Source organism: Lacerta agilis, chromosome 2 (assembly GCF_009819535.1).
Source record: "Lacerta agilis isolate rLacAgi1 chromosome 2, rLacAgi1.pri, whole genome shotgun sequence".
Taxonomy (NCBI): domain Eukaryota; kingdom Metazoa; phylum Chordata; class Lepidosauria; order Squamata; family Lacertidae; genus Lacerta; species Lacerta agilis.
The window spans coordinates 85556535-85699747 of NC_046313.1; the positions used below are offsets into that span (position 1 = coordinate 85556535).

Genomic DNA, 143213 nt, shown 5'->3' on the forward strand with positions numbered 1-143213 from the left:
CCCAGTAGTAATGTATGGAAGTGAGAGCTGGACCATAAAGTAGACTGATCGCCGAAGAATTGATGCTTTTTGAATTATGGTGCTGGAGGAGACACTTGAGAGTCCCATGGACTTGAGAGTCCCATGGACACTTGAGAGTCCCATGGACTGCAAAAAGATCAAACTTCTCCATCCTTAAAGAAATCAGCCCTGAGTGCTCACTGGAAGGGCAGATCCTGAAGTTGAGGCTCCAGTACTTTAGCCACCTCATGAGAAGAGAAGACTCCCTGGAAAAGACCCTGATGTTGCGAAAGATGGAGGGCACAAGAAGGGGACGACAGAGGACGAGATGGTTGGACAGTGTTCTCGAAGCGACTGGCATGAGTTTGGCCAAACTGCGTGAGGCAGTGGAGGATAGGGGTGCCTGGCGTGCTCTGGTCCATGGGGTCACAAAGAGTCGGACACAACTGAACGACTGAACAACAAAATTGCCTACTGAAGCCTTTTATTCCAGCAGGCACTTTAACTGAATTCTGATGCTAATAGTTTTCATTGATTTTTATCCTTATCTGTATACCACTTAGAGAAGATAGTAATTGAGCAGTATATAAATTGCTTGAGTTATGAGCAGAGAAGTGCCTTGTTCAAATCTCACCTCAGCTGTGAACACACATGCAATCCTATGCATGTGCACACAAAGGTAAGACCCCTTATGCTCCGTGGGGCTTCCAGGAAAGCAAGCATAGGATTGCAGACATGAGCAACTGCAGTGTTAGGCTGAACAGGATCCTGTAAGGATTTTGATATAATATATGTGATGTGTTTTGACCACTTTACATTCCTCATACCCTCATAATGCCCTACGTGCCCAAGCTGGCTACAATTATATTAAAACAATATAAAAGCAAATAAAGCCAACAATAAAAGCAAGAGCAGATAAGATCAGCAACATCAAAATAAACCACCCTGGCAGGCTGGCCCGTCCAAATTCAGATGACCTTCACTGGCTGGTGGAAGATCACCAAAGAGCTGGCTCAGTGCCCCCCCCCACCAGAAAGAGAATGCCAAAGCTGCTGCAAAATTTGCTATAAGCATTATTTGTATGTATCTCAGATTTGAGTAGTTTTCTTCCTTTATAGATGTTGGCTTAAACACTTAACAACTGTAACATTCTGTTTCAATGGGGGCATAAACATCAGGTCTCTAAGGCCAGTATTTCTGAGAACGCTTCTAGATCAAGCTATTATGTCAGTGCTATAGCAAAGATAAATGCTTTCAGCTGATAATTGTTGCCCTCTTGCTCCTGAAACCCAGCCCAAAGTGAATGCTTTGTTTTCATAGCAAAACCTTCACAAAAGGTCAGGTTTACTAGTTATCTTTCTGTCTACAGTTTCCATCATTACCTCAGAATCTGATCACCCAAGCCATATGTCTCTGGTGTTTTTTTTAAGGTGTGAAAAATGGAATGGAGAAATCTACCTAAAGAGGGAGACATATTTGCCAGTGTTGTGGTTGTACCCTAATATTCAATAAAAAAAAAACACCTATGGTGCTGTGGAACACATTAGGCACTTTGCTAGGTAATATATTGGGTACGTTAAAGGTCTTTACTAGAGCGTTCTGCTGCATGAAAAATGATTTATTGCCTTTGTTGATAGCATGATTTATCCTTCAGTTCAAAAGAACTTACTTCCAACAAAATAGAAAATTCTTTTCAGTAGCACCTTAGAGACCAACTGTGCTATTTTGTTTCGACTATGGCAGACCAACATGGCTACCCACCTGTTACTTCCAACAAATAAGCTTAGGATCACAGCCAAACTATAAGAAGTAACTGGGAAAAGCCAATAACTGCTTTCTGAGTAGTTTGGATCAATTTAACCATATTGAAACTATCATACAAACAGGGAAACGAAAGAGGAATATGTAGAATTTTAAGTTTCCCACAGAACCAAAAAAAATCTTCTCTAGCTAAAAAAATTATTTATATTTTGTCATATAGCTAAATATGTTGTAGATATTCCTCCCTTCGAAGCAGTTCACGAAAACACTGCAACTAAAAAATGGCAACAAAATAAAACCATTTTTTGCAAGGAGAGACGGGGGGGGGGAATCTTGAAACTAAAAGCTAGGTGATATTTTTACAAGTCATAACAGCATGTCAAAGGCTTTAAAGCATACGGGCCAAATGAACTTCTCTAGGGAGAGAATTGGTTGTGGCAACAGAAAAGTCACGACTTCACCAAAATAATCCTGGGAACTGTAGTTTGTTAAGGCCTTTGTTAACAAACTACAGTTCCCAGTATTCTTTGAGGCAAGTTGTGCCTTAAAGTGGTATAAAGAGTACTTTAGATGCATGGTGTGGCTCTGACACCAGTCTCATGGCGCATGCAGCTGTAGCTCTGAATGAGATTGGATGCAGAGCAAGGCCCTAATGGACAGGCAGGATTCTATGGGAAGAGGTGGTGCTTTCAAATATCCTGGCCTCATACCATTTAAGATTTGGGAGGTAAGAACCAGCAGGTTGAAAGGGTACATGATAATGATAATTATCTTGATTGCCACTAGATCAACATGGCACAGTCCCTTGCCATCCCACCCACCACTCTAGTGAAGTAGTCTCCTACTTTTTCAGACTTGGGATCCACCTTCAACCCAAACTTTGCATTTGGGAACCCAATTCTTAATCAGACCATATATCTGTATAGTGTTAGTGCTGCTGACTGTTGTGAACAACCTTGGATCACATTGTGAAGTGGGTCTTGGTCCACCTGTTGAAGAGCAATGCACAAAAGGAGCAGCAGGAGCGGAGGCAGGGAGAAATGAGAAGGATCCAGACTGAGGCTTGCTCTGGCTCAGCAGATAATGATCTCAGGGGATCTCTAGCATATTTCCCCAAAACTGGATTTTCAGAAGCCATCAACCAGTGCTACAAGTTCAGGAAGAAGGGTATTGGGAGCACAATAGTGAGGAATTGATTTGCATCATATTTCTGTATGGAACTTTCCATTTCTGAGGGTATCTGGGGTAACGAGTCTCATATAACAAACCTGCTATAATCTAATTAATGCATTAAAAGGTTAATACCATAGAGTAAGCTGTCCTCACTGGAAGGACAGATCCTGAAGCTGAGGCTCCAGTACTTTGGCCACCTCATGAGAAGAGAAGACTCCCTGGAAAAGACCCTGAGGTTGGGAAAGATTGAGGGCACAAGGAGAAGGGGTTGACAGAGGACGAGATGGTTGGACAGTGTTCTCGAAGATACCAACGTGAGTCTGACCAAACTGCGGGAGGCAGTGGAAGGCAGGAGTGCCTGGCGTGCTCTGGTCCATGGGGTCACGAAGAGTTGGACACGACTGAACGGCTGAACAACAACAAGATGTCCTATCAGGCTTAGCTATGTCACTTTCTTTACCTTGGGAGAAAATAGGTAATCAAGCCTATTGTTTCTCCCCAGTCTACCTGAGCAGCTCAGCATGTGAAGAGGTTAGAACAGGTTGCTGCAGCTCAACTGCATGGCTCTCACCAGCCATTCTGGTGTTCCCATATCAATAATTTAGGAACTTTTACACTTTGCAGCCTGTGCAACTTTTCTGAATCTGATCTTTGGATAGTTTCAGTTACAGGAAGGTAGCTGTGTTGGTCTGCCATAGTAGAAACAACTTAGTTGGTCTCTAAGGTGCTACTGGAAGGAATTTTTGTTTGTTTGGATAGTTTGTAAGTAAACCATTTTTTAAACTTGCCAAACGTGTGGTCTTTTCCTATGCTGGGGTAAGAGGGAGACTTATTTTCATGGGGACATTTTGGAACTCAGAGGGGCATATTTTAAAGGTCTAACTGCCTATATTTCCACATTTTGTTTTGTGGCATATTTTGTGGCTTTAAATCTGCACTGGGGGTTCTCTCACCAAAGAATAGTACTTGTCTCCAACTTGGATCTTGCTACCCAGGAATTCTCTCCCTCTAAACAAAATGTTTAGGGGTACTCTCATTTTGACTCAAGAAAATCACCATAGCGATTTTATACTGTATGCGTCCCCTTGTGTCTCCCCAGAAAAAAGCAGTGTGTATGTGTGTGTGTATTTGTGCCAGCTGTATCTTATTACTGTATTTTCCTCTCGGTATATAAAAAATCTTAGACAAATCAAACAGATTTTTTCCCCAAAAACATTTTTCTTGAAGCTAATGCATTAAACGCATTTCCCTATGTTTACTGTTTAACTTAATTGAAATGTGTTTCCAAGGAATGCCTAATACTACTTGGACTGAAAGGTATTATGTACACAAAGCAAACATTACTGATGACTATTTAAAGGCTTTCAACACTGCTCTCCATTAATTCATACGTGCAGGAAGTATTGGGTAAGACATTTTTCTACCTCTTGCTTAGCATTGTTTTACATTATATACTGAGTTCATTAATGTATGGGGATCCTGGCTCTATGTGCCAAATTTTATTAAATGACGGACTAATTAAAACTTTAGCAGTTAATGTGACTTGCCTATTGAGTTTAAAACAAATAAATTATTTTAGAATGCACCAGTTTTCTTTGTGTTGCAGGTTGATACAGCTTGAATCACAGGCATCTTTTAAAGACAACCATGTTTATCAGAAACATGATGGTAGGAATGCTTCTTATCTGTTCTCTATGGACAGAGACCACCACAGCCGGTTCCAGTTTTTTAAGTCCCGAACAACCGAAAACTCAGGTAAATGCCGAAAACATTGCTATGGCTCCACAGTGATACTTTATAAAAAGGTGTTTCATCATTTGCCTATTGGGTTTGCATGTGATTTGTTTTTAGCAGCGAAAAGTCTCCCCAAAACCTACAACGAAGTTCCATCGCCGAGATGCAGAAACATTTTTGGATGTTCATGGAAGTGAGACTGAGAGGGACAACAATGAAATAGAAATAAAGGTAACTACTCCATACCCTCCAACATTTCTCCAATAAAAATAGGGACCCCACCTACATTCAGCAGCCAGAAACGTCATAACTAGACACTGGAGAGACCTGTCAGGAGTAAGCATGGACCAATGGTACCAAATAGTATGGGAAACAGCTTTACTGGAAAAATTAACCAATAAACTGAAACTGATACCGCCCAGAGTGGCTGGGGAGACCCAGCCAGATGGGCGGGGTACAAATAATAAATTATTATTATATTATTATGATACGGGGGCAAATAGAAGAAGACGCCTTCACCCCGGTATGGCTCCCCTTTATCACATACACAGCCCAACAAGACAATGACAAAAATCCACCAACAGCATACAAATCAATATGGCTAACCTGATCCAAAACACCCACCCACCCCACTCACACATGAAAACAAAGACCACCACCACAGCCAATCACAAATGAACAACCACACCCTAGGCCAACCCCAACCTCTCTCACCACCAAAGGAACACAAGTGAATAGCAGAGAACCTGCACAAGCGACGCTGACACAAAACCCCACATATATTAAGTAAAATAGAAACATTGCCACCACCCCCAACCCCACTCACCTTTCCCCCCTCCACTTTTCCCCCTTTTCTTCCTAATGTCTCAACAAATGAAACTGATCTGTAAAAAATGATACGGGGGTGGGGGTGGGGGGGAGAGAGAGAGACATTGCAATACTTTTGTAAACCAAGAAAATCTTTAATAAAAATACATTAAAAAATAGGGACATCCCATTCCATAATGGTAATTTGACTATTTATCCCCCACACATCTTACTGGGCTGCCTCAGCCACTCTGAGCAGCTTCCAACACATATGAAAACATAATACAACATTGAACATTAAAACAAACCTTCCCTATACAGGATTGTCCTCAGACAGCTTGGGGGTCAGATAACTGCATACCCTCCAACATTTCTCCAATGAATATAGGGACATCCTAAGGAAAAGTGGGATCAAATCAGATACCAGGACGGCTTCTCTAAACCAGGGATGTCCCTGAAAAATAGGGACACTTAGAGGGCTGCTACTCCCCACCCCTGCTGCCCCAAATCAACTTGTCCCATACAAATTAAGAGTAAAACATTTCCCCTCCTCCTAAAACATTTTACTGATGTACATAGTATCTCAACAAAATGGGGGGTAAGATAATTTAAGACATAGCATTTAGCATTTTCATGTACAAATAGCCACTGCCCAAAATCTTACTCCAGCCAGAGATCAGTGCATACACAGATATTCTCATGCACAGGGATATGATTATGGGTAACCCAAAGGGCCAGAACCTTTAATCTTTTATGCTAGGTCTTGGATCGCTTGCCTCTTTCTACTCACTTTTAAAACTTTTATTTTTCATTTGCTTACAGGGCAGCTAGGGGTTGTAACTGAAGTCATTGTAGTATTTAGTATCTAGCCACTGAACAGGATTCTTATTTGCAACAAGAATGAGATAATGAAGGACAGGACCCAGAAACTACTCTCTGTACAGTGTATAAAAACAGGACATTCTTTACCACCTAATTTGGTATTTAGGTTTTCCAATAACCTTGAGAAAAGAAGGTACGAACAGAAGAGTCGGATAAGCTTTGCTGATAACTGGCTGCTTTGCATTCTTGCTGCATCTGAAACAAAATAATGTCCTTGTGGCATGGATAAACTATTTCTGTGGCTCTGTATATACTGACGGCATAGGGCAGGGTCTGGTCTGTCTATACAGCCTTGTCATACTATGTCCAGGATAGTGTCAAATGCCTGTTCCCAGAACGTTGTGACAGTATCGCAGGGCCACCACAGGTAAAATAGGGATTTCCAGTCTCTCTTGTACCAGGAACACAACAAAGTCATACAGGAGTAAGGCGCTATGTCTACAGAAATGACTTGTGCACTGCAAATCAGGTTGTCCTTAAAAATTGTTTCAGACTGGTTTCTAAAATGGAAGCTCTTATGTGGCAGCTTCCTACACAGTTCATAACCCTTCCATATTGGCCACAAAGCTCCAAATGTAACAAATTATAAATAATGGAAACTAGGCCCTTTCTTCTAGAAGTAGGTCCAGTCCTCCCATTAGGCAAAGTGAGGCAACTGCCACAGCCAAGGGGTGCTTGCGGGGCACAGCAGCACCCCTTGGCTGTCCTTCATAGCCCCTGAACCCATTCCTTTCTATTGAAGGACAGAGGTTCAGTGGAGGATGTTATCCCTTCATTAGTGTTGAAATAAGGTTCAGTTGTCAGTCCAGTCATCTTTTCATCTTGTCCCCTGCCTCAGGCAGCAAAATGTTTTGGGCCAGTCCTTCATGGAAATCATTAGTACACACAGATTCTGAAAAACAGTTAATGACCAAGCTACCTGGTGAGCACTTTGTAATTTGGATATGAATGCTCTTGCCTGGTTTTTCTGAGGCCAACTACAGTAGTTCTTTGGCTATTTTAGGCTTTAATAGCGGATTTAGAAAACAAGTATTTAGTTCTATAAATATTGCCTACAAAGTGTAATAAATAGTCTGGGATGATTTTATATTGTGTTTTTAGGTTGTGAACCACCCTGAGTTGTGCGGTATATGCTAATAATAAATACCGTTAGTAGTAATAAAGTCTAACCTTAATGTCCTGCAACTTTCCTTAGTTCACTGTTCCCTTTGAAATTGGCATGAAAATCTCAGAAGATCAGTACAAAGACTATGGCCCAATACTGGAGAAGCTTCTGGAAGACATACTTGTTGAAGGCAATAAAGGTAACATTTCCTCATTCAAGGAACCAGGGTTATTGCCCAGATTCAATCCACAAGGTATTTGGAGATCAACTTAAAAAATAATAATATACCCAGTATAACACATTTTGAATATCCTCCCCTAACTATATTAGTCCACACAGGTGAAAGATCATAGCAGTGATAAAACACTGACATCAGCTGCAAAGGCAACTCAATGCATTCTCTGATTTTGTACAAGCTGTAGGTTCTTTTCAATCTACTTGATAAATATATCAGCTCTGTTTCTCGCCCAAGTCATCAGAGATTAAGGGTGCACACGAATGCACATCTACATGGGAGTAAGGTTTGGTGATCAAACAGAACTTGCTTGAGTAAATATGCTTAGGATCTGGTTGCACACCAACAATATTCCTCTTAAACAAGTGCTTCTGAGTAAATATGCTTAGATAGGACTGTATTGTACACACGAATATTTTAGGATTATGCATTCAGAATAACTAGACGGGCACCATGTTTTTCATTTGTAAATCTTATGCATTTTCAAACCCATGTTATGATTTATTTTGAATGTATGGGACTTGTAGTAGTCTTTGTGGCAAAATGAACTCCAGCTGTTATCCGTCACAATGGAAAACAATCCTTCTATTTTTATGTTCCCTAAGGGTTCCGGACTATGCCTTAAGATATTAGAAACCTCCTAAGATCTATTTCTTTAAAAAAGAATCTTCTTAATACCATAAAGCTGTTTAGAGCTGTAGCACCAGTACATTTGAAATACGGTGTACATTTCTGGTTGCCCCATCTCTAAAAATACAACTAAATTGATCGGTGGTTTCAAACATCTTGACTGCAAGAAAGTCTAAGGGTCTAAGCATTAATACATTTTTGTTTAGAAAACTAAAATGCATTTGGGAGTGGGGAAGAAGGCATGATGGAGGATTATGTACAGAGCCATAGCTAGGTGATCTTCCGCCCCTGGCAGAACCGTCTAGATTGTGCCCCCTAGCCACAGACAAATTAGCTCTTATTTCCGCCTCTCCTCCAACCCACCCCCCATTCAATTCACGCTCCATTTAAAAACATTTCTCATGAGGCAATAATCAATATTTATATTTATGGACATATTTTAAGCCAATTTTGCACACACACCCAATCTCCTGCACCCCTGGCAGGGGCCCACCTTGCCACCCCTTAGCTACGGCCCTGGTTATGTAGCATGAAGAGGGAAAGGAAATGTTAGTATACAGCTATATGGAACTGCCAGAGGCTTTTCCACCCAGGTGCTTAAGGTTATGCACATTTTCTGTGCGTAAGCAACAGTTATTGGTACCAGATTGCAAGTTGTGGTGGTGCAGAGGACCCAATCTAAACAATGTATCAGGCCCAGGAAATCCTGTTGGCATCCCTGTAGGGTAGCACTCCTGCTAAAAGATCAAGTGTTCTATCAATGAAGTCACCCATTAATGCAAGAACTTCTGCTGATGCAACAAGACTTCCTATGTGCTTTTCTATATCTGCTCCAGTGGGTTGGGGAAACCCTCATAACTAAAAACAGATTTCAGAATAATTTTTTTTTTTGCTGAAGCATTCTCTACCCGCTTTACTCATATTGATCCCATGGAGTTAACAATTTATGTATGGGGACAAAAAAAAATATAGCTTTTTATGTCTACCTTCATTCATATATTACTTGCTCTTTTAACAGGTAGAGCCTTGAAAGTCATTTTACATAAACATAGCTTTTTATATTAACTACTGCCCTGTTGACCTTTCAGAAAGCCAAGGAACACAGTGAAAAAACAGCTGAAAATCAAGATGCTGGAGTTAACATAACAATTTTACATTAAAATGAGTTTCATGCTTTGAATTAAACTGCTTCAAATCTTACTTTATGCTATCTGACATACCGGTACCTAATAAATGTCTTTATTACAGAATATTAAAAGCGTATCTGGCAACTTATTGGAAGGTTCTGTGATGGCAAAGCTCCAGAGCTTTTTAAAGAAATAAAATAAAATATGCAAATAAGAGGGTTAGCAGAAAGATTGTAATCAGGTGAAAGAGCTGGGAGACTAGAATGAATTTAGCTGGATACTATTGATTGCCTCATGCATTTGTTGCAGGAGAAAAGAATATTTGAGCTTGTGCTTATTTATCAGTTTTTAAAACTGTGTGGAATTAAATTTAAGGAACTATATAACAGCGAAGCAAGTAATACATTCTTTCATCAAAGGAAGAACTGTGTTGACACTAGGGAATACAATTGCTACCACAAAAAAGGATGAGGCTTCCTGTTAATTAGCTATGGTCTGGATCGCAGGCATATGGTCTGTGTTGCATGCATTTTTAAAAAGAGTCAAGGGACTCCTAAATTCTACTTCAAGGCAATTGAGCCACATTAGCATATCATGCTAGACTATACTATGTCCCATGCAGACATGCTAGCTCCTAAGAAGATTGCAGCATGGGCTTTTTAGGTCAGCAGAGCATGGCAGCGAAGCCAAGGTTTGGCTTAACATGCTGTCCAAACCTAGGTTGATAGTTATGGTCTTTCCTCCTTAACTATGTCTTGTAGTCGAGGTTTGTCCTATGGTTAACCCTGACCCTACAGATTGTGATTAAGGAGGTTAATACCTTAACCATATTTCTGGGTTAGAACACCACACTGCTAGCCTAAAAGGCCTGGGGAGGAGCAAAGTGGGTCAAGTTCCTCTTTACCAGAACATAAGAGCATGCTGGATCAGGCCAGTGGCCCATCTAGTCCAGCATCCTGTTCTCACAGTAGCCAACCAGATGCCTGTGGAAAACCCACAAGTGGAGCCTTATCACAAGAACACAGCTGATTTTCAGAAGCACAGCACCTCCAAACAGAGAGCCAAATCATTCATGTGGTTATAGTAAGCCAAATCTGGGCTTCAGAGTTTCAAGGTGTCAAACAGCTAAGTTTGTGCTCCCGTGGTGTTTTAAAGATAGAAAAGTGAGCGCTGTCTTATGACTGGAAAGGGGGAGCATGGTTTTATTGTTATTCCTGCATATAAACATACATACATACACCTCACACACGTGTGCAGAAGGAAAAAGTTACTTAGAATGCTATTTTCACAAACATTAGGAAACACTTTTAATAAAACAAATAGAAGTATATACAGAAGGACCTTTCCATGTAACATGAAGACACTGCTGAACTGAAGGCAAAGGAAGGGCAGAGAACAACGTTTGCTTTCCATGTTGTTGGTTGCAATACTTCAATTTCTTGCCCAAGAGTCAGGTATATAATCAACATGTATGAATATTTATATAAAAAATATTTACAAGTAATCTTTTTAAAGTCCAAATAATACATAATAGAACAATATAGAAACATGGAATCATTTTTCTTTATTAAAAAGGAACCCACTGCAGAGGTTAAAACTGCCTAATTAAAACAAAAACAAATCATGGTTTCCCGCAAAATAATCTTGAGAGCCTATTTCACTCCCTTGCTTCGTTTAATTACTTTGTGTGTGCTTCGGTTTCTGGAGAACACAGTATATCCAGAGTAGCTTTCCTCACCCTAAGGCTCTCCCAATGCTGTTGGGACTCCAGCTCCCATCAGTCCCAGCCAGCATGGGAGTGGTGGTCCAACAACATGCAGATGACACCAGATTAGAGGTTAGATCTAGAGAGTATTTCACAGCCCTTTCAGTATCTCTGAGTTATTATGCAAATTCAGTTCAGTTTAAGGTTCTTGCCATAGAGTTTATAGATATCCTTAGAGATGATCCTTTGTGCTAATGCATATTGGGGGGGGGGATTACAATCATATACTGGTAATGTATGTCATTACTTCTTTGAGTATATTCATGCTATACCAAATGGAAGGTTTTTAACTAAGAATATACGGTATTGCAGTTACATGGACTGCTGCTTCAAGAGAAATAATCAGACAAGGCAAAGAGAATTTAGGAACACTTTCTTTTTTAAGGCTAAGCCTCACCTTACCAGGGGTAGCCCTCAGGGTCCACTGCCCATCATTCCTGGTCATTGGCCATGGTGGCTGGAGCTGTTGGAAGTTGGGAGTCCAACGATGTTTGGAGTGCACCATATTGACTACCCTGTACTAAGGCATACCTGGCTTTATCCTTTCTATTGGAAACTGGCCTAAAAATGCTCCGTTATAATCTCCTTCAGATACATTTTTAAAAAGCAAATTAAAAATTAAAAAATCAATATGCTGACAATTTTTTGGCTGCCCAAGATAATTAAAAATTAAAAAAGGAAGCCACTCTTATGAATAAAATCAACACTAAGGCACCTTAAAAGGAATGGAACAAATAGCAGAGGGGAGGGGAAGCAGCAGGGAAAGGTGTGGACTTTAAAGGACTGTGGTTCAATTAAGCACTTAATATTTTCCTTGTTTCCAGAAGTCACAATATCCAAGCTGGTCAACATTAATGTGCAAGTTCCAATTTTATATTTACACAAAAAGTATTCCCTCTTCAGCTCTTTTCCACACTCCCTTGTGCTTCCCTACAAGTCATATATTCTTTTTGTGTTTTGTCTTAGAATGCCTAACATGGCAGGCAATGACACTTCCTTGAGCCGAGCAATCTCTTTCACGGTGTGCAGAGCTACTCCTGGATGTGAATACTGGCATACAGTTTTGGGAACCTGGAAAAAGAAGAAGCAGAGTTTTAGGAGATAAGGCTATTGTCTGCATTTGTGCCTTCAATATTTCACATTTAACAAACTCCCATCCATCTTTGACTCCCTTATCTTTGAGTATTTCTGACCATGGGATCTCACCCAGCAGAATCATAGAATGGTAGAGTTGGGACCACAAGGATTATTTAGTCCATCCAGTTCAACTCCCTGCTGTGCAGGAATATTTTGCCCAACATGGGGCTCAAACCCATGATCCTGAGATTAAGAGTCTCATGCTCTACCAACTGAGCTATCTCTCAGTAGCTCCTTTAGCTTTTTGAAATCAGCCTTCTTAAAGTCCAGATGGCATGTCAGACCTCCTGCAGCTGCTTCTTTCTTGTAGTTTCCTGCCCATTAACAGGTTTCTGTAGCACTGCCTCAGTTTCCTGCGCATCTATGAAGCTACTATCCCCAGTACCAGGTGTTTCTCTGTCATCTGTAATATTGTCTCCCGCCCCCTAAGGATTTACTTTAAGCTCTTCTGATCAGGTTTGTGAGACTCTTGGCAAACACATTCTTGCCAACCATTGTGAGGTGCAGCCTATCTCTTGCCAGAAGTCCTTCCTCGACCCCAAACCTCCAAGACCCCAAACCTTTCCTGACGACCCCACCTGTGTGGGCAGTGATTGACTTTTGATATTTCCCCCTCTCTTCCTGGGCCATGACTTTCAACAGGAAGGAGCGATAAAAAACCCCCACTGCATTACACTATATGAAGGGCCTGCTTCAACTTAAACCATTAACATTTTCTTTCATACTAAACCCTAAAACAAGAAAGGACAGTATTTTAATGAAGTATTAATAAGCACACAATAAAGGGACAAAGGATTGCAAACAACCCCAAATAAAACAAAATACCTTACCTGCCTAGGAAGGAAATATGGCGCATCTGTTTCTACAACTATTCTACTTAAAGGGATTTTCTGAACTGAATCTCTAGCCTCTGTAGCAGATGGATATGTCAGCAATGCTGTGAATCCAACAGTAAGATTTGGAAAGTAGTCCAACAATGGTTCTATGGCACTGTATCTGCCAGTAAAGCAATGCCTAAGATAGAGAGAAAACAATGGTCATCCTGCAACATATGATGGCCAACTAGCAACTGGAAAACAGTAATGCTGGCCATGTCAAAGACCACACAGCAAGCTGGACACAGAATGGTGGCTGCTATGTTGTTAATTTCTTCTTGGAATAAAAGCCACACTTAAGCTAAAATTTGTTACGGAAGGTGCAGATTATAATTTTAATACTATATTCAAGGAATTACAGAATCTAGTTTCAATGAAATAGAGACCTTCAAAGCATTCAAGTTATGTCTTAATTTTCACTTATGATTTTACAATGCTGGTCTGAAAAATTAAATGGTAACTTTTTTAAATAGAAAGGGAGATTGCTCAGGTGTCCATAAATCTCTGGCCTATTCTATTCTATATACTGTAACGACTACTACCACCACCAACAAATTTATTTATACACTGCCTTTTTCCCTGACAGGAAATCATGGCAGCTTACAGATAAAATAAGAACAGCTAAAAATGCTGGGGTGGGTGGGAACAATAATTAAAAAAGAATTAAACACACAACATGTATATTTATGAGATGTCTACTAAAAACATACAATCACAACACAAACTGCATGGCACCAGCCCCCACATTAAAAGCAGCCAGTTCCCCAAAGCATGTTTGAAAAAGAAAGTATTCACTTGCCAGTGGAAAGACAAGGAGGGAGCCAGCCTAACTTCTTTAGGGTGGAAGTTCCAAAGTCTGGGAGCAGCCACTGAGAAGGCCCTCTCCTGCATCCCCACTAAGCATGCCTGAGGGTGGCAGGACCAGGAGAAGGGCCTCCCCCAAGGATCTCAGAACCCAGATGGGCTTCTATGAGGGAATACATTCTTTCAGATAGCTTGTACTTAAGCCCTATAGGTCTTTGTAAGTCTTAACCAGGGAATCACAGCCATACAGAATTTTAGGACCTCTGGCCTTCAGCTACTTTTTAAAGTCAAGGATGGGTAGACTTAAAAGTATTTAATATAATTACCTGTGTATCTTGTAATCTTTGGGTACACATTTTTTCATGATTTCCAACAAGTCATCATCAGCATCTCTGCAGTGAATTACCAATGGTTTCCTTAAGGAAACAGCAAGATTCAGTTGCCTTTCAAATACCTGAAGGAAGCAAGCAAGAAGGAGTATATCTTCAAATGCTATTAGAACTGCCCAGAGAACAAAAATGTAAGATGTGTGGAAAACAATCTAGTACCTCACTCCACCACTACCATTTATATTCTTACTACTTTTATCAACACAGTCCATTTTGTTAGGGAGTGGGGGGGGCATAAGAGAGAGAAAACTGTCCTGGAGCATATTTTCATTTATTTCATTTAAAAGGCATTAGACTGGCTGAGCTTCAGTGTCAGTACTGTACATGATGCTGATGCAATTAGGAAACACCACATACAAAACTGAAATTAATATGAATAATTAAACATTGGATAAACAGATCAAATTGTAGATACTGACATGTTCAATAGATTTCCACTCATACAACAGCTGCTGTAGGAAATGAAGGCAATTTTTACCAGTTCCTCTTCCTTCCTGCAGCTCCCTAGCCACTGAACAGCTGCTAAAGAAAACTTAGGGACTCTTCAAAAGAGCCCTAGGGGGATGCAAGGGGGGGAAACAAGTAATTCTGTATCCAAGCCATTCAATCTATAGTTCTGTGTCTACAGCAGTTTTTCGAACACACTTTGTTGACAATTGTTCTTTTGCAACCAACTGATATTACACACGATGATGCATTTTTCTTGCATTCTTCCTGCTCTGACCACTTACCTGAGCTACTGACCAAACATTTCTGCTAATAGGTTGTTTGCTACCATGCACCACTGCAATACTACTTTTGGATGTAGAAATCACTTGCTGCTGAAATTCCGTAATATGGGATGTGTCTATTTTGCTAATGTATTCAAACCAAAGCCTATTATGAGTGATTAGATAACAGAAATGCTCAGAATTATTTCAGCTACATATCACCCCCATGTTCTAGGTCAGCAATGCCCTTAATACATTAACCAGCACTACAAAAATGATTTAGCACCCAATCCTCTTATTCTGTGGATTGCAATATACTCCAAGCAATGGACTGGAAAGGGTCTCCCCCCCCCCCCCAAGAAAGCTACTATCATCAACTTAGCGGGCTTTCTGAACAACTGCTTCAAAACTTTACAGACCAATGACATCTTACAAAGTGAATGACACTGAGCACAAAAAGTAATAGCACTCTCCTTTACCTTATGTTGCTTTGGGACCTCAGTGCTACATTTATAAGAGTAATCCAGCCCCATTTCTCCAAAGGCAATAGCTTTGGGGTGCCTCATTGCCTGTAAGATACTTCTTTCGTGAAGGTCTGTGTAATAATGTGCAAAGTGAGGATGACAACCAAATGCCCCCCAAACCATGTCTTCCTTTAATAAATCTTCCCATAAGTAGTTGTTCAATTTACGAGGATCACAAAAGTCAGCTATACAGCCCTGAAATTCTTCAGGAAAGCTGCTGCTACTGTAAGTCTTTCGAAACTTAGAAAAAGTGCCCCTGAAAGCTGTCTTTGTATATAACATATCCAAATGGCTAGTGGTATCAATAACCCTTCTTTTAAATATTTAGGCAGGTCATCAGGCAAATCCTGGTTTACCACATTGATTGACAAAAGACTCTGACTTGCGAGATGTGGAGAAAATAGGAACACATGATGCTACTTCTTTATTCCATCGTCTGTGTTCTCCTCATCGACCAGTTGAGAACCAAGTGATTGGGCCTAACACGCATATAAGGCTCTTTATCCCCTTGGTGTAGTTGATGGGCTATCAGTTGAGGTATCTAATGAAACATCACAAGATGGGTGGCATATGAGGTATCTTCAGAAGAACAATCCACTGGCTTGCTGCAGCTTGTCCATACTTTGTATAGTCACTCATCATGCGATTGTACAAATGAGGAGGATACATCACCAACTCTGTTGCCAACAGTGAAGTCTCCACTGTTTTTGGCGTACTGTGGTTTGGGATAGAATCCTCCTGGGAGAAAGTACTTGCTGGTTCTGCATCCTCCATGTCAGACCAATCACTTTCAGCGAGGACTCTCTTTCTTTCCCCATTAACTGCAAGTCATGAAATAAAATGAGAAAATCAATTCAGCTTGGTTATCTTGCGTCTGATTAGTTTAAATTATATGCAAGGGAAGATGACCAGATTACAGGGGAAGACGACAAAAATACAAGAGGTATGCACATTTTGTTTTTAAAAGAAAAATAGACATGGATCTCCAGCTAATCTCTGTTAGGCTTGCCATGCCTATACTGGTTTATAACAAAAAATAAAGGAAGATATGAGGGATTTTTTGTATAATTTAAAGCAACAATATGTGAAACATGCTTAAGAATTGTAACCATTCAGCCAATTGGCAGAAAATGCGCATTGAAATAAAAGCATGTTAGTCTTGCAGTTTGTTATTCACAGAGGGCAAACACCACTTTATTTCGGGTTATTTGGTAGTCTACCACAAAAGGCAAGTAAAATTTGAGGATCACTGAAGACTTCTGTATTGATCAGCAATGCTATATGGGACACAATTTTTTATTATGAGTGTCATTCAGAAAAGGCCACATGACATCATAAAAAGGATATGAAATCAGTTTTGTGCATCGCTACATGGAACTTCTAAGGTAATGGAATTCAGAAAACTATATCTTAATCCTGAATCATACAAACAACAAAGGTTGCATTTGTAACTACTATTTTGTCCTACATCCTGCACCTCTGAAAACTGCTACTAAACATTTCTACAAACATTTGGAAGGATTCTGTGTTTAATAGCACCTTTTAGTAATTTAAATTTAAGTTTAGTTTAAGTTTCTTTAAACTACATTCTTTTCCTACTAGCTTAAGGGTGAATCCTTGAAGCTATCTTAAGGATTTCTCAAACTTTTGGGAATGTCTTTACTTTTAAGTGCTGGCTGTTCATTTGTGTGAAATCAATTACATTCCAGGAACATTTAGCTACAGTTTCATTTTGAAAACCTTATTCCACAACAGAATACCTCACCTTCTCATTTACTTCTGAACTGTGGTCATCCACAAATACAGGTTTTGGAGGAGATTCTACAATAACTGTCCTCTGGAAATTCACAAACTCCTTTGCTGCAGTACCACAAAGTGCATCAGATGAACTGGGGCAAACATATTTTTCTTTTGGCACAGTCTTCTGCTTTGTGAAGGTACTATTGTATTTTGTCGTAGTTTTCTCACTGCTGCAACCCTGCTTGAACAGTTCTTCACCTTCATACTTGGACACTTCAGACACACTTCTCAGCTGGTTTCCTGGTCTCCCATATTCCTTTTTAGATAGACTGGCACAGGCATTTTCTTCATTAGTTTTACTTTGCTGTTTGGTGGACTCTCGCTTATATTTTTGTTCTCCTTCAACCTGTAAAAGGTTAGATGTGCTTTTAAAATTATCATCTGATCTGCGATGTTCTCTGCAATCTTTTTTTTTACTCTGACCAACAGAAATGTTGGTGTCTTTTGGCTCCTTTTCCAGTTCTGGTTCATCTTCAAATCTTGATAATACAGACCTTGATAATGTATACCTTGAGCTGCCCGCTGGTCTAGAAGCCTCTTTTCCACTATGCCTAGAAATACTGTTTTCTTCTTTTGCAGCAACTTTCTGAAAGGCCGATTCCTGTTTAACTTCCGGTTCATCTTCAAATCTTGTTAATGTATGAATGTGCCTTGAGTTGCCACCTGGTTTGGAAGCCACTTTCCCACTATGCCTAGAGGTTTTCTTTTCTTCTTTTGCAGCAGCTTTCCGGAAGACAGACTCCTGTTCAACTTCTGGTTCATCTTCAAATCTTGATAATGCATGAATACGCCTCAAGCTACCCTTTGATCTGGAAGTCTCTTTTCCACAATGCCTAGAGATATTATGTTCATCTTCTACAGCAGCTTTCTGAAAGGTGGACTCCTGTTTAAAGTCTTCTTTTCTTTCTGAACTTGAAACTACAGATACACGTCTTGAACTGCCATCTGACCCATGAGACTCTTTTCTATCCTGCCTGATAGAAATATTAATATGCTCTTTTTCTGTGGTTTTCAGAGAGTTTGACACTTTTCCAGGTTGCTGCTCTTCAAGTTTTGATGCTATTGAGGGATGTCTCAGGTGGCCAGCTGATTCAGATGCCACTTTTTTAGGAAGGCTTTCTTCCAGGGTTCCATTTGGAGGTGCTGTCTCCCTTCTAGGTCGTAGTGGCCCCCCAAGTATAGCAAGCAGAGCTTTGCGGTATATTAGTCGAGATCCTTGGTCCTGGTCTTTCATTCTCCTCCTGCCACATTCAGCACCTGCTTCCTTTGAGGCACCTTTTCTTTCTGTGCTTGGTGTGAGGCTTGGACCTGTCTCACTGCAGCCATCTTGTTTAATCTAAACAGTAAATAACAGTGTAAACTTCATACAACATACCTAGTATCCATTTCATAGAAATTATATCTTCACATTGTAAGTTAAAAAGGCCAGCCTAAAAGAACCATACAATAGTTTGGGTGGGGGGGGGGAATGATTTTGGTTAATCCTAAGCAATTGTACATAAATTACCGGTAACAAATTTCTGAAAACCTGACTATCCTCAAAAAGTATGAAAAGCTACCAATGATGCTCCACTAAGGCTGCAATCCTATGGGGCAGAGAGAGAGAAATGTACTTTAACCACCATATCCAAAGCACTGCTGGATCCACACTGCTAATGATTCCCATTGGCTAGATGTCTCATTGGAAACAGTATGAGATAAATTCACAGGACAGACTTACACCAGGTCCCTTGTGGGATATCTCTCTCTCCAGTTTGGAGGCACGTCAAAGCTGCTGAGAAGACTGTACTGTAAATCCAAAGACTCAGAAGTATTTCACAGTCCTTCCCTAACATGCCCACAAACAGCTTAAACATGTCCCGTTCGGTCCAACAACTACAATAGGGCCAGTCATAAGAGGTTTCTGTGGCACTGGAATCAGATATAAGTTCTGGCACTGGAGAAGCTCCAATATATCCTTCTCCCTCTAAGACACTTCCCAAGGGACAAAGAATTGCAACCTGAATACATTTTATTTAAATATTTATACAATTTCTATGCTACCCTTCAACAAAAACTCCCAAGGTAAGATTTTATCACCCATGATAAAAACTTTAACAAAAAGCCACAAGTACATTATAAACAAATGCAATTCCTCTCGACCCTGCCTGATATTTCAATATTTGTCATCACTTATCTACCTTTTGTTTAAAGGATTCTCGAGGCAAAGACGTCACATTTTCCTCAGACATGTCACAGGCAGGACGTTTTACAAGGAACAGTTTATTGGAAAGAGGGTGGTCTGGGCTCTCCCTAACCATGCTGTCAATTCCATCATTCGTTTCAATCTCATCAGAGGAAGAATCCGCTGTGGTGAATGAAGTTCTCGAGAACGCTTTATAAGACTCTGGAGCTTTCCTGAATGTAGCCGGCTCAATGGATGTAGCAGACCTACTGCTAGGGGAAGGCTGTGACGGCACCTCTTTGGCGAGTCTGCGATATTTGGCAGGTGATCCAATAGACAAGCTGTCCCACTCTATTTTACGCCTCCTGTTTGACTGCATTGAGGCTGGATTATCTGAGCACGAAAAGAGAGAAAAGCCAGAATTTTAACAACATTACACGCTGCCCAAACTTGTGCCGCCAGCAGAGAAGCTGCACATTTCTGTAACGTGTGAGAAAAGCAACACATTAGAAACATGTTATTTTTAAAGTATGAACTTATGCATGTGTGTGTGGTGCAAAGAAAACTGGAGAACACACAGCCATGCTCCCCACTTCCACCACGCTTTCTCAGGCGTACCCAGGCTAGTGCCAAAAGAACTCATGTACCTGTGTTTATCAGGCGCAGCAAGGCCCTGATCCACCCATGTTACCAGCAACTCGCCAGGGCGCCTCTCTCCCTCCCTCCTTCAAGAGCTGCCCAAACAACACCAATAAAGGAGGAACAGAGGAAGAGGCCGGAGTTCCCAGGCTGCCTGGGTAGGAAGCAGGAATGCAGGCGGGCGCGGGGTCGGGGCAGTTGACAGCGAGGCTCGCCGGAGCCACAGCCCGCCTAACTCCTGGAAGGGGAGAAGAGAGGCAGGGAGGCCAGGAAGAGATATCCTCAGGGGCTGCAAGCGGCCTTCCTCCTTGCCAAGCGCCGGCAGCCATTGGCTGGCTTCACCGGGGGGCCCCTCCCCTTCGGAGACGCCGCCGCCTTCTTTTCCTCCCCGTGCCATCCCCCCCCCCTTGGGGGATCCTTGCCCCACGCGCAACTTCCACTTTTCAAATATGGCGGTTGGCAGTTACAAGCGCGCGGCGCCTCCCCCCCGGGCCCACACTCTCGTCGCTCAGTACAGTACCGCGCGCGCCTCCTCCCGCTCGCAGCCGCCCTGTTCTTCACAAAGCTTAGGGGCGGCACCCGAACGCCAGGAGAAGCGGGGTGGGGGGTGGGGAATCTGTTGGACAGGCTCGCCTTCTGATTGGGTGAGAGAAGGGTCAGGGGGCGGGCGCGTGGCAAGGAGCAGGGGTCCGCGTGACTGAAGCGAAGGGCAGCAGAACAGGAAGAGGAAGCGAGCTTGGTGGAGTAGGGGTGGGGAGGACGAGATGCGCGCTTGCGCAACCTTTTCGACCGCTGGTTAAGGTTGGGCGTGAATGGGGCCGCGCCGGCCGTAGGTTCCGTTCTCGTCGATGGCCGGCGAAGACTCCACAGAGAGAGGCTGTCCTCTCCAAAACGCCCAGTTCCGTGGGGAATTGTGGCCGGCTGTGGTATTCAGACATTTCTGTGCAACTGGAGATGACCACTGGGGCCTTAGTCACGTGCTGAGAGCAAACAATTGGGATCCAAGCAACCCCATTTACAGAGACACACTCAGATAATTGAACTATCTTGCTAGGGCCCTACAGTGAGAGTATGACGCCCTGAGTGAGCAACTACTTAGGCTACTGAAATTCAATTAACCTCCTTATTGGTGGCCCGATACATTTTTATTCCTTTAGACTTTGGGGAGATAGCTATATATGGCCCACACTTTTGACTTATAAGCATTGTGGAATTCTGACCCTTTTAACCACTTGAAATGTTATTGTTGAATTTTACTGTGTACTGTACTGTATTGTACTATATGGGATTGTGTGCTGCAACCTGCTAGCGTTCCCAATAGATGTAGAGCAGGCTATTATAAACAAAAAAATTTATGTTCAGTACCATAAGCAGTGGCTATATAACTAGAGAAAGTTTCATAGAATCATAGAGTTGGAAGAGACCACAAGGGCCATCCAGTCCCCCCCTGCCAAGCAGGAAACACCATCAAAGCATTCCTGACAGATGGCTGTCAAGCCTCTGCTTAAAGACCTCCAAAGAAGGAGACTCCACCACACTCCGTGGTAGCAAATTCCACTGTCGAACAGCTCTCACTGTCAGGAAGTTCTTCCTAATGTTTAGGTGGAATCTTCTTTCTTGTAGTTTGAATCCACTGCCCCGTGTCCGCTTCTCTGGAGCAGCAGAAAACAACCTTTCACCCTCCTCTATATGACATCCTTTTAAAAATTTGAACATGGCTATCATATCACCCCTTAACCTTCTCTTCTCCAGGCTAAACATACCCAGCTCCCTAATTTATATGGAGACAGAACACCTTAGACCATTAAAAGGATCACATTCACAAAACGGCCTTTCTCAATAATTTATTTCAAATGTATAATGAGTTTTAAGCATTTGGAGCAATGAACCTGAAAAAGTATATTGCAATGATGAGTTATGGAGCTTAAAGGAGAAATATATAGCTATTCAATAAAGCCATAGAACTGCATAATAATCTATTTCTGTCATCTCTTTGGATCCTTCAGACTACAAGGTTATACAAATTTACTTAGAAGCACCAGTGAACTTAATGACACTTATTTTCAGTACAAAGTCTTAAGATTGCACTGCAAGACTTGCCCCTTCCCCCCAAAAAATCCAGCAAGCAAAATTATTAATGCCAAAAAGGATAGAATGCAAATATACTTCAAAATTTAGTTTTTTAATAATTATCAAAGTTCTGAAAATTATAAAATACAAAATATGCTACAAAATATTTCCAATATTCATTAATAGCTTCAAAAGGTAAACACTGTCAGTGAATAAATAGTTTTATAATAATACCATTAGCTTACTAGCAAACTTTAACCCCCAAAATCACCAATACAGCATTTACATTGTCTACACCCATCCCTTTGAACCACCTACCATTAGGAAGTAAATAATGCAGTTTTGCTGAAGAAGCAAAAGGTTGTTGTTACATGAAACAGAAGTACCAAGTCTATCAGCTACAGTAATCTTGGATTTAGGACTGCTTAAATTTAGGACGCAGGTGGCTTGCTGATCGGAAGGTCGATGGTTCGAATTGCCACAGCGGGGTGAGCTCCTGTTGCTCAGTCCCTGCTCCTGCCAACCTAGCAGTTCGAAAGCACATCAAAATGCAAGTAGATAAATAGGTACCGCTCTGGCGGAAAGGTAAACGGCATTTTTGTCTGCTGCTCTGGTTCGCTAGAAGCAGCTTAGTCATGCTGGCCACATGACCGGGAAGCTGTCTGTGGACAAACACCAGCTCCCTCGGCCAATAAAGCGAGATGAGTGGCACAACCCCAGAGCCGTTCATGACTAGACCTAACAGTCAGGGGTCCCTTTACCCTTTTAAAACTCTATAGTATTGAAATCTGTCTTGTTCACAGGATTTTGCCAAATTTGGGCTACAATATTAATACCTGGTATTATGTCCTGTTGGTTTACCTGGTAATATGTCCTATTGAACTCAGTGGAACTTACTTCTGAATAAGCATGCATAGGACTGCATTGTTAGTGTGAGCTATTGTATTCTGAATTATATTTCTAAGAAATGTACAAATCAGACAGTCCTGTAAATTGTATATTATTTTAGCTGCTATAGATGCATTTTAAATTTAGAGCAATCAGAACTCTGACCACTTTTGTCTGCTTGGATGCAAAGCACGACATCTGTTCTGTATATTGCATCAGACTAGGGTAACCTATGTTCAAATCTTGTCTATGAAGTTCACTGAGGCGACTTTGGGCCAGTCATCACCCCTCAATGTAATCTAACTTGCAGAGATATGATAAAAGGTAGGGGAAGAAGCATGTGTGCTGTCTTGAGTAACTGGATATACATGTAACAAATGAATAAATAACATTAAATACAAATTGCATTCTGACCATAGCATTTCCTTAAGCAAGTAACTTGAGTCTTCATATTGTAAAGAAGAATTCTCTTGCTATGTCAGAGGAGGTTTGAGTAAAATAAAAAGACAATGATAAAACCATGAGCAAGATAACCCCCCCCCCCAAAAGCATTTTATTCATAGACAAGTGCAGGCAAGCACTACAAATGTGCCATAAAATTCAGCTTATACAATGGCTAGAGAAGGATGCTTTCCCCTCTTTTTTCTGTTATGTGTTTCACTTTGGCTGCAGCCTTTGGTTTCAAGAGATTTGTCTACCAAAATACATTTCAATCACAGCCATAAAGCTGTGAATATAATTCTTGACACTAATCACCTCAAGTTGATGCTTCCCATCCTATCCATATCTTGCATAGGTACCCAATGTAACTTCAAAAAATGCATTGTGCTTTTGTTTCTACTGCCAATAAAGTTAATCTTCTGCAAACTGCATGGATTATGATTTAGTTACATCAAATCTTCAAAGAGTTCACAAGTATTTATCTTATTTTCTTCATACAATAAAAATCGTTCCATCATCTTTTTCTTTTATCGTTGATTTTTATTTCTTTCACCCCTGCTGAAATAAAGCACAAACAAGCAATGTAATATAATATCATGACATTACAAATAATGTATCACTAATTACTGAGGTAAAAGTTATTTTGAATAAACTATAGAATGTTGATTTTCTTTAAGTTAACATGAAGGAATTGCTGAAAAGTTGCTCATACTTAGGAGGGGCTAACTTGTGGCCCCCCGATGTTGTTTACAGCCTCTTGTCTATTACTAATTCCAGGCACTTTTTCAGATCCTCACCTCTTGGGTCTAATGTAAAGGAGAGATAGAGGTGGCTGTCATCGGCATACTCATGACGCCATTGCCCAATCCCTGGATGATCTATCCCAGGGATTTCATGTTATACAGCAGGAGAGACTACTGCTAAGGAATCCATTTCCCCCCCAAGAGTTGATTTGTTTTAAAAAAAACAAAAACCTTGAGGGCTGCTACAAAATTAAAACCATTGCAGAATAAGTGAAGTATGATGACAACATGAAACCCATCTACCACATCCTAAATGATACCAAAATGGTGTTAATTACATGTCACATAATTTAGCTCCAACAGTCCAGGTCACAGTATAATTCTGAAGTTGCCTATTTTTGTTTTAACTTGCTGCCCCATGTGCTTGGAACTATCATAGAACTCTTGCATGATAAGAAGAAGAAGAAGAGTTCTCCCGAAGGAGTCTCAAAGCGGCTAACATTCTCCTTTCCCTTCCTCCCCCACAACAAACACTCTGTGAGGTGAGTGGGGCTGAGAGACTTCAAAGAAGTGTGACTAGCCCAAGGTCACCCAGCAGCTGCATGTGGAGGAGCGGAGACACGAACCCGGTTCCCCAGATTACGAGTCTACCACTCTTAACCACTACACCACACTGGTGATACCACTTCTCGAACTCTTTCAAATCCCTCCTATAAGCCTACTTTCCCCATAATGCCTTTGACACAACTATCTAGTTCCCAAGCCTTAATGAAATACTGTAACTAAGCCTAAACATCTGAAACAGCTGCATATTCCTTCTCAGTTTACCCTTCATCCACTTCTCTCACCTTTCCCTTGTCTGCCCTGTGGCCAATTTTAAATTGTGAGGTTTTCAGGGCAGGGATAATCTTGCCATGCAAACTGATGAAATAATAATATTTGTATTACTGTTATGATATACTTCATAAATGTTCCTAATTTTCCTCAAAGAATATTTAAAAGTTACCTTGTTACCTTGTGAAGAACAGGCAGCACCAGAGCTTTCCGTATTTGTATTTGATGGAGTCGTTTTATTTAAAGAAGCAGTTGTTTCTAGTGGCTCCTTATTAGAGTTCATATTTTTTGTTGAGAAGACAGTGCTATATTCTGAATCATTTGCCAGAGGCTTTGTGGGAGAAACATTTTCTAGATATTGAGAGTTGTTGCTTGGTGGCAGGCAGGCGACAGCAGCATCTGTAGGGTCCCACGAAAAGTTACTTGATTCATCTGACTCGCAAGGGACCTGTAACATCTGCCCAGAGTATGTTTCAGGAGACATGGCGCTCATCAAAGGTGGCAACAAATCTCCACAGTTCAAAGACCCGGGATTCACTTCATTTGAGAAACCAAAATTAAGCGGGCTGGCTGGCTCATCGTTTTCTTCTGGAGTATTCATGGAGAGTCCACGGTATCTGCTCCACTCGGCCATTTCCTGACACTGTATTTGATGAACTGCCATTTCGATTATTTCATGCACCTGTTTTTTAACAACAATGTTAAAACAGCTCTTTCAAATTTTCCTCACTAAAAGAAAGCAACTGCTTCCTTCAACATTTAGGGACACACATTCTTAAGTAAACAGGGAGGGAAAGTAAGTGCTAAGAAAATGGAAGGGGTGGGTCTTTGCCTGCTGGCTCGACCACCACTGCATGTCCTGCTGGCCTTGTCTCCAGCGTACATTCACTGTATAGTAAGGGATGCCCACCAACGCACAGGAGCCCCAGTTGTGTAAAATGTGTGTAGGTGACCCTTTGCAGATGTCCAGACAAACTCATAAAGATCAGAGGCGTCGGAGCAGCAGGTCAGAAGTGAGGCCAAGGGGTTGCGATCTCAACCTGCTCCATGTGTGATCCATAGCTGTCAACTTTTGGATTTGAAAATAAGGGATCAGCAGCCTCACCTATGACAGTCCCATGGCAGTGGTGGGCGGAGCCAGAAGCAAAAGTGGGCGGAGCAGCTAGAACGCGGTGTCCGCGCTCTTCCCTAGATCAAGCTGCTTTGGGCCACTGCTGCTGCCGCCGCCGCACCATCTTTTGTGTGCCCTGTGTCGCTTTAAGAGCCGCAGACCTTCAACTTGGGCCTCTCCTCACTTTGTCAGACACTTTCTGGCTGTCTAGGTGGTACTGGAGGAACTCCTTCAAGCGCGGGGACTCCCCCTTTCCCTGCGCGGCGGCGACAGCATCTCCGCTTGCCCAGCCACGGACGGGAGAGCCCGGCAGGTTGTCTGCGCACATTCACTTTTCCTGCAAGCCCTACATCTCGCCCCAGAGGCGCCGGGAGGGGGCTTTCCTTATGCAGAGCAGGAGAGGTCCTTTTATCCTGCCCCCTCCCTGCTCTGTCTGTCTCTGGCAGGGGAGATCTGCGCGCTGAGGCTGTGTCTGCTTCCAACTCATTCCCAGTCTCTCCTCCTCCTCCTCCCCCCTCCTCTGGCTGCTGCCTGTCTGCAGCTAGTCTGGCTCTTAGTGACAGCAGGCAAAGAACAGGGGAGACGGGGAAGGAAGGGAGACCGGGGCGTGCGCGGGTGGCGGAGTGGGGGAGGGGAAGAAGCTTCCTGACCAGGCCTGAGCGCTGCGTGACTTGTGAGCTGGGCAGAAACCTTTGACAACCTGGGAATATACGGGTTTTTGAATCATCCGGGACAGCAGCGGGAAACGCATTTAAAAACGGGGGAATCCCGGCCAATATGGGATACTTGACAGCTATGGTGTGATCCCTCATCCCCACCCCCACCCCATACATGAAGAGGGATGTGTCAGGGTTGAGCCAGACGAGGAGGAGGAGTGGTGACAAGCCCTGGCGAGGCGGCACCCACAGAAGAATCTGGGGAAATGGAGGAGTTCATACCTGGAGAAGACTGGTGGCGGCACTCCTCAGAAGAGGAAGAATCAGATGGAGAAGGGGAAAGACCAGAACAGGAGGAGGAAGTTGAGCCAGAATCAGGCCCTTGTGAGGAGAGAAACCGACAGGGTCCCTCCTCCCTTCTCAGCTGTATAGCGTAGAGCTGAGAGATGCAGGGAACAATTAGAGGCAGCTGCAGCTCGTAAGAGACGTGATTACGGGCCAGCTACTTAAGGAAGGCCAGCTGCTCCCTTCACTAGCACCTGCAACTGGTTGTTCTTGCTCGTCCTGTTCCTGACTCCTGGCTTGTTCCTTACTTGGCTGGTTCCTGACTTGGACTGTTCCTGACTTGGGCTTCTCTTGACCCCAGTGCTGATACCTGACTTCGGCTGGCTTCTGACCCGGACTGTTTGACCTCGGCTTACCTGACTCTGACTGCTGTGCTTCCTGACTGCTGCGCTTCAGCACGCCAATTTGTTGGCGCCCTAACAGGATATGGTTTATAGACTTATTATGAGGGCTAGCATTCTAGCAATGAGTTTGGAGTGTTATGCTGTCACCTAGTCACCAGCAAGACAGCCTGTATCTACTGCTGTGGGGGATGGTTGCCCCCTGCCCTACATCTGTTGGCCTCAATCCTTTGGTCTGCCCACCACATGGAAAAAACCAGGCACAATCTTACACCCACCTTTTCTACAATTATCTAAGTCACTGTTTGTGTAGCACCATGGTGCTTACTGTGGTAAATGCATAAAAAGTGAAGAAAAAGTCTGTTTGCAGATTCTGGTTTCCCTTCTGATCAAATACAGTAAATCTTTAGTGTTTTATCTGTTGCCAAGTTTCGTGGCTTTATTGCAACAGATATTTTCATTATTCTATAAGCCGTCTCGTGAATCTTTTTACTAAGAAGCAGGGTATAAACAAACAAATGTCCCTAAAGTTTGGGGATATATATCCCCAAAACTTAGTTGGTCTCTAAGGTGCTACTGGAAGGATTTATTTTATTTTATTTTATTTTGACTATGGCAGACCAACACGGCTACCTACCTGTAACTATATCTTCCTGTCACTCTTTGCAGCTAAGACCAGTGTGTGTTCTCATGGCATCCAATAAATCAAGAATCTGTTCTGTGTGCTGATTTTGCACAAACTAGCTCCCCCAACCCAAATAATAGCCAGATGCAGGACAATAGCAGAGACACCGACCTGCACTACTCAGCTGCAAAGCTCTAAGAATGCAGGGCAAAGCTTTGCTGTTGTAGCAGGAAGTGGAAAGAGAAGTACACTTGCCTCTGCTATGTTAGCATTCTTTTTCCTCAGGCAAACACACGAAGCAGTGGCCAACCAAACAGCAGTCATTTCTGGTAAGTGACCTGCATGCTTGTCTTGATATTTGTGACATATTTCTGTGGCAGCAAGTCTTTCAAAAGTTTTCTCCTTAGAACTGGATAGTTCCTTTGCCACCTGGATTTCATCAAGGAAGACATCTTTCTGTGGAAGAAAATGAGAAGGAGAAATGCAGTGTGCTCAGCCCCTCTTGTACGAGAACAATATTATGCTAGCTGGCTCATTCAGACGACTGCATCAAAATTCTACTATGTAGCAGAGGACAGTAAAGGTAAAGGTAAAGGGACCCCTGACCATCAGGTCCAGTCGTGTCCAACTCTGGGGTTGCGGCGCTCATCTCGCTCTATAGGCCAAGGGAGCCGGTGTTTGTCCGCAGACAGCTTCCGGGTCATGTGGCCAGCATGACAAAGCTGCTTCTGGCGAACCAGAGCAGCGCACGGAAACACCGTTTACCTTCCCGCTGGAGCGGTCCCTATTTATCTACTTGCACTTTAATGTGCTTTCGAACTGCTAGGTGGGCAGGAGCTGGGACCGAGCAACAGGAGCTCACCCCGTGGCAGGGATTCGAACCGCCGACCTTCTGATCAGCAAGCCCTAGACTCTGTGGTTTAACCCACAGCGCCACCTAGGTCCCTGCAGAGGACAGTAGTCATATTTAATTTTCATATAATTAAGGCAGATCATATAAAAAATAAATGGCAAGGTCATGAGAACTGAAAAAACTACTATGCATTAGTTCCAGCGACATAGGATTGCTCTCTAAGGGTTCATCCACACTTTCACTTGTCCTGTGCCTAGAAAGCATGGGTCCAAGAAGTTTTCTGTTTGCCCCATCGCTTGCCTGGGGAAAACTCACTCTTTAGCACTGAATCAGAGCAAACATCAATCTGCAGAAAACCCAATTAAGGTGTGCTATGATTCAGCAGTAAATATCAGGTTTTCCCAGGGAAAGTGGCAGAACAAGCAGAAGTTTGGATGAGTCCTATGTGTGTTTTACTGGAGGTGGTGGGTCCAAACTGATTTCCCCCCCAGTTCAAGTATTTTTGGTTATTGCGGGAAACAAACTCTTGAAATATTTATTCAGCATGTAAAAATAGTAAAAAAAATTGTTTACTTTGCTAAGTATATGTATATATAAAAAAAGTTCAATCAGATCTAGTTCAGGAGAACAGAAAAATTATCTTGAAAACCTACAGCATTCAGCTGTCTATGGGTTGTAAAGGCAGTACTAGGATTTTGGATGTGGTGGTCCCATCGCTAGCAGTAGGTGTGGGGGGTATTGGGTTGTTGTTTTTATTTTGATTATATATATTTGTGGTTTTATATTTTGATTTTGTTCTGTGAAACTGCCCTAAGACCTCTGGGTATAGGGCGGTATATAAATTAAATAAATAATAAATAATTTTAAAAAGAGAAGATCTGGCATATACTGCAGAACTGATCTGCAATGGAAAACATATTTTGGCATAAGGATTGTATTCTTTGGACCAGGTTGAAGATCCATTGGGAATGATCCTGCTTCAAGCACCAACACACACACACACACACACACACACACACACACTTAACTTACCAGGTAAAAAGGATGCCTTCCTTCATCCATTGCCTTCATGCCAGTCAGTATCTCTGCTAAAACCTTGAAAACATTGTTTTTATAATTACATACTTTCCCTTCTTAGAATGGATTATTCCTTAAGATCAAAGGAATATCAGTATTCATTCTCTGCGCTCAAATGGGATGCCCATTAAGCAAGCAGTCATTACAAGTAGTGCAATCACTATAGTCAGGGGTGTGTATATTGCACAACTACTGAACTGAGGCAAACAAATAAATTCAGTGTTCAGAGAAATTAAAATCTGTGGATAAAGGATGCCAATTTGCAGGTGGATGTTTAATATTGCCTAATGTATTCTAATGACAGTCGGAGCCACTAAGAACACTGAAACCCTGCCTCTGAAACCTTGGCAAGTCGTACTTTGCCCTTTTCATGACCTCACCAAGCATTGCCTCCAGCACTTTTAGTCTGTTTTCACAATCATTCACACCAATTGAAGGTGTTCACATGACTCAGGCCCCAAATACTTGTGCTCATAGTTGCTAAGAACACTTTCCTATTGGGTGTCTCAAGTTGTAGTCATAAAATTGGTTAACGTGCATTTAAAATGCATGCAACTGATGGCTGCTGAGGCCTAAGGTCTAGAATTCAGGCAATAATGAATCAATGGGAAACACTGGTAGGATTGGAATAAACCTAGGGCATAGATTAAGAGACTTAAACAAAAACTGTGTGATTAGAGTGGACTAGAAAACCTGTTGACGAGAGGGAGGGAAGTTGTAGCTCGGCAGAGCGAGGATATAAGTGTGTATGTTTTATTTGATGTAATTGGTTTAATTGGAAAATAATAAAAATTTAATTAAATCAATAATGAATCAATGGGTTACTATATAAATTAATTTTGGACTTGTGGGTTGCCATACCAAAAAGGTTGCAAACCACTGGTGTTGATTTCACCACTCAGTGTAAGTGTTTCAATTAGTCTAGCATAGCTTAGCATTATCTACTGACTCACAGCTTCCATCCTAGATCTCAGGCAGAGCTCTTTACCAGCTCCATTAGCAAAAAAAAAACCAAAACCAAAAACAACAACATTATCACTAGAGATGTCTAGAATAGAATCTGGCTTTTTGCTTGCAAGGAGTGTGTCATATCACTGATCTATGACCTATAATTCTCCAGACCCAGAGTCTGATTTTAAAATAAATTGGCAATATGCTAACCCATTTGGAGAAAGCAATATATGAAATTTGCTTTCATGAAAACTTGCCAAGCTCCTGATGTGAGGATCATATATATATATAGCATTGCACACAACAGGTGGGCAACTTACTATTCCACAACCAAATATGTCCACTTTTTCCGTTAGCTGCCCATGCCTGACAAAATCCTCCGGGAAGTAAGCGAGAGAAGCTTGCAAGACTTTGGTTTTCATCACAGAGCGCTCAGATTTTTTCTCTGCAGGCTGCAACCTGAGACCAGAATGTCCAAGTTGTGGTGCAAAGTTTTCATCCAATAAGACGTTGGAACTGTGCAAGCAAGATAAGAAGTGCAGGTAAAACGTCTGTTACAACATTAGTTTTCAACTAGTGCCACAGCAATACCTATGTTGGGATACAGAAACAATCAATGCTACAAATATCTAGTAAGACAATAAAGAAATGCCCCCCACCCCCACCCAGTGGCATGTTTGGATGAAATATGGGTCTCTGTCTTGCATGCAGTCACCAATATGGCATCCACAAGACTTAACATCTATACACATGTTTGTCTTGGAAGACTGTGTTTGGCAATTACTTTTTAAAGATTTAATAAAGTTTATGAAAAGAAAATTGAAGTGTAATGCAGTATTTGCCTTGAGTAAAACATATAAATGAAACTTAATAAACAAACAAACATGGGTCTCGGTTCTGAAGACTACTGAGCTACAGGAAATAGTAGTCATTCACGTCTGAAAGTGATAACGTAGCTTGGGATAATGCAAACTAATTTAAGTACCCTTTTAATTAATAAGAGTGTCCTGACAAAGTGCTAATACTGCAAAGGTATACTGAGGCAGAAATGGTATCAGTTTTATTGAACTGCAGTATTTTATTTACACCTTGTAAATAATACATCACCCCAAACAGTGGATTTTGCAAAACCTGGATCCTAAGAAAATGTGAATCTAGTTGAGCATTTGTAGCAATAATTGGTGGGTAGAATAAATGAATGTTGCTCTTCTGGCATCCACTGATTCTTCCCTGTAAGTGTCCTATAGTCATTGCCCCCTGAGCAGGGCTTACTTTTGACTGGGATGGAAATGGTCTAAAACCAGCAAGGGTTAATCAGCCAGTGGCAAAGGATTCCTCCCACTTCCACGCTGCCTGCTGATTCTGCACTGCCAAACGCTCCCTCAGCCAGCCAAATGAGGGAAACGTGTACTTTTCATTTACAATAAGCACACTACTTGATGATAAATCTGCTCTAATTCTGATTTCCAGTCCTAGCAAAAGAAAGAAGTATTTAAAAGAAATAGAACACCAAAATTTCCAGTAAGTGCACAAATATATCTAATCCTATCACAAACTCATTTCAAGCTTATTGCTCTTCAATACAGCTGAATTATAACTGTAGTACAAAGCAAGAGACGCTGTAGGCATGTCCATCATTGCACAAATAGTCTGCAATTATGTATGCTTTTCTATCCAAAAACCAATAATGAACTGAAATGGAACCAATTTCTATTCTTGTCTTGCAACAAAATCTTTAACTAATTGAAAATGTTCACCAGCTTATTAAAATATATATTTTGATGGCATAAAGAAGAGAATGGTGTTTTAAAGTCAGCTCCCCACCTTTTCAAATTTCCATGAATAATTCCTAAGTGATGCAAGTGCCGAACAGCTTGAACAAGTCCCAAAGAAATTTTGATGCGTTTCTCCCATGTTAAAGGTTCAGAACTGCCCTGCAACAGAAGGGTTGAGATTGTGTGACCATCAATGTACCGTACCTTTCTCTGAAGGAGTAACCAAGCTCTCTGCTGGCCCAAATTTTCTGATAGGTGGAAAATTAAATTTCATGCTGGTTCAACGCAGGAATCAAACAATTCACAGGACTGGAGGAAATAGTTTCTCTCTTTCAAAATACAGACATGGACTTGTCTAGTTGTTGGTTCATTAGGGGAATAAATCCAAAGGTAACAGCGGTACAATACCTAATAAAAGTCATTACACTACTGTTACTTTTGGAATGATTATCTGAGCAGAACAGATTTCGAACTCCAATACTGCACAGATTCCGTAACTGGGCATCAAGAGAACTATGCTGAGCACATCCTAGGATTGGCCAGTCCTTATGGTATTTCCCCCCTTTAATCAGTAGATTCCATGCTACACCCTGCTTTTTTAACATCACCCACCCCCAGTTTTCAAAAAATGTTGGCTCAGGTGGGGGCTGCTACTCTTCACAAATCACAAGTCCAAAGAACTAGTCATACACTTATTTAGTTTCTTAAACCACAAGCAGAAGCTGACAGACAAATCCTGCCCTGACTCACCTTGTGGCAGTAAATATTTTCCCTACATAAAAGTACGTGTAACCTTTTCAATACCTGATGTAGGCAAATGTTTGAACTTGTTTCTGCCCCTACACCACCAATTACTCACAGGCCAATGACCTTTGGGAAAGGGCCTGTAGTCTAACAGCAGAGTGTCTGCTTTATACGCCAAAGGCCCCAAGTTCAATCCCCAATATCTCTAGGTAGGGCTGGGAATGTCCCCTGCCTGAAACCCTGAATAGCTGCTGCCAGTCTGTGTGGACAACACTGAGCTAGATGGACCAATGACCGGAGCTGTGTACAAACCAGACACTTAAAGCACACAGCTACACACACAAAGGAATCCTGGGAACTGCAGTTTACTCCCTCACCAAATTATAATTCCTGGAACCCTTAACAAACTACAGTTCCCAGGATGCTTTGGGGGGGGAGAAAATGTGCTTTAAATGTATGGTATGTATGCATACAATGTGTTACAAAAAGAATGTGGGTCAGCATGTCTACTTGGTTTAATATCATTCATTGATTCAATACTCCACTCCATCTCAAAAGTTCTGAGCTTACATTTAAAGGAGACTTTATTTAAAGTCCTGAAAATAAAGACCTACATTGGCTTCCAGTACATTTCTGAGCACAATTCAAAGTGTTGGTGCTGACCTTTAAAGCCCCAAATGGCCACAGCCCAGTATACCTGTAGGAGTGTCTCCATCCCCATCGCTCAGCCCGGATACTGAGGTCCAGCACCCAGGGCCTTCTGGCGGTTCTCTCACTGTGAGAAGTGAGGTTACAGGAACCAGGCAGAGGGCCTTCTCGGTAGTGGCGCCCGCCCTGTGGCATGACCTCCCATCAGATGTCAAGGAAATAAACAACTATCTGACTTTCAGAAGACATCTGAAGGCATCCCTGTTTAGGGAAGTTTATAATGTTTGATGTTTTATTGTGTTTTTAATATTCTGTTGGGAGCTGTCTAGCGTGGCTGGGAAAACATAGCCAGATGGGCGGGGTATAAATTATTTATTTATTTATTTATTTGCTGATTTGGCTAGCAGCTGGGTCTACAGTGTTCTTGTTCTTGCCTTCATCTCTACAGCTACAGTGATTGGCAACTGACTGGCCACTGCAGCTGCTTTCTTTCTAAAAGGAACAGGGAAGCAGGCTGTTTGTAAAATGGTGAGTCAGAATAAATGGCCAGTGACTGTGGCCAAAGTGCCTTTCCTTTCATCTGTGCAGCCAGGGCAACATTAGCATCGTACAAGGATAGCCATATGGTGCCCTCCAGTTGCCGAAGACCGCATCTCCTATCAGCCCCAGTCGGCAAGACCAGCTGCCAGGGATCGTGGGAGTTGTTGACCAGCAACATCTGGAGGGCACCATGTTGGCTATTCCTGGTATAGTACATTAGAGAATGTCAACATTTAACACAGTATTTTTGTAGAACTGTGACATAGCATGCAACCTGGTTGCTTACCTGAGACTGCAGTCTGTCCATCAACGATCCATTAGGCATGTAAGGGTATATCAGGCAGTGAAATCCACTTTCTACAGTAAAGCCTAACAACCGCAGAATGTTAGGATGGCAACTCCTAAAGGGTATTTGAACAGATATGTGAGAAAACGTAATGTACCAGAATTTAAGATACCTACTTAAGAACATAAGAAGAACCGTGCTGGACTTGAGCAAAACAGCACTCTCTGAACCTGCGATTCTCAGCGGCTGTCATTCAGAGGCATACTGCAACATGGAGGTAAGTGATGGGGGTAGATTTCCTGTTCTGCCTCAGGTGGCAAAATCATAGAATCATAGAGTTGGAAGAGACCATAAGGGCCATCCAGTCCAACCCCCTGCCAAGCAGGAAAATGGGTTATGCCAGCCCTGATCTTCACAGTTCAGTATGCAATCCTTTCGGTCAGTAGAGAGTACTAAGTCTTGGATGTTTCAGATGTTTCTCTCGCTCTACACACTGCCATGTGAGATTAGAACGGAAATATGCCCCAGGCTCACGCACTCCCCCACCTCAATTCATCACTACTGCGTCCTGCACATGAAGTAAACTAACCAGTCAAGGGCTGCTGCTCCAAATACTGAAATGACTTTCAAAGTCTAAAAATATGTGTGTGTCAACAACCCTTCTGACGTGCTTATATTTACATTACAACTTCACTGCTATGTTAAAACTGAACTGAAGTGTATTAGGCGGCACAGGGACTTATTTTTACATACAGACCATAGTGGAGATCCATCAAATTGTGCATACAAACACGCATACCTACTTGGCACTTTTCTACTGCATGCTACAGAAGGACCACAAAATTATTTCTTATAATTACTAAGAGCTGGTATCTGTATTGAATCTGAAATTGTTTTTACATATGAAGTGTGTACGAGGAGGCAGGCAGACGGACAGATACGGGATTTTAAAAGCTGTTTTTATTGTTAACATTGTTACTGTGAGATCACTTGGAGATATTTCATTGGAAGTGATTCATAAATTGAATCAATTAAATAAATAAATAAACCATTACATCTCAGTGTATTTGTTAGGGGTGTGCATCAGTTCGTGTACTCTGAATTACAGGGACAATCTGGGTGAGTCGGAGAAGGGTCTCATGCTTTTGAGCTGGATCTTGCTAGAGCTATTGGTTGTCCAAAAAATGTACATCTGTTCCCCTTCCAAGCAGACTGGGGAAATGCCCAGAGCTTGAGTGCAGTGGACATAATGGGGAAAATCTTTGATTCTGACAGACAAGTCTAGCTTTTAATTTTACACACACACACACACACACACACACACACACACGCTGCAGCGGCTGAAAGATCCAATGCCTCCTAGAGCTTCTATTAAAAAAAGGCTCATTTGCATAATTCAAACACATAGTAAACGGAAGCCATTTGAGCAGACACCATCAAGTTTTGTGTAGCTACATACCGGAAGCAGATCTGTACCTCTGTACGGAATAGTTTTTGTGTCTGATTTTGCTGTGAAGCATAAAAAGAGAATACATTTATTTCTTGCCCCAATAGTCAACTCAGTTTAATGATGAATATATGTATATATTCTAATAAACCATATATCCACTATCCGCTATCTTAAGCAGATAATGAAGCTTCAGTAGCACTAATCTCAGCCTAATATTAAAATGTTGAGTTGAGAATGGAGGTGATGCAGTTGGTATTTTAACTTTGTTATCTTTTAATTTAATCAGTATATCAACCCCTTAGAAATCTCCTCCTTTGTGCATAATAATAAATAATAATAATAATAATAATGTATTTATACCCCACCCATCTGTCTGCATTTTCCCAGCCTCTCTGGGTGGCTCCCAACAGAATATTAATAGTAATAAAAAAAATGATAAAACATCAAACATTATAAACTTCCCTAAACAGGGCTGCCTTCAGGTGTCTTCTGAAAGTCAGATACCGGTAGTTGTTTATTTCCTTGACATCTGATGGGAGGGCGTTCTACAGGGCGGGCCCACTACCGAGAAGGCCCTCTGCCTGGTTCCCTGTAGCTTCCCCCATGCCTTACAAATGTCATACAATCCATACAGGGGATATCCAACTAAGTGCCATGAGCCCTATGGAAGTGTCATAGAGGGGGTGATCAGAGCCGGAGGATGAGTGGGAGGAACTCAAAGAGCTGGTGCTGGAGAGTCTTGGGGAATGTCCCAATGTGTTCCAGGTCATTATTTCCAAACCTCAACAGGTGTCTGATCTGGGGGGGACGGGACCCAGTGGCCTTGGGCATGGAGAGGAAGACCCCAGGGAAGGATAAGGCAGTTAGCAGAGGAGCATCCCATCCCTCCAGATACACCCAGTTCACTGCCTTCTGCTGAACCTTTGGCACCTCCTTCTGCCACTCAGGTGTGTGTCGTCCCCCCCCCCCAAATATCTCAGGACTCCAGCTGCTTGCTGTGCTAACAGCTGTGCCCACTCCATGTATCGAAAAATGTGCGGAGGGGAGCATGTTGCTTGCTGGATCGACATCTTAGCATGTACTTAGCCATGCATTTAGCCTCACATGTACTTGGACACTAAGCCATCCTCTCTGGGTTTAATTACACTGTAGTTATTTTCTTTCCATAGGCTTTTCCAATTCTGTGCTTGTGGGGCTTCTACCAAATCAACAGAGGTCTTAAGAGGGGGAGAGGGGGAATCTCAAGAATCCACTGTAAGCAGCGCCGTCTTAAAGGGATCGGGCGCCCTGGCGCGGCGATCCCCCGGCACCCCCGGTGGGCCGCCTCCCGCCCACCCTCCCGCGCTGGCCGCCCCTCGGGAGGGGGGGTGGCCGAGCGGGGGATGAGGGGCGTGGCGCTGCTAGCCGGCCGCCCTCCGGAGCCCCAGCTGGAGCACTGGGAAGGGCATGCAAAGCCCCGCGCCGCTCCAGCGCCACGCCCCTCATCCCCCGAGGGGCAGCCAGCGCGGGAGGGAGGTGAGCAAGCGGGGGATGAGGGGCGTGCGCTGGAGCGGCGCGGGGCTTTGCGCGCCCTTCCCAGCGCTCCAGCTGGGGCTCCGGAGAGCAGCCGGCTTGTAGCTTGCCCGCCGGCGGGCGGGCGCGGGTTGGGCAGGGAGCGCCCGGTATGCTGGCGGGCTTGCGGGGGCGCCCCTGGGGGGCCTGGCGCCCTGGTGCACCACGCCACCCAGCCCCTATTATGAGACGGCCCTGACTGTAAGAATTCAGTGGCACACCTATTTCTAACCAGCTTTTCTAATTTGTTGTTGAATTCATGGCTTAAATGAAGAAAGTCACCTACCTCTTTTAGTCTTTTAACCACGTATAAATTGTTGCCCCTGCAACCTTTGTAGGCAATGGCAAACATGCCTTCACTAATTCGGTTTTCCTCACTGAAGCCACTGGTGACAGCTTCCACTTCTTCTGGAGCCCACAAAAGGCTTGCAGTGAGGCGATTAGGAATAGCTTCCTGTTGAGGGATGGAAGAACTGCCAGGCTAGAGATTTCAGAGAGAGAAGGCATAGCAGGGTTACTCCACTAAATATCACCAAGGGGGTGCCAGAAATGCTATTTTCACACCCGTCAAACCACAGACCCATTGCTACTTGACCCTGAAGGTATATAAAACGGCATTTTTATGGGCAAATAGCACCTGGGGAGGGAGGGTGAATTTCAATGGGAAATCACTGCTGTGCTCTGATCTACTTCAAGAGGACACTGAATCAAGGTGCCACGTGGCTTCTTTCTTTTAAGCAACAGTGGCTAGTTTAGTCATGCTTTTAAAAAGGAGTGAATAATATAACATGTCGTTTGGTCCTTGCTTATTTCTGACAAGTTACAAAGATATGCAAAATATTGGACATGGTTTGTTTGTTTGTTTTAAAAAACAAATTCTTATTTATAAGCATATATCTGCACCCAAACCAACAAGTTCAAATTGAAACGAGAACAAGGATTTTTGACTGAAAATTAGGAATAACTTGGGTCAAAGCCGTTTTGATAGCAGAACAGACTGCCTCAGAGAGGTTTTTTTTTAAACAAAACCCGGATGGCTGCCTATCAGAACTGTTGTAGCAACAGATGCCCTGCACTTTCAGCGGGGTCAACTAGATGATTTTAAAGGTTCCCTTCTAAATCTATGAATCTAATGTTTACCTTAACATTCTGCAATTCTGGTGGATTTGAACGTAAAGAATGTGGAAGGTCCGTAGAAGTTGGAGGTGGGGATAGAGGAAGCAAATGTGCATATGGTTTTAGAGCAGGATCTGAAAGTGACAAAAATAGGTACTTTTAAGAGCAGGCTATTTGTGCAACCTCGAGGGCCCCACAAGAAATAGATTTGCTTTATTCTGAACATCTGTGTCCGCTGGGGGAAAAAAACCACAGGGTTAGAAGTCCTCCAGCATTTAACACCAGTTGTTCCAACAAAAGAATACGTTATCATGTTCTCTGCCACTCTAATCCTCTACATGTTTGCTTGGAAGTAATGTCCATAGAGTGAAATGGAACATTCTCTGCTATCAATGTGGTTACATATCATCTGGCCATTTTGTAGCTTTTCAGGCATATTGGTTAGGGGGGAAACCTTAAGGCACTAATTTTAAGTACAGTATTACAAACCACTTCGTGGTTGCTTAGCTGTAGAGTTTATTTTTACTTTATTAAAAAAAATATGTGTTCAGGTTAAGATGGCAAATATCACTACAGTCGTACCTTGGAAGTCGAAAGGAATCCATTCCAGAAGTCCGTTTGACTTTCAAAATGTTCGAAAACCAAAGTACAGCTTCTGATTGGCTGCAGGAGCTTCCTGCAGCCAGTTGGAAGCTGCAGAAGCCCCATTGGAAGTTTGGCTTCCAAAAATAGTTTGCAAACCGGAACAGTCACTTCCGAGTTTGCGACGTTTGGGAGTCAAAACATTCGGGAACTAAGCTGTTCGACTTCCAAAGTACGACTGTATTACTATTATTTCATAAAATTTATATACCACAAAACGGTTTACAAAAAGATATAGTCGATTACGAACATTGTCTAGTCAAAAGTAAATTAAACACAGGGATGGGAAAACCTGTGATGCTCTACATGTTGTCGGACTACAACTCCTGTCAGCCCAAACCATTGATGCTGCTGATGAGAGATGGAGTCCAATAACATATGGAGAGCCACCTGCTCCCCACCGCTGGTTTAAATGGCCAAGTCTCTCCGTAACTCACAAAAAGGTAAGGGCCTATTATTCTTCCAATGAGCACCCAAATATTTATTTCAGGAAATTTAAATATGCACGTGTCATTTATTTGATGAACCATACAATTATTTTGCCATTTAAATTCAGGTACTATGTATGTGTAAGATGCAATGACCCTCCTTTGATAGAGGGAGAGGTTAGGTGCTACTATATTCGGGGATCTTGTGCCTTCAACAGTCACATAGAAAAAAAGAACTTTTGAGCCTTTCTCAGCTCTGCTGCATCTGCTGAAATTCTCTTTTACACAACTATTAAATGACCAGGCTCAGTAGAATTATTGCAGCACAGACAACTTTCTCACTTCTTCCACTGGAGAGCCAGTGTGGTGTAGTGGTTAAGAGCGGTAGACTCGTAATCTGGGGAACCGGGTTTGTGTCTACACTCCTCCACATGCAGATGCTGGGTGACCTTGGGCTAGTCACACTTCTCTGAAGTCTCTCAGCCCCACTCACCTCACAGAGTGTTTGTTGTAGGGGAGGAAGGGAAAGGAGAATGTTAGCCGCTTTGAGACTCCTTCGGGTAGTGAAAAGCGGGATATCAAATCCAAACTCTTCTTCTTCTTCAACAGAATCAAAGGTTAAGTAAACAGGCAGCTGCCAAGAATACTCAGAACTTTCTTGAAACTTTAAGGCATGACACATTTGGGAATTAAGTCATTGCACACATGTGGTTAACACCAGTTGAAAACCACTTCCCTGTACAAGTTCACCAAAGTTTGAAAACATTTTTTTGTTTTGTTTTCATCCCTGCCTGTATTGTACCTGAATTTGGCAGTGCTGGCATTTCTGTCTCACCTGCTGTGACTTTATTTTCGTTCCCAGTTGGATGCAGTGATGCATTTTCCTTTTGAGGGGTCTCTAAAGGAGTCCTTGAAGAATCAGTGGGCAACAAAGGTGACTTCCCTGTGAAAGCAGCATCAAAACACACACGGAGTGAATATACTACACAGAGTTAAAGTAGCAGGATATGGATCAGACTTACGTAGAGAAATGGAAACATGACTCAGGCTGTGTTTGCGTTTTCAGTTCCTGTGCACTTGCACATTTCCAGGGCTGTTTCTAATCCGTGGTCAAATGTCATCCAAAATGCATATGCATCCTGTACTTCCTTTTTATTTTATAAAATACTACTGTCTGGTGTGTTTTTTCTCAAACCAGCTTGGAGACCTCAAGTCAGGCTTCCTCAAACTCGGCCCTCCAGATGTTTTGAGACTACAATTCCCATCATCCCTGACCACTGGTCCTGCTAATTAAGGATCATGGGAACTGTAGGCCAAAAACATCTGGAGGGCCGAGGTTGGGGAAGCCTGCTAAGTGGTTCCTACACATGGGGCAGCAGCAGGGGAACACACACAACTTGAGCTTTAAAGTGGTAATGTGAACATACCCTCAGGTGGGGTTCTCCGCTCAAAGAGATGCGGAGGAAACTCACTTGTGCCATAGCCACAGGGTGGAATCTTTCAAATGCGGAAGACGGCCATGGCCACCATTTATTAATTACATATGTAGCCCGCTCTTCCTCTGAGGAACAGAGGGACACATTTTGGCTTGCAGGTGTTTGAGTCACTACAGTACACTGCTATGGCCACTGACTCATAGGAGATATTCCAATTTTGAGGATTATTCCCCAGCCACCCACTAGCTTCAAAACCTGAATGCCGGCCTCTATTCTGGTATTCATTGAAACATCCTAAAACAAATTCTGTGGGCAGCTGAAGTGTTCAAGGTCTTGGTTTCCTAAAGCAAAGGAAAGTACCATTCCACAAAAATGATTAAGCACTTTTAAATCCTGTTGACTTGGGGGGAGGGGGATTAAGTTCAGCATGAGCTCAAATCTCTCTCAGTGAAATCAATTGTTATGTATTGAAGTTCTCACCCTAGGCCACTAGGGATGTTGTGTATATCGTTTCACTGCCTACCGTGGCTGCAGTTCTCACTCAGGTCCACACATGCAAATGAAGGATTGAGATTGCCGCTCACGGATTGGGTAGCTAGAGAGAGAGTCGTTACTGTTGCATGTTACTGAATACTATATAAGCAGGCTGGCTCAGCCCTTCAGTCCAGTTCTGTTCCAGCCTGAGAATAAAGAGAGCTGCTTGAAAATCACTGTGTCGTCTGCTATGTCCACCCACTATTTAATATCAATGGTGTTTAATTAGACTGAGTCTAAATGTTGAAAAACTGGGTCAAGGTGGGGAGGGTGGGAAGAGAGCCACTTGTTGGAGATGTTAAATTTGGTAGGCCTACTTCAGTGGTATTCTCACACCTGCCTTAAATAACTTTAATAATTTCCCAGTGTATACTTCCTTATAACTGTCTTTTCATTTATGCTTCCTATTGGCTGCTGCAGAGCCGTCTTAAGGGGATCTGCCGCCCTGGCGCGGCTATCCCTCCGGCGCCCCCGCCATGCCGCCTCTCCGCCGCCTCCCTCCCGCGCTTGCCGCCCCTTGGGAGGGGGGTGGGCGAGCGGGGGATGAGGGGCGTGGCGCTGGAGCGGCGCGGGGCTCTGCGCGCCCTTCCAGCGCTTCCGGGATGGGAGGCGAGGGCGTCCCGGAAGCGCTGGAAGGGCGCGCAGAGCTGTGCTCCTGTGCTCTGCTGGGCGGCCAGAGGGCATGGCGTGACCGGCCAGCTCCCTTGCCGGGAGTTAGAGGGCGCTGCCGGCAGGCGCTGCCAGCGGGGCTGGAGGGCGGAGGCGCCCTCCAGGCCATTGCGCCCTGGTGCGCCGCGCCACCAGCCCCAATGGATGAGACGGCTCTGGGCTGCTGTAATTTAAATGCAGATCCTCTTTAAGCACAACTGCTATTTTGGGAAAGACATTTGGATTCCCTGCAATGAATAGCAGCAGCACATTTACTACACAACAAACCATCTCAAGGTGTTTTATGGCTGTGTCTAATGCTTTTATTGTTCTTTGCCAACTTTTAAATTATCTTTATATTGTAGGTTATTGTTTCTACAATTTGTCTGGGTGTTATTTTTAATGCAAGTTTCTTAGAAAAGCAAAGAAGTAATTTACATCAATATATTTTTGAGGGAAGAAACAGCTTGAAGATTCATTCGTTCCTCCTTCCCTACCCGCAGTAACCAAAGACCACGCCGGAGGAAAACTAGTCACTTGCCCTTCTGAGCATACTTTGGAAATTCCAGAATTACATCATAAAATCAACAACTTAAAAAAATACTTGTTGTAGTATCAGGTTAACACAGGGTTAAACCTGGAAAGGGTATGACGTCCCACAACTGGATATGTACACCTGTTGAACTGATGCTATTGTCTGTATCACACTTTCGGTTTCGGTTTCTGTGAGCACCATGCAAGAAGAGTGTGCTCCAGGCTGATCTGTATATAGGTTGTAATAAAGTAGTTTGTAGAACAAAGACTACAGACTCCGGAAGCCTTATTATCAGGGACTAAGCTGTGTTGCTCTGTTAAGAACTATGAAACATATGCACAGGAGGAAGCGCACAGACCCAAAGCGTGAGTTAACGACAGAATGTCGGCCCGCTACCGCTACAAAAGTCAAGAACACTGCATGTCAGGTGAGAGGGAGAGAGAAAGAGAGAGAATGAGAGAGGGAAGATCACCATATATTAAATTCACTTCATTCCAGTAGAGATTTCTGACACTATCCTCAAGGCAACGAAGCAATAAAAAGAGTCAAACATAATTATCTATGATATGACAATGATCCAACGCACCTTGAAATCTTTCACCTGTACCAGTTAGTTAATGTTTGCTTTGGATGACTAAGTGCAATCCTATACATCAGAGGTAGGAAACTTTTCCCAACCTGAGAGCCGCTTTCCTTTCTGGGCAACATGGCAGGGGCCACATTCCAGTGGTGGTCAGGGCCTGAGGTAAGAAGTTTGCTGATGTATGTGTATTTGATCAAATTAACATAGGTGCTGAGGTAGTTTTGATGTTGAGGGTCTACACCGGTAATTTTATTATCGCTAATAGGAGGAAGGGCATAATTATTTATTCTTACACACACATATAGCCTTGTACAACCTGGTTCCCTCCAAATGTTTTGGACTATAACTCCCATAATCCTTTGACCACTAGTCATGCTGTCTGGCACATCTGGAGGACACCAGGTTGGAGAAGGCTGATATAAAGGTGTACACAGGTATTGCTTGTACAATGTTTATGCAATGCGCCCCCCCTCCAAGTAGTCAATAGCTCACACATCCAGCCCTTCTTCCCATCAGTACCACACTGGTTGGCCTAGGCATAAAGCTATTCCAACCGAACTGCTAACAGGAGGAAGAAGGTATTGTTATGAGTATGTGGGCGACAGACCTTTTAACCCCTGAACCCAGCAAACGTTCAAATATAAACCAGGCTGGCTTACTGGCCATTAACAGAGGACAAAGAGAAGAGTGATGAGCCAATAAGAAACGCATTAGCAAAGCTAAGACTATGTGACAGTCAGCAAACAGGTGAAGCAGAACGCAATGCCAGTTTCTAGGAGGGAGTTTCAGGATTGCAGTTGGGGATGATGTAAACTGAAGGGGGGGAAAGAGTTGCAGTTTGCAAGTGGTGGCAGGCTGGAGAACGAGAGTCAGAGCACAATGTAGGTTGACAGTTTGAATCCAAGGTTGCAGCTATGGGAGAAACCCAACTTGCTTGGAGTGCAATGCTTTGAACCCCTCCATTGTAGGCTCAGGTTGTAAATATGTGTAAGTCTCTGCTGTGCCTCAGTGTCCAAAAGGAAACTCAGACATTGGTGGGTAAAGAGCGCCTGAAACTCCCTGGAATCCCAGACTGCTGTGGAGATTCAGGGTGGCATATAACAGTACAGTACAGTGGTACCTCTGGTTACATACTTAATTCGTTCCTACAAAATATGAGGCACTTGCAATCATAAAAGATAATGAGGATCAGTACAACCATGTATTTGCTTTCAACATTTTCCTAATTAAGGTACACATCAGGAGCACACGGACTCAGCTGAACTGAGTTGATTCAATCCTTTCAGCTGGATCCAAATAAATTTCCCTTGAGGAAAGCAAAGAGGAACAGCAAATATAATTCTTTGGCTGGTGTCTCCGATATTTTTGCAAAGGCCAGCTAGTCCCTCTGCTAAGGCCTTCTTTGTATGCCCCAAGCAAACATAACAACATTGGTGCAGCTATTGACATCTTTAATGAAGTGCTGCATTCCTTGTAGTGAACTTTTAAAAATCTGGAGAAGAAAGAAATCCCATGCTGCTAAAGGAATATGAAACCTGGTTGAATAGATCCTCTCCACTATATGCCAAAAATGTTTAGAAGTATAGATGCATGTAAAAAGCAGGAAAAACAGGTTATTTTTCTCGAAAAGGTAAACTGGCATGCATTATATGCTAGGATTACTCAGAAACACTGTTCACATTTTCTAGGAATGAATCAGCATGAATTACAACAGGTAATAGAAATCTTTTTCCGTGCATCAGAGATGAGTGTGCACAGAGAGCAATTTGATTTGGAAAAGTAATGAACAATTAAATTTTCAGCATGGGCTATCAAATCACTGCAATGGTCATACTGGTTGGCCTGTTTAAGGCCTGGGCAATAACAAGTTTCCATTTTTTAAAAACGTCAGTTTAAAACTAAAAATAGTATTTAAACAGTATTTAAATATGCAGTCTCATTTGCACCCTGGCACCTCATAGTTAGTAGGAACTACTGTTAATGCAGCTTCTTATTTTGTACTCCTAGGTGAATTCTGCAAAAACAGTGGATCAAGACTGGGAGTGGAAAACCCAGTATGCCCCACTAAGCCATTTTCATCAAACCACAATACTTGTACCACACCCAGCATCCAATGAGTTCCGGACTGTGCATTGCCAAGGGAGGCTTGCTGCCACCTGGCACAGGCTGTGCTACAGAATTCCCCTTGGGGAACTCCACAATTCAGCCAATCCTAGAAAACAGCAGAGCTGAAAGGAGAGCTTGAAGTCAGTGCCTATCAAGTGATCGGTGGTAACTTCAAGCACCACTTGACTGGACTTGGATTCTCCTTCCTAGCGTGGCTTGCTAGTGTGGGTCACCTGACACCCTAATGACATTAGGTGGCTGATAGGTAGATGAGCCCCACCCACTCACCAAAACGGGCAGCCGAGGGTGGGGGATTCCAGAACCGGCTCAATGGAACCCTAAGTACAACTAACCCAAATCCTATTTGTGCCTGCCCAGAGGTAAGCCCAACTAAGTCCAACTGAACTCACTCCCATGGAAGTGCATACAGGTCTACAGTGTTATTCTGGATGTAACCCAGAATCCAATCCCAACAGTGTTGACAAATGTTCTAGATTGCCACATACAACAAACAGCAAGTACGTCCTGGGGTATACTCTAGTAGCATATTGCGTATTGTGTGTGTGTGTGTGTGTGTGTGTGTTCAATGGGTATGTGCTGGGTGCATGTCTGTTGTGCTAACTGGCTCCCACTGTGGGTGGGCATCATGTGGGTGTCATAGATGGCCCTGTCCCTGACTGATGGAATTTGGCGGTGTACCTAGAGATGCGGAGGGCATACTCAGCATTGTTAAGCCATTCTGCAATTTCTTGTTGGGTGTTTTTCCTTTCTGCACTTGGTCTCAGCAAGTACAGGATAGGGCAGCCATTCCACTGGGATAATAGCAATGTATCTCCCTGCCCTCAAAGGTGGATCTAGGGGAGTGTGACTGGTTCGGTCTCACTGGGTGCTGAGCTTCTTGGGCACCGGAACTATGAAGTCCAATGGAAGGTAAGAGGCAGGGGGGAGCCAGATTGCAGCATCACACAGGGTGCCACTGAAATTTGAAACGCCAAGGGCTACCACTGCTGCCCTTTCTCTAGAATGATGTATAAGATTGTTCTGTCAGCCTGATGAACACCCTTTTTCTTCTTCTTTCACCACCAAAAAACAATGCTCTGCTGGCATGCTAGAAGTAAACCAATTGGGGGATTCTAGATTTTGCAACGAAGAACAGCAGCATAATAGGCAAGTCATGAGTCACCACCGCCCATTCTTCCTCCAGCTGCTAGTGTCTCACATTAGCATTGAAGGCATACTACCATATTGTCTAACCATGTTTTGCAACAATTTTGAACCCAGTGGATGATAGATTTTTTTAAAAGAAAAGGCTGAAAACATCCAAGCATGTTTCCTGTCTAATTTTTGAAATTTATCACTACTGTATGGGCATTTCTACATGAACGCAAGATTCTCTTCCTAGTACAGTGTGTGTGTGTGTGTGTGTGTGTGTATAAATAAAAGTTTACAGGAAATTTAAATCAGATGTACCCAATTTGCATCACTCTCAATGGCCACATTCACATTATTTTTCATTCAAAAAAGGACAATGCTGAGGAATTTGTAAATGCTATGATGAGCCCAAATGAAAATGGTGTTAACAGAAAATGAGTTAAAGCAAAAGCTGGTCTAAAATATTTTACACAGAAAATTATTTTCTGTGGTTAGCATGGCAATGCAGCCCTCTTCTTTCCCCTTTCAAAGAAGGGCTACTTCCCTTTCTTAACCAATGTGCAGGTGTGAAAGCAGTGAAGGGGGGATGTATATCAGTAAACCATATTTCTATGTACAAAAAATAATGTATTCAGCATTCACTGAAATACGGATACTGTAAAGCAGGCTCTCCTTCATGGAGAGCATGTGTTGCGGTGGGGGCAGCCAGGACATCCCCCTGTTGCTGGGCGGGTTAGTTTGGATGGTCACGAAGCTCACTGGGCACCTCTTGGTCGTTGGGAAGAATTTGATGTTGCAATTATGATTGACAGGCCAAGGGGCTATTATTCCCTGCGTGCAGCGTTGAGCTTCCTCTTTTCGGATCTCCCGCCCACCCTCCCTGTTTTCAGGGCCTTTTGCGTTTGACCTTGCCATGCCTGTCATGGGGTCGCCTGCTTTGGGGCAGGGGCCTGGTAGGAATTTTACCATTTGGCTGATTGGCTGGTGCCATTTGGTTTTTGCCCACTATGTAGCAAATCGTCACAACTTGTAAGGTTGCGGTTAGGCATTGGTTAAATTTGGTTGGTGGAGGGGGTATGGTTGGCTGTGCCGGCCCCTCCAATGATGCTGCTGCAAGGGTATTCCATTAAAGGGATCCAGGGGCTCGCCATGCTATTGTCCGAACCCCTGTCAAGGGGCTAGGGCCACGCAAGAGCCCTTGGGAGCATTTGGGGAGAGGTGAGAGCCTGGCGCCCAGCTCTATTCTCTCCCCAAAATGTTTTCCCTTATTGACTTTCACAGGCTTGCGGATGTCAGTTCTGTTTCCTACCTCAAAGTGGGAACAGATAGTCGCTAACCAATGCTTAAGCAACCACTCACATGCTGTAATCAATAAAGTTGTGGCCAAAATTATGCCAAAAACCAAAACTAAAATTTTGTGTGGACTGTGTCTTTATATGGGGGTTTCCTGGGGGTCCTCAACATGCAATTGTGAAGGGGCTGCACACACCTGTGTGTGTGTGTGGCAGGGGGAGTTCCACAACGTAAGGTTTCCACAGAGAAGGCTCATAGTCTGACTCTGGCTTAGTTTCACAGGAACTGTGGTTAGTTTAAAATCACATTTTGAAGTGTACTCTCTCCTCTGGTGTACAAAAGAGTGGGGAGGGGGGGCAGCCTGAAGCTTTCTGCGGTTCATGCTCATAATGGAAAACCACAGTTCCTGTTACATCTGAACACAACCCTGGTGTCTATACAGACATACCTAGAAACCCCTGCTTTTCCATACTATAAAGAGCCCAGGGAAGCCAACAGTAAAACAACAAATTACAATACAGTATAACGAAAACAAATGTATCAACAAACAGAAAAAATATAACAGATAAAGAACAGCAACCAACTTACCCGGTAACTAAAACTGCCAACCAACAACAGGGAAAAGCAATCAACCTGACATACCAAAGGTCTGCCTAAAGAAAGAAATCTTTGCAATCAGGTAAGAGGGGCTATAAAAGGCCACGCCAGGAAGGTATAAATAATAAACAAAACGCAATACAGCAAAAAACATTGCAGTGTATCCTCAATCCCCAACAGAACTGCTCCTGTTCAGGATTCGGGGCAGCCACATCCTCTTCAAGGATACCGTACAAACTGCAATCAGCCCAATTCATTTTCCACTTCCAAGCCTTCCATTTTGCTTTTCCAACTAAAACGTAACATCCCACAACTTTTGCAGACCACTGAGCATGCTCAGTCTTCACAGGCATGCCCCATTTTGTTGTTTTTTTTTTAAAAAAAATGTTTCATACTTTGGCATATCATGAGCTTTACATAAGCATACAAACATCTTCTCAGTCATCTGGTTTTAGCTCCAAACCTGTTGACACATAACCCCCTGAGTTTGCTATTAGAGAGAAGCAGTGAAGCCCCTAACAAAATATCGCTTGGATTTTTATTTCTGGCAACTGGTATTCAGAAGCATTACTGTCTCCAACATCGTGGCTAGTAGCCTTCGACAGCCATCTCCTCCATTAATTTTTCTAATCCTAAAGCCATCTAAATAGGTGGCCATCACTGCGCCATAGGGGAACAAGTTCAAAAGTTTAACTATACACTGTGTGAATAAGTACTGACTTTCATCTGCCCTGATTCTTCCAACATTCAGCTTCACTCACTTCCTGCTCCTTCCCCCTCCCCTTTCCTTTGCATGACCTCAAGCATATGTACATTTCCTGTTTTCTGTTTGTGGTCCCCTAGTTCATGGATAGGCAAACTAAGGCCTGGGGGGGGGGGCAGATCCAGCCCAATCACCTTCTAAATTTGGCCCGCGGACGGTCCAGGAATCAGCGTGTTTTTACATGAGTAGAATGTGTCCTTTTTATTTAAAACTAGCTGGCCCAGCCACACCTTGCTGTGGCTCTCTCCCTCGCCCCTCCTGCCCCATTCTCGCCTGGTTTCCCACAGCTTATCCCCACGAACTTCCATGTGGCCCATTTCAGTCTTCCCTCTCCCCCGTTTTTGCCTTGTTTCCCACAACTTATCCTGATGAACTTCTGCCTGCCTCCTCTCCGTCTTTGCCCCCGTTTTCGTCTGCCTCCCCACAGCTTCTCCCGTTGAACTCCCACCTGCCTCCTCTCCGTATTTCCCATTTTTGCCTGCCTCCCCACTGCTTATCCTGATGAACTTCTGCCTGCCTCCTCTCCGTCTTTGCCCCCGTTTTCGTCTGCCTCCCCACAGCTTCTCCCGTTGAACTCCCACCTGCCTCCTCTCCGTATTTCCCATTTTTGCCTGCCTCCCCACTGCTTATCCTGTAGAACTTTTGCCTGCCTCCTCTCCGTCTTTGCCCGTTTTTGCCTGCCTCCCCACAGCTTCTCCAGTTGAAATTCCGCCTGCCTCCTGTTCGTCTTTCCCCCTTTTCGCCTTCCTCCCCACAGCTTATCCCGTTGAACTCTCACCTGGCACCTCTCCGTCTCTCCCCCCCCCCCCGCTTTCACCTGCCTCACCACAGCTTCTCCTGTTAAACTCCTGTGGTGTGATTTGTTCGCCACCCCCGCACTCTCCCTGGTCACCCCGAAACTCAGTTGCTTACTGTTGTATAATTGCAAATGGCGCAGCCTGAGGCAAGGAGTTGTCTTTGCAGCGGCAGTTGAAGCGTGTTCCGGCCACTCCCCCACCAGCAGCCTATTGACTGAGCTGACCGCTCCCCCTCCCTCCCTGTCTGTTGTTCTATAGTGTGCTGTGTTTTACGTCCACTGGAGGGTGCTATGTTTTTTTGTACAAAATCGAATTTTTAGGTTTGATCGGTGTGGTTTTTCTTCAATGTAAGTACATCAGATCACTCCCATATTGCCATGGAACGTTGTGTCCAAATTTGAAGGCAATTGGTCAAGCGGTTACGGAGCAAGGCTTTTGCCAACAAACACCCAGCTTGAACATTTTTATATATATGTAGATGCATCTCTGGGTTATTTGTGGGGCCTGTCTGGTGTTTTTACATGAGTAGAATGTGTGCTTTTATTTAAAATGCATCTCTGGGTTATTTGTGGGGCATAGGAATTCGTTCTCCCCCCTCCCTCCAAAAAAAATAGTCCAGCCCCCCACAAGGTCTGAGGGACAGTGGACCGGCCCCCTGCTGAAAAGGTTTGCTGACCCCTAGTTCTTTGCTTTCAGGGTTCACCTAAGCATGCTCCTTTTTTGCTTAGTGACCCAATTTTGGCTGCAAAACCAGCAGCCCCTGCTGGAACGGAGTTCAGCGTTAAGGAACGACAATGGCAACGGGAGTTGACGAACATGCTTTTCACTAAGTGGTTATAAACTGCTAGGTAGTTGCAGAGAAAGAAGTCCAGCTACTCACAGTTTGCAATTACTTGTGCTGCCCGATAGAGCTGAAGTTCCTGCAGAAGTTCCAACAACTGCTGGACAGTTGCGAGTCTCACTCCCCACCACCACATCAGCTCTCTTGTTATACTGATTCCTGCCTTCTCCATGCACTTGATTTTCCTCAGCTCGGTCTGGTCAGTTATCACATAGGATGCTAAAAGAAAACCAGGCAGATTTGGTTCAGAAGTAAGATCCAAGGCATCACAAGTGTAGCTTAAGGAGAAACCCACATTCCCTTTCGTATGAATTTGGCACCCTTTCCCCCCCCCTTCTTTTCCCCGTAATTAGAGTAGGGTTGCCATATGTCCAACAACTTTTCTGTCCAGATTTTCACTGTTTGAAACATGGCAACCCTAAATTTGAGAGATATTTGTACACGTGCCAACCAAGCATTTATCTTTCGCATCATTAATCCTTCAAGGAATGTAGTCCAGCAACTCCCACCTCTTGACTCATATTGCACAGTGAGTGAAAAGGAAAATCTCAAACACATCGCGCTGCTCTATACACAAGGCAGCTTCATTCTTTCCAAGGAAGAACAGAAATGTGATAACCCAGGCAAAAATGTTGGCAGCTAAAGAATTCTTAGGTTAATTCTAATCAGGAGTTCACTACCTTAAATTTTTGTAAAAGGCACCAAACCTGGTGATAGAGATGGAAAGAATTAACACGAGAGTCCTGCACTATAAACAGCAGCAAGCATAGGTGTTTCTATGACAATGCCTCAAGGCTGCAATCTTTGGATGATTTACTACTCCTGAAGCTTCAGAATAAACAGTGTGACAAGCAGTTATAGGATTGCAGGTTTTTGCATCAGAAGCTAGACAGAGGTACTTTTTATGCGAATATTGATTTTTAATTGGTGTAGCCCAGACTTAGTGACCTTAGGGTGCAGGGTAGGCAATTAGGCAACCAGCCAACCAACCAACCAACCAACCAACCACATTCAGCCACTGTTTTGTTGTCCCAGGCTAGATTCCCCCTTGTATGGGATAACAATATAAGGTTTTCTGTGCAGTGTAGCTTGCAAGGACTAATCATTCAGTGCATTAGGAAAAGTACTCCATGTTCCTCTTCACTACGCCTCAAAGCACTGGAAGAAAATATAGAGCAACAAAAAGGGCCTGAAAGTATATACTTAATTACAGCTCAGAAAATGATTCTGATTAAATTTCATGCCCATTCACTGAAACTTAGTCCCACTTCCTTCTTCAATTCTCTTTATGAGAATTTTTTTTAAATACTGTGGAGAGGAAATATGAATAATTGTTACTTCTGGATTTTTAAAAATTGTTTTGTGGAGTTTTGTTTTTTTGTTCCACATAAACATTTCAGGAGATTGTCGCTCCATTTGTTACAAATACAAATAAATATTATTTTAAAAATAAATTCTGTTTGTAATAATTGTTTGGATACACTATATTTTTAATGTGCTAGTTGTGATAATTTTATGCCCATTAAAATTGTCCATAGTTATATTTTATGTTTCTAAAGTAAAAGAATGACTTTCAATCTGGAAAAGAAAAAAGAAGTGCTAATGTAGCATTTTTTCAATTTTTCCAAACATTTCCCTCCCCCCCCAAAAAAAATCGAAAAAAAACCCAGGTTTTTTTCCAAGCTTCAAAACTTCCAGAAATTTTACATCTCTAGACACTTCTAATCCTTCTAATGCAATTTAGGCAAACTGCTTAAACTGTATCTTTCAACTATTTAATCCTAGGAAATCAACATGTGTAAAAGCTAATTTCCTTTGAGATAATAGCCTGGGGGTAATGAGCCATCTAGCACATCAAGGGAGTGCGGCCTCTCCCTGTGTTACAAAAAACTAGAGGTTAGGTTAGCAAAGGGTTTAGACTAGTAAGCCAGAGTTATGCAATGGAATTAGCAAGCAGTGGGAGAGAGAGAGAAATAGAGAGAGAAAGAGAAAGAGAAAGAGAGAGAGAGAGAAGCGAGAGAGAGAGAGAGAGAGAGAGAGAGAGAGAGAGAGGCAAAGGCAGAGAAATGGTTGGTGTCTGTTTAAGATTAGACTAAAGCTGCTGTGGCTATGGAAGAAGCCCAAACCTCTTGGAATGTGAATGCTCTGCACTCCCTCCATCTAGACTCAGGTTGTATATAGATGCAAATAAACCATATATCATAAAGACACCACAGCCTCTGCTGTGCCTCATTTCCAAAAGAAAGCACAGACCCTGGCAAGTGTGCCTGGTGCCCCTGGAATCTTACATTGCTCAGAGATTGGGGTGGCACATAACAATATTTTTAGGACCCAACTTATTTCTGTTATTATAAGTTTTTTGAATGGTTTTTAACACTGTTTTAATTGCTGTAACCCGCCCCGGAACCTTAGGATGCAGGGCATGTGATAAATAATATAGCTTAGCCAGAGCAGACTAGCAACATTAGATTACATCAGTGCTCCTTCGCAATATTGCACAACAGTGTCAAGGGTCTCTTTAGTTCTGCATCACACATAAAAAGTACTTACAGTCACAGCTCTCACATTGTTACTCCCCAGCAGCTGGTGTTCAGAGACTTTATTCTACCTGTACTGGACACCAGTGTGTCTAATATTTTAAAGATGTAATAGTCTTGGGACAGAAGATCCATATATTTACTTATGTGTTGTAGAAAGAAGTAGTATTTTCTCTCATCTGTCCTGAATCTACTGCCTATAATTTCCATTGGATGACCCTGAGTTCCTAGTCTTAGGAGAGTGGGATGAGGAAAGTGGCTCAGTCAGTAGAGCATGAGACTCTTAATCTCAGGGTTGTGGGTTTAAGCCTCACATTGGGCAAAAGATTCCTGCATTGCAGGGGTTTGGACTAGATGACCCTCATGGTCCTTTCCAACTCTACAATTCTATGAAGCTGTCTCTGTATCCATCTTTTCCACACCAATATCCCTTCCTCCACAACCAGGCAGAAAAAGTGGCTTCACACCAAGTCAGCCCATCACTCTATCTAGCCCAGAGCCATCTATCCGTCACACCAGTCAGTATATACTGACTGACAGGATTTCAGGCAAGACAGAACCGTTCCCAGCTCTACCTGGAGATGCCAGGGATTGGGAAGCACTAAAACACAGGACACTGTCCACCATTAGGTGCTGTTTAGCAGTAATGTTCAGACGCAGGGCAAGAGCAGTAAGAATTGCACACAGAGGGCAGGAACAGAGCATGGAAGGACTTGACAAGTTGGATAAATGCACTACGGCTTTAAAAATGCTTCAGGTGAATTATTTGCCAGAAGATGTTTTAACAGTGCTTTCAAGTTATCTTTTAAATGGATGTACTTATTTGAAAAATTTGTTTTATCAGTCGCCTCGTAATCTGCTCTGATGCTTTGGAAAGCTAAATAAATCAATGTCTATCCTAATGTTCAATTACAGAGTTTAATGTGACAGTGCACAGTTTAATCCATAAATCTGGGGCCTGTATGATGTGTGGAGTTCTTAAGTGCCAGACAGAAGTGCTTCCGGGAAATATGAAGGGCTGCTACAGGTTCCCCTATTGGCAAGCGCTGTCCTTTCACCTTCCATATTACAAGTGCAGGTATCCCTATGTTTTAGCTGAACCCTGAGTCAACTATCCCTGGGACCCTTTTTTATCCAAGAAGCAACAAGTTTCATAGCACCGGTAGAGTTCACAAGCTTTGAATCAGATCCAGCAGTTTGTGAATTCTACCGGTGCTATCAAACCTGTTGCTTTTTGGAGGAGAAGGGTCCCTGGGATAGAGTTGATTCGGGGTTCAGCTAAAACATAGGGACACCTGTGCTTGTCATAGATCTATCTGTCTATCTATCTCCTTAAAATCAGCACTCCCTACACCACCGGGGGTTCCGGCTGTGATTCCCACCCCCCTCTCCGCTCTTGCTGGGCCACATCCCTGAACTTGCTCCCGCCGATGGGAGCTGAAGTCCCATCCGACGGGCCAAAAATAGTTGCTCAGCGAGCGACCCCCAAACCCGGCGCTGCTCCCCCACCCGACGAGATCCTGGGCGCGCTGCTCACCAAAGCGCATCCAGTCGTAGTCGTTGAGGCAGTCCATCTTCTGGCAGAAATCCTCCAGCACCCAGGCGGGCATGCTGTGGATGTAAGGAGACTGCGCAGCAGAACTGCCCAAGGAAAGCGGCGTCGAGGGATATTGCGGCTGCTGCAGGGCCATGTCTTTCTCCTGCTGTGTCACAGCCGCGGGAATTCCCCTCTCTTCTCCTTTGGCCATCGACAGCTGTCCACCCAAAGGCCTGAAGGAGGAAGGAAATGGGTTTCTTTTTTCTCCTTGACTCCAGCCAGCAAATCTGGTCTTCTCGCCTGCCTTCTCCTCCCCGTCTGAAGGAGCCACACCTCGCTTCTCACAACTTGTCAGCGGCTTTTTTTTTGTCTGTCAGACTCCACCCTGTCCTGCCCCATTTCCCGACGCCGGGGAGTTCTCTCAGTGACGTCAGGGCGAGACTGGCTCGCTTCCCTTCTTCGAGGCCTGCGCGCTTTGTTCCCACTTTGCGCTCCAGCCGCCGGACTGTTTATTAACCAAATCACACCTGATTTTTCCCAGCCGATCGGTGCGCAGCAGTAAAAACAAGGGAACGGGCTGATCTCGCTGTAGCCTCGACTTTCCTGGCTCCGTCCAGTGCATGTGTGGTTTTAAAAAAGGAAAGGTTAAGAAATAAAATCAATAGAGAGGGGATGAGGTGCACGATTGTGAATTATTCTGGCGAGAAACTTAGCTCCCGGAAACAATCGACTGGTTGTGATTTGGAGTCCTGCTTGGGGAGCTAGGATGGGCGAATCTTGAACTTGGCTGGAGAAACCCAGCCAGACGGGGGGTGTATTATTATTATTAGTAACTAACCTGAAGTGTGCAATCTTTTCATTTCTTTTTTAAACCTAAAATGGGGAAAATATAGGACAGAAAACAGTAGTGACTAGTCGGTTTAATTGTGGAGAAGGAAAACCATGCAAGTAACATTCCACCCAGTTTTGCAGCAAGCAGCAAATGGGTGGCACCAGAAAGGTGAGAGAAAATAGGAAAAGAAGCAGGTACTGTACTTGGAAAACAGGACTGCAGCCACATTACTAGAGCAGGCCCCATTCAACCCAATGGGGTTTACTTCTGAGTAGGCATTCATAGGCATACACTGTTATTGTAGCAAGCCACTTTGTTTACAATATGAAGCCCATCCTTAGATGCAAAAGTCAAAACAAGCATATAAACCAAAGAACAAAATTTAAAAGGTATGGTATTAGAATGAAGCAGTCTAAGCTGTTCACCTATGCATTCTGGTGTATTCAGGACTAGTCCCAATACATTTTGTTTACTCGGCTGAAGGGCATGATGGCAACCTTGCACCCCATCCCTTTCCATGTACCCGTCAGCCTGATTTGCAATTTAATCTTCACAAGTGACAGGCCACTGTCCTCCACTACTCACACTTCTGATTACAAAAAAACAGAAACCTAAATTGTGTGCCATTAAAATACTGGTATTCTATGAAAAATATTTCAAATAGAATACAGTATTCTAATATTGTATGTAATTTAATACTGAATCTCTTACATATTTTTCCTTCTCCAACATCAAGAATCACGTTAGGAGTGCTTGGCTGTGAATACTTTTTGAGTAAAAAGAATATTGCTGATTCTTGCTTATACACAAGGATCTTCGTCTGAGATTTTTTTTTTTTTAAAAAGGAGACCGATTCCAGACTAACAGCAATCCATCTATCAATCTTTATTGCAGTCAAAGACAGCACAATCCTAATCATGCCTTCTCTGAAGTAAGTGCTATTGAATTCAATGTAGTTTACTCATGTGGAAGTGGGATTAGGATTACAGCCATTCCATTTTAGATACCCATGTAATGTTTAAGATAACAAGCACACCAGCCTGAAGTCTAAGACTCTCAAGCCTGCACTGTTTTAAGAAAAGAAAACAGCAAAGAAAAAGGGGGAAATTACTCCTGCATTAAAAATGCATCTGAATATCCCTCCATCTGTTCCATAGGCAATCCACATTGAAACATTGGTTAAGAAAAGGAAGCTGCTCTTCCTCTTGGTCATTTCTGGCAGTTGGCAGACCATGAAACTCTTAATCTCAGGGTCATGGGTTCAAGCCCCATGTTCGGCAAAAGATTCCTATACTGTAGGGGATTGGACTAGATGATGAAGAAGAAGAGTTTGTATTTGATATCCTGCTTTTCACTACCCAAAGGAGTCTCAAAGCGGCTAACATTCTCCTTTCCCTTCCTCCCCCACAACAAACACTCTGAGGTGAGTGGGGCTGAGAGACTTCAGAGAAGTGTGATTAGCCCAAGGTCACCCAGCAGCTGCATGTGGAGGAGCGGAGACACGAACCCGGTTCCCCAGATTACGAATCCACCACTCTTAACCACTACACCACACTGGCTCATGGTCCCTTCCAACTCTAGTTTTATGATTCTAAGAAAAAGGGAAAAAATCATTGCTAAATAAGACATTGAAAAGGGAATAACACATTACCACCAATGAAACAAAATATATGAAATGAACCTGAGAGTCACACATGAACTTTAGGAAAAGAACTGGCATGCATCCTAGTATATTCTATTAGCAAACATAATGGCTGCCACCATTGCTTACATATAATTAGGTACCAGACAAAGTAAATAATGGGGAAAATAACAGTGCTGCAATTAAGGGGGGGGAACGCTTTAATGCCTCATAGGTTCAAAAAATAATAATACATGAAATGGCATTGTATGGAATGCTGAGCAATAGCTGAATACATATTAAAAGCAATGTTTAAACATCAAAATTGTAATTCTAATAATCTGGTCTGGGCAGCTGATGTTCTCACTAGGTATTTATCAGAAACAAAGAACCATATAAATCTAACAATGCTCCAAATGTGCCCCAGCATGTTCAACAATTCAGGTACAAAACTGAAAGCTTAGCTACTGCAATCTATCTTGCATGGAATTCACATTCACAGACTTTCTTCTTCATTTTGCCATTTTTGATTCTTCCTTTAGACCTGGAAGAACACACAGAATCCCCCAAAGAATCCCAGGAACCGTAGGTCTGTTAAGGATGCTGGGAACTGCAGCTCTGTGAGGGGGTAAACCTTGTCTCTTCCCTCCTCTTGCAGAACTCTTGAGGGAAAGTTCTGGTTGTGTGAACATATTTGTCTGGCAACATCAAAAGTACAGATTTATCATATATACAGAAATCCCTCAAGCTTTAACTTTTTAGAAAGAAATTTACAAAGTATACAAAAAAATAGTACAACCTACATCACAAACCAGTGACTTTACAAAAGGTAACAATTTACAACACATTCGGTACACCATAATGTCTTCAATAAGTTCATTTCACAGTAGTCCTATTAAGATATTTGGAAATAACGGTACAAGATCAACTGGTTAAAATGTTGGGTTGATACCCAACAACCAAAAAATTTTAATAGTTGCAAACACAGGATATTGGAAAATAGGAAAACAGTGTTCCACTGATCATCTGTGTAGCTCAAAACAAAAATACGTTCTAAAGTAGTCAGCTTCATAACTGTTGCCTCAAAATTATGCAGATAATTTTTAAGAAGGCAATATATATATATATAGAGAGAGAGAGAGAGAGAGAATGCAAGCGAGCAAAAAAAAAAGAGTAGCAAATAATAAGTCTGATGGGTTAATTATTGGAACCTCTAAAAGCATATTCTTTTCATACTCACAAAATTCACCTTCAATGCGATAGCAAGCTTTGAATGAGGGTGAAATTGTGATCTGAGAAAAAACTTTGCCTGCACCACAGAGCTGCCAGGCTCTTTCTCTAGCTGAAGTGGGAACAATAGTAGCTCCCATCACACCAAAATTCCCATAACTGAATAGACAAACATAGGGCAAATGTGTGACAGTGGAGTTCCTGCACACTGGAAGTATACTGGTACACCATGGGAAATAATGACCTGTAGGAAACCACTGGCACAAGAAAAAGTAAATCCAGAGTTCTAATTTACAGTATTCAATCTGAATTATTGGGGGGGGGGAGGGGGAGAACAATTTGCAGTTTAAGGATAATTTATCATTTGGTATGATAATTAAATTAAAGTTGCTCAAATTTCAAAGACCACACACACAGGGTGTTTTCTAAACACATATAATAAAAGGATATTTCAAATAAGTGGAAAATCATATGAAACGGCTTTTGCCAATCTAATCTTCTATAAAATGTCTTATGTGTTTGTATTTGGTCTAATGTAAAATACAATTTGTATAGGTTTTCCCAGGACAGGATTTCGTCGAGTATTTTCAGCTGCAGCATTCTACCACTTTGCCTCATTGTCCCATGGCTTTGTCTCTAAGTAATGAAGTTACAAGTTCTAAACCAAAGCAATGTCTGCTTCCTAAAACACTATGGAATGTTAATGTCTTTTCAGTTCATACAGCAGTTAATGCCTCTTATACCCAACAATTTATTAGTAAGAGTAGTTTTCCACTGATGACCCTTCAACTCTATTTCTTAGCCTATCATTCGTTTCCAGAGAAAGCCGCTGAAGATCCTTCCTAATATCTGGATGATCTTCTAAATCTTCATATAGTGACCGAACAATGTCTAATTTCCTGTAGTCCACTGGTTTTACTAAAGCACGGACAACTTGGAGACATCTTTCCTTCAGAGTGTACACTGCAGAGAGATAGGAAAGTGAGATTTTAAATGTCATGCTGAAGATATTGAGGCATGGATCATGAATACCTGAATACCATAATGTTTTGCTAATCAGTAAGAAAAAGAAATACAATTCATGTTTTTCTTAATCTGATAGATCAGAGATGGGGAAACTGTGGCCCTACATATGTCACTGGACTACAGCTCCCATCTTCACTGATCACTGGCCATGCCAGCTGGGGCTAATGGTAACTGTACTCCAATAACATCTGGAAAGCCTAGTCCTGTACTATACAAACATGAAGCATTATGAAGGCACAGAATTATACAAGTAACTTTTAATAGCAGCAACTGGAATACATCGCTTGAGAAACATCACTTTTTAATTTCTGAAATGCCCCATTACTGGCTTTTCTTATGGTTAAGATCAAATGATTTGTAACCAGACAGAATTGGGAGCATCTTAAATGAACCTTCGGTAGGTGGGAAGGACTGTTTTGAGGGTGTCACACTGCTATAAGTAAACATAATCAGACATTTTACTTTATTACTATTTAGTCAAATGGGACTCTGACTATAATTGCACGATATTATTCACAGTGTAAGGAGATAAAGACATTAGTATTATAATTGGATTATTTTTACCTGGTAGTGTAATATTTGCAAATACAGGCTGCCCATTCATATTGCGGGTAGCCACAAACAGCTCTGCTTGGTTGACAAGAAGACTATCATCTGTCCCAGCATCTCTAAACAGCCAAAGATGTTCTAGAAAACAAATCACAAATGAAATTAGGGCCTTGATAAGAACCTTGGTAAACTGGATGTGGTAAAAAATGAGATGGCAAGAATAAACATTGACATCCTAGGCATCAGTGAACTAAAATGGACAGGAAATTAGGGCATAAGAGCATAAAAAGAGCCCTGCTGAATCTGGCAAAATGCCCATCTAGTCCAGCATTCTGTTCTCTCAGTGGCCAACCAGATGCCCATGATAAGCCAGAAATGAAGGGTAGTATAGAAATTTAATAAACAAATTTTAAAAACAAACCAATAAGCAGGATCTGGGCTCAACAGCTCAGCAATGTTTACAGACTGATTCCAAATGGTATGCAACTACTGATGAGTCGAATGCGGTTCACTGAAACTTATGTCTGTAAATGAAAGTTGCAAAAAGAATGCAGGAAAGGCTATACTGGGTTTAAAGAACAACAAATGAGCAGCTGCACAGGAATACAGTATTTCTTATCAAACAAACAAACAAATAATATACTCAATCTGACTGGGTTGTTCAAGTCACTCTGGTCAGCTTCCCACTTAATATAAAAGCACAACTAAACACCAAGCATAAAAAACTTCCCCATACAGGTCTGCCTCCAGATGTCTAAGGAAGGTCATATAATTGTTTTATCTCTGACATATTTAGGGAATCGGTTCCACAGGGCGACTGTGACTACTGAACAGGCCTTTTGTGTGGTTCTCTGTAACTTCACTTCTTGCATTTAGGGAACCGCCAGAAAGCCCTCGGAGCTGGATCTTGGCGTCTGGAATGGACATGAGGTTGGAGACGCTCCATTAGGTATCCAGGGGTTGAGGCCGTTCAGAGTTTTAAAGAAAATTTTTTAAAAAAACTTTCCAGTAGCACCTTAGAGACCAACTAAGTTTGTTCTTGGTATGAGCTTTCGTGTGCATGCACACTTCTTCAGATACACCAACACTTTGAATTGTGCTCGGAAATGTACTGGGAGCCAATGCAGGTTCGCAGTCCCCAATCTGGCAACCGCATTCTGGATCAGTTGGAAGTTTCCGAATCCCCTTCACAGCTGCTCCCACAACTTTTCTCGGGCCGAAAGGAGGTCTTCAGAGATCCACCCAACTGTGCTGCTCTGTACACAGGAGCGGCCATCCAAACCACTGCCTTCGAGGCAGTCCAACCCTCCTTCTCCACAGAGGCAACCTGGCCAAACCACCCCACTCTGGTGCCCCCCCTCCCCCAATTCCTGCATCTGCCACATCACTTTCTAACCCTACTCCGGGCTCTTCCTCGCACGGCCGAGGCCCTTCTAACGTCTGAGGGAAGAGGGAAAAGAAGCCCGGCAGGGGCAGGTTTCGCTGTAAGGTTCGCGCCAGGAAGCTCCACCTGTTGAATATCTGCCCGCCCTTCAGGCACCGAAGCAGCGCAGTCCCTACGGAGCGCAAGGCGGAGATGCCTTCCTTAGCTGCCCCCGTCGCCCTTCTTCTCCCCGTTATAATACCCACCCAGGTAGCTGTGCATCCGTCGGCCAGTGCCGGGCTTCAGGCTCGGATAGGAGCGCGGCTTCCCCTCGAAGTCCAGCCAGACGGGGCTGACCAGGCGGGGGCTGCGGTTACAGAAAATGACCTGGCAAGGTTCCCGAGTGTTCACCGAGCGCAGGCGCCCCAAGGCCTCTCCTGCCCCTCTCTCCTCGTCCTCCTCCCCGGGTTTCTGCGGCATCCTGACGATTCGGAACCACACGAAACGGCACCTCCGCCGCGCAGCCCAAGTGAAGCGGAGGCCTACCACGCCAGGCCTTGACGCGCGCAAGCAGCCATTGCTTTGTAGAGGCTGAGGGACTGGGGGGGGGGGGCAAACCGAGCAACACTACGCATGCGCACCCTCAGCGGCCATTGTTTTGTGGGGGAGCCGGAGAGGCAGGCGCCGCCCCCAACCACCTCTTCTGGGCGCCTGCGCAGTTCGGCGTTTCGTTTGTTTAGGGGGCGGAAGGGTCTCTGTTGTGCCCTTAGCTTCATGCCAAGCCAGTTTATGGTGTGGTCATTTCATAATTAGCCATTTTGAAAATGGTAAATTGAAGCTTTTCTCTCTTTTTGCGGGGGGTGGGGTGGGGTAAAACTTCCATTAAAACCGATAAGGGAGGGGAAGAGATTGGAGTGGGATTTTAACCTCAGGAAATAGAGAGTAGATACTGCTGGGGAAATTCGCGTGTCCTCAATGAGTCGCTCTATAATACTGTATAATGTGTGCGTGTCACAAGCAGAACGTGGATATGCAAATACGGCTTCAGGCGCATTGTATGACCTCTTTTCGAGAAGTACAACAATCCATTGATTTCGAGCACATAGTGATGGTATCCCATTTAGCTAAGGAGATTTGTATGACGATATTGGCAGCGTCCTACAGTGTTGCCTTATAAATCTCCATTAAATTCAATAGTGCTTACTCCCAGGTCAGTGAGTATAGCCCAGTATCCCACTTACCACAGCAGTCAACAACATGCCCCAACGAGGATGCTGCCTCCAATCCTGGAAGTGGCATATAATCGTCATGGTTAGCAGCCATTAATAACCTTATCCTTCATGAATTTGACTAAATCTCCTTTTAGGATTCCTAGATTTCATATAAGCAGCTGAAGCTGAGACTTAATTGTCCTTGTTGGCCTGGTGATGGACTGGAGAAACCTTTATTGTATCCACTACAGTAAAGGTTTATTCTTCCTTGATGTTCTGTTTATTTCAGGCATTTGTTTATTGTCCCGTTCTGATAAAGCTTTTTGGAAATAAAAAAATTGGACTTTTTGCAGTAAGAAAAGTGACATAAAATGCACTATAAAGTGGGAAGTAGCAATCATAGGTCTAGGATGGGGAGTTGTATAATCTCTGCACAAGCAGATAGCATGGATGTGCAATTAACAATACTGTAGAATATAACTTGTGCAAACAAATCATAATGTATAAGCAGGCTGTTTGGAGAAGGGTTGGGTTAAAGTCTCTCTCAGAGTGCAATCCTATGCATCATGGGGTCTTGTTGTTGGTTAGTCATTCAGTCATGTCCGACTCTTCGTGACCCCATGGACCAGAGCACGGGGTCTTAGTACCCTATATGTCACCAAGACCAGACAGTATTAGTTCAGAATCTTGCTGCAGGCTTTTTGTGTGTGTGTGTGTGTGTGTGCATTATTCTCTGTGAAACATGGTTGCAGTTCTTTGATGACCACTTTAACCTTTATTGATAGTGGGGCAAATATATCTAAAAAGGTAGGATAATTCCAAGATGATAATTTTCAATTTACATAACATTTTCATAGTTTCAGGCCTAAATTTAGCAGAATTGCCTGCTGTTGTAACAGCACTTCCTTGTTCTGCTATAGAGGCCTCTCGGTAGAGGTGGATGATTTAGTAGCACCCAATCATTGTTCTTCTTTAAACTAGAAGTGGATTAGCAGCTGTTCTTCCAAATCCAAATCCATGTGATCTACCCCATTTCCCACAGGTGCAAATGTTGAGGTGGGTTGAATTTTCATTGGGACCATGCTGCCCCTTTGTCCATTCCCAATCATGATCCCCCCTCCCCCCATTTCAAGATAGGGAGAGTGCTGATGTGCTCAGGTCCTGCTTACAGACTTTCCATTGGCATCCTTTTGGCCACTGTGAGAACAGGATGCTGGAGTAGATCCTGGCCTGATCCAGCAGGGCTACTCGCATGTTCCAAAAATCTTTAAAAGCAACGTTATTTGGAAAGGTAATGCTAATTACACAGAGTTGATTCCTGGAGGGAGCAGGGAGATACTCAGAAGGAAATGACTAGAGCAGTGTTTTTCAACCACTGTTCCGCGGCACACTAGTGTGCCGCGAGATGTTGCCTGGTGTGCCGTGGGAAAAAATTGTTTATTTGATTCCTTTCAAGAGAATTACTTTATATATAGTCAATATAGGCACAGAGTTAATTTTTTTTAACATTTTCTAATGGTGGTGTGCCTCGTGATTTTTTTCATGAAACAAGTGTGCCTTTGCCCAAAAAAGGTTGAAAAACACTGGACTAGAGCATACTAGCAACTAGCAGCCTGTATAGTCAGAATTTCAGAAATGTGATGGGTCATCTACACCTGTGGAAACCAGCTATTGTGGGTTGCTATGGGTATTTTAAAAATAAAACATTGTATTTCCCAAGTCTGATTAGGGAAGATGTTGGAGCAGAACATTATGGTGGCTACGTCATGTGGATGCCTGCACATTTTTACAGGGTAAAAAGTGAACAAAGCCTGGCAGTTCTGCAGTAAATGGGGAAGTAGCCTCCAAAGCCTGTTTTAACAGCAATAAGCTTGGCAATGAAGAAATGAAGGGATCCTGTTTGTATGGAAATAGAATGAATTAATCTGGATGCTATTAACAATGAGGTATGTGGGTGGGAAGTGTTAAATTGCTGTTTTAGGGTTTGTTTTTAAAAGTCTGGAACGGATTAATCCATTTTGCATTACTTTCTATGGGAAAGCACACCTTGGTTTTAGAATGCCAACTTTAAAACCTGTTTTTAGCACTGAAGTTTGGTTGGTGATTCATATGTATAATTGGTATAAATTAATCAGTTTCCCCCCCATCTGTGTACACAGTGCTTTTGGAAATTAATCTATATCCAATTGTAAGAATGACATGCTATTTGCTTTTTCATTTCAGTCAAATCTTCTGCATAGATTTTAAAAGGCATCCAAATGCAGCAATTCTTTGCTTGCTTTACAGAGCATCATACTGTGTTACTGGGTATTTTTTGCTAAAACATGTTTTTATTTACTTTTTTTGCTTCAAAACAGAGTTTGATTTGTAAAGGACTTTAGTTTCAAGATTTATTGAAATTAATGGAACTTGCATAAGCAAACAGTGTGCTGAGATCAGAATTCACAACAAAGGAAATCCCCTGAATTCAGGCTGGAATTCTGTGTATGCTTACGTGGGAGGAAAAGGAATTTACATCTGAGTATATATGCACAGGGTTGCACTTTAAATGTGGGGCAAGTACAAATGACTAGGTACCAAATGGTAATTGATCCCATAACATAGGCATAACCACTTTGGAAGTCAGTCAGTACGGTAAGTATTGCCCCTGATAAATTAGGAGAATTTTGCCACAAGTCAAAAACCTGAACAAACAGGAAAAAAATTCACTACGTGGTAGCAATTGGACGACACAGAAGACTGGTTTACGAAGATCCAGAACATACGAAACATTTACCATATGATGATCTATCCTGGGTTTGTTTTTCCTTTAAAAATAACAGCAGCAGAGATCATTGTAATCTGGATTGAGATTTTAATATACTGTATGGGGAAGGAATATTAGACTCTTTCCCTGATCTATTGTCCTACCAAAATTTACCACTCTCCAAAGTGCTATTGCAGCAAATGCCATTTGTCAGCGCATATATTAGCTTTAGGGAGGTATTGAAAAATAGTTCAGGAAATGCTTTGGTTTTGGAACAGACGTCCGGAACGGATTAAGTTTGGGAACCAAGGTACCGCTGTACCGTGGAATCTCCCTGCTGAGTACTGTGGGGAAAATCTTTGCCGTGGAGTTCTCAACAAATTACAGTTACTTGCTGACATGGTCTATCCCAAATCACAATGCAGCTTTAAAGATCAGAAGTCAACAGTTGACATGATTTTCTCACTGTGATAGCTGCAAGACAGTGCACCTCCAGCAGCAAAACTGGACGCCTTCATCTGCCCCACCTACAATAAAACATGTCTCTATGGCCACAGCAGAGAAAGTATTGCTCCAAAAGTTGGGTGCCTCCCCTCTCTCTGCTGAGTGGTTCTTTGGAGAACTGAGACATGGCGGAGACTGTTGTAGCTTTAGGAAAGAGTACAGCAGGGTCCTTTCAAGAGGGACATGTTCCTCACAGCAGGGCATTCAGCCTTCCCAAGTTGGATTCCAGACTCTCCTCCTCAGCACCCCTTGCTCAAAGCCTCTTTTCCTGCCACCTCACACTCAGTTATCCTGGCCCCATAAAATGTGTAATAGGATAATTGAAGTGATAGAATGTCAAGTGGGGGGGGGGGAGTGGAATTCTGGTGGAGAGAGAAGATTGGAGGAGGCTTGGAAAGGGAGTTTGAATGTTGGGGGGGGGGGAGGCAGTTGAGAGTGGGTTCTAGAAGGGGGGCACTTGGTGGAAGACCTGAAGCTGGGCAGGTCAGCTATTCAGCTTAGGATCAATAGTCCAGTCACCATTGCCCAGGACATGTGGCCGTTCCCTGACGAGAAGAGGGGCTCTGCCAGCTGCCCGGGAACAGAATTCCCTCAGTTTAGGAGAGCCACGGAGCTAGGGCTTGGCTTGTATTGCTAAGGCCCAGGTGCCTTACACCACCCCCTCCAATTACTTGGAAAGCTGCTTTACAGACCTGGGCTATACCTGATTATCGTATTCCCAAGCAACTTAAAAATGTAATGCTGGTGGTCAACAAAATAGGTTTAAAGACTCAAGGCAAATCTAAAAGAAATGTAGTATAAACATTCGGGAATGGCTGGCCTGCGAGCACTCCAATTGGAGAACAGCCTTTACCAAAGGTGTCATGGACTTTGAAGACGCTCAAAATCAGGACAAAAGGGAGAAACATGCTCAGAAACATGCACGTTCAGCAAACCCTCACTGTGATCGACTCCTGCCAGGAAACCTATGTCCCCACTGTGGAAGGATGTGTGGACCCAGAATTGGCCTCCACAGTCCATTATGGACTCACTGTTAAGATCGTGTTCATGGAAGACAATCTTACTCGGCTATGTGTGATTGCTAAAGATGATAGAAATTGGGGGAGCTGCAGCCTTTTTAATGGACATGGACTTAATGGAAAATCCTCATGGGAAGATGCCTTACATGTTCATGCTCCCCCAACATCTGGTTGGTCCAACACTTCCACCGTCGTGCTCCCCAAAAGGCAGCACCCATCCGGCAGGTGGAGGTGCAACTTGGGGAGGGGGATAGTGTCATGGGGCAGGAGTCAGCTTCACCTGCTGAACAGCAGCCTCAAGGGGGAGAAGGGGGAGTGACTTCACCTGCAGCTTCAAAGACTCCAAGGAGAAATTGCTGAGAACCAGCTGGCTTCAGCCTTCTTAAGCAGAGCTCCCAGCAGCGGGCAGAGAAGGCAAGAAAACTGCTTGTTACTTTTTCTTTTTAACAATCTTTATCACAATATATTATTTAATCTTTGGCATAGCAAAAGCAACCAGTTCCTCCAATTTCTTTATTGAGTTTTAACATATGCCAGTGATGCCCTTCTCCTCTTGTCAGACTGGCACATTCAGACAGCATGCGTGACATCCCAGAAGACATGCAAGGCACTGAGCAGCATGGATTCCTCCGGCAACTTGGAAGGACTTTACAATCCAGAAAGGAAAGACTGGAATGCCATGGATGATAGAGTCTCACTCTTGTCCATCAGCTTGGGTATTGGCTGTGACGGATTGGCCCTAGGGTGGAGGAGTTATTACCTCCTGGCTCAGAAGGAGTTAATCCACCTTCATCTTGACTGACAGTTCATCCTTTGGGGGCGGGGTGGCCCCCCCCTTTAAAAGGAGGGAACAGCTGTTTTGACAGTGGAGAAGAGGGAGGGTGTGTGTGTGTGGAGACAGGGAAGAAGAAGGGTGTGGGGCCTGGATAGTGGTGGTTTAGGTTAGGATCTGTTTAATATGAAACTATAGATCGAAAGATGTTTCTGTATTACCGCAACTAAGTTGGTGAATGCATGAATCTTTAAAACAACTATGTTCTCAAGAAAATAAAGTTCAGTTCTTTTTGGTGCCAAGGAGGAATCATCATTATTGGTCCAGCAAGGTATCAAATCTCACAGAGGAGTGGACTCAAGAAAGGGCAAAACTTACCTGAGGAAAGGGAGGCGATAGTTTGTGTCCTAGAGTCACTCAGAAAAGGGTTAGATGGAACCCAGAGTGCCACGAAGTTGCCAGAGTGTTGAGGGAAATCGAGACAGTGGGGATCCGAACTGAGGGAGGCCCTTTACTGTAGGCAAGAGGTTGTTCATTTAAGTAACCCAGAGTAGTAAGGATACCAGGCCACGAAAGCTTGAAAAAGACTCTCATTACTATTAAGCCCTCGAAGTAAGAGGGGTTTGTTTTGAGGTGAACCAAGTGGAGGGGGGTTGGTTTCACCCCTGTACCCTTGTGGACACGATTTTAGTAATTGAGAGGTGGGGGTTCGTCGCACTGGCGATGGAGACCATTCTCTTGAAGCGTGGCCCTGTGGGGGAAGGAATTGGTATCCTCCTGGCAGACGTGGGGAATGGGTTCCCAATGCCCCTGCCCTGACATTGCTCCCAAAGAAAGCCTGGCCCACCCACTTCAAGACGAGAACATCTCCTTTCTGCTCTCATGCAGGAAGGTTCTTCTCCCGTTCTCTGTTGACCCTGAACTTGTAGAGTGTTCTCCCAGCCCCATGCAAATCTTCCCTTCCTCATACCTGTTCTTTTTACAAGGGAGTGCTTCTGCAGGAGCCACAAGTGGTGCACAAAGGAGATCCTGGAAGAAAGAAGGTATCCTTAAAGCATGGCAGAACTGTTGGCTAAGGGCTGCTTCAAGGAAAGAATCCCTGAACATGTGAATGAGCTATCAGAGACCAAAGTCAACTTGAAAAAAGATACAGTGGTACATCTGGTTACGTACTTAATTCGTTCCGGAGGTCCGTTCTTAACCTGGAACTGTTCTTAACCTGAAGCACCACTTTAGCTAATGGGACCTCCTGCTGCCGCTGCGCCACCAGAGCACGATTTCTGTTCTTATCCTGAAGCAAAGTTCTTAACCTGAAGCATTATTTCTGGGTTAGCGGAGTATGTAACCTGAAGCGTATGTAACCTGAAGCGTATGTAACCCGAGGTACCACTGTAATTCATGTACTTTCGAAAACCTTTAATGAAAATTATTTCAAATAAACCAAACGAAAATGGTTCTGGGACTAAGCCTTGGTTTTGAAGGTGCAGAATGTCCACTTGCAGCATGGCCACCTGGGTGTTTGTCTGAAAAGCAGGAGTAAAAGGACAATGGTTAAAGACAAAGGGAGCTGTAGTTGAGAAATACCTGTAGGAGGGACCCCAGTTCCCAAACCCTGTCTTATTAGCGTAAGCCTTTTTTTCAGAAATGCATCCACAGCATAAAACACGTACGCTCAACTTGTAGGGTGTTCTCCCAGCCCCATGCAAATCTTTCCTTCCTCTTACCTGTTCCTTTTATAAGGGTGGCTTCAGCAACAGCCACAGGGGACAGTGTTCCTATGACTCCCCAATTGTGTTTCAGAACAACCCCTACCTTCCCCTCTGCTCCAGTACCTGAGGGTCGTCATGTCTCTCCAGGGGTTTGGCCAGAACAAGGTAAATGTTGTGGAAAGGCTCCCTCCTTGCAAAGAAAACTGAGACATCAGCAGGTGCCTGGCTCCCAACCATGCTAGCACCAGTCTGGCACATGAGGGTGGGGCACACGGGAAGGAAGCATTCCTATAATATAGGGCACTCAATTGGCATTTCCATCCACCTGAACTCTGAGCGTTTCCCCACTTTGCCTCCGTACGGGGGTCTCCGTCCTTCCTTGTCCCAGTACCTCTGCGGCAAGTGCCCTCCATCTGGGCTCCAGTCCCTCCCAGGCCGGGTCTTTCCCTTGCTGCAAATGGAGACATCAGCAGGTGCCTGGCTCCCAGCCGCACTAGCACCAGTCTGGGGCAGGAGCATGGGGGACCTGGGAGGGAAGCACTTCCTCTTACCTGATCTTAAAAGCTCTCCCCACTTGGCCTCCGTATGGGCATCTCGGCTCCGTCCCAGCTGGCCTAGCTCAGAAGTCTCCTCTTGCTCAGAAATGAGCTGAGCAGCTGTCTTAATCGGAGGAAACTTTGGCTGATGCTTCTGCACTAAAGATGGCAGAGTTGTGGTGTTGGCATGGGAGAGAATCACGTCCATTGTCCTGCCCAGGTGGCCCACAGAGAAACACTTTCCATAAAACCATAGGAATCTCTAAATTCAGCTTCCTCATCCAGTTGGCAAGATGACTGTGAAACACTTCCCCTGCCACAGGTCACAGCCAGGAGCATAGCAAGGGGGGGGGGGCGGGCGTAGGGGGCGGATCGCCCCATGTTCCATAATGGAGGAGGTGACAAATTATCAAGGAATAATTATTGCCCTACTAGGGCGGTTCATAAAAAAACTTTTTTTAAAAAAATGCCTGCTCCAAAGGTCTTATCTTACTATACTAGGGATTATACAGGTGAAACTCAAAAAATTAGAACTCCTCGGACTCCACGGATCTCTGCTAATGGGAGCTATTCCCAGAGCCCATAACAAACTACAGTTCCCAGGATCATTGGGGGAAGACATTTGCTTTTTTATAACAGGGATGAGGAACCTGCAGCTTGCTCATGCCCATTTCCTAGGAACCAGGAACTGGAAGCTGAAGTACTTCTTCTAACAAGATGATTACAGGGAGCAGCAGTGCTTTTCTTCAGCCGGAATTCTCCAGACCCCCATTCCAGCACCTTAAAAGATGTCAAAGAGAAAAACAACTACCAGACTTTTAGAAGACATCTGAAGGCAGCCCTGTTTAGAGAAGCTTTTAATTTTTGACAGACTACTGTATTTTAATACTTTGTTGGAAGCCGCCCAGAGTGGCTGGGGAAACCCAGCCAGATGGGTGGGGTATAAATACATTATTAATTATTATTATTATTATTATTATTATTATTATTATTATTATTACCCAACTTTCCCCCTGCTGGCTGGGAAAATAATCTCCCCACCTGGCATCGCAGCTAAGATGGCTCGCTGCTGCTTGCCCAGCGAAGGGCTGCCCTTCCCCGCTGCAGCAGACACCTTGTGTGTAAAGAGAGGGATGCTGATTGGAAAGCAGTGCAAGAAGAAGCAGGCAGCTTCTGGGATGCTGATTCCTGGACATCCTTGCAGCTGTGTAGATGCAGTAATTGGTGGGCAGGAGCCCTGGCCCATTTGTGGGAAATAAATAAAGCTGCCATTCAGGTATATATTTATCAGCACCACCTACAATGTAGTGAATAAGATTTGGGAATACCCAGAAATGTGACTCTGACTAAACTGGAGGGGAAGCACAGTAACAGGGTGGGGTGCAGTGGGGAGGAAAAGTGGGCATGATGGAGAAGCTCAAAATGGATGCAGGACTGCAGGAGGTATCATGCAGACTTAAGATGAGCATCATAGAATCATAGAATCATAGAGTTGGAAGAGACCACAAGGGCCATCCAGTCCAACCCCCTGCCAAGCAGGAAACACCATCAAAGCATGCCTGACAGATGAATTCGTTTTATGGAATTCAATGTGTACTACAATAAAATACACTACAATCTCTAAGAAACAAAGGAAGCAATTTGGGCAACAATTGGGTGTGTGGAATGGTTGTTTCTAATCCTGGTCTGGAGGCTGTCTTCTACTTGGAAATAAATCCCAACAGTTCCACGGGGTTTCCTCCCAAGGAAAACGTGCCTGGATTAGGGACCTCAGTGGCTAAAATCATTTGTGTGTGTGGAAATACTGCTGCCCTGAGACCTTCCAGAGCAATTGCTGGTCACACACACACACACACACACACAGAGAGAGAGAGAGAGGGGGGGGTACCTTGGTTCTCAAACAATCTGTTCTGGAAGTCTGTTCCAAAACCAAAGCATTCCAAAACCAAGGCATACTTTCCTATAGAAAGTAATGCAAAATGGATTAATCCGTTCCAATTAAAAACAACCCCTAAAACAGCAATTTAACATGAATGTTACTATCTAATGAGACCATTGATCCATAAAATGAAAGCAATAAACCAGGCTGCAATCAAAAACTGGCAATCATCTACCCATTGCCACTGGAGGGATGAGGCGGGAGGGGGTAGTTTAAGTGGGGGGGGGGAGGAAAGTGAGGCAAAAGTTCTATCGCCCCCACCCAAGCCGGCCCATTCTCCCCCCCCCCTTGCATGTTTTCTGGCATCTGGCCACACTCCCCATTCACTCAGGCGAGTCCCAGGGCATCTGTCTCCACTGGCATGGCGGCATTGGGACACGGCAGCAGCACCAGAGCGTGGAGAGGAGGCGGAGGCAGAAGCTGCTCGGTTGCACTCCTAGCTGCCTGACGCTGAGCCGGGTGGGCTGGAGCCTCCGTGCAGTGCGACCGCCCGATCCCTCGCTCGGGAATATGGCACCCACACTGACCACATGCTTCCCCTCCAACACCGTCTCTCTGAGTACTGGGGGAGAGTCACCAACTTCCAAGTCTCCCTACTCCACAGTCACTTATATTCTGAGGAGCCGCCCAGTACCGAGAAAAGAGGCGCTTCCCAGCAGAGGAAAGGGAAGGGAAGGAACTGGCGGCAGTCACTGCTGGGGCCAAGCCGCTCGGTCAAAACAGAAGTGTACACTCAAATTGGAGCACGTTCGGCTTCCGAAAAAAGTTTGAAAACCGGAACACTCATTTCCAGGTTTGAAGTGTTCGGGTTCCAAGTAGTTCGAGAAATAAGCTGTTCAAAAACCGGGGTACCACTGTAGTTGTTACACTCTGACAGTCACCGTTATAATTACAAAAATCTACCAGAATCAATGTTAGAAGCTCAGATATATAAGCTAATTGTCAAATGGCACCTTAAACATAGGTCACATTCACCACAATGGGATGTCCAGGTGCCTTATCAACAGTGGGGTTTATTATTATTATTAATTTCATTTCTATACTGGGGCTTCCTGTTTCTATACTGCATTATAAAGAAAAAATTTCAAAGCAGTTTACAACATATTAAAGCATCAAGTAAAACAATCCAGAACAAATCAAATCTGAGTTCCAAGGAAAATATTTCAGATCCTTCTCTAAGTAACATTTTGTTTTCCCCATATTTATTTATATAGCTGTCCAATAGCAGAAGTACTCTAGGAAGCTAGTGTGGTGTATTGATTATAGTGTCGGACTAAGACCTGTGAGATCAGGGTTCAAATCCTCGCTTAGTCATGAAGCTCACGGGGTGACCTTGGGTCAGTCACAGCCTCTTAACCTACCTCACAGGGTTGTTGTAGGGACTGACTGAGAATGGGGGTGAACCATGTACTCTTTGGAGAAAAAGTTGGGATATTAATGCAGTAAATAAACTCTTCTGCTTACCTGCTTAAGAAAGCTGGAGGGGCCAGCATGCAGATAACAGTCACCAACCTGTTACCCAGAGTTCTCCATGTGGTCACAACATAGCTGTCAACTTTTCCTTTTTTTTGCAATGGGAAACGGTGCTGGAATAAGGGAATTTCCCACAAAAAAGGGAAAGTTGACAGCTATGGATCACAACTGGACCTGTGCCAGTCGTAAAAAGTGCTTGGGGTATTTTGAACACTAACCAGAACTGACAGTAATATATTTTAATGAGATGTTTTAAATTCTGTCTTTAAAAAATGAATGCTTCAGATTTTTTATGCTGGTTTTAAAGTATGTATTATTAATTTATTGTTGTAAGTCACTTCGAGTTAGTTTTTTTTGGGGGGGGGGGAGAAGCAGGGTTTTTATTTATTTTTAATTTGAAAGTTTTATGAGTCACCCCCTGGAGGTTTCAACAATTGTATCATTATGTTTAAAATACTGCAGGCTTGGGCCTTAGACTCAAGGGTCACTTGAGCTAGTCATAAATATGGATGAATAGATGACAGACTTCCACTGATAATCTTTGCAGCTTAAGAAATTATTAAATATAGTTTTCTGAAAATAAACTACTAACCTCATTTTATGTGACCCAAGTGAACAGCAGAACAAAAAGCAGATAGCTCTGGTAAAAACTTTATTACACAGAGGTAAAATTATAACATCAAAATTCAATGCTACAACAACAGTGAGAAACACCAAAGTAACCCCCATAGATAGGAAATAAATGGCAACCTGGGAGGGCAAAAGTGTTCTAATGACAAAGAATGAGCTACCTTTTTACAGTAATTGGAACAGTGCTGGTGCTTTATTTCTCATGAAAGAACTTCATTCATAGCCTTTTACAGCTGCATGTAGCTCATCTCTTAGCTCACAAGCATTCATTCCTCTCCCCCTCCTAAACCTTTAGCTCAAAATCTGAATTAAAAATTTCAAGCATGTATAATATGTTTCATCCCCCCAAATGCTTTCTAGACTGAAGAACAGTGCATTCAACATATATTTTAGAGTAGTATTTTAGCTATTCTTTTCAAGCTCACAGGAAAAGGCTCCCAAATTTGACAAATCAGTTTCAGTACACATAAAAACAATGGACACAACCCACAGGCAACATTTCTTGAACACAGCTGTAATAAACCTTAGTCACTGGATGGTGCATAAGCATTATTATAGGTTACTGTTAGGGAACATTTGAGTATATTATTTGTTAGATGACACAACTAGATATATTATCAGGTTAAATTCAACCACACTAAATATTCTCATCTAAATCTATCCTGTGTCCAAAACCAACAGTAGTAGTAGTACACGGGGAAGGCTATTACAGCATTTTTCAAGTCTTATTCCAAATCAAAACCATGACTACAGAAATATGCTGAGGCTGATAGTACACATTCTCAGCAATATACATGGCAGATCAAAGTAAACAAGTGAATCGAAGCATAAATTGAGGTAGCAGGTGAGAAAACAGGCAGCACTATTGAGCTCTGAAGTTGTTGAACAAATGGATTCTGGGATACAGCTTATCATATAATTAACAGAAGCAACAAACTAGTCGCCTATTTTTGGCAACTAAACAAAACAACGTGGAGGTGCTTCTCCAATGGAAAAAATATTTTCATCTTAAATTAGCTGTCCTGTAGTAGGAAACAGGATAGATAACTTGCTCTATGAATATGAAAAATATATTTGCACCCAAACTGAAACAGTAACTCAGGTTCACAGGCACATTGAAGAGTTACTAGTTTCATTAATAAATTGGCTATACTTTTCTATTTAAGCCCTGAAAACTCCTTCAAGAGCTTCTAGTTAGGTATGACACAACTGATCCTTGGACCAGAAAGCTTGCTCACTTGCTCCTTATTTTTTACTCCATTCAATATCATAAGGATGGGTTGACTCAGAATCACAGGGAAACAATAAACTAATAGGCCTCAAAAATGTAGAAGAGTACATGTGTGGTCAGTAAATTGATCAAGGTGTTACCAGTATGATCTTTTCTCTAATTTTTTTCTGCAGAGCGTTTCAAAAGGTACACAGCAGCATGGAGTCCACCAACATTCACCCAGATGGTGTGAGATTTTCGCCACAGGTGTCCCATTTTTGACAAGGCCTGAAATGCAAATGAGTGGCAAGTTTCTCTTGACAAGCAGACATTAAAGTTACAGATAGTTTTCAATTTTCACTTGCTATTGAAAATGTGCCCATTTGTCACTTACTTTAGCCCATATCTTCAACTCTCTCTTTTTAGTCAGCCCACATAGCATACCAGATAAATCAGTTTCTCCCTCTGTCCACCACCCTTCTTGGCTTTTTTTTGGGGGGGGGGGAAGGGAGCCCTTTATCCTTAGTTTAAAAGCACAATTTGGGATCTAGAATAATATATATTACACAGTTGAGCAATGAAAATTGATAATGCTGTAATAGTCTTTTCTAAATGGCAGCAAATTGCTCTATATTGAAACAAGAATATTTGACTTGCAGTTTTGGCAGCATTTATCCTAGATAACAGCAATACCATTGTCCTGCCTTCAGCAGTGAAGAGCAAACAGCACTGTTAACAAATGGCTGGGGGTTAGCTAGCCACTACCTACCTTGGCAAAGCATTTCCTATCTTGAGTCAGCAGCACAGCTCTGCCAGTCCTTGGTCTGCAGATCCGGCCCATCTCCATAAGGCAGGATGGGTAGAGATCCCAGTTCTTTTTCTTAGACCCTATCCTAGAGTGAAATTGAGAAGCAACAGAAAGGAAACTTAGAAGTACAAATAGTCTATTGTCCAGTATTTCTTACCCATAGTAGTGAGTTTATTCATCTGCTTAATCAACTACATCTCCTTTCAAATTAACGAGGCAGGGTGGGGAGAGAATCCAAGCCTTTCATACTGCCTTGCTTTTAATAATTTATTGAATGAACATTGCGTAGAGGGTTGCATGAATACAAGTGAAGAATAAGGTCTCCAGTTTGGAATCTGGTTGGTTCTGTAGAACCCTGATAGTCTCAGATTTAACTAAACTTCAAAAAAGATTTGTAGACGGTAGAATAATCTGTTTGCTCCTACCCTCTACCTCCCTTATTAATGATTTTCTTGATTTACAAAGGTATGTGCAATGTCTCTCTCGTATATTTTCAAGGCATCTCCTGAACAAATACTGAATAATTGCAGGGAATGTTCCTCCCATCTTAAGGTGCAAAAGAGAAATTGATTATGGAGCTATTTTAACACCAAATACCATGCTGGAAAATCAGCCATGTACGATGAAGAAACGGGCCCAACAATGTCTTGCACTCAGCGGAAGCCATGTAGCTAGTTTGACTTCCGAGGCGTATTGAGAAACTGAAGCATTTACTTCCGGATTTACGGCGAAAACCGAAATGTTCGTCAACAAAGATGTTAGAAAACCGAGGTACTACCGTACACACCTTTTAGAACTGCTCTCAAATACAAACATTTTTGAAATTTGTACAGGCTACATTTCTGGTATGTTGGGATATCACATACTTTTAGAAGTTAAAATACTGTTACTTGGGTATCTGAATGATGTTATCCAGGAAAATGGCTGAGAAATATTATTCAACCTTGCAACTGTTGTGAATGTTATAGCCAAAAACTGGAAAAATGTTTATCTCCTACTTTATGTGCATGGTTTGAAAAAATTCTGGTCTATAGTAACAATGATTACATTAACTTATTATAAAAGAATACATATAAACCAGCCTAATCTGTCCATAGAAAAATTGTGGGTTTTTCTTCATATTATTTTGGAATAATAAGCTTAATGATAATGTTCAACCTTATGCTGCTTTCAGCCTGTTGCAACATTATGACTATTTGTCCAAATATTTATGTATTTACTTTATTGGGGCTAATAAAGAATTTTTAAAAAATAAGAAAAAAAAATAAAGATCAAGACCCACAGATATGTTGACCATCAGCTGAGCAGAGATGGAGACCTACAGAAATGCAATCGTTTTCAACTTGGTAACTACAATGCAGTTCAACACTCAAATTCAGCAATTCCTTCTTAGTTTGGAAGCTTCATTGTACCTGTAAGGCTCTGGATCAGAAACACAGCTGTAAAACACCCATCATTTACCTCTTTCCAAATGGCATATCCGTTACAATGACATCCACAGAGCCAGTCCTCAGAGGTAGACTACAGATATCCCACTGAAGACTATCTATAGGTTTGCCTGCAGGTGTGCTGTTAAGAACAAAAAACCAGATCAGTTAAGGAGTTATTACTTGGAAATTTTTCATACCATACCAACAAGCCCAAGTTAACGAACTGGGAAACATTTTTAAAATACGTAAGTGACTATGAAAAAGTTACTCAAACAAATGGCAAAACAAATATATGGCATAAACCACCACTGGGTACTTAATTCCCACCTTTCTTTACTTTGAATTTCCTTCAGTAAAGAGGCAATATTATTTGCTGTTCTCTTCACAGCCTGTGGATTGTTATCCCCAGCCATATGGTAGCAGTTAGGCCATTCAGTAGCCCCCTATCAATGAGAAAGAAACAGCAAACTTAGCAGCAATGCAAGAACCCAACTGAAATCTAATTCTAGGAGATAACATCTATGAATGCATTATATGGCACAAATTATCAGAAGGGGACCTGATCCTTAGTCCACCACCCCAAATAAGGGGAGGGATTTCTCTGCTGTAGTGCCAAGGAAATCCCAAGGGTAAAAAAAACAGAAAGCAGATGAGCAATCCACCCACAAAAAATGACTCTAGATTGGAACTTTTACCCTATGTCTCTGCATGGAAGCTAAGAAATTATTCCCTTTGTTGGAGGATTGTTAAACAAAAGCCCAAGCTAACCAAGTTGAGGTTTCCACACTGTGATCCCAGCTCAAAGGAGAGCAATTTGTTCTTTCACCTTGCTTAGATTCTGGAAAGTCCTTTACACCTTTAGGCCAGAGAGTCACAACAGGTAGAGAGAAAATTCTGTATTTGACAGCTGCTGAAAATACCTACCACACTGTGCTGAACTAAAATACACAGGAACTTGCAAAGAGCTGTGGGATCTCATACAGGACCAGCACTGCAGTAATACTGGCCTATCTCATAGGTGTGCTACAAAGATTTCCAAGACTACATTAAAGATAACCAAGCACTTACAAAACATATAAATATTTAATCATAGTTGTGGAAGTAGAAATGGTTTATACATCATGCTATCCTGAGGATGGGCAACTTATCTGGTCATATTGTTTACCCAACACAGCATAAGGAATCAAAGTTTACAATCCTAATCAAACAAGGGAGTAAATCCCTTTGAACCCAGTCTGATTTCCATGTAGAGATATTAAAGATTGCTTTGTCACCCTTATGTTCCAGTACACCAAATTCTATACAATGTGTTGCAATAATACACCAACATGCCAAGACATTTCTGGGACTTCAAGGGATTAGGCTGTTTCGTAGCTTACTATCAAATCTGAAGATATTACTACTAATAAATAATAATTTTATTATTTGCACCCTGCCCATCAGACTGCTTTGCCCCAGGTTGTTAGTAGACATGGTGCAATCCTATGTATGTCTAAGAAGAACTTAGTAACACTGGATTTAACAGTACTTACTTCCTGATAAGTGGGTATAGGGTTCCAACCCAAGCTGGGTATTTTATGCTTTACTTTAAAACTGAAAAGATAAAAAAGCTACAGTACCTCTATTGGTATAGCACCTGTCCCACACATTGGATCAATTATTATGTCAGCTGGCTGAAGTTCACAAAGCCTAAACAAAATTAGGACCAAAGTTTGTATAATAAAGATAAAGACAAAGGCAAAAACAACAACAACAATGCTGTATCTTTGTAAAATGCATCCAACTTCCCCTTTTGAATTTCTGGGCAGAAATCAAGGGCAAAGTGTAAGATAATGAATCAAACAAAAGACACTACCAAGTACATGTCTGATCTTAAAAATCCTAAGCACACAGTAACTAATGATTTATAAATATGGTCCCTATAGGCTGTAGGACATAATAGAAAAAAATTAATACACTTAAACAATAAAAAAAATTATAAAAAGGGGGAAAGATACACAGGAGTATTTCATTTAAGGAGAATTACTTCTAAAGGAAAGAAGTTCCACACTCAGGAACTGACCACAAGAAATACTTAACTGCCCACTAATGCAAAGTACATTGAGGGGGCCCTCTGTTTAATGTTCAAAAGTAGCAGAATATGCAAAACATGCAGTTCCACAAGTATGAATAGAGAACATATGGTTTAAGAGATCTTGCAACTGTTCCAGTTTCCTTACCTGAGCATACCATAAGCTAGAGTAGATCGAAGAGTTGTGGGTCCGAAATGGGTAATATTTCTTCTATGAAGACTCTCTTCTGTTAAGGCAATCCCCACTACCACTTCATTATTGTGGATGTTGAGGAGAACCTAGAGTAAAAGTCCCTTATGTTTAACACAGACATTCCCTTTTACTATAGGTAAACCATGATATATACACAAAAAACAGAATAGACTACCTCACTGAAGTGCTAATGTAGGATTTTCCAAAATTCTATCCTTTAAAGGGCTATCTTCCACAGTCCCCTATACTTGGGAGATGAACAATCTGACCCACATAATCTGTTTAGTCTCCCAGGATCTAGTTCATCCTTTGCTACCCATCCCTTCCAGCAGCTATGACAGGATAGCTGAAATAGGCAAACAGCTGAAACATCCCAGGCTAGGAATTATATGGCTAGGAATTCTAGGAATTAGAAATCCTGAGGTCATAGGAGCCAACTTCTAGGAGCTGTGGGGGCTTTGGCCCCCACAATAAAATATTTGAGGGGGCTGGGCCCCCACGAAGTTGATAGGCATTGCCATTCAAATGGTGTGTGTGCACTGTGTCACGTGACTGATTATGCGGGGCGGGGCTTGCCTGGGCCCTCACAATATTTCATTCAAATTGGCACCCCTGCCTGAGGTAATGCAAAAAAAGCAATGACCATCCACTGGTATATTTTTGCTATGTGAAGTGGAGTCTGAGGTGGGGGGGAAACTAGGAAAACATGCCAACCACTAAAATATACAGCAATCCAACTAATTCTTAGAACATTTATCTTCCCCACCCCACTTTTGCAGATTACAAGGAAGTGAAATACAAAACACTATATCCAACCTCCATTACGTTTCCTTGTAACATAGAATGAGGTATCTTGTAGTTGGGCAAGCTTTGAGACCATTAGTCAGCACCGGATTGCCAGTCATTCCAAGCCTAAATCTCTCGAACTGGGAAGGCTACATTACATTTAATGTAAAAGATGTAATTTTAAGACTGGCCAGTATATGTGAGCAGTGGTCCCAGTATGAAATCTCAACATAATTTAATACTAACTTAGCCATCTCCATTTTAGTTTGAGCTGGTTCAGACATCAAGATAAAGAAAAGCTATGGTTTTCCATGATGGTAACAGAACAGAGCAAGCCTTGGGCTTCAATACTCCCCCACTCTCCTTCCTACCTTTGGCACAGCTGCAAGATCAGATGTTTTCACTTCTGTTGTTGTTTTGTAGCTTGTAACAACAGGTTCTGGTTAACTTAATTATAATTAATTATTAATAATGATTTTGAAGCTAGCTTGTTCCAAATAAGCCATTGTTAAGATAACCCCAATTTCGGGTTACAGCATAATGTTAAAAGTGCAGTTAATAGCACACAGAAGCAAAAACTTCGATCATATGAACTTCATCGTAATGTCAGAAGCAGACTACTGCTTATTGCTAAAACATGTAAATTCTGTCATATTTTAACCCACCCCTACTATTAATGCACTAATAGTAATAATATTTTTTAATTGGGGGGGGGAGTATGCTGCACCTCCACATCAAAATTTGTCATGTCTGCTTTCCACTGAAAGAAATCTTGCACAGCTCCTCCAAAATCTCTTGCCGCCTCATTTGATTTGAAGCTGTGGTTATCACCAGCTCTGTTGCATGTTACCCGGAACTTCAGCGTCTCAGCTTTCATTTCACACTTCTTGCAGTCACCTGATCCATTTTTGCTTTCGCCATTGGATGTCAACTCTTCTTTAGAATCAGACAATTCATCATCACCTGGTTGCACAATTTCATCTGTATTTTCTGGGTCTTGGACATCAGTAGCCTCGAAAACATTTTGCACAGGTTCGTGCAGTTTTTTATCAACAGCTCGCTCTCTGCTCCCATCATCCTCTTGTTTCTCTTTCTTTGCATTGGTTTGATTGCCCTTTTTCCGCCTTGTTTTTCTTTTCTTAAGGCTTGTATTTAACCTCCACACATCCAAAGGGTCCTCCCATGGCAGTATCTTAACCAAGTCCTCTAAATCCTTTAGAGCTTCTTCCTAAAACATATCAGGAGAAAGTATCCATAAAAGTCATTTAATACAACCAATTATTTTCTATGTTTGCTAAATTTCAGAAGAGTAGCTGAGTTTATCTGGGGCAGCTGTGGCCCTGCTGCGGATATGGCACATTAGAGATTGGGCCTACAATGGTGAAAGTTTAGGTACGTGAAATGGTTCGTATGTCATTAAGCTTTCAACCCCATTCACCAACAGCCACACCTTCATATCACAGACAACTACTGAAATTATCCTGTATTTAAAAAAACACTCTCTCATGTGGCACAGATGTGGTGTGTTCAGAAGGAAAACAATGTTCTGCAGTTCTTTAGAATTATTTTATAGGCTATCAATGTCATCAGATGTGTCAAAGAGGCAGCAAAAGTGGTAGGTACATACAGGTGAAACTCGAAAAATTAGAATATCGTGGAAAGTTTCATTTCGTTCAGTAATTCAACTTAAAAGGTGAAACTAATATGTGAGATAGACTCATGACATGCAAAGCGAGATATGTCAAACCTTTATTTGTTATAATTGTGATGATTATGGCGTACAGCTGATGAGAACCCCAAATTAACAATTTCAACTTTGGAGTTTTCATCAGCTGTACGCCATAATCATCACAATTATAACAAACAAAGGCTTGAAATATCTCGCTTTGCATGTTGTCAGGGAACTGCCCTCCGCTGCCAGTCAGGGTCCTGGTGGGTACTGGCAGCCCAAGCCCCTTCTCTCCAGTGAGTCTTCCAGCAGCTCCTCTGGGGAGGAGTTACGCTCAGGCAGCCAGGTGGAGGGAGGGCTCCAGGAGGCAGCTCATAGACCCAGCACCGCCCGGCAAAGCAGATCTGAGGGGGAGATGCCACTTCCGTCGCCTGAGCTGCGCAGAGGGGTGGGAAGACCGGGAAGGCAGCATCTAAGGATGCCGCGATTCCTATGTTGGGGTTGCAGCCGGAAGAAGGCACTTGCGGATTCTTCAAGCGACTAGGCAGTCATGTTTTTGGATAGCTCCGCTTGCACATAGCTTTGGCATAATAAATTAGTTTGTAGACAAGACGGGCTTTGTCGTTACTTGTGAGCAACTGCTAAGCGGATCTGACACATGTCATGAGTCTATCTCATATATTAAACTCCAGTAGCTAATGAAAACAACTGCTTACATAAATGGACTTTTCCACGATATTCTAATTTTTCGAGTTTCACCTGTATACACAATAAGAAAAACAACCACCAACATTTTTTTTGCTGCAAGCGACTAACTAGGCTACCTCTTTACGTACTGATACATACAAGGCGAGAGGGAGAGAGGGAGGGAGGGAGAAACAACTAACCTTAGTTTCCTTGAATTGAAAATCTTTGAATTCTTGAACAATAACAAATAAGTTGTCCACGGATCTTAACTGGTGAACCTAAATGAAATTCGAGATAATCTTTTTTAATGCTGTATTCTCCTTTTTTGATATTTGTCGCTTGTACTTAAGTTCTGTAGTAGATCAACCATTTGTAGTGGCTGCCTTTATCTTAAAAAATGTAAAACAAAACATGTGTTGTGTCTGAGGGCATTTCATGTCTTGAGGACATTTTGTGCTATATCACTGTAAACTTTAAATACAACTTTGTTTCATTTTTGTAGCTTCTATTTGCATACATGCATAAATAATGCACATGTACCTCTCTTCAGAATTAAGTATGATATGGTATTAAATGCTTCAATCCTATATCTACTTACTTGGGAGTAAGTCTCATAGGACACAATGTAGATGTGTAAGGATTGGCATAAAATTACCATTATTTCAAATTAAAATACAGACAGCTCCCTTTTTCCCCTGGGGTTGCATTCTGGGTCATTTTGCACGTCAGCGATCACACATAAGCCTGTTGCACTCCCTCCCCATTCTAGGGCCAAAAACGACACATACACTGGTGGCTGTGCATCAGAAGCACGCAAAATGGTTGCTGCCGGTATTTGGCTGTTTCTGTTCCCCACTCCTCAGTTTTAATTTTCTTTCCCAAATAATTTTTATGGGTTTTCATGTAAATACAAGGAAAGTTTCCTTGCTACACAAAGACATTTTAAAAAAAGTTTGAACTTCTAAAGTTTACTACAATGAAGGAAATGTACCTATCAGTAACTGCAAGGAGTACAACACCCTCAAACAATCAAATAGTTATTATTATTCAAATAATAAAATCTGCAAACCTTTGGAAGGCTGATTATGGGAATTTCAAAATAGATTTTCCCTCTGTCCTTGCTAATTGTAGACTTTGATGCTAGCTTCTCTTGTACTTCATCCGCTGCAGTTAGCTCAAAGCCAGTTGGCACAGTAGCTCCAATAGTGACCACAATATCTTTAGGGGTTGCATCAGGATTGGCTTCTCTGTGCTCACCTAACGGCTTGCATGAATCACCAATGTTCACTTCAGATAACACAGCAGCAGCATCTTCAACTCCAGACATTCTGCTAGCATATATGGCTTGCACAGAGGCTTATGTTTTAGAAGAACTTCTGTAAAGGAAAATAAGTCTTTAAGCAAATCAGCAAATGTAATTCAAGTAATTCACTTGCTGAGGTATTTGAAACAGTAAACAGTACAGATTCCAAAGCCATTACTTCTTCCCTATTTATAGGCATATTACAATTTAAGAGGTGTTTTTGTAACAAACAGCACATTTTTTTATGTAGAGCAATCTGATCCCACTGAGTTTGGTGGACTTACTTCCAAATTAGCATTCACAGCATTGCTGCCTAAATTTCAAACAAGAAGATACTTGTCATAATCTCAAGATAATTTATTTTTATTTTTAAAAATATTTATAGACCACTATTTCATTAAAAGGATTAAAGCAGTTTACAACAAAAATACATAAAACCACCCAGTAAAAACATTCAGGCAACCCTCCATTTATGAGGGGGTTACGTTCTGTGGTACATCTATATACCACTGAAAAAGCCTGCAAACACCCCATGCCACCCCTGCCCTATTTTGTGACATTTTCAGGTCACTTCTGGTTTTGGGCTGATGCTTGTATGTGCTGTCACACACATACTGAATGTGCATAAATGGAAAGTTGCCTGTATTAAAAAGTTAGTAACAGATATAAATTAACCATTGTGGAAAGGTGTATTCTTAATTGCTTGCATAGGCCTGGTAGAATAAAGATGTTTTCAGCAGGCATTCAAAAGTTAAAACAGCAAGCACTTGATGAATGTCTATTGGCAGAGCATTCCACAATACTGGGACAATGACATGACAGGTTCTATTTCATGTTGTTATAAAGTGAGCCTCACCAACTTGAGGAATGAGCAACAATGCTCCTGCAGATTATTCAGTGATCGAGCTAGGATAGAATGGTTCAGGCAATTCCTGAAGTATCCTAGAACTAAGTAGTTCAGGTCTTTGCAAATTAATACAAGGATAAGGCTCCTCTGACAATAGCACTCTATAAACACAGGATTGTGTTTCATTACTATTTTAATTATTCCCACCTATCTGGTTATTCAGATACTTGAAAAAAAAACCCTCTGTGAAACCTGATAAACAGATAGCCCAATAAAATATATTGGATACTAGCAATCTTTATTTGGCAACAGCTTTCTATTTGATATTGTTTCATGCCAAATTGCAGCCAAACTCAGCACTCATAGGTACAGTTACTCGAGAGGAGGTAGCATTCAACATTGCGGAAATATTCACTGAGTTACACACCCAAATACAGTACAGTAAATGGAATTAACATGCACAAGTAATTGGGGCCCTACTGGGGTGAACCTAGGCTGGCGAAGGCCTTACTGAATCCTAAACCAGTCAAGTCCCAAGGAGGGACCCAGTCCAGGTCCACTGCTGCCCCAGTGTGGAGCAGGCACAACTAAAAACACAACCAACTACTTCAAAAGCTTTGCCATAGACTTATAAGGTCTTGCACAGCTTGGTGCTAGACTATCTTTGAACTGCTTCCTTCCATACTGCCCAGCTCACTCACTAAGGTTATCATCAGAAGCTCTTCTAGCTGTAATATGTCCAGTACAAGTACACCATATGGTGACCAAAATGAGAACCTTCTTCTCTGTGGTTTGCTCCACACTGTGTAACTACTGACTTTTACAGATGTGCCGGGCATCTATGGTGCAGGTGTTGCACCAGCTGCTAAAAACTTCATGCCAGCATTCCTGGGCACCAATTCCTAGTACCAGTACTATTGAACTTTGGCAATCTGTTTATAAATGTTATTGCCCTGGCTTTATTTTGCAAACCACCTTTTTGTTTTTATAACAAAAGGAAGTCTATAAATGGTTTAAATAAATTAAAAACCTGCTGCCACATTCTATTCTAGCTGGGAGGAACTTTAGAACTTTGTGAGTCAAACTAGACATAGTGAACTTCTTCCATTCATGTATGCACATAAAATGTTTAAAAATATGTTTAAGCCTTTCACTGAAATTAATGGGACTTAAAAGCAGTTACAGCTACTAGTCACAGTATAACAGCAAAAATAAGGAATACAATGAATTACCATCATTACATATTTATTTATACCCCAACCTTTTCCCTGATGGAACTCAAGGCTGCTTACAGATACTGTAAAAACAATACAGTAATCACTAAAAACATTTAAAAATCATTAAAAAACAATCAAACATTAATAAAATTAATATTATATACAGTACATGAACCACTGAGTCTTGCAGAAGAGTATACCTAAAAAAAATATGATCCACATAAAGCTACGCACTGATTTCCTCGTAATAAAGTTAAGCATATTCTTAAGTCTCTTCCTATTTAAATAAATGGGTTTAAAATGTTTAAATCTGGATGAGTCGTGGCATATAAAATATCCTGGCCCGAGGTAATGCCTAAGTACGTTTAATTTGAGATGAGACACACGGAGAATTTCTTTCAAACCTTTTTTCTGCGTGTGATAGAAATGATGCTACCTTATTTTTAGAACGACGACGGTAAAACTCAAATATCCACAACTTCCCAAGAGTGACACCCACAAACCCGGAAAAGTTAACTAATAGTACCAAAGTCTGAAAGGAATAGTAAAGAAGAAAAGTTTCTCGTGTCTTACAAGGAAGGAAGGGGCAGGGAGAGAAGCGCCTTTCCTTCCGAGCCCGTTTCGCGTCGTCCTCGCGGTCCGGGCGCCGCCGAGAGGGAGAACGGGGGCCGCTCGAAAGGTAAGACACACACACAGAGACACCGACCGTATTTCAAGTTCTTCTCTCAGGTAGGGCAACTGCCGGGCCCGTTTTCCGCTCCGCTCCACTCAGCCACAACGGCAGCAAACATCCGATCCGGCCTGCGCACGAGGAGCACCGGGAATTTCTTCCGGGGAAAAGAAAAGGAGCGCGCTCGCTCGCAAGCACTTCCTGCGGAGCGAACTGAGTCGGAGGCACTCACGGCGAGGCGCCTACTCTGCTCTCGCGCTCACGGCGAGGCGCCTACTCTGCTCGCGCTCAACGGCTACAACGGCCTGCGTTGCTATGGAAACCGCCCCGACCTCGCGCGAGACCGGCTGCTGCCAACTGCCTTTGTGTTTATAGGGATGCTCGTTTGTTTCCGCATGAGTGCCGGATTTACGTATAAGCTAAACAAGCTGTATAGCTTAGGCCCCCCCTCCCCCCCAAAAAAAATTAAAGAAAAAACAACAACCTGGATGTACATTTCCAAAATATAAGATAAAAAACAAATAATATAAAACAAATAAAATAAAACCTACATACAGCAACAGTGTTTTGTGTTGTGTAGGTACCTATGATGTAAGTATCTGTAATGGACCCCGCCTGCTAGCCTGCTCCCTAAAATATCACTGGTTTGCTCATTTCTATATATAGGGTGCCTACATTCTGCATGGACTGGTTGCATTTCAGTTCAACAATGACTTTGATAAAATACATATTTTGTTATGTGCAAATAGCTTTAGATACCTATTAGGTCCATAAATTACCATATATTCAACACAAAAAACAGCAACAATTTGTTGTTGACAAAGGACAGCTGGTCATATAAAGGGCCCCATTACTTTCAGTAGCTTAGGGCCTTATCAAACCTAAATCCGGCCATGCGTATGACCCTATAATAATAAGCCGGGGTCCCGTTGGAGCCCCAGCATCGCCTTATATGCCCTCTGTGGGCAACAACAGCACAATTGTATTTGCATTTACTGTGGAGAGCAAGCCCCATTGCACTGGGCAAGGTTTGCTCCCAATCAATTTGCACAACCTTTGTTGCCAGGTTCTGTCGTTGCAGCAGTGTGGATCTGTTCCCCGACCTATGGCGGGCGTGATCGGCCAGCACCCCTTCCGTGTGGTGCGGCAACTTTTAAGGCTGCAGCGCGCGAGCAGCAGCACAGCCGGCGTCAATCACAGGGATGGGGCGTGCCCCCAGAGTGTCACACCCCCCAAGGGCGGTACCCGGGGCGGATCACCCTGCCCCCTTGCTCCGCCCCTGAGTTCACCTACATAAATTTGATCAAGTTGTTTAAGTTATCTGTGTCCTGCTTTTCAAACAATTTTCAAAGTGGCTAACAGAAAAATAAAAAATATAATAAAAATACATAGGCATAGCAATGCCAAAAGGGGGCAGTGAAGTGGCATATGGCCCTCCAAAACCCTGCTGGCTTGTGCTGTGTGACATTTTACTTTTTTTTATGTAGCAGATCTCCATTTTGAAAAATTAACAGCGCTGACAATGGGGTGGGAGGAATATAACCAAGCCAGCTCCAAGCTAGTGGATGAGCCTCTAGGAAGAATGGCTGCGAATCCAAGGCTGACTCTGCCACACACCTGTTTTGTGCCCTAATGCAAAGTACTCCCAATGAAAACAGCACCAGCAGTATAGCTGCATTAAGGCTAACTCGTAGCAGGGGCGTTGTGCCATCTGCCAGCGCCCAGGGAGGTTGCATGTGCACACGTGCCAGGGTGGGCAGAACACATTCATCCAGCCCTTGCCACTGCTGGAAGGGTGGGGGGCATGGAGGGTGTTCTTCACCCTTCACTCTCCCCAGCCCCTGCTGCTGCTGATGGGTGCTCACACACCTGATCTCTGTGTGAGGGGGGTGCCTGGTTCACCCAATGTGCACCCAGGGCAATGGTCCCCCGGCCCTGGCACTCCCACACTATGCCACTGTCTTCCTGGTGTTGGAGGCAAACATCCATCAGCCCCAGTTGGTATGGCCAATGGTTAGGAATGATGTGAGCTGTAGTCCAGAAACATTTGAAGGGCCACAGATTCCTCCGCTCTGAACCACTCCCATGCTCATAGTAGGAGCCTCCAGCAGGCATGTTCCTCTCCAGCAAAAAGGCACCTAAGGGCCAGCTTAATGCCTTCAGCCACCAGATTTGGGGTTAAGGTTGCTCTGTAAACTATCTTCCTATGTGTGTAAAATGTAAGGCTGCCATCACGCTGCAGTTTTTGCGGCTGCCGATATGATGACACACCAACCAGCATGACAACAGGCAGACAAGCAAGCAGGCAGGCAGGCAACAGCTGGCCCAGGTGAGTTTATCAAAGGGGAGAAAGGGCAGCACCCCCACCTCTGGCTTAAAGGTGGTAATAATACATAGTCTCAACTTTCAGATGCAGAAATCCAAACATTTTTAAGAACACTGTAGTCACAGTAACAAGTAAAATGCTACATGCAATGTAATGCTACATATATAATAGTTCACAAGTCCTGGTCTATATTTCTAAAATGTTTTATTTCTTCTAGTCCTTTTTCTTCATATATTCCTCTCAGTGCTTTTTAGGGTCATATAGCACATTTTTTTGTTTTAAAAAATGCACCAAAAGGTGATTGCACTAAGGTGATGCACCAAGAAAGCATTTTAATTGCAGCCACCTGTGGCTGTTTGCAATGAGGGAAAGGCATAAGCATGCCTCCTGCTGGCCTTTCTCCCCTATCAATTGCACCATCACAAAGTGGCTGTTGAAACTAGAAACGGGGAGCTGAGATGCATGTGCCTGTTTGTAATATGTGGTTTGGCTCTCAGGATGCTCACTGAATGATTTAACATGTGTGTCCAGGGTCAGCATTCATCACATCTTCAGAAGTCTGGAGGAAATGGGTTGTACCAAAATGGAGGCCAGTATAATCTGAGAATATGTTCCAACAGTCTGAAGACTAGTTTATCAATTGGAAATAAACAGGTGTTGACTTTAGCTGAGAGTCATGTGATTTGTTAAAGGATTATTCCAAATATTGCTCCAAGTCTGAAATGCTCATTTTCAGCATGATTCCCTCAAAGCTGATACTTATTCTGTGGATGATAGTGAATGGCTCACTAGAGGGCAGTATTGCATGAATACTGTATATCAATCATAAACCTCACAACCACATCAGTATGTATGGCTAATTAGTACCCAGGGTAAAACCAGCAGTGAGCTGAGATTTTAATTCTGGAGGGCTTTGAACATCTAAAACTCTTACTGAGGACAACTCTCCATGATATTTACCATCTAATAGGTCTGTTAGGTCAGTTTGGCAGTTGTAAAACAAGTATGGCCCACTAAATAAAAATAAAAGCTGCAGTGTAGAGTGCTTCTGTTCATGACTATAGGCATCCCCTAGGATACCCAATTCTACTCTCCTAAATTTTCCGTTTTTCTTTGCCAACTGATAACATGCCTTGGCCACTGAACATTCCTCATTGGACTCTGGCTTAAAAACAAAACAAAACAAAACACCAATGTTTTGTGCCTCAAATGTATCCTTCACTTCCTCTCCCCACTGTCCTCACTCATCTCCCCACTCATTTCACCTTAAGTTTATTGCTTATTCCCACCCTTCCACTTCCACCTCATTCAGCCATTTCTTCTCACCCTCTCTAAGTAAGTGGCTTGGTTTGGTGGCCCTGTACTTCCAGATTTTATATTTGCTCATTACCACATGCTTGTGCAATCTTGTTCTCCATTTTCAAAGGATGTTACCCCCTAAGCCTGAGTTGAGGGATACCTTAAAAAAAAGAAGAAGCCGTTAACTCATGTTGGGGGACCAAATGGGCCAGTAGGCTTTTCTTAATCCATGGCCCCTGCCAAAGCTGCCCCATGTTTCTGCCTCAGTCTTCAGCCAATTTAGTCACACTTTAATCAAAGGAAGTCTGATAAGATTCCAAAATGGCAGCAGTTGGTTTTTGCTTTAAGCCGTGCCCTATATCAGATGTACATTCTGTGCTCAGGTTTGACTATATGCTATCTTAAAAGCAAAGCATAGGATTACCTTGTCCTTATCAGGAAATATCTCCTTTCTAATATTTAGACGATGTAGAGGAATGGCAGCCCTTGTTGGCTCTTGAACAATGTGAAAATGTGTACTGTGCCAAGAGGAACTATACCAAGCCAAATATTAGGAAAAATTATTGTCTCAAGCGGTTCGTTTCAGATGGTTTTGTAGCATTCTGATCCAAATGATTATGTACTCAGAGCCATTGTTAATCAAGCAGCTTGTGTAGACAGCTTTCGCAGTGTGCCATTGATGAGGGGGCTGGCATATATATACCCTTGGAGAAACTGTACATTGCAACGCCAAGACTGTTAGAAGTACTTCTGCAATCAAATATTCTTATACTCCAGTAGTCTGTTTATGAATGATGGTGTAAAACTGTTGTAATTTTAACTCATCTTCCAGTTAGTCAAACAGATATGGTAGTACAAAGCTGCTAGTCAGTTTTTTCTGCCCTGGCAAGACTAGCTCCAATGAATGAATCTCTGTGTATCCTTTATTCGCCACTAAAATGGTAACATAAGCTTACCTCATCTCATTTTGGAAATTGGGCACTTGAGAATTTTAAATTATTCTCTGTTCAGCATAAAAAATTACCACTGTGAAACAGAGACATGCTAAAAAGAATGAAGCACTTATGATTGACAAAAAAAAAATTGAAGGTCAACATTAAGAAATAAAATACAGCAATTAGGAACTAACTTATAGCAGCCTCAAGGAATCCCTGTTGGAGTTAGAGAACAAATGAGAATGGAAGCTGTGAGGCACACAAGCAATGTCATTAAACAGAAAGACAAATACCAAGCACCTTAAGGTGAAGAATTGTTTCCATGACAACAGATTGCTGCTGGAGCTATTTCTTTAAAAAATTATGATGATCTTTCTGTCTGTTTGGTTGCTACAATCTAGGCCTCCAAGTTCAGAAAAATTATGCTGATGGAACGGGAAAGATATATCATCATCTTGAGTTGTTGTTTTTACAAGCATGGTCCTAAACACTTGCTTCTTATTGGAACGATAAGAAAGCTTTCTATAGTTAAAAGGATATGAGAAAGTGATGCAGTGTAGGAGGGAGGGAAGCAAAAACAAACAAACCCCAAGATATGTTTTATAGTTTTAGGGTTGCCATACATCCAGAATTTCCCGGCCATACTGCAGTTGGAATCAGTGTCTGGGTGGAAATCGCTGAAATGTTTGAAATATGCTCCTGATTTCTCTGGGTGAGATAAACCAGGAACCTGGATTCACACAGAACACTAAGCCAAAACCATAGCTTAGCTAACAGCAATGGGGCAGTGGCAGTAGTACTTACTTACTTACCTACTCTGTAATAACAAACTTCAAAAATCACTCCAATGGGTTCTCCTAGACCCAGGCTACTACTACTATTCAGTCTCACTTATTCTCTGTGAGCACTAAACAATAACCTAGGAATTGTGGGTAGAAGAGTGGTACAAAACCAGCTAGATACAGGTGTTAACTTTAACAAATGTATTTATGCTTAATAGTTACAAGATTATTAAGTGCACAGGCTTATCTGGTTATTTTTAAATAGTACTGCATATTTAAACGAGCACACACTTTGTTAACTTGTTACTGCCCTTTTAAATACCAACAGCTTCTATTCAACTACATACAGTATTAATGATATACTAAGACAGCTTGGTGCAAGTAGATAAATAGGTACCGCTCCAGCGGGAAGGTAAACGGTGTTTCCGTGCGCTGCTCTGGTTCGCCAGAAGCGGCTTCGTCATGCTGGCCACATAACCCAGAAGCTGTACGCTGGCTCCCTTGGCCAGTAAAGCAAGATGAGCACCACAACCCCAGAGTCATCCGCGAATGGACCTAACGGTCAGGGGTCCCTTTACCTTTAAGACAGCTTGAAGGAAACAGTTAGTTACCCTATAAAAACTCCTTAGCCAAAATGCTCCCTTTATTTCTCTATGCACCCCAATTTAGCTTCACTAACACTATCCTTGAGGGTTGGGCTGGAAGCCTTCTTTCCAGCCCTTTACTTACTGGCCTATTAAACCACAAACTGGTCTAGCTCTACTGCCCTGGAAATCTTCCCTCGATGGTCCTCCTACCAGCCACTGGAGACCAACATCCCAAGCTGCTTCTCACTTCTCCCCAGTTTCTCCCCTTGTCTCTCCTATCTAAGCCAAGTGATTCAATTGGCCCCAGCAAGTCTCTGGCCATCTTGATCCATTTCATTTGGGGTTTTGGCCCAGAAACTGCTTTGGACTCTCTGCACGATAACCTTTGTCAGGAGAAAGATGGAGCAAATGTGTTACTGTTAATTCTCCTCAATCTCTCAGCAGCTTTTGACACCACCTGGAATGGCTGTCTGAGTTGAGGGTGGGTGGCACTGATTTGCAGTGGTTCTGGTCCTGAATGGTCATTTCCAGAGGGTGATGTTTGGGATAGGGGTGGCCCTGTGTAGCCTCCAATGTGGGATTCCTCAGGGCTCAATTTTATCCACAATGCTGCTTAACATCTACATGAAACCACACTGAACTTCTGGAGCTCTACTTCTTCATTATATCTGCAGCTGTGGCAGTGGATGTGCTGGACCATTGCCTTGCCTTGGCAATGGACAGGATGAAGGCCAACAAGCTGAAGCTCAATCCAGCTAAGACTCAGGCATGGCTAGTGGGTGGTTCACTAGACCACATGGCTGGGAGGTTGCCTGCTCTTGATGGAGTTACATTCCCTTTGAAGGAGTGGGTAGTACATAGCTTGAGGGTACTCCTGGATCCTTTGCTTTCACTTGAGGTTCAGATGACCTTGGTGCTGCAGAGTGCTTTCCATCAGCTTTGGCTGGTGGCCCAGCTGCACCCCTATCTGGACAGGGATAGCCTAACTTCCATTGCCTGTGCTCTGAACCTCTAGGTTAGTTTACTGCAAAGCGTTATGTGTGGGACTGCCTCCGAAAATGGTTTGTAAGCTTTAACTGGTGTGGTATTTGGTGGCCAGGTTGCTCATGTGATCATCATCTGAAGCCTGCATTTGTGTGCCCTCAACATGAGAGGCCTGGAGGGGAGTAACATGAGAACAAGCCTTTTCTGAGGTGGCTCCCCAGTGGTGGCTTGCCTGGTGCCTTCATTACATTTCTCTATTACCAGGCCTTTGGCTTATTGGTTTGTTTATTTTATTTTATTATGTATTTTGTGTTCTCATTTTGTATTTTTATGTTGTAAACCGCCCTGTGATCTTTGGATGAAGGGAAGTATACAAATTTAATAAATACCTATTATTATTATTATTATTATTATTATTATTATTATTATTATGCCACTTTACCGGCCTCTGAGATCTTCCTTCTTCTTCCCTGGTCCTCTTCCATCTTCATATTCTAGATGACTTCATGAACACCAAGCTCCAGCATCACTAACTAACTCCCTGCTGATCAGCACCCATACATATATATACACTTCCTCTGGTCCCTCTAGTTCAACTCCAGCCAATCACACTGTCTAACTGAAAATTCTATACTGCCCTCTACCAATCAAAATATGCATGCCTTCTCTCCTTTCCCCACTTCTTCATACTGAGAATTCTGACACCAGACCTTTCTTGCATGTGTCTGTTAAGACTCCAAGCGACAGTTAAACTGATTTTTACAGGACCAGAAAAATACATTACAAGAGAAATGTCACTATGTATTATACAATACCCATTCAAATGAGCAGGATTTCTCCATAACATCTAAAGAAGGTGGGCCGGGGAAAACAGTTAACAGCACAACCCTTAACCATTTTCTAGCAAGAAGTAAGTTCTATTGAATTCAATGGGTTTACTCCCAGTTGAGTGGAATGATGATTGCAGTCAAAGCACAGAATCTAAAATTACTGCACCAATTACTGTCAGGGGCTGTAAATCTTATTGCTGTTCCAGCAAGGAAGGAGGCATGCTTAATCATTTCCATACTGTTTTTCGGGTCAAAGTTGTTCTGCCTTCTTAGGTTGTTGTTTTCCCTGCAGGTAGACAAATACAAGTATACTTGATGCATATTTGGCATTCAACGTTTGATTTTCAATATTCTTTATAATTTGGTGTTTATACCACTGGATAGGCAACACAGGCATTTTTAAATGCCCCAAGCATGGTGCTGTTTCAAACCACACCCACCATCAAATAATTAGACTTTATACCTTGGACATTTTAAATATAGATATAGTTTACGATTATTATGCAGAGGATCAACTGCTGACTGTGTACAGCTACTGTAATGTGATGGTGCCATATTTATCTATATTTTCCTCTGTTCTATTATAAAAACTTCAATTGCTCCATTATTGCCATATTATTTGATACCAAGGAAGCCATTTACAACAGAGCACCATTATAGCTGTGCTAACTGAAAACCAGTTTGGACAGCTATAATTTAAAATTGCTGACAACTGATTTCCAAATCCCATTTTTAATAGTACATCATAGGTGGGTGTTCTTTTTTTTTAAAAGCCCACCAAATCATTAATCTATTAATATAACTTTACAGAATAAAAGTTGCAATGTCTCAAAATAGTGGTTTTAAAAATACTTAATGACGCTATGGAACCTACAAATTATTTTCTATGAGCCAGCTAGAATGGAGGCGAGACTGGAACTTACCAGGAAGAAGAAGAATCCCCTTTCTTCCACCTGTTCTAACTGAACAAAGAGCTCCGTGTAACTCAAAAGCTTTCTTAAAGAAACAAAGTTATATGAGCTATAGCTCCACCCATCACCATAAGATGATCACCTTTTGTATACATTGGTGGCTTCTAACATACCTTCCCACTTTAAAAAGAGTGGCATACCACCAATTTCTTCTAAACATTTTAGTGTTGTTTCACACCACCCCAATCTCTAAGTGGTGTGAGATTCAAGGGGTTCCAGGCACTTACTCAGGGTCAGGTTTCCTTGGAGACTGTGATGTCTTTAGGATATATGGTTTATTTACACACATATACAACCTGAGCCTACAACAGAGGGGTTCACAACATCAACACCATAAAGGGTCTTGTTTCTCCCATAGCCACAGCCCTGGTTTCAAGCTGACACCTACCATTTCTCTGCCTGACTTTCCTGCTTGATGCCTTGCTTCTCAGTCATATAACTCCTTCCCCTCTCTACTCTAAATTCTGCCTTTATCTGTTGAGGGATGGGGGCTCCAGCCATTTGCCATCTTGCACAAACCGTCTGATGCTTCATTCTCTTAATAGCCCACCACCCAGGAGGCTAGTCTGACTTAATTAGCTCTTAACACTTGCTAAATCCAGGGATTAGAAGTGTCTAGCACTCATTTTAACACCCCAAGCCTTGATTAAATCCTTACACTTACTGGATCCAGGAATTTAGAAGAGTCTTTGTCTTTTGTCAGGGTCTTGATCTTTGTCTGGGGGCCTGTTGTGGGTATTGAGAGGCTGGAAGGAGGGTGGCAAGGGAAGGAGTAGGAACAAGGGCGGGAGAAATCGTTGGGCACTGTTGTTAACAAGAACACAACCAAGAAAGAACTGTTTGTTCAGAAACCACATGCTTATGTACTAAACTTCAAATAAAACAGTTTTGTTCCAATATTCTCCTTGACTGAACTGAGTGAAGTAAATACCAGACAGACTGGTTGGTGGCAGCGGTTAATTAACAAAGTGGTGAGCGCAGGTATCAACGGACCGTTAAACGTCTGGGGGACCTGTGCAGGTTGAGCGAACCGCCACAAGTGTAGCCGAAACAAATTCCAAGTATGTTGGAATGAGTGCTATTCCTATTTGCAGGGAAGAACAAACTGGAACAGTTATCCCTGCAAATGGCCTACCCCTAAATTTTAACCTTCAGATACATGTACTTGCACATCAAATGCAGTTTATTTCTTCACTAGTCTAGAATTCAAGGCAAAATCGAAAATTCTTTCTAGTAGCACCTTAGAGACCAACTGAGTTTGTTCCTGGTATGAGCTTTCGTGTGCATGCACACTTCTTCAGATACTAGAAAGAATTTTCGATTTTGTTTTGACTATGGCAGACCAACACGGCTACCCACCTGTAACTAGAATTCAAGGAGTAGATATGGAACCAGGAGGAATTGCTATGGGAGTGAAAGGAACCTGCCTTCTTTTAAAACCATGCCAGGTATTCACATATCATATTGCTGGACTATTTTTTTAATAAAAAGTATTAAATGTTGATAGGGTGATACGAACTCTGGTTGGAGGACGGCACCTTTTCTGCCCATAAATTCCTCATATTCATAGGAACAAAGTTGTCCCCCCCCCCCTTACCAGTTCATTAGTGTCATGCATCAAAACTCTAGGACTGAAAGGTACATCGGGGCTGGAATTTTATTTTGAGAGCTACCAGCTCTTTGGAGACTCCTGTTCAAAAGTATTTTGATATAATGTTTAGGCTGTTTCTGGCTTCAGATCTGTTCATGATGAAATTCCAGGTAATGTTTCGTAGGCTTGGCTTCCGGCCTCTATTAGTTCTAAAAAATATTGAGACACGATCTTTTAAATAGGTGATACGAGACGTCTGCTTTCAGTATAAGACCGCATCTATGAATGTTTCTCATTTTACATCGGAACCTGGGGAAATATAGTAGAGACTTCTTACTAGATAGTATGGCTGCAGCCAGGCAGTAATGCTTTGGTTGGGGCAGCCTAGACTATAATAGTCTCCTTTCCTTTGTCCTGCAAAGAGAAATTTGATGTATACCAAACCCATAACTGTTGTGAGAATGAATGAAGTTAATTAGTCTAAGTCACTTTGTGTATTTAAAAAGTTATAAGGGTTACAGACCAGTAGTAACTCTAATACCTTAGTTTGCTTCTGTTAAAAAAAGGACTATTATCCAAGAGCAAATGTGATAAGACAATCTACCCTGAACTTTAGGACTAGGACGGCCTTTTAATCTACATACACAAGTTACATCTCAGTCAAAGCCTTTCAGGGTTTTAAAATGCCTTATGAAAATGACTGTGTCCAGCTTACTTGGACTGCTGCCAACTCTTGGACAGGACATATTCATGGTAGTGCCTGTTTAACGAGACAACTAATTGTCACATATTCTAGTAGTGAATTAGTGATATAGCCAAAACAAGACTGCTGAGAAGCAAGAGGCAGGTACCAGCAGAATCAGGGGGTGGGGGGAGAGTTAGGAGAAAAAACTTAAGTGGGCAACCTGCATTCCCTAAACAGAACAACATGGACCGAGCATGCTTTGTGGCCACAGAACACAGACTGAAGGCGGGGCAGAAAACTAGGGAGCAGGAAGGGGAACGGAATGGAGTATTCTGCAAAGAGGCAAAGTTGGTGGAACCCTGAACAGGAGCACTCCACTTGCTAAGTTTACACAAAGCAGCTTCTACCTCAGGTAAAAAAAGAGAAAAAGTCCTTTTACTCGATTATTAACTGAAGAAATGCCCAAAAGGAACTAGAGGGAAGCTTTCCAAACTTTTCAAGTTGGTGACACGCTTTTTGGACATGCATCATTTTGCAACACAGTAATTCAGTTTTGCATCATTTCATGACACAGTAATTCAGTTTTACTAGCAAACCGGAGGTTAAACTAACCCTTTCCAGCCCCAGGAGGAGCGCGGGGAGCATTTGTGTGACACACCTACTACACATTGCAGCTGACACACTAATGTGTCGTGACACATAGTTTGGAAAGCTCTGAACTAGAGGCTAAACTGGCTTGTTCATGTACCTTCGTAGTTCTGGAGAAAGGAAAACTGCCGGGGCTCAAGTTGACTTAGGGCTGCTACATCAGCCGCTATAATTTATGAGCATGGTAATATTGATTTTACAATATATGAAAGCAGAACATTGATCTTCTTGCCTTCTCCCCCTTCTTGCCATCTTCCTATCCATATTTCTCCCCCCTTGGAAGTGCATTGATTTCTGAGCTCAGTGGTTGAGCCCGTTGAACGAATCACAGATTTACAGCGCTGAGCACTGCTGTGCAATTGAACACAGGGAAGGAAGTCCAATCAGGGTCTAATCAGAGATCTACTCTCCAAAAAAAACCCTCTTGACTGCATCACAATTAGATTAATCAGAGCTTGAGAATATTTTCTGACCTCTGCAGCTGAAGCAGATGCAACACAGCGAAGGCTTTTTTGCTTAGAAAATGAAAACCTACTGAGCTGCAAGGGATAAAGCACTCATTTTAGTCACCATTCAGCTCAGAACATTATTATGCTTACCTTCTGATTAGGGTGGAGCTCTGCCTGGGCACACAATGGCACTAAAATACGAAAGTTCTATGTTGATTTTTTTCCTGAGAATTCAATTATTATTCTTTTAAAAAGTAAAACCTGGATTTGTGTATTGTTTCTTTTTTATATATGCGTGAATTTCCATTTGTGATGGCCCATGTTCTGTTGAATAGCTAGAATCATTAAAGTTGGCACCAGAATATTTTATGTTGCTTTTCCTCCAGAAGGCCTAATCACTCGCTCACTCTTGAGAACAAAACATTAAATTGGACTGCCAGTGTTGCCAGAATCCCAAAAGATGGGCACTTAATTTGCATCTAATTTAACTATTATTTGCATACTTTGATGTCAGAATGGCATTTGCTCAAACAATTATTGCTGCCTAGATATAATCCCAATTTTTCACATACATATTCTGTCTACAGTGCCTTCTGTCCTCTCCCTCTGGAGGGAATAGCTGGGAATCTGTACTACGTTATCAGATGCCAGCGACCATACACCCTCTCTACCCTAGCACACTGAACTTTTACGGTGGGCTTTTAATGGTAAACTTCTTTTGGGAGCTAATCTTTACTCCAAAGCAGTGTGTAAATGTAGGGTGGAGTCTCTGTGCACCTGAAGGGCATCTGAGCCAGTGGATGGCTCCACAAATAGTAGAGGGGAGCTCATTTTTACTGATTCCCTGCCCCCTGCAGCTCCCCCAAACCCAAACACTGGCTCCAGAGAGTTGGGGGCACCCTCCACTGTTGTATCTCCAACATTAGGAAGTTGATTAAAGATTTGTTGTTGTTTAGTCGTTTAGTCATGTCCGACTCTTTGTGACCCCATGGACCAGAGCACCCCAGGCACTCCTGTCTTCCACTGCCTCCCGCAGTTTGGCCAGACTCATGTTGGTAGCTTCGAGAACACTATCCAACCATCTCGTCCTCTGCTGTCCCCTTCTCCTTGTGCCCTCAATCTTTCCCAACATCAGGGTCTTTTCCAGGGAGTCTTCTCTTCTCATGAGGTGGCCAAAGTACTGGAGCCTCAGCTTCAGGATCTGTCCTTCTAGTGAGCACGCAGGGCTGATTTCCTTCAGAATGGATAGGTTTGATCTTCTTGCAGTCCATGGGACTCTCAAGAGTCTCTTCCAGCACCATAATTCAAAAGCATCAATTCTTTAGCGATCAGTCTTCTTTATGGTCCAGCTCTCATTTTCATACATACTGAGCCTCAAAACAAGGCCTATTATGAATACCTTAGTGCATAGGTAGGTTCAAAGCTAAGGTCTCATTGTTTGGAACTCCTTTTAACTGGTGCTTTGAAGAAGGGCGAGCCCAAGCCATTCTGCTGCCTGAGTTGGAGCTACCAAAATTAGCCACCTGAGTTGGTCACTTCACTCTGCCTACTGGCAGGGCCAGCCCAAGGTAGGTCCAAAATGCATCTTCCTAGGAAAAGCAGCTGCAGTTTGAAAGCTCAGAATAGGAACCAGCTGATAGTAAAGAGCATTCGCTGCATTCTAGGAACACCCCGACAACACATATTACTCATTACAAACAGAAAACAGTTAAAAGCTCAGGGAGGGTGAGGATTAATACAGATCTGTTTTTGTCCTCCCATAGCTTCACTCCTCAGGACTGGAAAGCTACTTATCGGCTCCAAACAGAAATCAACACCCTTGCGAGGTTTGGCAGGAAGTTCGCTTTTAAAAACCATTTACAGTAGGAGATTTCCCTTTGTGTGGAAACTGCTAGAGGATTCGAGGGAGAGGAATGCAGCCAGGCTCAGATGCAGAATTGTTTGTGCTCAGTGGATAGGAAAAGTGAATGAGTGCGGATGGGTCGGGGGAGGACTGTAACACGGCCAGAGAGTCTGTAAGAAGAAAGAGCTGTTTGGCATCTGGCTTCCTGAAGCTCGCCTGCCACTCTCTCTCTCGCTTTGTCTGCCATATCAAATAGCTTTTTGAATGCAACGTTCAGTGAACCAAAATACATTTCAAGATCTTATGTGGGGGAGCCTCGCCCCGAATTGAAGTAAGTGGTGGTAGAAGTAAGCAAGGTAGAAGGAAGGTGGAAAGGCATTTTGTCGTCCGTCCGTCCCGTCCCCCCCATTTTTGCTTTTGTTTCCCCCTCCTCCTCCATGCTCTGAAAATCATGGCTCATATCCATCTCTGGTGGTATTTGAATAACTGCTCTGCTGCGATCTGCATCACAAAAGTGCCTTTAAAAGCAAGTCAAGCGAGCAACACAGCGCTTGTCAGGGCTCCATTGCTCCCTCTCCCACTTTGATTTCTCCTCCCTCGGGACCAACTGCAAATCCGCCAGGCATCCAGATTTTGTTTTACAGAACGTGGAAGTGTTGGAAACAGAAACGTGTGGCGTCTTTGCTGCAGGAAACTATGGGTGTTTTCATTTGCCGTGTGCTCATGAGACACACATGGTGGGTAGGGGGGGGGAGGGGGCGAATAATCAGTCGTTACAATTCTATAGATATCTGGAGAACTATATTTTCAGGGGACAAATCCAAATTTCCAAGAATGTACAGCTCATAGGACTGGTGAATGTAAAAGTTGGCAAGGCCAGCAAATGCTTCCCTCTAGTTCAGGCATGCCCATTTCCATGAGTGGACCGCTGAGTCACTTGATTTGGCAGGGCATTTGGGATGCAGGTGGTGCTGTGGTCTAAACCACTGAGCTTCTTGGGCTTGCCGATCAGAAGGTTGGCGGTTCGAATCCCCGCGACGGGGTGAGCTCCCGTTGCTCGGTCCCTGCTCCTGCCAACCTAGCAGTTCGAAAGCATCCCAAAAAGTGCAAGTAGATAAATAGGTACTGCTGCGGCAGGAAGGTAAACGGCGTTTCCACGTGCTCTGGTTTCTGTCATGGTGTTCCGTTGTGCCAGAAGTGGTTTAGTCATGCTGACCACATGACCCAGAAAGCTGTCTGTGGACAAACGCCGGCTCCCTCGGCCTGAAAGCGAGAGGAGCACCACAACCCCAGAGTTGTCTGCAACTGGACTTAACTGTCAGGGATCCTTTACCTTTACCATTTTACCTGAGGGGTGTTGGGCACCAGAGCTGCTGTGTAGGTACAGCTATACTGAAGTGCTGATTTGGGGCTATCACATCAGTCACTATGTCTTGCTGTATTCTGCTGAATCATAAGGTAAATTCAACACATTCTGCAACGTGTTCTAATGTTACTCCTTGTGAAAAGAAACAGGCCATTGGCTGAACTGGCTGCTTTTAATCCAGGTGATGCACACTGCATCCTGTGATCAACCAATGTTCCCTTCTGCTTGGTACTCTCTGCCCAGTTTCCTACCAACCCACCTGCTTGCTATCTCCCTAAACCATGGTGGTACCTGATGGCACTGCCTCCAGAATGAGAGCTGATTTTTTGGGTGAGAGAATGGAAGAATATCCTTCTATATGTGTTGTCCTAAAACCACTTTGTGTGGATCCAAGGTAAATAATCATAGCTCCAGTTTCTTAGCAGACAAGGAAGAAGCAATATAGAGGATTTAACCACTTCTCTAACAATGGCAACAAAGAGTAAAGGGGAATTCATGTTTATACAATATTTCGAACAAAGGCAGAGACTTCCATGGAGTTGTGGATACCGCAGTAGAAAAGTCCTATGATGGGCCAGAGGCTGATAAAATCCTGCCATGCTCTGTAGCTGCATGAAGGGCATCAGGTACAGTTAATAATAATTTGGAATTATAAATTAATTATGGTTGGAGTTTAATGAGTAGCTCTTCTTCTTTTTTCGTAATAGCTTTTGATTTAGTCAAACGTTGTTTTTACCAGTGATTCAGCCAAATGTGTGTCTGTATCTATCTTCCCTCATAGAAATGCCAAAATACAATAACAGGCTGGAAAACCTGCCCTCTCCAAAGAGGAAAAGAATAAAGTAAGACAAATTTTATACCAGGATAAAAATCATTTATAACATTTTGAACATCAGGTTGAACTGAGAGATAGCCAACTAAACAGACTTTACTGGGAAAATGGGAGAGAGAGAGAAAGCAGTATCCTGGTAATAATCCTGCCATGCCCAGCATGCAGGAAGTGATTGATGGCTATTGGCACAACACATGTTAATTAAACAGATGAGTCCTATGAATTCCTTAATATTTCCTGTTCCAAGGCCAAGAAAAGACCAGTTGAGAATTGTTAAAAAATTTCATATTTTATGCTGATAGCACCCATAAAGACCATATTGATGGTATTTAAATGTAGTGGGAGAGTCTCTCTATATAAACTAGGAAAAATTACATTGTGAATAATGACCTGGTGTCATTCATTGAGTATATTTCTCTGGGGAGTTTCCTTCTATTTGCAACAAGGCTCCTTTAGTATTAAACTGGAAAGATTGAATTCAGAGTTCTGTGTTGAGAAAATTTTTGAGCATGTTCACTGCCCGCTAATAAGCCACTCTCTTATTACTCATGCAACTGTTGGCTTTGTCAGGTAATCAAAACCTTACAACATTGTTGAAAACTTCCTACATACAGCACTGAAAAATGAGTGTGGGTTAAGTGCATTTTTAGATGCTGAGTGAAGATAAAATGAGATTGGCTGACTGTAAGAGCAGCACTCAAGGCCTATTAAAACCCTTCATGCAAAGTTCTTGATTCTTAACTTAAGAGCTTGTTGGAATTATGTTTGTTAATCTTATGTATACATAGTTAAAGGGGTTATATGATAGCAATCAAACCTAAACTTTCCAAGCACGGCTGCACCCAGACAAAACACTTTTTGAGTCAAGAATAAAGTGATGGCAAACGCTTCTATATATAGTGAAGTACAGTGGTACCTTGGTTTACGAGCTTAATCCGTTCCAGAAGTCCATTCTTAAACCAAAGCATTCTTAAACCAAGGCGTGCTTTCCCATAGCAGCAGGGGACTCAATTTACACTCAACAGGAAGCGGAACATGTTCCGCTTCCAAGGCAAAGTTGACAAATCAAAACACCTACTTCCGGGTTTGTAGCGTTCTTAATCCAAATTGTTCATAAACTAAGCTGTTCTTAAACCAAGGTACCACTGTAGTGTAGTAGTAGTAGTAGTAGTAGTAGTAGTAGTAATTGTTATTACTGTTATTATACCCTGCCCATCTGGCTGGGTTTTCCCAGCCACGCTGGGCGGCTTCCAACAAAATATTAAAAATACAATAAACCATCAAACATTTAAAAACTTCCCTAAACATGGCTGCCTTCAGATGTCTTCTAAAAGCCAGATAGTTGTTTATTTCCTTGACATCTGATGGGAGGGCGTAAAACCTGTTTTACAAAAGGAACCCAAACAGAATTGTCCTAAAAAGAAAGCCTGTCATGTGTCTCAAAAGACTTGCCCCACTTCGAACATTCAGATAAGGGCAGTGTGGCATTGCTCATGATATCTGACTTGTATAGATTTGTATGCCAAGAGATATATGATAAAATGTTATGTAAGGAGATATTTGAGGGACGCAGGTTGCGCTGTGGTATAAACCACAGAGCCTAGGGCTTGCCAATCAGAAGGTCGGTGGTTCGAATCCCCACAATGGGGTGAGCTCCTGTTGCTTGGTCCCTGCTTCTGCCAACCTAGCACATTAAAATGCAATTAGATAGGTACTGTTCCGGCAGGAAGGTAAACAGCATTTCCGTGTGCTGCTCTGGTTCACCAGAAGCGGCTTAGTTATGCTGGCTACATGACCCGGAAGCTGTGCGCCAGCTCCCTCGGCCAATAAAGTGAGATGAGCGCCACAACCCCAGAGTTGTCCACGACTGGACCTAATGGTCAGGGGTCCCTTTACCTTTACCTTTAAGGAGATATTTATAAGGTGTAAGGTAAGCAGTGAGAGCAAGTGAGGGGAAGAAGGGGTGGAATGAAGGAGTGTGTCATGTGTTGATTTGCTGAGGGTGGAGTATGACAGTTAGAAGAGGGGTGCGAGAGGAAAGGGGAGAGTTGGATTTTGGAGGGAGGAGACAGGGTGGGGGGCTGGTGTGGGTGCCGAGAAGCAGGGAATAGGACAAGATTAGGATTTGCATTTGTATTAAGAATAGAGTTGCGTGTGGAGGTCCCCAATGCCACTCCCAAATAATTCAGACATGAGACATCATTTTTTGTTTGGGTTTTTGGCAGAATTTAGGCCACAACTTTATTAAATTACAAATCAATGTGAGTGGTTGCGTAGGCATTGGTCCAACTAGCTGCCCGATGGGACAGAGCTGACCACGTGTCAGCAGTGGGAAATCCCATCTGGGGAGAGATCTGGTGGTTGTTACGCAGAACCCTCTCCCTCCCCAGTGGGTCCCAGGGGCTCTTACGTGGGCCCTGACCCCTACCAGGGTTTCGGACTAGCATATGAGCCCCTGGATTCCTTTAACGGAATTCCCAGCACACCATCACCATTTGGAGGGACTACCGCCCCTCCAATCACACATAATGACCAATGCCTAACTGCCAACCTTACAAGTTGTGACTAGTTGCTAAGCAGTAGCAAAAAACCAGATGGCAACAGCCAATCAGCCAACTGGCAAAATTCCTACCAGGCCCCTGCCCCAAAAGCAGACGACCCCATGACAGGCATAGCAAGGTCAACACAGAGGCCTAAACACAGGGGGGGAGGGCGGGTGATCCGCAGCATGCAGCCAAGAGGGCTGTCAGTCACGAGGTGACCCATATATAGGCTGTTGGCTGTCCATCACCAATCGATACACGTGAATCTCCCTAACAACACCCCCAAGCCCAATCAGAGCTGTGGCCATCTATACTATTCCGCCCACAGCAATGGAGGTGGCTTGCTGGCCCCCACCGCAACATGTGCTCTCTATGAGGGAGAACCCGCTTTATGAATACATGTCATGACATACAAAAAAATTCCAAATGCTGTTTTTGAAAACAAACCACATAAGAACGTGTTACATTCAGCTGTTAGATTATAAAAAAGGTTTGTTCATTCAAACTATGTCTCGTATTTGGCCAAGCTATCAAGGCTGTGTCAAAAATTAGTCAGAGATAGTAGTGTCTATATGGTGGCAGCAGAATGCTAGCAGTTAAAAAGATTGCTTGAGGTGCTGGGAGCCCAGAGGTGGAAACCCTATAAGGTGGCCGGGGGGGGGGGGGGAGGAAGTCAGGTGGGCTGAGAGAATCTTTACCAAGCCAAAGGGATTGGTGATTTAAATTAAAGTCCCCTCTTGCTCTAAGTGGTGGGCTTTGGTGAAGGGTTGCAGCGCTGCAATGATGAGAAATGGCAGAAGCCCCTTCCTTCCATCATGCAGATGGGTCTGGAATGTGAACTGAATTTTCCACGTGAGCACCTAATTACATAGATGCCCAATTTGGGTGCTTCCCCCTGTCAATAAGCAGGCCTCCACTTGAGGGCCCAGCTCAAACTACAGGCTTCCACGTCACCATCACATTAGTACAGCACCACTTGCAGCCAGATGTATAAACTAGGCCACACCTGTGTGTGTTGACAAGGACCTGCATGGACTTGAAACTGTCTCAGGCATAGCTGTGCTCAAACAAAGAACCTCACCTGGAATACTGTGTCCAGTTCTGGGCACCACAGTTCAAGAAGGATACTGACAAGCTGGAACGTGTCCAGAGGAGGGAAACCAAAATGGTCAAAGGCCTAGAAACGATGCCTTATGAGGAACAGCTTAGGGAGCTGGGTTTGTTTAGCCTGGAGAAGAGAAGGTTAAGGGGTGATATGATAGCCATGTTCAAATATATTAAAGGATGACATATAGAGGAGGGAGAAAGGTTGTTTTCTGCTGCTCCAGAGAAGCGGACATGGGGCAATGGATTCAAACTACAAGAAAGAAGATTCCACCTAAACATTAGGAAGAACTTCCTGACAGTAAGAGCTGTTCGACAGTGGAATTTGCTGCCAAGGAGTGTGGTGGAGTCTCCTTCTTTGGAGGTCTTTAAGCAGAGGCTTGACAGCCATCTGTCAGGAATGCTTTGATGGTGTTTCCTGCTTGGCAGGGGGTTGAACTGGATGGCCCTTGTGGTCTCTTCCAACTCTATGATTCTGTGATTCTATGAACTCATCCGCAAGACTAGAGCAATGTTGTATCTCTACTGTTACAATAATAATAATTTCATTATAATTTATTATTTATACCCCTCCCATCTGGCTGGGTTACTAGTGCTTATGCAGGACCAGCCCAACCAGGAAGCAGGGTGAAGCACCTACCACAGGTAGAAGAAGAAGAAGAAGAAGAAGAAGAAGAAGAAGAAGAAGAAGAGTTTGGATTTGATATCCCGCTTTTCACTACCCGAAGGAGTCTCAAAGCGTCTAACATTCTCCTTTCCCTTCCTCCCCCACAACAAACACTCTGTGAGGTGAGTGGGGCTGAGAGACTTCAAAGAAGTGTGACTAGCCCAAGGTCACCCAGCAGCTGCATGTGGAGGATTACGAGTCTACCGCTCTTAACCACTACACCACACTAGCTCTCAGGTGGCAGAAGCCCCTGAAGTTGTCCCTCCATGAGCGCCCCTTTGCCTTTGGCACCGGTGGAGAAGCAGTGCCAGCATCGAAGCTGATTTCCGATGAGATCTCATGAGATCTTGGCTGGAAATTGCTGTCAATTCTGGCACACCTTCTCTGGTGGCAGTGCTGGCAGAGGTGTGTGGTGCCAGCAGCCGTGGGTGGCACAGTGGTGGTGCCAGCGGCAGAGCAGGGCGGCACTTAGCACTGCACGATAAACTAAGATGGTCCAGAAAAACACAAAACATATTTTGTTTGTAAAATCTTTCTGTGCACAGATATAAAGGTAAAGGGACCCTTGACTGTTAGGTCCAGTCGCAGACAACTCTGGGGTTGCGGCGCTCATCTCGCTTTGTTGGCCGAGGGAGCCGGCGTACAGCTTCCGGGTTATGCGGCCAGCATGACTAAGCCGCTTCTGGCGAACCAGAGCAGCACACAGAAACCCCGTTTACCTTCCTGCCGGAATGGTACCTATTTATCTACTTGCAATTTGACATGTGAGCTGCCCCCCCCATATATGAATCTAAATTTGGATCCCAATAAAAAGGAATCTTAATCAGAGCTGTATTGCACTGAGAGTTTTTCTCTTGACTTTACTGCAGGCATAGGCAAACTCGGCCCTCCAGATGTTTTGGGACTACAACTCCCATCATCCCTGACCACTGGTCCTGTTAGCTAGGGAGGGCCGAGTTTGCCTATGTCTGCTTCAAGAAAGCTACTGTGCTGGAATGTAATCACAGTAATCTGGAAACTATGTGGTACCCTCATTAATACTGCCAAGGCTGCAGCCTCCTACATGATTGGATGGAACCATTAGCTGTCAAATTTTATGCACATTTTCTCAACATTAAATTTCTTTCATTTTTTTATTACAGCCTTGTGCTATCCATCTGATGAAAAACCTTTCAACCATGAAAGGCCAAGTGTCTCAGGCCTCAGGGTTGGGATAAGAACTATCACACATAATGTAGCTAGGATTGTAAATAAGGCAGCACACACTGGCATTTTCACTGTCAATTAAAGGTTCCTTCAAATTTGTTCTTGAAGTACTGCAGCTGAGTACCAGAAAGGCAAGTGAGAAAGTAAGTGGTATATTAATTTGTTGTTGCTGTTTATCCATAGCAGTGACCAGAGGAGAAATGACTGCTGAGAGGAGTGCAGAGAGAAGAAACGCCATGGTGTACAACCAGATGCCTTCATCTGCCCCAGCTGCAACAAAACATGTCTCTCCTGTATCAGTTTCTACAGCCACAGCAGGCACTGTGAATCTCCAATGGTTTAACTTCATCCCCAAAGGAGCACTCCTCTGTTGTCTCCTGAAGCAAATGGATGCCAACCCTATTGTTAATATAAGACTTTGAGACCTGTATTGAAACCAGGCAGAACCATTTATGAGTCTGCCTGGAAAATATTATAACTACCAACAATAAGAAGAAAAGTGAACCAGGGCAAATGCTAACTATTTTCTCTTAAGAGGCAGCATCAGAATCCACACACAGTGCAATAGGACAGGTGAACATCATTAAATGCCCAAGGGTCCACAATTGATACTCCTCAAATATTACAGTCACTGTCTCCTTCAGTGCAGTTCACTAACAACTTAGTTTCCTCAAAATAATCTGATGGCCCAGGGCTGACAAAGGGAACCAACAGCTAACAGCTAGTGATAGTTAGGAGCGTGTATAATTTGTCTTGTATTACCCAGGTTCTTCTCAAAATCAGTCGTGGCTGGTGCCCATTGGGACTGGTGGAGCAGAAGTCAGGGAGGCCAATAGTAAGTTGAACCATAGGCAGTGACAGGCAGAACCACCCCTGATTGGCAGACTGAGGTTGGTGGAGTAGAGCCCCATTTGCCCTTATGGACCGGCCTCCATTGTTCAGAACACTGTATCAATCTACCTAATTTTTTGTGGGGCTACATTAAGTCACCCTGGAATAAGAGTGATTGTCCTCCGTCATTGTTGTGCAAATGACAGACTCTATTTCCTGTTTACTATTTAAATCTAATGTTTCCAGAGCAATTCATTTGCAAACTGTGTTTGCAATAGAGATGCATCTCACACTGAATCACAATAAACATAAATGATACAAAACCAACTAGGAGCCTTCTGAAAGCTGGGAAATCATTTCTTAACAAACCATTTTAATATTTTAAAGGTAAAGGTAAAGGACCCCTGGACAGTTAAGTCCAGTCAAAGGTGACTATGGGGTTGTGGTGCTCATCTCACTTTCAGGCCAAGGGAGCCGGCGTTTGTCCACAGACAGCTTTCCAGGTCATGTAGCCAGCATGACTAAACCACTTCTGGCACAATGGAACACCGTGATGGGAACCAGAGCGCACAGAAATGCCGTTTACCTTCCTGCCAGAGCAGTACCTATTTATCTACTTGCACTGGCATGCTTTCAAACTGCTAGGTTTGGGACTGAGCAACGGGAGCTTTACCTTTATCTTAATATTTAAAAGTGATAGAGTATGCAAGACAACCAAGGTAATTGAGTTTTTGAAAGATAAACATTCATATGCAGTCACATAAAATTAAGTACAACTTGCATTCTGCAGACATATTGTTGCTAGATGACACTTGGAATGGAATGGGGGAAATTCTATAAACACACCACGCACATGCAGACACAAAACGTTTGTACCAAATTTGTATTAATTGAAAACCAGTGTGGATTCTCCCACCTCTTCCACCCGATTCTGGCAGTGTCAGAAAGCTAGATGTTGCCAAAACAATACAAAACAAATTTGAATGAACCATCTGTTATGATTGCTCATATGTCTTTTGTGGTTTGGGGTGGAGAAGGGAGACCAAATTGGGACAGCTTTTTATAGGAATTAAAACAGACACAATGAGCACAAAAAGTCCCTGCTATTGATATACAATGTAGTCTGATTTTATGCAAAGACTTTTAAACTGCACCGAAGGATTTGTATCATTTCCCCTAAGTCAAAATGGAGAATGTACTCTCAAATAATGCTCACAATCTGGCTAATGTGAGCATTATTTGTGACTAATGTAACTTTTGGCACTCTTATGACCACTGGCCCATGTGGAACGTGACTCATGATTTTTTAAAAATATGACTTTTATTCAGTACAGTCATACCTTGGGTTACGGCCACTTCAGTTTGTGTGTTTTCAGGTTGCGCACCGCGCCGAACCTGGAAGTACCGAAATGGGTTACTTCCGGGTTTCAGCGCTCATGCATGTGCAGAAGCACTAAATCACGCTTTGCGCACGTGCAGAAGCGCCGAATCGCAACCCGCGCATGTGCAGACGCGGTGCTGTGGGTTATGGACTCTGTGGGTTGCGAATGCGCCTCCTGCACGGATGACATTCGCAAACCGAGCGTCCAATGTACACAAATGTATTTTTGTGGTCAAAGGGCTGACTGATGTCCCTGTGGATTAGTTCTTTGTATTTTAATGTTCCCACAAATCTGGGAAAGAAGGATATAAAACCGAGGTTTAGGCCTGGTTTTGGCACTGAAACCGCTTTGGTTGCTCTGCATGATGACCTTTGTTGGGAGAGAGATAGGGGAAATATATCCATGTTCATTGTCCTTGACCTGTCAGTGGCTTTTGATACCATCAACCACAGTATCCTTCTGGAGAGGCTGTCTGAGTTGGGAGTAGGTGGCACTGCTTTGCAGTGGTTCCGGTCCTACTTGGATGGTCGTTCCCAGAGGGTGATGCTTGGAGAGTTCATTTTAGCCCCATCAAGCCTTCCCTGTGTAGTTCCTCAGGGCTCAATTTTATTTCCTATGCTATTTAACATCAACATGAAACTGCTGAGTGGGGTCATCTGGAGTTTTGGAGTATGTTGTCAGCAATGTGCTGATGACAAACAGCTCTACTTTCCCTTTACAGGTGAGAAGAAGAAGAAGAGAAGAGTTTGGATTTGATATCCCGCTTTTCACTACCCGAAGGAGTCTCAAAGCGGCTAACATTCTCCTTTCCCTTCCTCCCCCACAACAAACACTCTGTGAGGTGAATGGGGCTGAGAGACTTCAAAGAAGTGTGACTAGCCCAAGGTCACCCAGCAGCTGCATGTGGAGGAGCGGAGACACGAACCCGGTTCCTGCTGGGGTTCGGTGCTGGAGCTCCCCGTGCATGAGTCTAAGCTACCCACGCACGAGGTACCAGTTGCCGGGGAAAAGCGGCCAGCGTTCCGCGTGCGTATGGGCACGGGCGCCGGCCAAGTCTCACTATCTGAAGGTTGCTGAGTAAGACGGAAAATGACTCCGAAGGTGCGTGAGTAAGTGGATGCCTCAAAACTAAATAGATGCCTCGAAAACGAATGGATGCCTCGAATCTGAACTGGAACCACTTGTAACCTCCTGCACTATCATTTAGTAATAAAGGAAACCAAACCAAGGATGTTGTCTAAGCATGAGATAAGAAACCCTTGTCGTGTTTTTCCGACAGGTTCCCCAGATTACGAGACTACCGCTCTTAACCACTACACCACACTGGCTCTCAGGTGAGGCGGTGGATGTGCTGGACTGTTGTCTTGCTTCAGTAATAGAGTGGATGAGAGCTAACAAACTGAAGCTCAATCCAGATAAGACCGAACCATTGTTAGTGGGTGGTTATCCATACCAGAAAAATGGGAGGTTGCCTGCTCTTGATGGAAGCTGGTATGTAGCTTGATGGTACTTCTGGATCCTTTGTTGTCACTTAATAATAATAATAATAATAATAATAATAATAATAACAACAACAACAACAACTTATTTGTACCCCGCCCATCCGGCGGGGTTTTCCCAGCCACTCTGGGCGGCTTCCAACAAAGATTAAAATACATTAAAATGTGACACACTAAAAACTTCCCTAAACAGGGCTGCCTTCAGATGTTTTCTAAATGTCAGGTAGTTGTTTATCTCTTTGACATCTGGTGGGAGGGCGTTCCACAGGGCGGGTGCCACTACCAAGAAGGCCCTCTGCCTGGTTCCCTGTAGCTTTGCTTCTTGCAGCGAGGGAACCGCCAGAAGGCCCTCGGCACTGGAACTCAGTGTCCAGGCAGAACAATGGGGGGTGGAAACGCTCCATCAGGTATACTGGGTTGAGGCCTTTTAGGGCTTTAAAGGTCAGCACCAACACTTTGAATTGTGCTCGGAAACGTACTGGGAGCCAATGTAGGTCTTTCAGGACCAGTGTTATATGGTCTCGGCTTGAGACTCAATGGACCTGCTGTGACATGCACACAGTTTTATCTACGAAACGTCAGTTGCTGTTGAAATCTCTGTACACTTGGATCTTTGTCCTGTTTGTTATTATAGGATGATTATAGCATCATACACACTGCTCTTTTGAGTTTATTTGTTTCTTTCTCTTTTTTCTGCAAAGGCCTATCCACACTTTTGTTCAATGATTTCAAGTGATTTTAAGTCACATCACATGGGGCTGTTGTTGTTTTGTCCCATCACTTTCCCCAAGAAAACCCACTGTTTACTGCTGAATTGGAAGAAATGTTACTTGGGTTTTCTGCAGATTGACATTTGTTCCAATTCAGTATACAGCAGGTTTTCCAAGGGAAGCAATGAGAGAGGGAAGAAACACTCCCAGACAACTAACTTGAAATCACGGAAAAAAACAAAAGTGTGGATAGCCTTTACTTTTTAGCCATTTTGTGTTTTAATTATTATTTAGAAGTTGTTGTATTGTATGGTTTTATTCTGTAAACCGCTCTGTGACATTTTCATGAAGTGCAGCATATAAATGAAACCACCACCACAACAATATGGAAACAATAAAAGCTTCCCCTTCATAAGTATTTTATTTATATGCAAATGCAGGGATACTTAGCCTATTAAAGCTCACACAATTAGTTAGCTGAAATTTCTTTAACCAGGTAGCAGATGTGAATTTATTAAATTATTCCAAGCTCTTTCCTCAGTCCCGCCAGTCGACAATTTAGCTCACATCTCTGCCATGTTAAAGCAACGATGGGGAACTTGTGGCCCTCTAGACGTTCCTGAACTACACCCTCATCTTCCCTCACCATTGGCCATTATGACCGGGGCTGACGGGAGGTGAAGTATTAATACATCTTTGGTACTTTGGTTCTTGAGACCAATGTCATTTTAAAATATCTTGTTCCTCTGTCAGTCAGAGCAGAAACCAACTTATTTTATGATTTATAACCCTTTCTTCCTCTTGCAAATTCCTAGTGGCTTTTCTGGGACCTTTGGCCTTGTTTCTGTGGAATTAATGGGTTAATTGCAGCTGAAAGCCATAACACTAATGTGCTGTTACTTTTTTCCAGTTGCTACATTAAATATGGATGCTGCAGGAGCTCTTCAGAATTATATGACTCTAAGAATGGGAACATTCATTCTATTTGCTTTCTTCCTTGAAATGACAGATTAGATTTCAAGGTCTGGGAGAAAATGTATCTGTTTATAACTAGATCTTTTCTGTGGTCCAGTTTCTACAGACTTGGCTGTTCTCACCCAATTTTTAGGGGTCATTTTCTACAGTGGGTTGAGTAAGATAGAACTTTCATGATGATTAGCTCAACTGTTATATTGCATATTATAGCCTACAGTAGATAAATATATGTATTAGCTTTTATCACGAATCACTGCATTAGCTTTAAACGTTTCCATGCAAAGGACTGGGAGAACCTTTTTTTGCTGAAGGGCAGCATACCCTTCAGAGGTCCTCTGTGGGCAAGGCCTGAGCCTGTGGTTGGTAGGGCTAGATCCAAAGTTGGCAAAACACTTCCTTTCCTTCCTGCCTACCAACCCTCCCAAATCTTTCTCTGTCTCTTTTCTCTCTTTCTGCCACTGTGGAGACACCTGGAGAACCACATGTTCCTCGTCCCTGCTTACCTCATAAGAGGTGCAGCAGCAATGCAAGATGGCCGCCTCCTTCCCTGGTGCTGATCCGACACAGGCTTGACACGGTGGAGGATTTCCAGCAGGCGGAAGGCCAAACGAGCCTCCTCAGCTGCCGGGAAGTTTGAATCCAAGCCTGCTGACAAATTGGCCAATGGCGAGCAGGCTTAGGGGCAGGCACTCATCCGGAGGGTGGGCCCAACTGAGTAGCAGGCTTCACTTGGGTCCGCTCCTAGAGTATAAAAGGAGGCCTGCCTCTTCCACTACACACAGTTCCTGATCTCCATTAGTTAGTTATAATTGCGTTTGTCACTTCCCCCCCCCCCCCACAAAAGTGACTCAAAGCATCTTACAAAATAACAGCTGGTATTAAAATCTGGTGTAAAAATGAAAATAGAATAGGAACTTAAAATGCTCATCCACAATGCATTGTTACACTCTACCCCAGTCTCTGAGTGGTATGATTTTCCAGGGTTATCAGGCACACTTACCAGGGTACGTGCTACACTTTGCAACACTGAGGCACAGCAGATTCCGTGGTGTCTTTATGATATATGGTTTGTGTTATTATTGAAGTTCTCACCCTAGGCCACTAGGGGTGTGTGTATATAGTTCATTCTGCTGCAGTTTTCACTCAGGTCCGTACATGCAAATGAGGGATTGAAAGTGACGTTCAGGGATTGGGTAACTACAGAAAGTTGTTACTGTTGCTTTGTAGCTGAGTTCTATATAAGCAGGTTGCTGAGCCCTTCAGCTCACTTCTGTTCCAGCCTGAGAATAAACAAGAGCTGTTTGGAAATCACTGTGTCATCTGCTGTGTCCACCCACAACTTAACAGTTTAATTATACATAACATACCTACAACCTGCACCAGGATGGAGAGATTGCAGAGCATTCACATCCCAGGAGGGTCTTGTTCCTTCCGTTGCTGCAGCCTCAGATTCCAAGAGACCCCATTGCAGCATAAAACAGACAGCCTGCCTTGTACTCTGGTCCTCTGGCTTGCAAAATTGACACTTTTCCTCTGTTCACTTAGATCAGGCAAACTGCAGTCCTAAACAGAAACTACTGGTCTTTTGTCTTACTAACTACCCCTCATTTACATCTGGTGCAGCACTGGAATGGTCTCCCTCAGGAGGTTGTGGACTCTCCTTCCTTGGAGGTTTTTAAGCAGAGGTTCCTGCATTGCTTTAGCTGAGATTCCTGCATTGCACGGGGTTGGACAAGATGACTCTTGGGTCCCTTCCAATCCTGATGGGTCATGACTCTGTCTTTGTTTCATAATGGCTTATTTCCAGGTGATTCCCTGGTCAGAAAAAAACAAGTTTATTCTTACACTGCTAAATTCAATGTCTAGCACATTCTCTTATTACTCCAAGTATTGCTTATATTCTAACATTTACTAAATGTACGCAGTAAGGGTGCGTTGCAGCCACAAACTCAGGCACTCAAAACCTATAGCAATATATAAAATGGCAGTTGCAACTCAAGCCACCCCACTTGAAAAGACAAGAGGCCTGAAATACCTAAGTACCCTTCAAATTAAGGGCCAAAAGCCTGTGTGAACTAAAAGGTTCCCCCCCCCCCGGGTGCCCCAGGGTCTTTAATTCTCATTCTTTTGATTTTAAAAAATCACACTGGAGTAGTTCTGTGAGGGATAAACCTTAGAACCTCTGACAACACTCCCTGGTTGTAAGATATCAGATTTTATCCTATGGTCTTCTCCTTCAGTTTTAGGATTTTATCCTATGGTCTTCTCCTTCAGTTTGCACAATTTTGAATATGATCATTTTAAACAAATTTTGTTGAGCCCAATTTCTCCTAAAGGAATTGTTTCTAACATCAAAAACACAACAGCAAGGCTCCACTTGATGCCAACCAAGAGAAGTGTTTCCCAGCAGCCTTTGAATATTTTTTTAAATAAAAAATGTGATGCATATATATTGCTGTGCTTTGCTGTAACACCAAGTAGAGGCCGTCCTTTTTTCTTATTCTTTTAGTTTTCTCTTGATATTATTCTAGCTGTAGGATATTAAGTGAAGACAATACTGCTGGGTTATAAACATACTTTTCATATTATGGATCTTGTTAGGTGCATCATAATATCCTCTTATTGCATTATGCACTTCAAATGTGATAGTCTAATACACATGATACAACCCGACAGCATGTTGAGAGGGCCAACTGCTGTTCCCTCTGGTGAAGAAGTGCAGTGGAAAGCAAGACAGGCACTCTCTGTGGGGATCCTAACTGTGAAACACAGAGCACCATTAAAAATGGCTTTAAATAATGCTGAGAGGGTTTTGTTTTGTTTATTATATTTTATGGTTCTGAGAATCTGATTTACCTGTGACTCAGCACAGTGGGAAAGTTCTCACATCATTGCTATTTGCTAGTTGGCTTTGTGCCGATTCATATGGCTAAGTTTTCTTGCAACCCAGAGCTGGCTCAGATTAAAGATGCATTCATATAAAAAGTAACCTAAATTTGGCCAGCTTAATTTATGAGATGTATTGAACTCAAGCTGGCTAACAATTTCAGTATATGCGGGTTTGCCTCATACTTCAGGCCCACTTGTATTATTTATTTGTCTGTTTGTTTATCTATGATATGTATATCCCACTTTTCCTCCAAGGAGCTCAAGACAGCATACACGCATCTCCAACTCTCCATTTTGTCCTCGCCAGTTTGGTGTAGTGGTTAGGAGTGGCAGACTCGTAATCTGGGGAACCGGGTTCGTGTCTGCACTCCTCCACATGCAGCTGCTGGGTGACCTTGGGCTAGTCACACTTCTCTGAAGTCTCTCAGCCCCACTTACCTCACAGAGTGTTTGTTGTGGGGGAGGAAGGGAAAGGAGATTGTTAGCCGCTTTGAGACACCTTCGGGTAGTGAAAAGCGGGATATCAAATCCAAAACTCTTCTCTTCTCTCTTGTGAGGTAGATCAGGCTAAGAGATAGTGGCTGGCCCAGTGAGTTTAATGGGTGAGTGAGGATTTGAACCCTGGGCTCTCAGGTCCTATTTAAACACTCCGACCACGACACAACACTGGCTCGTGTCATCACTGCAATGAGACAACAACTACTAAAAGGACTACACCAAGTTGGATGAGATTGAAAAGGCCCAACGCCATAAATCTTCGCCCACAAGCCCCTTGCAAACCAGCTGGTTCATTTCAGGCTCCGATTTGCCATTATTTATTTATTTAAGCAATTTGCACACCACCTTTCCTTGACAGAGCTCAAGGCAGCTGATGATAGCAGAATTAAAACAATGTTAGTCCAAAACTAAAACAGGAGGAAGGGGAGAAGGCAAGCAGCTATTGCAAAGAAGGAAGGTGTCTGTCGGCCATTGATTTAGATGGGGCACTTCTGGGTGTGGCACTTCTAGGAGAGCCAAGTCCCTTCCTTATGATTATATATCAGGCATATCACGCTTTTCTTCTCCATTGATCTGTTGGGTAAGCACAAGAAGAAACAGTTTCCACAGATGCCCCTGGATCCTTAGAGATTTATTCCCTGGGGAGCTAGTCCATCTGCTCTTCCTTTTCAAGGGCTCTGACTTCACTGTTTTAGTTGTTAGTCTTTTATCTAGGCTCCAGGCATTCCAAAACACTGGCCTGGCATCGTGATTGCTGACTGTTTTATCAGGAAATCGTGAATGCGCCTCTCGGCCAAGGACAACACTTGGATAATGTAATCTTTCCAAGCCAAAGCCGTGTGTCAGCTCACTTCCCTCAGCTTAAATAAATGACAAGAGGAAGCTGCCAAAGGGAGCCTAAAGAATCTAGAGAGGCATCAATGATTTGTCAGGTACACAAGTAATATCGGGACAACATGGTCTGAGGGTTAACCAGCAAGTTCCTAAGTGCTTCAGATCACAGTGAGTGAGCAGCTCACATGCCTATGCATTCATGGGTCTACTACACCAAAGGCCAACCATTTCTAGCTGTCTTTCTGGCCAACAAAATATCTATCTCCTACCCCTATAATCCCGTTCCCCTAAGAGGCAGCTTCTTGACCTCTGAAATGTAGCACAAGGTCAGGGGGAAATTGTGGAGATGAGGCTTTCCCGCGCATGTGCAGTCTGTCCTGACGTGCGTCGTGACGTCAGGACGCATGCACGTGTGGAGCGACGCCCTGCCCCCAGGTCGTGCCTCCGCATTTGTCACCCCGGGCTGCCAAGCGGCTTGCTCCGCCGCTGCTCCATTGTATGTATGGATATCAGATGATAATAGGAAGTTGCCTTATACCAAGTCAGACCATTAGTGTGGGAATACGTTCCGACGCCTCCCGCACGCGCAGCCGCCGTGCCGATCCCTCCGTGCTGCTGCGCGCAGGAGAAAGAGGAGAGAAAGAAGATCCGGCCAGGATCACGGAGCTGAAGTTAAGATCCCTCCGCTCCAAGAAAAGCGCGCCAGGAAACCCCCAGTATTAACGGTCCCTGAGACTATTTCCTGCCCAGAAGGGCTATGCTCAGTTGCCATTGGTTAATATTATGCTGACGTCATTGTACAAATTGTTAATAAATAGCCCCTGCCCCCGTGAGAGGGCGGGAGAGCTCACTCGCTACCATCGAGTGCACTACAAGCTTTGACTGCAGTCCTCTTTATTTTCGGCCACCTTCTGCTGCTTCGGCCGCCTTTGCTGCTTTAACTGCCTTTCACTTCTTCAGCCCTGAACCTCCTATCATCTCTCCAAATCCTCACAACCTTCATGAATTGTTGGAGCAGGTTACTCCAACACATTAGTCCACCCTGTTCACTATTATGTACACTGCCAGGTGACAGCACTCAAAGGTTTCATACAGGAATCTTTCCCAGCCCTACCTGGAGAAACTAGGGGGCTGAAGAAGAAGAGTTTGGGTTTGATATCCCGCTTTATCACTCCCCGAAGGAGCCTCAAAGCGGCTAACATTCTCCTTTCCCTTCCTGCCCCACAACAAACACTCTGTGAGGTGAGTGAGGCTGAGAGACTTCAAAGAAGTGTAACTAGCCCAAGCTCACCCAGCAGCTGCATGTGGAGGAGCGGGGAAGCGAACCCGGTTCACCAGATTACTAGTCCACCGCTCTTAACCACTACATCACACTGGCTGGACCTTTTGCATGGAAATAAATGCACATGCTGAAGTCCAAACCTGAGGTGTATGGAGCAGGCAGGACTTGCCATCAGGAATAGAGAGCCCTCCTCCATGAATAATAACAATAATTTATTATACCCCACCCATCTGGCTGGGTTTCCCCAGCCACTCTGGGTGGATTCCAACAGGAGATTAAAAATAGATTGAAACATCAGTCATTAAAAACTTCCCTAAGCAGGGCTGCCTTCAGATGTCTTCTAAACGTCAGTTGTTTATTTCCTTGACAACTGATGGGAGGGCGTTCCACAGGATGGGTGCCACTACTGAGACGGCCCTCTGCCTGGTTCCCTGTAACTTTGCTTCTTGCCCAGATGGGACATAGTTCTGAGGTATTCTGGGGAAATAATGATGGGCACAAGTAAGGACCACCATATTTTTTTTTTTGGTAGAATGTCCCAGAATGATGCAATATCCTGGTCATGATGGGAAAATAAACTGTTGCCTCTTAAAATCACCTCTGATGTCACTGTTACCAGGGGCAGCCAAAAAACCCAAGCAAATAAAAATATGAATGAAAACTAATGTAATATGAATTAATTACAAAATGAATGAAGTCTTTAAGAAGCAAAATTAAATGCATTACAAAATGAAAACATTTATTTTGCAGACCCCTGCTTCATTCCAAAAAATAAAAGAATGGGTAGACACTTAAGCTTTAGAAAGCAACTAAGGTGTTTAGGGGAATGCAAGCAAGTTTGCTCTCAAAGCAAGACTTGCTTCAGTTTGGCAGTGTAGTGAATAATCTATACCCAGTCTTGCATTCTTCATTTGCAAAAGACTGTCTATGGCTCAAGATGGAATTGTGATTATGGCATACTATTTCACATCTGACTGAATTGGGGGGGGGATTCAACAGAGCGATGCCTGGCAAATTAAATGCTGAAGCCAAGAACCCCTGGGTGCAACTCAATACTGGCAGTGTCTCTACTTTGGAGAGAAATCTAATCACATTCTAATCCACAGCATGAAACATTAATGAATAATTCGGCCATTTCAGTTCTTCTAGCTTACCCCCAACTACGAAGCTCTAGGCAGACAACAGTAGTACAGCCACAACTAATTTACAATAATTAAGGCTTTCTATTATTACTGAGGGTAATGCTTTAATTTCAAACGTCAGAGATGTGTCGGCCTGACTCTCTAATGATGTATATTTTATGTCAATCACCTAGACTAGGATAGTCAACCAGGTGCCCTCCAGATAGTGTTGGACCACAACTCCCATAATGCTATATGGTAATTTATGGACCTAATAGGTATCTAAAGCCATTTGCACATGTTGCCATGCAACCAGTCCATACAGAATGTAGGCACCCTATATATAGAAATGAGCAAACCAGTGATGTTTTAGGGAGCAGGCTAGCAGGCCATTACTTACATCACAGGAGCCTACACAACACAAAACACTGTTGCTGTATGTAGGTTTTATTTTATTTGTTTTTTATCTTTTATTTTGGAAATATACATCCAGTTTTTTTCTTTACATTTTTTGGGGGGCCCCCAAGAGAGGGGGCTCCTAAGCTACAGCTTGTTTAGCTTATGCAGTCATACCTCATGTTACGAATGTTGCGTGTTGCGTTCGTCACGGGTTACAAACGTGCCAAATCCGGAAGTACCAGAACGGGTTACTTCTGGGTTCGGCGGCTCACGCATGCACAGACGTGCAAAATGATGTCACGCACATGCGCAGAAGCACCAAATTGCATCGCACACATGCGCAGACACGGCACTTCAAGTTGCAGACCTTTCAGGTTATGAATGGGGCTCTGGAATGGATCCCGTTCGTAACCAGAGGTACCACTGTACATAAATCCGGCACTGTCCACACTTACATTTCCTCTGCACCTTTCAGGCATGGTTTGTGATTTAAAGGTCTGTGTCCAAGCACCCAAGCACCCTTTTTTGTTCTGGAGCTTTCCCTGTGAAAACCCGCTCTTTAAAGCTTAAAGCTGGATTGGTGCGTGATCCAGACCAACAGAGCACAAGCAGTGGCTTGACCCACAGAAGTGAATAGACATGAGAGACTTAGGTCCATTAATTTCAGTGGTTCTGCTTTGAGTAGGACCTGATTAAATACAACCCATTATAATTTTCAGAATACTTCTTTTTCTATCATGTTTATGGTCTCTCCTGTTTTTATTGATTTTTGCCTGCTCCTCATAAACTGGCAAAATGAAAGAGCTGCTAGGTTTCCTTAGATTTCAGCTTGTAGCTCCATTGCTAACAAAAAAGAATAATTCTTTTTGTAATTATTGACTGACTAAATTATATTTTTAATATACAAAATACAATAATTTAATGGCAAACCAAGTTATACATAATACATTTTATGTATGGAATAAGGAACTGAAGTGGTACGGGGAAGCAAGAGACTCCACAGCTCAGTGGCACCAGCTAGTATTAAATCATCTACTATGGATTTAATGTAAGAACAGTTCGGTAGAAGTTTATATTAGTTTCCAGTGGAACATTTTAATAAAGGATGATTTCCTGTGGAGACAGGCAACCTGGATATTGTGGGTTATCAACATAGTTTTGCCATGGATGAGATCTCAGCCAGGTTTTAGGGCAGTCCACAATGAAAGTCATGATCAGAGGAATCTGATAGGAAATCTATTACAAAAGAAAGGGCCAAGGAGAGATAGGGACTGGGGAAAATAAGCACATGAAATCAAATTACAGGCTTTCTTGCATCGTTATTCATTCATTCATTCATTCAATTTATATAGCGCCCTTTTTCTGAAGTTCCCAAGGTGGTGTATAAAAATATAATTTAAATAGCATGAAAATAAATAACAATAAAAAAGACCACAGAAAAAAATTACAGTAACAGTCCGCCCACTTTTAAAAGGCTGTTGATTGTTTAATGACCAAAGGCCTGGTTAAAGAGGAGTATTTTCACCTGGCATCTAAAGTCATATAATGATGACACCAGATGAGCCTCTCTGGGGAGAGCATTCCACAAATGGGGAGCAACCACAGAAAAGGCCAATTCTCTTGTTGTCACTCTCCAAACCTCTCGAGGAGCAGGGCCACAGAGAAGGCCTTCGGATGACAAGTGCACAGTCCAGGTTGGTTCGTATGGGGAGAGGCAGTCCTTAAGGTATTGAGGCCCTGAGCTGTGTGTGGCTTTATAGGTTAGCACCAGCACTTTGAATTGGGCCCAGAAACGGTCACCAGTGCAGTTGAGCCAGGATCTCATCAGCAGAAACCAGCAGTCAAGTAAATGTTTGAGGCAATGGGGCAGTGTTTAGGATACCCAGCGTAGAAAATAGTCTAGTACCATTTTGGAATACAAAGGAGGAAGAGTTCTGACAGCAACAGCTTCTTCCATTGTTGGGCAAAGTGGGAATTCCTAAGAACATGTAAGTCACAAGAACCTCTTTTTGGGTGTGCTATAAGTTATCTGGCAGGTAGAAGCAGAGCTGCCCCTGCATTATTTTTTAATGTGCCTGTTCCAACTTTCTTTGCAGGCAGATTGCAGGGGTGGCACCGCTTGGAAGAGACAAATTGTCAGATTGTAGCAGGCAATCATGTGGAAGTGGCATGTGGCTCATGGCAGGGGAGGTGAAAGTGCAAGTTCACTAGCGAAAGCCAGTGGAATTGCATATAGGAGTGGTGAGTTTGAGCCTGAAGCTAGCGGAAATGCACAGCTGGAATCTGACTGATATTGGGTGATGGATTGGGGAGAAGCTGGTGGGTGTTAGTGGACAGAAGCTGACGGAGTGTGCATTTGGAAGTTGAAAGATGTCACAAGGTTGAAATTGGCTGATATTTGTGGATTTAAGCTAGCGGAAGTTTGCCTTTGGAACTGAGCTGATGGAAGCTATTCCATGGATTGCAGTTGGAACACATATGTGAACGGATAGGAGAGTGGCTGATGGAGTGGTTGGTTGCTGCTGAATGTTCTGAGGTGTGTTTGTGTTAATATATGGGAGGCAACAGAAGTAGTCAAGGTGAATGTTGGTGTATGTGTGCTTTCAGAGACTGGCAGAGGTGAGCCTCCAGATGCTGAGGGAATGTGGTAGATGGAAGGAAACCAGTGGATATTAGTGAGCAGAAGCCAGTGGAAGTTGGCAGGCAGAAGCTAGAGGATGATATTGCCAGACGGAAGCCAGTGGGTAATGCTGGAGGGTGGCAGCGGATGAGCTGTCCCAGTCACCATGTGTGTTTGTGTGTGCCTTCCAGAGTTATCTGAAGCCAGCAATGAAAAGAACCACAACAAGGCTTTTTAGGCAATGCGAGGACAGTTCCCTTTCTCCTTGAGGTTGCTAGGTCTTCTTTCTATTCCACTTTTGCTCTTCCCTAAAAGAACACCATGGGCAATGGATGTGCTGATCAGCATCACTTGGTCTTCTTCCTAGTCAAGGATTTCCAAGAACGCTTAAACCATAGTAACCTCTTCTCCGTAGGTGTGCTGTCTGTTATCCAGATGGCAAAGATAGAGCTACCCCCTGCCTTCCTTGATAAGCCTATTATGAGCCACATTGAAATACCCATTCTGCCTATCTCTCTCAGGCAGACTACAGGGATGCTGTAATGTGGAGAAGACGATCTGGCGCATGTAAGCAGGTGATCATTCAACAGGGTGATGTGTCTCATGCACTGGAGGGGGTGAACAGGCAAGTTTGGTAATGAAAGCTGCTGGAATGTGCATAGGATGGTGGTCAGCCAGTTTGCAGACTGAAGGCAGCAGATATCCATGACTGGAATCTGGCTGATGGACAATGGATCTGGTGGAAGCTGATGGATGTTGGTGGGTGGAAACCAGTGGAATGTGCATTCGGGAGCTGCCATGTGTTGTGAGACGAAATGGGCTTGTGTCCATTCTCTTTTAAGTATCTAGGAACTGCCTTGCATCTCAGCAACTGACCCACCTCACACTCTCTGCAACTCTACCCTCAAGCACATACAGTGGTGGACATACATTTTGGGGGCCCTGAAGCTTGAACTGTTAGGGAGAACTCTTCACAACTAGCAATGAAGTCTGGGTAACCACTGTTAGCTTATTCAATGGAGTTGCTCCATGGCAAATATCAGAAACCCACCCCAAAAAATTGTGGTGATCTGTCATGGAACAACCCCATTGAAGAAGAGAACAGAACTTATTGCTGATTGTGAAGGGGGCCCCATAACAGTTCAAACTCCAAGGCCCCCAAAATGTAGGCCTACCATTGTTTGGGAGTAACTATTTTGGCTGTATATTATTATTACTCTCCATAGCTCAGTGGTGGAGCAAGTACTTCCATCTAGAAGGTCCATGTAGGACTGGGAAAGATCTTTTATCTGAAGCCTGTTTAACCATTCCAAAACCACAACATCAGAAATTTGAAGTTACTGAGGTCTGGAAGCATTAATGTCAGACATCATACAATATAGTAATATAAGTAAAAGGATACACAGATTCATTATACTAGTACAGTCCTACCTTGGAAGTCTAACTGAATCCGTTCTGGAAGTCCATTTGACTTCCAAAGCGTTCAGAAACCAAAGCGCAGCTTCTGATTGGCTGCAGGAAGCTCCATCGGTTGTTCAGGTTCCAAAGAATGTTTGCCAAAACACTCACTTCCAGGTTTGTGGCATTCGGGAGCCAAAACGTCCAAGTACCAAGGCGTTCAGGATCCAAGGTACGACTGTACAGTATGGAGAACACGCTATCAAATTTTCAAGATATTAATCTTTATGCTGTTCAGACTCTAACAAAATTAGTTAGCTTAACATTTCTGTGATCTGCCAGGCCAAACCTTTTTCAAACAGTCATCAATTCTGGCTACTACATTGTATTTCCAATTGGCTGCTTGTAGCTCATTAAAAAAATGTGACAAATTTCAGATCACACTGTTCAATCCTATACTTTAAATAATTTAATGATGACACAATTGGCTGCCTCGTTAATTCATCTCCTAATACTTCTTTAATAAATTCTGAAACTGTCTCTCAATACTGCAGCTCAAACATTGTGCATAGTCTAAGAAAGTAATTTTAACCTTGCTGTAAATTAGGGATGCAAGAAGGCCTCTCATGCCACAGAGGTACAATTTTCAGAGTGGTTTAACAATTCATCTTCCTAGGGAACTGAGAATTGTAACTGTCTGAGGGGGAATAGGAATTTTGGGAACTATAGTATGTCAAGGGTGCTGAGAACACACTCTCAGCACCCTTAACATACTATAGTTCCCAAAATTCTTTGGAGGAAGCCATGACTGTTTAAAGTGGTATAATAGTACTTTAAATGTATAGTGGAGATGGGGTGTGAGTTAATTTAGATAGGGTTGCCATACATTTGGAATTTCTCGGACATACCTGGAATACTGCAGTTGGAAGCAGTTTCTGGGAGGAAATCGGCAAAATATCAGGGGAAATCTGGATGCATGGCAACCCATGTCAGCAGTGTTGTTTTTGCCAATTTTCCTGAAAAACAGCATTTTTGTGTTTGTGAGTTTGTCCAGATTTTCACTTTTTGAAATATGGTAACCCTAATTTAGAATTTCAGTAGGGATGGGGAATCTCAGGCCTGGAGGCAGAAGGCAGCTTTCAAAGCCTCTCTGTCTGACTCCCAGGACTCTCTGAGGCCACCCTGCTTCACTGGCCCTATTCTATGGCCTCCTCAATTGCTTTGGCCTGGCTGCAATGTGTCTTTGAACTGTGATAATGCCTCTTGCTTGCCTAGACGGAGAGATGCCTATGGGTGCGTAGAAACACCCAAATTGTGTGCATTTGCCCAAGTGCATAAACAGCTGTCTGTAATACACAGGTAAATTATTAAGTAGTGGGTGGACATAGCAGACGACACAGTGATTCTCCAAGCAGCTCTCTTTATTCTCAGGCTGGAACAGAACTGAACTGAAGGGCTGAGCCAACCTGCTTATATAGTACTCAGCAACATGCAACAGTAACAACTCTCTCTAGCTACCCAATCCGTGAACGTCACTCTCAATCCTTCATTTGCATGTGGACCTGAGTGAGAACTGCAGTCACGGTGGGCAGAGTGAAACTATATACCGAACACCCCTAGTGGTCTAGGGCGAGAACTTCAATACATAACATAAATGACTTAGTGAGTTGGTCATCTGCCTTGGCACTTGCTCCTGCTTTTGCCCATCTCCCACTCACCTGTGTGATACAACAGCTAGAAACTTTGTCACTTGTGACAATCCACTTCAAAGCAGGGAGATATTTAGGAGACGCCCAAACCTGTCCCCCTTGCAAGGACTTTTGAGGAGAGAAAAGGCTCAGGTATGTCTATGGTTTGGGGGCACTGGAGTCTGACAGGGAACTGAGTGGAGCTTGCAAGAAAGAGCCCCCGTTTGGCTTCGTAATTTGTAGGCTGCTAGAAAGAGAGATGGAACAAAACCAGCTGGAGTTAGCCATAGCAGCAGGTGTCTCGCAGCATCCCTGTTTCAACTGATGCCAAATGCAGCAGAGATGCACTATCAATACTGGAAAAAGAAAGTGGCAAAACTTTACCCATTTTGATTCTCTATGAACTCTGTGTGGAGGGTGTTAAAGCGAATGTCTTCTTAATAAAACAAGCATGTTTTACTGGGCGGGTGGGGGGACTTTGCATTTCTGTGTTTCAGGAAATGACATTACCGTGCTTGAATTCACAATGAAGTTGTGAATAGAGTGACTGAAGCTTCTGGGTTTTGCCATGGGAAGGCCCCTTTCACCAGTTTAATTCAGGTCTAATGAGAGTGCAAAATTCTTACTCAATAGCACGTCTCCCATTCAGCCCCCTTTTCATTTTTCAATTGCTGTCACTTTAACAGAAGACCCCTGCATGTAGCTTCCTTTCGTTTTGTGTGCACCCCATTGGCTGGAGTGAGCAAAGGGTACACTGTGGCCTACTAAAATGAATTGCTGAAGCCCCTGAACAATAGAGCTTTGTAGGATAAAAACAGTGAAGTCACAGTTTCCCAGGCTCCCTTCGTCCCACTCTCTCTCTCTCTCTTTCGCCCCGAGATGCCTAGTAATGAGGGGAACCGAGGGAGTGTATTGCAGTGATTTACTGCTAGACAAAAGAGAGAGGCCTTCCAAGAGTTTGAGAGGGCATCCTGAGGTCTACAGCCAGATTGTAGAATGCTCACCCTCCCACAGCTGCTGGCTTTTGTTGCAGGTTCTTAGAGGCAGCAGTTCAGAATCCACCAAAGGTTTATTTTACCATCAAAACAAAACCAGGTTTCCTACAACAAGTTAGAAGGTTTTACATTCGCACGTGGCTATTGTTAACCTGGAGACGGTGACTAGAGCACTGTAGAAATTAATCTGCACAATTGCAAATAGCTGGGTTTTGAAAAAGATTAGTATATCTGTTCAGAAGTTAAGTAGGGTTTGCTCCCTGGTAATGGGGCATAGGACTGCAGCCTAAAAATTAAGACTCTACAGATGTTGGGTGTTTTGACTTGAGTGACTTGTATTTCAGAAATTTCTGCAGTAAATATCAGTGACAATGTCAAGGTTTGAATTTAGAAATGTTACATAAAGTTGTTTTAAGGGCAGAATGTTTGAAAAGCCCGCTACATTGAACTCTGATTGATTATGTAGCAAACGGTATAGGAAAATGTATGCAAACCATTTGCAGATGATCACACACACACACACAACTATTAAGTGTGCATTTATGTTTCACATTGTGTACATAAACTGGTAAACCATAACTGGCTTCCGGGACAAGGATGTGGTGGCTGTGTTAGTCTGTTGTAGCAAAAATGGCAAAAATGTCTTGTAGGATCTTAATGTCTAATAAATTGTGTCTAATAAATGGGTGGGCTGTAGCTCATGAAAACTTATGCAACCATACATTTGTTATGTTGCAACAAAGCTCTCTGTAGTTTCAAGAAAGGGTTGTTAATATCACAAAGAGCAACCCTAGAGGCAATCGTGACTCCACAGATTTTTTTCTGTTATCCTACATTTTGCGTAGGTGAGCTTTTCCTCTGCCAATATTTTCAAGGATATGAAAGAACAAAACAGTAATTCTGTTATTGTTATATACTTCCATTTTTTCTGACTCTCATGAAGGCTGAAAGGTTCAGTATTTAGTTATTTAATCCGGTTTTCTTTTCCTCACATTTATGCCTTTCTTTTTAAAGTTTCTGTGACATTTTATCAAGAGCTTTATCACTGAAAACTTCAGCACTTTGCCGTTCTCTTTCTAACTAGTAGTTTAAAATTTCCTCCTACAAAGGAATATTTTCTTTCGCAGTGCTGGTAATGATATAGCACTTTTCAGCACACATTGTAATTTACCCCAGAACAACCCTATAATGTATGTAATGCAATAGTCCCATTTTGCAGATGTTGAAGAAAGACTGAGAAATTTTGTTTTTATCAAAGCAAGAAAGGCCATAGAAATTCAGGGACTTGAAGCTGAAGACTTCCAGTTTTATGGGCAATGCTGTATCTGTGGGGATAGCCAGCAGATGGGACGACCAGTAATCCCGGAGTTCCTGCTCCCACTGCCTCGTGAAAGGGTCCGCTAGCTATGATCTGAAGGTAGTTGTCGTGTGTTCTGAAGGTTACTGAAGGTTTCCAAAGGTTTTCTGCAGGTATCTGAAGGTTCTGGAGATTCCGGAGGTCTCCGGATAGAAAGATAGGCTAAGCTAGGTAGCGGCCAAAACTTAGAAGGCCAAATAAAAGCTTGTGCGCATGTGCACAGGCCTCCTCTGACTCGGATGTGCACCGAAAATAATGCATGTGCATAAGCTATTTCTGGTGCTCTTCAGACCTGGAAGTGGGCAGCCACACAGCGCAGTACCGGTAAGAGTGGGTGGCAGCAGCAGGTTGCGGGGGGTGCAGTGGGCCAGATAAACAAGTCCCCCGGGCCTTATCTGGCCCACGGACCTTAGTTTGGGGACCCCTGGTCTATGGGTTGTATTCAACTAAGTTATTCTCAGAGGAACCTAGGTTCATCTGGTCCACTCACTTAAATGGGTCCTCTCTAAGTAGGACTAGCATTGGATAAAGGTAAAGGTAAAGGACCCCTGACAGTTAAGTCCAGTCGCGAACGACTCTGGGGTTGTGGCGCTCATCTCGCTTTACTGGCTGAGGGAGCCAACGTTTGTCTGCAGACAGTTTTTCCGGGTCATGTAGCTAGCATGACTTAAGCCACTTCTGTCGAAACCAGAGCAACACACAGAAATGCCATTTACCTTCCCGCTGGAGCGGTACCTATTTATCTGCTTGCACTTTGATGTGCTTTCAAACTGCTAGGTTGGCAGGAACTGGGACCGAGCAACGGGAGCTCAACCCGCCACGGGGATTCAAACCACCAACCTTCCGATTGGCAAGCCCTAGGCTCTGTGGTTTAGACCACAGCGCCACCTGCGTCCCCTATACAAACCCGATAATATCTAGTTTCATTATTCTGCACTTTTAACAGTTTCATTAACACAGACTAAAGTGCATGAAAACATGATTTGTTTCTAGTACTAGGTATCAACACTGGTTGGATACACACACACACACATACACACACAGAACCCCCAAGATATTTGAAACCGGTGGAGGATTCTGAACATGACTCATTTGGTCTAACTGGATTCTAAATGGAAGGAGGGGAAAGCAGTGCAGGGAATTTGTGCCTCATATTTTCCATTTGCAATCTGTAACATGATTAGTTGAGTAGGATTCTCTCCTAGGAAGGAAAAAGAAAACCCTCCAGAGAAAATTAAATTGCTACAAAATTTAATAACTTTCTGTCATCTTTTTTTCTTGGTGCATAGTTGCTGTAGCAACAACATACCCCAAAAAAGGAACTAGCACTGGGGCAGGAGAAGAAGAGCTCTTGTACCTCACACACCATGCTATTTTAATCATTTCTGAACGACTCTTTATAGGCAATTGATCACCTGCAGGATGATCACTGCCTGCAGATGTTAAGAGGGGTGCTGCTCTCAACCAAGCATATCCTCAAAAGAGATAGATGGTTTTGTCTCTCGCTGTGAAAGTACTGTTGCCTGTGGGGGTCTCTGTTGTGATCCCACTGGAAGGGTGAATAAGCCTCCCCTCCTCATTTGCTGCCATCACAGTGAAAATCAGATTTCCTATTAGTTAAGGTGAAACAAAACATGTTGTTGTTGTTGTTGTTGTTGTTGTTGTTGTTGTTGTTGTTGTTGTTCCGTCGTTCAGTCGTGTCCGACTCTTCGTGACCCCATGGACCAGAGCACGCCAGGCACACCTATCCTTCACTGCCTCTCGCAGTTTGGCCAAACTCATGCCAGTCGCTTCGAGAACACTGTCCAACCGTCTCATCCTCTGTCGTCCCCTTCTCCTTGTGCCCTCCATCTTTCCCAACATCAGGGTCTTTTCCAGGGAGTCTTCTCTTCTCATGAGGTGGCCAAAGTACTGGAGTCTCAACTTCCAGTGAGCACTCAGGGCTGATTTCTTTAAGGATGGATAAGTCTGATCTTTTTGCAGTCCATGGGACTCTCAAGAGTCTCCTCCAGCACCATAATTCAAAAGCATCAATTCTTCGGCGATCAGCCTTCTTTATGGTCCAGCTCTCACTTCCATACATTACTACTGGGAAAACCATAGCTTTAACTATACGGACCTTTGTTGGCAAGGTGATGTCTCTGCTTTTTAAGATGCTGTCTAGGTTTGTCATTGCTTTCCTCCCAAGAAGCAGGCGTCTTTCAATTTTGTGACTGCTGTCACCATCTGCAGTGATCATGGAGCCCAAGAAAGTAAACTCTCTCACTGCCTCCATTTCTTCCCCTTCTATTTGCCATGAGTTGATGGGACCAGTGGCCATGATCTTAGTTTTTTTGATGTTGAGCTTCAGACCATATTTTGCGCTCTCCTCTTTCACCCTCATTAAAAGGTTCTTTAATTCCTCTTCACTTTCTGCCATCAAGGTTGTGTCATCAGCATATCTGAGGTTGTTGATATTTCTTCCGGCAATCTTAATTCCGGCTTGGGATTCATCCAGTCCAGCCTTTCGCATGATGAATTCTGCATATAAGTTAAATAAGCAGGGAGACAATATACCGCCTTGTCGTACTCCTTTCCCAATTTTGAACCAATCAGTTGTTCCATATCCAGTTCTAACTGTAGCTTCTTGTCCCACATAGACATGTCCCACAAAACATGTAGCTTCCTGCTATGTGTTAAGCCTGCATCTAGTTTTCCCCTCAAAAAAGTCCCACTGGGTTCCATGTACCGTACTGTTCAGTCCTAAGTGTGTTTACTCAGAAGGAAGTTCAATGGGCTTATCCCTTCTAAGTAAAATTAGTATTGCATCCTTAATAAGTGTGTATAGGATTGCAGCACTAGTACTACACATTACAAGCAGTAATTTTAAACCGAAATCCCTCTCTAAAGCTGAGTTTCAGTAAACAAATGGACTGGAGAGAGGCTACTTAAGGCTTTTGCTTCTAGGTTTTTTTTTCTGTTCAAAGTCCCATCTCTCATCTCTAGCTGTTTTTCACGGCTGGGAAAAAGATCCAGGGGCTTGTATCCCTTCCTACGTGGAGCGAAAAGCAATTTGGGAATGTGTATGTGATTTTGATTGGAAAATCAGAAGGGAAGGACTTAAGCAACCCTCCCTCCTCTACTGCTAAAGTATTGAAGGCCGCTATGGTTAAAACCAGAAAATGTTAAAAGAAACCTATATAGAGCCCCATGAAACTAGTATTTTGGGCAAAGGTTTGCTGGGTTGTACCTAGAATATCCGATCACTTAAGGTGGGATGACATGTTACATGGCATATAGAGCAGACACTTGTCACATCTTCCTGGTGATGTGTGGTGTAATTCGGCACATGGGGCTGTATTCAGCGTTTCTGTTCCACTAGTGCAAGTGTCTTTCACCTGTGCAACAGAACTTCCCCTTCCTCTCCCCTGCAGCCCCCCCCCCCATGCTCTCAAAATTGGCTCAGAAGGGTTGAAGGACTCTCTGGAGCAGATATTGGGGAATTGGAAAGAGAGTAGAAATCTCTTTGTGGAACATTGGATACAACCTATGGCATTTCCTCACTAGTGCATCAGATAATAGGCTGTTGTCTTATTCTGAAGTGGGAAGAAAGACCTGAGAAAATAGGCAGCATGATATTACGGGGCAGCAATAGTTCTGTTATTTGAAGTGCCCAATTCAGTCTACTGTGATTTCACAGGGAAATGAATGCAGACAGTAGGTGTAGGCTGTACTCTACATGCCCTGGCCTTTGTTTTCTGGAATTAACTTGGCTGGACAATGTGGAAGACAGAGGTTATTTTTATTTTGTTTAAGAATTTATAAACAACCCCACATTAAAAAAATACCTCAGTGGGTTACATAAATACTACAAAAATAGAGTTCTGAACTAGATTGACTCTGAATCCTATACAGAGGGTTCTTCTTACAGTTCTACTGCACAATAAAACACATGAGATTGATTAGCTTTCAGACCTATCCTGGCAGAACATTGGCCTTAGAGCAGGTATGGGATTTTTTGGGCCTTCCAGATGGCCAGTGGCCAGGGATGATGGGATGTGTAGTCCAACTTCCAGCGGTTCCCCATCCCTGCATTAGAGGAACAAAATGATGAGGACTTGGGAATATCAGATAGGTGTTCTGTCCATAGCTGTCAACTTTCCCTTTTTTTTGCAATGGGAAACGGCACTGGAATAAGGGAATTTCCCGCAAAAAAAGGAAAAAGTTGACAGCTATGGTTCTGTCTAAAATAATAGTTCCGGTACACGTGTCTATGGTTTGCTTGCTAATTTTAAATACCTGAATTTAATTTAAAACACCACACTGGTAGATTGCTCAGATTAAGGCAAGAGACACTAAAGTTGTGTGATTAGAAACTAATTTTGAATATTGCTTCTTGGAGATTAAAAGCTATTCCCAGCCTTATAGTGAGATTGTGATTATGACAAAATTTAATATTTCAGGATCTACAAAGAAATATACTTTTCCTGTAGCGACATAATTGGTCTAGTGAGACATCATATGCAGCTTGCAAGCAGTACAGTGCTTTTCTCTCAATGGAAGCAGAGTTAAAGGCAGCTGAAAATCTCCCTGCCACAAAACTGGGAAAAATACTGAAGGTTGACCTTAGCTGCCGACAGCTTCTGTTGTTCCTGAGATCCGATAGCAATGAAATGAACAGACATGACATGCCTGCAGTCTAATAAACAGTTTTTCAACTGGCATGTGGAGCTCAGCATATCTCTCTGAGGAATAAGGTGGAAGCCTTCCAAACACAGACTCAACAGTGAGAAAGATTTTGATACTGACTCGCAGTAATTATCTTTGCTAATATTAATGGCACCTCCATCTCTCAGTTCTGGATTAGTTTTCACATAACCATGGTGATTAGTCTTCTGCAATCCTGCCTGTGCAAATTCCTTATGGATTTTTGTCCATTCGATTAATTCATTTCTATAGCACTTTTCAAAAGAAAAAAAAATACAATTAAGCAATCACAGAACATTTTGCAAAATCTGACAAACTCAAAAGTTTGTGCCAGGACTCACTGAAGTTTAGCTGGAACCTCTTCCAGTGTCAAGCCTTAGCCACCATATTTAGAAGCAATAAATAAGGGAGTGATTTTAAATATGTTTAGGATACTTCAGCCTAACTAATGTGGTACCTGTATACTTTGCCCCATAGAACAAATAGCGCATTGGCTGGTGGTATTGTTTTAATCAGAAAAACAGTATGGGGAAAATGATCTGCTCCTTTTCAGTGTCACAGTGCCAATCAAATTTCACCCTTGCTCTGCATGATTCCTTATGACTTCTATTGCTTTTTAAAAGCAATATCAGAGATCTTCTAATGTTTTATCCACTTTGGCTTTGAGCAACTGTAATCAGCAAGACAACTTTAGAGAACTGGGGGCTTCCAAAGCAGAGGGTGTGCCTTGCAGAGGTTTTAGAACCCCAGCATCTTATCATTTTAGAAGGTAAGCGGTGGAGTACCTCACAAATGATGCCAGTTCTCCCTTCATGATCTGAAGACATCATCCCTTATTCCATAACATCATAGCCCTGCAAACCATTGCAGATATTTTGTTTTCGAGGAGCGTCCCATTTTCCTAAAATTGTATACCTGTGACCTCAAGAGTTTTGGAAAGTTCCCTGTTTTGCAACGCTGTGTCCTCCAGCCAGTTGTCAGACACAAATAAGTAAGCTCTGACTTCTGAATATTAGCAGGATGGGACGACTGCAGAGTGTGGGGAGGAATTAAAAAATTGAGCGACTGAGAAGACACAGAGTATAGAACAGACTGCAAACATGATGGGAGAACAGTCAAAATAGTGGTCTCTTCTCCAAAGGGGGTAGCATGTTAAGCAGATGCACTTCAGCAGGAAAGGTTTTTAATCACAGAAGTGTGCTACAAAACAGAGTATTATTTCATTAAATGCCTTCTTATTTGGAGATTGCTGTGCAGTGATTGCAGGGCCTGCGGTTAGATGCTTGAATAACTCGAAGTGAACAAGGGGGAGGGAGGAGCACTGGACTTGTTCCTCTTTTCTCCAAGATGATTGAAAGTGGAGAAATAGCAAACCAGCCCTCCATGAATATTGATTGTAATGACTGTGCTGTAGAACACAGTGGATTCACACATGCTTATTCATTATAAGGTGGATTGACTGCTAAGTGATGACTTGTGTGCAGCAGTGAGTTGTCTCAGGTAGGGATGGTCAAACCTGTTTTCCATTTTTCTTGGTTCCTTATTTTTCTAGTCTTTCTTGTTTGCTTCATCACATTTCTGCATCAGTTTTTTTTTTATTTTAAAAAAAGGTCCTCAGAAAAGTTCAGCATAATTTCAATACACATTTCACTTTACAGGCACATTTTATTTGTAGTTTTGACTAATGTACACATTTTTGCAATCATTTCCCCTCAATATATGTATGTTATTTTCACAAATATATGCATTATTAAGTATACTGCCCCTTATATTGGCATTGCATTGCAAAATTCAGAAAAGTGTGATTTTTAATATTTCAAAAAATTCACTTTGCATATTGATTCAAAAAGTTCATATTAGGTATGTTCACATTAAAATCCTATGCCGTTGTAAAGTATGGGTTTTTTTGGGGGGTTGGGTTATTTTTATTTTTATTATGTATTTTGTGGTTTTGTATTTTGATTTTGTTCTGTGAACCACACTGAGACCTCTGGGTATAGGGGGGTAAGAAGGTAAAGGTAAAGGGACCCCTGACCATTAGGTCCAGTCACGGGCGACTCTGGTGTTGCGGGGCTCATCTCGCTTTACTGGCTGAGGGAGCCGGCGCACAGCTTCCGGGTCATGTGGCCAGCATGACAAAGCTGCTTCTGGCAAACCAGAGCAGCTCACGGAAACACCATTTACCTTCCCACTGGAGCAGTACTTATTTATCTACTTGTACTTTGTGCTTTCAAACTGCTAGGCTGGCAGGAGCAGAGACCGAGCAACGGGAGCTCACCCCATCGTGGGGATTTGAACCGCCGACTTTCTGATCGGCAAGCAAGCCCTAGGCTCTGTAGTGTAGACCACAGCGCCACCCATGTCCCTATAGTGTGGTATATAAATTCTAACAACAACAACAACAATAAATGTGTAGCGAATTTCTTCCCCTATCCCTAGTCACAGCTATACATTCCATGAACAGGAACTGTTATATCACCTCAAACATGGTGTGCTTTTCCACTGAGTCATTTGGTGTTGCCAGACCAAAAGTGTGCAGTTATCATCCAGGGCAATCAATTGAGATACATGCACACACACACATATATATACACAGTGGTACCTCTGGTTACGTACTTAATTCGTTCCGGACATCCATTCTTAACTTGAAACTGTTCTTAACCTGAAGCACCACTTTAGCTAATGGGACCTCCCGCTGCCGCTGTGCCGCCAGAGCATGATTTCTGTTCTTATCCTGAAGCAAAGTTCTTAACCTGAAGCGTTATTTCTGGGTTAGCGGAGTATGTAACCTGAAGCGTATATAACCTGAAGTGCATGTAACCCGAGGTACCACTGTACCAGCCCATGATGGTGGCAAATCACAATTTAGAGTTAACCCATTGCAAGACACTGTGAAACATGGTCACACTGGGGGTTTGTGCACTGCCAGAATATCTATGCATGTGAAAGACTGGCCACTTAACTGATTCTGGGTGGGTGGCAGTTGCGGCCCCTTGTGGGACAGCCGTCAACCCTGGCAGCCAGGACGCACGAGCATGGCCTGTTGAGACTCTATCCAACCAACCACATTGCAGGACAGAATTCCCCACCCAAAGCATTAATTTTAACTGGCCAACCAGGGGCCCTCTAGTGGGCAGACTGGTGGACTGTGGATCGGATGTTTCCATTCTAGTCCACCAGTGACGCTTGAAATCCAACTGTGTGGTGCACCTTCAGCGCAGTCTAGCCACTGCATGGGGAGGGGGGCTTATCGTCTTCCGCCAAGTGGGAGCAATAATAACGCCGTTGATAATACTTGCATTAAAACCTGAATGGGTTGATCAAAGATAGCTGTGTCTTCGTCGTCTGTTTTATGATGGGGTTCTCCTCTTTGTGCTTCAGTCTTAGCATACTTTCCTAGTGTCAAAAGTGTCATGTGTAGTTATCCACACAAGTAACTCAGTAACGTTTGCATCGTTCTCTAAAGCGTGCATGCTCTGCATATCATGAATAATTACTTTCTGAAGTGATATGCAATGCTTGCCAGCCAGAGCTTCAGGAACTCTCCTTCATTTAGGACTCACTTGGAGCTAGCATTACCTCTGCTTCTTGAGCATAATCAAGGCTACTGCCCTGGAAGTAATCTGCATTAGCCTTACAGGAGTGACCATGTTGCTATAGCTACCATTGGCTTCCTTATACCTTGAAGCTGTGAAGTATTTATTTTTACAATGAGATGCTTTTCTCTCCTCCCACACTCCTTTATTTGAAAATTGTCTGCTTGGTATGTGATGCAAAGTGTCCCTTTCTTTCCCTGATTCAAATACTAATATATTTAGTCAAGGCCACTGATTCATAGAGTAACAAGTTTTCCAGATGCTGCTACTTTATTTTTAGTGATGTCTGAATAGCAGCCAGGCTTGCCGAGATTATATAACAGCAATGTTATTGCCTTCATATTGATTTTGTTTTCCTGGTAAAATAGTCACAAATCTTTGAGGAAGTGGATGGTCCTTGGATATTATGCTTCAGATGGGGTGGGGGCAGGGAAGACATGTACTGAGTCTGGCGTCTGGACTGCCAAAAGAAATCAAATTCAGGACTACAGCAGAGCTTGCTTGTTAGCTGGAGAATCTGATGCTGGTGTCCTCACCTCAGCAAATGCCTTTACATCTTTTTTAGATAGTCAGGCAGAGCAATTCTAAACTCTAATTATGCTGGGGGCAGGAAAATGAGATATGCATTTGCTTTGCTTGTGGAATTCGGATATAGGACTGTTCTGTAAAAAGTGTATCACTATCTCAAAACTGAACAAATGCCTTCAGAGATAACAAATTCTTCTGTCTTTTCCAAAATAAAATCTAGTAGATATAAGATAATTTGATTGACATAACAAGTTTCCTTTATACTTTTCTAATTTACTAGGAGCATAGCAGTAGAAAAACTACTTGGTACTGCTTCATGATCAAGCCTCAGTCTGTTTAGGGTAGGGATGGAGAATCTGTGGACCAACTGATGTTGTTGGACTTCAGCTCCCATCAGCGCTAGCCAACATAGCCAATGGCCAGGAATTATGGGAGTTGTAGTCCTCCAGATGCTGAGCAATTAAGCCAGGGCTAAGGAGCCACAAGGGCTTTATTCACTCAACTGAAGACTGCAGTCCTGTGAATTAAATGTCTTAACAGGGCCAACTGACTGTATGTATGTATGTATGTATGTTCTTCTTGTTGTTATTTCTTTCTATATTAATCACTTTACCCACACGTCTCAAGGTGATAAACAAAATGTAATAAAAGCAACACAGAAAATAGCCACAGATAAATTTAAAAATGATACCGAGTAGACCTGCATGACACAGACCTATTCATACAGCTGGGGAAGCTTGTCTATTCCTGAATTCGTGGACGACTCTGGGGTTGCGCACTCATCTCACTCTATAGGCCAAGGGAGCCTGCATTTGTCCGCAGACAGCTTCCAGGTCATGTGGGCAGCATGACTAAGCCGCTTTTGGTGAACCAGAGCAGCGCACGGAAACACCTATTTATCTATTTGCACTTTGGCGTGTTTTCGAACTGCTAGGTGGGCAGGAGCAGGGACCGAGCAACGGGAGCTCACCCTGTTGCGGGGCTTTGAACCGCCGACCTTCTGACCTTCTGACCGGCAAGCCCTAGGCTCTGTGGTTTAACCCACAGCGCCACCCGTGTCCGGGGCTACCCATAGACTGACTTAAATCTTATGACGAGTCACAGTTGAAAGCAATGGAAAAATAAAAGGCTTTAATGCTAGTGTTAGGTGTTCCCGAGTACTCAGACACAATTCTCCTGTTATTTGCTTAACTAGCCAGCGTTACAGTGGAAGCCCTAACTAAGCCTTCAGCAAGCCTTGACCTAGAAATGACTTGTCAGGCAGCATAGCTTTGTGTAGGTGGAAAGAACACAAGGAGCTCCCTTATATGGAGACAGAAAAATGATCTGTTTAACCCAGCATTGACTACGTAGAGTGGTAGCTGCTCTCTAATGTCTTTGGAAAGATGTCTGCTCTAGTCCTTGTAGTTGAGATCCTTTCACAGAGATTAATTTTATTTTCTTGCAAAGCAGAGCAGGGCTATGCTACGATAGCCTGATCCTTGAGGTCTGATCTGATGAAGGAATGGACGAACAAAACTGGTGAAATAACCGATCTTCATCACAGGACCCAACTTCCTTCCTTCCTGCTATTACTATAGTGTTTTGCAATACCACCGCCATTCTTGATTTCCCTATTATATTGCAGAGGCAAAGATTAAGCGAACATACTATTGAGAATTTACAGACTTAAGAGAAGGAGAGAATCAAGTCCATTGCCATCAATGGGACGCATGAGAAGTTGCAGCTTGATATCAGTGCTGGAGAGCTAAGGCATTGCAAAAGCATTTATCTTGAATAGGGTCTCCCACATTTTTAACCTGTCCCATCCTGTGCTAATATATTAATTCTATCTTGAGTGTCTCCCATCCAGTACCCGCCTTAGTTGTCACAGTCTGCTGTTGTCTCCATTTCTAAAATTGCTATTTGGCAATGTGAATGTGGTGCAGGTAATTTTCACCATAACATAGTTGAGACCCACATAGTGAAGAGTGGGATATAATTTTCTATCCAAAAACTTTAAAAAACCAAACAAAAACTGAATCGGGTTTGTGATTCATTTGGGCCAAACTATTAACCCTGATTCTCCAGCTCTATAGGGTCTTGCACACAAATATTTCTCATGCCTTAAACCTGGAGTGAGTACATGTGAAACAATCATGTTGTCAGTTTGTCATTATCTAATTCAGAAAAAAAGAATTTGTTCAGCTTGTAATGCTTTGTTATATATATTTTGTATTGAGCTATTTCCTCTCCAAGTTATGTTTCATTTTGGTTACATTCTGCGCATACGCAGTCAGCATTCATCACGTCACTTGCCTAGCCAGTTGATCTGTAGATGTGTGTGCAACATTTTATTAAATGGAAACTCCTCTGCTTTTACTGAGGCTGTGTACACGTTAGTGGCTTAAAACGCAGCGAGTTTGTTTCCTCCTGCTACATTTCAAGCTGCATTTTTTACATTGCTATACACACCAGAGATGGAGCAAGGATTTCTTCACCCAATACATACTACAGTGGTACCTCAGATTACAGACGCTTCAGGTTACAGACTCCGCTAACCCAGAAATAACACTTCAGGTTAAGAACTTTGCTTCAGGATAAGAACAGAAATCGTGCTCTGGCGGCGCAGCGGCAGCGGGAGGTCCCATTAGCTAAAGTGGTGCTTCAGGTTAAGAACAGTTTCAGGTTAAGAACGGACCTCCGGAACGAATTAAGATCTTAACCCGAGGTACCACTGTACCTGATTTGTTTCCGTTTGTCTGCAACCTCTTGAAGCTCAGTGAAACTGTCATCTACACATGTGCAATGGCCGTCTCAAATGTACACACTTAATCTTAACTATGGGTGGATCTAGGCACAGGTTTAAAAAGCTGTAAATAAGTCAGAAATTAAATAATTACAAAGGGGGGAGTCTGTGTAAAAATATAATATAAATTCCTTTTTTCTCTCTGGCGCCACCTGGCATTGCATGTTTATAATGCATTCAAAATGTATTACAGTATTGTGACGAATGTAGCTGAGTCACATGGCCTATGTTTTCACATTGGATGAGAGTGGTTAGTGGGAAAATGCATCAAACAGGAGTATTTCTCAAGAAACTGTAGGATACAAATGGATTGTAGCTAATGTCATGGGTAAAGGTAAAGGGACCCCTGACCATTAGGTCCAGTCGTGTCCAACTCTGGGGTTGCGGCGTTTATCTTGCGTTACTGGCCAAGGGAGCCGGCGTACAGCTTCCGGGTCATGTGGCCAGCATGACAAAGCCGCTTCTGGCGAACCAGAGCAGTGCATGGAAACACTGTTTATCTTCCCACCGCAGCAGTACCTATTTATCTACTTGCACTTTTGATGTGCTTTCGAACTGCTACCGGTGGGCAGGAGCTGGGACTGAGCAACAGGAGCTCACCCCATCGCAGGGATTCGAACCGCCGACCTTCTGATCAGCAAGCCCTAGGCTGTGTGGTTTAACCCACAGCGCCAGCCGCGTCCCTTAATGTCATGTGTATTTGGCTTCAAATGCCAGTGATGGGAGCACATTGGAGCCATAGTAAACAGTAATCTGTACACAGCCTGAGATTCTCTTTGCTGTGAAACTATGTGAACGTCAAAGCCAGCTGTATTGTAGGAGCATGGACAAAAGTTATTTAATGCTAAACCCCTTGTTCTCACTGAAACTATCTTTGATTGCTATGAAACCATATGAATGAACTACAAAGCCAGGTCCTTTGTAGAACTACAAAGTTCCTTTACGTTTACCATTCTCGATGAAACTCGTTGTTTATTGTTGTGAACTACGTGACCAGACCACTCAACTAAGCAGCCTTTTTGTCTGGTGCATATATTCACTGTTGTGGTTTAGTTCTTTCAGTTGTTCCTTATACACATTTTTTGTTGCCTATCTACATGTTAAACCCTCTTCAAGTCCTGCATATGTTTGTTTTTGTTGGCGGTGTGCTGTGTTTGTGTGGAGCTGAATTTCCAAGCATCTCTCTGCCATAGCTGGTGCTGAGAACTACAATTCCCAGGGAGTAGTATGATAAGGTGAAATGAATGTGCTCATGCCAGAATTGCAAGCTGGAAGAGAACCTTTAAAAAACAGAAAAGTTTCTGGGTTCGTTTCCCCCCTCCTCCCTCCCAAACCCCTTTCATCTCATTTTCTTATTCAAAGTCTATGCCTAAATGTGCTGATGGTGCTACTTGTTGTTAATTTGGAAGCTACGGTACTCTATTTTTTTTTAGTTTGCCTGGATATATTCCCAAATACAAGAAAGCTTTTTCTCTGTCACACCTTAATGCCTTCCCTTCAAAACTTTTAAAGGGGCGCATATAAAAAAAATTCCCGAAAATAACAGATACAGCCCTTGTAATAACTAAGAGGTGGAGTCAGTGTCACATTTTCTTTTTAAAAGCAGTTTGTATCAGGAAACACTGATATACAGTGTGATATAACACTGTTATTACACAGTCCCTTCCAGGGCAATCTCCCGAGTTTCTTGTCGATCATTTCAT

At 43.0% G+C, this 143213-nt stretch overlaps 5 protein-coding genes across 9 annotated transcripts; 1 reads left to right on the top strand and 4 right to left on the bottom strand.

The window, feature by feature from the left end:
* The first annotated feature begins 2314 nt into the window (after positions 1-2314).
* On the top strand, positions 2315-9540 carry GHRL (ghrelin and obestatin prepropeptide). Its single transcript, XM_033141140.1, has 5 exons — positions 2315-2488; positions 4541-4689; positions 4786-4899; positions 7553-7661; positions 9416-9540. Exons 2-5 carry the CDS (start codon positions 4582-4584, stop codon positions 9433-9435), a joined length of 351 nt encoding a protein of 116 aa, XP_032997031.1. The 5' UTR covers positions 2315-2488; positions 4541-4581; the 3' UTR covers positions 9436-9540.
* Positions 9541-10629: 1089 nt separating this feature from the next.
* On the bottom strand, positions 10630-20351 carry TATDN2 (TatD DNase domain containing 2). The gene is given in 13 exon segments (XM_033141141.1): positions 10630-12290; positions 13187-13370; positions 14362-14489; positions 15614-15966; positions 15969-16020; positions 16022-16104; positions 16107-16217; positions 16220-16279; positions 16282-16449; positions 16452-16479; positions 17424-18794; positions 19639-20015; positions 20270-20351. Coding segments are annotated over 12 exon segments (3042 nt in total). The 5' UTR covers positions 20002-20015; positions 20270-20351; the 3' UTR covers positions 10630-12149.
* A 3505-nt stretch (positions 20352-23856) lies between these two features.
* IRAK2 (interleukin 1 receptor associated kinase 2) lies at positions 23857-56084 on the bottom strand. 4 transcript variants are annotated; one of them, XM_033141143.1, is made up of 13 exons: positions 55736-56084; positions 51701-51880; positions 41212-41319; positions 39331-39440; positions 38477-38671; positions 36649-36698; positions 35190-35304; positions 33021-33130; positions 31517-31712; positions 30201-30263; positions 28571-28771; positions 25418-25919; positions 23857-24215 (listed from the first exon to the last, which is right to left on the bottom strand). In XM_033141143.1, exons 1-13 carry the CDS (start codon positions 55944-55946, stop codon positions 24175-24177), a joined length of 2082 nt encoding a protein of 693 aa, XP_032997034.1. In that variant the 5' UTR covers positions 55947-56084; the 3' UTR covers positions 23857-24174. The 4 variants fall into 4 exon arrangements, with proteins under 4 accessions (XP_032997034.1, XP_032997033.1, XP_032997036.1 ...); XM_033141142.1 differs by having other exon boundaries at positions 23857-24218; XM_033141145.1 differs by having other exon boundaries at positions 25410-25919.
* Positions 56085-60149: 4065 nt separating this feature from the next.
* On the bottom strand, positions 60150-62959 carry VHL (von Hippel-Lindau tumor suppressor). Its single transcript, XM_033141146.1, has 3 exons — positions 62623-62959; positions 61009-61131; positions 60150-60381 (listed from the first exon to the last, which is right to left on the bottom strand). Exons 1-3 carry the CDS (start codon positions 62834-62836, stop codon positions 60173-60175), a joined length of 546 nt encoding a protein of 181 aa, XP_032997037.1. The 5' UTR covers positions 62837-62959; the 3' UTR covers positions 60150-60172.
* Positions 62960-74900: 11941 nt separating this feature from the next.
* THUMPD3 (THUMP domain containing 3) lies at positions 74901-88030 on the bottom strand. Of its 2 annotated transcripts, none has more exons than XM_033141148.1 (10): positions 87823-88030; positions 84819-85125; positions 83950-84027; positions 82121-82621; positions 80563-80693; positions 79963-80032; positions 78671-78786; positions 78375-78482; positions 76875-76998; positions 74901-76393 (listed from the first exon to the last, which is right to left on the bottom strand). In XM_033141148.1, exons 2-10 carry the CDS (start codon positions 85074-85076, stop codon positions 76283-76285), a joined length of 1497 nt encoding a protein of 498 aa, XP_032997039.1. In that variant the 5' UTR covers positions 85077-85125; positions 87823-88030; the 3' UTR covers positions 74901-76282. The 2 variants fall into 2 exon arrangements, with proteins under 2 accessions (XP_032997039.1, XP_032997038.1); XM_033141147.1 differs by lacking the exon at positions 87823-88030 and adding an exon at positions 87690-87809.
* Positions 88031-143213: the final 55183 nt, after the last annotated feature.

Coding starts and splice junctions, on each gene's coding strand:
- THUMPD3 (XM_033141148.1), bottom strand. CDS start 85,076: ATGTCTGGAGTTGAAGATGCTGCTGCTGTGTTATCTGAAGTGAACATT. Junction 84,028..84,818: donor CCATAATCAGCCTTCCAAAG/GTTTGCAGATTT, acceptor AATTTCATTTAG/GTTCACCAGTTAAGATCCGT. Junction 76,394..76,874: donor ATAGGAAATGCTTTGCCAAG/GTAGGTAGTGGC, acceptor TTTGCATTTCAG/GCCTTGTCAAAAATGGGACA.
- VHL (XM_033141146.1), bottom strand. CDS start 62,836: ATGCCGCAGAAACCCGGGGAGGAGGACGAGGAGAGAGGGGCAGGAGAG. Junction 61,132..62,622: donor ACGGATGCACAGCTACCTGG/GTGGGTATTATA, acceptor TTTGTTTTCTAG/AACATCTTTGGCTGTTTAGA. Junction 60,382..61,008: donor TGCAAATATTACACTACCAG/GTAAAAATAATC, acceptor ATCTCTCTGCAG/TGTACACTCTGAAGGAAAGA.
- IRAK2 (XM_033141142.1), bottom strand. CDS start 55,946: ATGGCCAAAGGAGAAGAGAGGGGAATTCCCGCGGCTGTGACACAGCAG. Junction 41,320..51,700: donor AGCACAAGTAATTGCAAACT/GTGAGTAGCTGG, acceptor CTGCTTTCACAG/GGAAGTCACCTTTGTTGCCC. Junction 39,441..41,211: donor CGAAAATAAAGTCACAGCAG/GTGAGACAGAAA, acceptor TGTCACTTTCAG/ATCCTGCTCTAAAACCATAT.
- GHRL (XM_033141140.1), top strand. CDS start 4,582: ATGTTTATCAGAAACATGATGGTAGGAATGCTTCTTATCTGTTCTCTA. Junction 4,900..7,552: donor ACAATGAAATAGAAATAAAG/GTAACTACTCCA, acceptor AACTTTCCTTAG/TTCACTGTTCCCTTTGAAAT. Junction 7,662..9,415: donor ACTTGTTGAAGGCAATAAAG/GTAACATTTCCT, acceptor TTGACCTTTCAG/AAAGCCAAGGAACACAGTGA.